Consider the following 115,014-nt stretch of genomic DNA (forward strand, 5'->3'; position numbering starts at 1 on the left):
ATGAACAAATAATTGTGATAGATGGCATATAATTGGTAATTAGTAAACAAAACACAGTAATCAATCAGAAAAATGTATCAAAAGAATTCAAAGAATGGTTAGTTGTAATTCTCTTTATTACATGGAAATAAAGGTTTGAAAGGAATTGGACACCCCAAAAAATTTAATCATGAACGAACGCATCAGACTAATTTATTGGGGCATATTGCAGTTTTCGAAGGAGTTGCCATAGTGTGACGTCATCGGCCACCGGATGTTTTCAGCTTTGGGGCAGACGATTTGCATTTTGATTTTGAAAAAAAAAAACAATTTTTATGACCACATTTACTGCAATCAAAGGCACAAACTTCATTAAAATTATATCTAAAAAGCACAATGACTCCTATTATTCATGTTCCAATTTATTGCTGCTTGTATTTTGAATATGTTTTGCATTTTGTTTTATGAAACCATGACAGTGATTAGTGTCAGGAACAAAATGTTCTTGGCCATGAAAAAACCCCCGGTTGAAAAATAAGGTAGATGCTTGGTGAAGAGGCAAAACTGGCAATCCATCCATCGCCTGTACCGCTTCTCCTCACTAGGGTCACGGGGGGTGCTGGAGCCTATCCCACCAACTTTGGGCAGTAGGCGGGAGACACCCTGAACTGGTTGCCAGCCAATTGCAGGGCACACAGAGATGAACAACCATCCGCGCTCACACTCATACCTAGGGGCAATTTAGAGTGTTCAATCGGCCTGCCATGCATGTTTTTGGAAAGTGGGAGGAAACCGGAATACCCGGAGGAAACCCACGCAGGCACGGGGAGAACGTGCAAACTCCACACAAGAAGGACCGAGCCAGGATGGAACCTGTGACCGCTGCTGTCTCTCACTGTGATACCAGCGTGCTAACCATTCGAGCCACTGTGCCAACTGGGAATCCATTCAACTTTTTTGTCTTTCATTTCCCTGGAATCAAGAAATTCTTACTTCGCTTACCTTGTAATAAACTAAACTCTTATTTTAATTGTGATTAAAGGAGGTAGAGAGTCAAGATGGCCCATTTTCACCAACAAGCTCAGTTTATATATATTTTTATCAGGATATTGAAATTTGTTATTCTTTTCTATTTTATCTATTCGTTTTAGAGGAATTAGGAAATAAGTAACAACTCGAAAAACGGCTATATTTAATGATGAATAGCCGAAGCTGCCGGTTGCAAGCGGTGTTGGACAACGCATGCGACTGCAAGGGAGGCCACGCCATGACATGGCTGCAGGCTGGATAGCCAATAAGGAGCTAGTGTTGTTGTGCTAACACATTTTTGTTTTAACGGCCTGAAGCTAATTTTTGCTATTAGCCGTGCCGTTACACTACTGTTAGCCGAGGAGGGAATGGGGTAGACGGGCGCTTGTACTGGGTAGGAATCAAGTCGGCTGTGTTTAGTCCCACAAAGGCACAAGCATCAATTTCTAACTGCGCTTGGCGACTAAAATGCCACTAGAAATAAAATTCCACTTTTGCGAACAACTGCACTTTGCATTAGACTTGCGCTGGACACAAATATGGGCCTCAAAGTTATGATGCTTACTGAACTGAGGAATGTTGGGGATACAGTATATTGATACAGTAGAACACACTGCCAAATGCATATTTTACCACCCAAATTCTGAATTTTACAACATCAGGCGCAATTTGACCCAACACTGTACATTATCCACCCATCCATCCATTATCCAAGCTTCTCATCCTCATTATGGTCGAAGGCATGCTGGAGCCTATCCGTGCTGCCTTCGGGCAGTAGGCGGGCTACACCCTAAATTGGTTGCCAGCCAATCGCAGCACCATACATTGTATGTAAATCTTTTGGAGAATGGAAAAAGTATTTAATAGTCTATTCCAGCATTCGTCATGTTCCCTATTACTCCTGTCATCTGGGTTCTCAACATCGGCAAAGCACTGATTCTCTTTGTTAAGCTCCTAATTACCAGCAAACAAGAAGACATCACATTAAAATTCATAGCGCAAAAAAAGGCTGCAAACAATGAGAAACATTGTGTTACTGCTACATGACAGAAACTTAAATTGACGGTGCATTGATTCAAAATTCATTCGAGCAATATAATAATAACTTGTGCTGTTTGATCAACGTTTCTATTTGATGTTGCAGCCATAACAAATCAGACACAGAGAGAGAGGGATTTCTTTTGATATTGGTCAAGTTTCTACTGCGATCTATATTGATATTAAGTTATTGACCAGCCCTGGTGGTGTATATATATATATGTATATATATATTTGAAGATTTTTTTTTTTTTAATCCTATTGTTTCTTTTGGTACGGAGAAGATAGGTGAAGAAGACATTGGTTTGGTTATATATTCAGGACGGTGCCTTGATGTAATCCACATACACTCCAGCCTGGTCCCTCTTGTGTGCCCTGCCCTTAAGAAGGCAAACAATGGATATTCTTCAGTCTCCTTCAGATCACCTCTTTCAACACATTACCTTTCATCAGTTGTGCCACAGTCAATCTCCTTCTCTCTCTCCTTTACCATTTATCTGTGAATTATGCTGTAAAACAAAGAAAACTAACAAAACTAAAAACTGCACTTTGCAAAAAAAAAAAAAAATCCCACATATAATAGATTTTATGCAAAAGAAAAAAATGGATCACGTTGTGTTGGTATCGAAAGGGAGTTTTTGTTAAGCCCAATTTAACACTCAGTGGGTTTAAGCAAGGTGCTCCACACTTTTTATTCTGCAGCATAAACACTCAATATATGCTAAGCCTCATTCTCTTGGTACGCATAATGCTGCCCGGATCTCACTGAGCTCCCATGGACCCGCACACTGGGCCTCGTCCTCCTTACTCCTTCTGCCAATAGCTGTCAAGGAAAATCAATATTGTCAATTCACATCGCAAATGTTGGGTCTTGACTTTGCAAGGTGATGTCTTCTTGTCTCTGCAATGTTGCTCTGAACTCAATTTGATTTTATTTATGTCATCCATTGTCATAAATCACACACTAGAGGAGTTGTACATTTTTTACATTACTTTTATATGACACCCAGAACCTTTTGCAAGACATGATGGAAAATACATTGCAAACCCAAATTTGATATTTTCCAATAGACGTGTACTTGAATTTTGACAGCCCTAATACATATTGTCTGCTCACATATGCAGCTGAACTTAGAGGAGTAACTAGCGTGAAGATGGATGAACACGGACTATAGGTAATTCTATTTTCTATTTACTGGTGTGACACTTTTTGGATTAATCTAAAGTGTTAAATTCAAATACCATATTAAAAATGCAATTAATAGTGATGAGTTACAGAAAATAGTGTGATTAATTAATTAGTTGAAAAATGTAATCACTTGACAGCGTTAATATATATATATATATATATATATATGTATGTAAGTGTGTGTGCGCGTGTGTGTGTGTGTGTGTAGATAGATAGATAGATACATAGCGGGAGAAATTGTGTCTGATATGGGTTTCAAATGGTGAGAATAAGCAGGATTCAGTTCACGCTGAAAGGAACAGATAGATGACAGATGCCTTGAAGGCTTATAATTCTTATAATTCTTCAGTCCTTAGTTTAGGTTTAGCCATCGGTTTTGCTTGAACAATACCATCCGGTACATGTTGTACTTTTCCCTCTCTGCACCACCTACTCAAAATTGTCTACATAAAAACTCTTTTTTTTTTTTCCTTATACAACAACAGGGCGTGTGATGAGGGAAAGAGGGAAATGCAAGGACAGTTTGTATCTATTCATCTAGCAGAAAAAAATTCTCGAAAACTTTTGCGAGAAGATGGTTTGAGCTGGCTCTCATTTGGGATAACAACCCAGAGATTTCACTTTCCTATCCAGGTTTTATCTGAAGGTCCAAATATGTTCAATCATGTTGCAAAAAGGAATACCGGCAGAGGAAGAAAACTTGTGGTTTATCTGGTCTCAGAGGTGCATGCCTCCACAAATGTACGCACACAAACGTGTGCACTTCTCAATTATGCATATGCAACCAAAGAGTGAATATTGCACATTATGACAGCGTCTGCAGGAACATGTTATCCCTCTTGGTAGAATTCGTTCTGATGAGTTTTGAGGACAATCTAAATATGAAATACTGATAATTGTCACACATTTTCTTAGTATGCACAAGATCCCTGCGTATGTCCTGCAGCCGAGTGGGCTTCAGAGCCTTTTAAATCTCATGATGAAAAGAATTGCCCCATTTATTCCTGTGAATGTGAAAGAGTGATTTCGGCAACACACTAGGTGTAACTTTTTCATGTTCAGGCAACTTTACTACAAAATCTAAATATGGTTGAAATTTTAAATTATCCCTCATTTGTGCACGGCAAATAGGCACATGCGGTCTCCGCAATTGCCTGTACTCATGAATTTGACAATGAACTCCTCACACAGACTTCCCGGAGCCTTCTCATATTTTATTTAGTTCTAATTTTCTATCATCAAGCAGAGGAAGTGTGAAGGCTACTTTGAGCTGTCATTTCTGAGAGTTTCATGAATAGAGACATACCAAAGGAGACACTAACAAAGTCTGAAACCTATCAAGGTTGCTGTCTCTCCAGGGAATGTATCGCCGCCACTCTCACCATCTTGTTCTTGTTTGATCCAGGCTCAACCCTAAAGATCAGTAATATTGCTGCAATAGGTGATTTATGAGGTGGGAGGGGGTGAATAAATTCTTTAATGCCATTTCAGAATCTTAACTTTGAAAAAGCACACTCTGCACTATATACAGCATCACATTTGACTACACTGTTTCATTTTGTCACCTTATTTGCCTGGGCATCCAAAACTGAATCTAAAAATGAGAGAGTTTTTTGGGGGGTTCTGGGTATTTGCTGTATTTCATATACGCATGCACGACTACAAAAACAAATCGCACGTTTTATTCGGACCCAACAATTTTTGAATATTACAAAAAGCATTCGAACATTTGACTGACGGGTCGGTTTTCTTTCTCAGGTTTGTCCTACTACATGGTTGGTAACTCATTATTTAAAATGTTGACTCTGTCAACATAGAAAGAAGTCTTGATTTTGAGGGAACAGCACAGCGTCATTAAGCGTGTGACTGTTGAGAGTTATGGGCAACACTTGCCAAAACATTACTAATTTCGCTATTATTCATGCACTGTAAATTGACTTCAATAGTTTTTGACCATGTCCTGGATGTTGTTTCATCAATAGCTTAAATTCTTATTCCACCCACACAGTAGTATGTGGATTAATTAGACAAATTAGAGCTGCATCAAGGTTTGTGGCTTTACATAGATAATATGATTAGTTTTTTGATTGACACTGTCAGAAAATATTAATTTCTGCCCTCAAACTGCATCTCAGCATCATACAAGTGTATACTGTATAAGCCAATGAATGCAAAGTTGCTTTGCAGTAGCTTTGCAATACACTGTTGTGTTTGGTAGTGTAGAATAGAAATCTTGAATTTGAAAAGGATTCAGATGGGCTGTCTAAACAAAAATGTCTTAATGCTACAAATTGGCATTTGCAAGCTTCCCCGGACAATCCTACAATGCAATATCCTGTTCCTGCCTTTTAATCAGTCTTACCTCTCTCTCATTAGAGCTCGATAGGATCCAATTTGACAGTATGGTTTGCTGAGGAAATGGAGAGCAGTGAATCGCAAAGCAGTGAACCTGTATGAATATCAAAATCAACAAAGGATGTGGAAGGGCATAAATGTTGAGTCACAGTGCTTCTCTGCAGGCGTTGACTTCTTTCAGCTGAGGTCTAAACCTTCTTTTTTTACAACAAAATCACGGCATTGCATATGTAATATTTGTTTTTATTCTATACATCCACTTGAATGCTGCAATGGAGTAAAAGACTGAAAATTAATCAAGACTTTTTACAATGAGAATAAATTGCTGGTTGGGAGAGAGAGCGTCATTCGGTCAGTTGATTCTTTTGAATGACGGTGCTTTAATGGCGTGTGATGCTTAAAAAATTTAAAAAATAAATACAAACTGTTGATGACATTCTAATAGCTGCCATAAACAAAAAAAATCAGCGATACCAGGGGGCCACATATGACAACACCCTTCCTAACCAGATGTTAGACAAAAATGACGTTTTAAATATGGATAAAATATGTGCATGTTTTTTTTGTCAGTCAAACCAGTATACACCACTCTTCAACAACAAAGGGTTAGAAATAGCAAACAATGAAATTATGACACGCTGTGATTTTATTTTTTTTCTCAAAAATAACACAAACCTATACTGAACTGCAAACCAGCTCAAACTCATTTTGTGTATTTTTTTTTTCACAGAAATCTACTCAAAGGTTTTAATATCATACTGTTTATAGTCATGTCATTCAAAATCCCCAAATTAATACGTTGGCTAACTCTCTTGTATGAAGCAATGCAGTATAGGGAAATTAGTTCTGCTGCCATGAAGGAGTCAAACTAAACCGGTGCTTCTCCCATGCATGGCGAGTCCGCCATCCGTCACAATAACCACTTGTCCAAGCCACCGTACGTGCTTGCGACGCTGTAGAATCCTTACCATGTGATGTTACATTTGTATGCCGCGTTCAAAGCCTTCCATGCCTGAGGGCAGGCGGTCAAGTGAGATCAAGGTCGAGAGGCAAAATAGTTCATAACAATGGTGAACAGCATTGTTTGCGGTTGCTCTCACTGGTCAAAATCGGTCAACTAGAGACAACAAATCATATTTAGTGCTTCTAAACTAAGGGGGGGAAACAAAGTCGTGTGATACTTTTTTTTGTTTTTCATGTGCAGTGAGTCATAAGATTAAACTGATTGTGAATTCGAGACAGACGTGATGCTTATCTGTTTGCCTACCCAGGCAAGTTATAGTTCATGTTGCCGTTAATATTAATCAGTCAATTATGTAGATTGCAAATTTACGTGAGCGTTTCTTTGGAGTTGCTAAAAACTTGATTGATGTTCCCGGTTTGCTGACGAGTACGTCTCTTTCTTGGGATTGTCCGCACTTCAGTTCCTTGGATGTATGAGGTATGCACTTCTCACCTTTATCTGTTATCAATAGGCTCACCATTTCATATTATTCTCATGATCAACTTTATTACAATTAAATGACTTCAAACACGGTGCCCCTCAAATCACAGCTTTGGTCCTCATTTGAGAACGACACTAATCCTACACAAACACACCCAGGTCTCTGAAATCCAATGGATGGATTCCAGCACTGCTGTCACACGAAGGTGATAATTATAGTATACAGTATATTGTCACAGAGGAGGAAACCTGACAAAACACAAACATGCCATATGCAGTTTGGCCATTTCAGGCCAAGGATAAATCAACATTTAGTGTGCACCAACACTGTGGAAATATTTACTCTGGAGAACAAACAATGTGTGCGACAAAGCTGCCATACTGGGAGAAGCAAATAAGGCAGATTAACTGTTCTGGTGATGTCCTGTTCCCAGACATGTTCTATTGGGACAGATGGAGGCAATGAGACATGTAAAACTCATTGTTATCCCAGAATGGGCATAGGCACATAAGAATTAATCACACAAAATAAGAGAGAATCACTTTACTATATGAACATGGCCACACCGGAGATTGAATTAGACCCCTTGTTTGGTGTTATTTACGTATTTTACCGCAGCTTTTTGGACAATTCTATCTATCTACTTGCAATTCCTGTAGCTGTAATGGTCAAGTTTCCAATTTGGTAAACATACCGGAGGTAGTGCATCTTGTTAACAGTTAAATCGAACAATCAGAAGCTGAATCAAAGAAGGAGATCTTTTAGTTTTAGACATTTTTTATTTATTGTTTCATCGCTCTTGCAACGATATATAAACTTTGAAATTACGCTTACTTTATACCGAACGACCATAACTACTTCCCACTCACACTAGTTTTCAATCATTGTTGATCAGCCCAGCCGATGCTGCTCTCAGGTCCCAAATGTGATTATGGGTAATAGCATGAATGTATTTATTTATTATTTTGTGTGTGTATTCTTGTCATGTCAATTTAAGGGAGGCCTTTTATACCTCAAATAGTTTGACAAATATATGCTGGTGTAATTGCCAAAGTTTTCAACAATCCCAAACACACATTAATGTCTTTTAAAAGTCCAGAAATTCAATCCCAGATCTGTATTTGATATATATTCTATTTGGATTTTTTTCAAGTGTTAGGGCAAAATGACAAACTAATTGCTTCCTTTGAAAAAAAGAGAGAGAACACACACATTGTCATCACAGTAAAAGGAGTGTAGAAAAGAAGATGAGACTACTGTATACAGTGTGCTCTCCAAAACTGTTTTCATCAGCATCCACCAGTTTCACTCCATTACCTCCCGCTATAATCTGTCTGAGCACAAATGTGGTAGGCTTTTATTTTTTTGTTGTTGTTTAGGGCTGGAATCGTAGAATGATTTTGATGTTTTGTCCTTTGTCACTCAAGCCATGGAATAAGCCTATAAGCAAAGTGATGAATGTTCTCTCTACAATGTTACATTGCATCCTGGAAAAGAGGATGAAGTATGGGATGTGTAAAATGGCTGTGAGGCCAATATTATACGCCAATATCAATGGGAACGGATTGTGCATGCAACTGTTGTGCAGTGCGGATTTTGTCTTTTATCAGGGACAACAAAATGTATTACATTTCTATAAAAAAACAAACAAACCAAAAAAAAAAGCATAGCATCCGACCGAGATTTAATAGCCTGAAATAATCTAAGTGAATCATGTGAATCAGAAAGTAATTTGTAGTGCTTAATTATGCCAAAGCTCTTTCGTGCATTTAGGATCATTAGAGTGAGCATCATTTTAGTATTTTTTTGCAAACTAAAACTGATTGCAAACTCATGCAGGTCCACATTACATCGCATCTCGGCATCATTAATGTCCTCTGAGTTTATTTTAACTCTCAGCCAACCAATCATTTTTATTGCCTGATTGAAAGCTGTATCCAACACGGTGTATTTCTCGTGAACAAAACAAATTTTTATGTGAGTCCACCTCAAACGTCTAGCCGAGCGAATGAAATACAACATTTTCTGTATTCCGTTTCAAAGGCAACCAAAGCCACCCACATATGACACTGCGCTGCAATATCAAACCTGATGAAAAGCCAGGCAGAGATATTTCATCTGAGAAAATATACTCTCTTTCAACGTCCTAGACTCTCATGCTGGTTAAGCTTCTGTTCATCAACTCTGAGAGTGTTAAATCAATATGTCACTTAAGGAATAATAAGAATTTTTAAAATGTTGGAAATAAGATAATGACATTTAACTTCTAGATATACAGCTACACATAATCTGAAACATAAAATCGCATTTTTTTTTCCAGAGTAGATATTCGATACTTTTGAAAAACAATGCATATACAGCATCTGGCGAGATCAGTGTCAGTGTATCAGAATTCATTTCACTCTCAATAACGGTATGCTGATACTACATATCTATTTTTCTTCGGGCCTTGCTTATTTACACTGCATAATCAATGTGCGCAGACCAGGTGATGCAATTGCAATGATATTATTATCATAAAAACAATTCCTGCGTGTAGTCACATACCAGAGGGACCCATTTAATTGAATCCATTTCTTTTGCAAATGATGGATTCAACTCCTGTCATGGTGGATGTTGTCTGATTTCCACGGTCTCATTTTGTGGCTTATCTCTGCCGTTTTTACCTCATCTGCCGTCGGGTCGCTTCTCTCTGCCTGATGCTCCCGCTAACATTACCAACACCAGCAGGAAAATGATGGTAATTGGCCATTTTTGCCTCAGACAGCTGCGAACATGAAGGCGACAGGCTTTGGCTAGGAGTGCTGAAAAATATTCGACAATCTTTCCCCTAATAGTCGCACTCTCTCTTTTTACCCATAACCCCCCATGAATGTTTGAATCTGCACTTGGGAAAATGGATTAAAAGGTGGAAACATGAAGCATGAACGCAATGATTAGACCTTGTCGTGACTGATAGGAGAAGAGAGATGCGACAGATGTATGTCTGCCTTATATACAGATTAAAAGAGGCTCTTATCTCTCCTGTTAAAGCCTTTAGCGGGGATGATATGCTTCACTGAATAATAAATGAAAAAGTTCCACATGACTTGTAGCTTATAATTCCAACCAAGTCATTACCTAACTTGCATCAATTAGCTACTATCAGATTGTATTAAATTTCCTTGCAAAAGTATGAGATGAGTATTTTCTTCACTCAAAATTAGTCAATGTAGTCATGAAATATTGCTGCAGTGAAAATCACGAGTGAATGCCATGATTCTGCTGAACATCCCGAGGATTGAAACCTTTCGGTGGAAATCCAGTAAATGACTGTGGCTGTCATCGCATATGCCATTGATGCTGGTACTTCTCAGACCAAGGTGTGGCTTCCAAACGCGTGCGCACACACATACACACACAACAACTTTTGTCACTCACACTTTCAGTAAAACAACCGTGATCCACTGGATGAGATAGATGGATGTACCTGGTACCATAGTACAGCTGCACCTACATTGCTGGGAGGTGAACCAGAAGCCTCAAAGTGCCATTATGTGTGGTAGAATTCAGCCTCCGAGTAGTGTATAGTGGACAGCCCCGGTCTTTTGTTAAGTTTGGGAGCAGTGTCTTGTTGGAACCATCTACTGCTCATCAATATGTGAATGGAAGAGTGAACAGAACCTACTCAAGCATTTAATTAAAATCCTAACAGCAAATTTGGCCTGTATCATTTCATCATTTTAGATTAATTCCTCTAGTTTCAGTGTATTAGTGCGAATCCCACTGATACCTGGATACAGTTTGCCTGTATTGTGCGGTAAAAAAAAATCTCAAAAGTGCACTGTATCTGCTTTGTAATCATATAAAGGGTCGTCTTGTAAAGCTGACTACAATTTCTCATTTGGAAGACCCAGAGCGTCCTCATGTGGTGAAGAGCATGCACTACATCATTCATAGTAACTGACCTGTACGTGCCAAGATTGTTTGTCTTTGAGTGTAGATAGAAAGACAGATGGGAAATTAAATGGAAACATCGATAAATTAAGAATAATGTATCCTATAAATGTATTGTATATAATACATATCGTATTATTGGATATCCAGCACCTGCATCTTCCCTTTTTTTAAAACCGTGCAAACCTTTTCAGGGTCACGGCGAGGACTGAAGCCCAACCCATTTGAATTGGTGCAAAAGACAAACTGCAACATGGACAGTTATTGTGAGCCACTAAAATGCCAACGGCTCTGATGTCTGTCATTCCTGACAAAGCAAAGCTTCCACCCAGTGTGATCGCAAATAAATCAAGATGACAGTTTCAAATGATACCTCTAGATGTCTCTCTCCAGCCATGTTTAACTCTGAAGCTGTCGTTCTATGCAATAAATTTCACCATAACTGCAAGCAAACTGGCCGTGTTAATTGTGCAGTTTGTACGATGAGAAGGTGGAGGAATAAACATTGGGCTCATCATATACAATGTGCACTGTACAGAAGTTGCGTTTGAACACACCTGAGCCAGAGGTACTTATTATTCGCAAGAAAAGTCTGCCTTAATTTTTTTTTTTTAAATATGGTACCTCTCTCATTTCCGTTCCTTTATAACACATATAAAGCAAATGTTGCTAGGGAATCAATGTAAACTTGCAGAAGAATCATAAAATAAAATCATATAAGAAACAAATGGGATTAATGCACTTTCGCTATTCTCTATCTCTCAAACCGTGTAACTGCAATTATCAAATTGTGACATGGTAAAAGGAACGTCACACAGTACAGGACAGGACAGGATCCCGTGATCTAATTGTAGCCTCATCTGCTGTTGTTACAATAATGTTGCTTTAGAAACTATCCTAGAAACAGAATAGAAACAATCCGGAGGTGAGAGGTCAGCATTCATCACAAAGATAAAACTGACAAACATTCCTAACAAACAATCACTTGCAGGACTGCCAGTGTTCTATCAACCACACACTAATTAGTGGCCTCCCATCACCGTCTCACTACCTAGCCGCATACATCGCATTGCAGTATTTAAAAAAAATATCCCGGCCTCATCTGCAGGATGATTTCTCTCTTTTTCTTGTGTGGCTGAGTGAGAAGCTCTGCTCGCCAAAGAAGTGCATGCATGAATTCAAAAGACCGGAAACATGTTTTGTGTGCCAGGCTGCCTTCCTCTCTTCGCTGCTGACCCACAAACAAAGCCAAGACCAGTTCAGTCCAAGGCTTGTGCCGAAAGATAGCACACCAGATAAACAATAAACAGGTTAAGGTTTTTCCTTTCATTTGACTTCTCATAAGCAAGGCCAGAACCATCCAAAGTCAACAAAGACCAACCATAAGCGCACACAAACAGACTAAAAGGCAAAAGAAAAGAAACCAAGTATGACTCATGGCAGCTAATTACCGACAAGAGTACATTTTAAGTGAGGACCACAGAGTCGAGATTTGAATTCCTAAAAAATCTGCTGTTTCCTTTCTTGCTCTGAAACAGGAAGTAGAACTGTGGATGTCTTCCATTCCCCTTGTTTATTGGAACCCGCCTTCCTGTTTTTAGATTCACCCTGATAAAGGCTAAAAGTCCCCATCTGAAGGCCCCTCATGCATTCAAACGTATTTTATGTTTACCTGTTGCGGCTTTTGAAATGCTATTTTGTTTAATAGATCGTCATTTTACAAATGACTTTCAGACCATCTTTAAAATAAGCCACGTTTGTTACTTGGTATTTCTTGTATTCCATGAACAGAAGCAAAACTGACTCAGTATCCCATATGAAGATGCAGTAAAAAAAAAAAAAAAAAGAAGTGAGTTGGTGGGATACTAAAAATGTGTATGTGTGTGCATGTGAGTGTGTGTGTCAATGATAGTGCCATGCACAGTCTGGCCAGGGTAGAATGCAGGTCAGAACAGAGGGAATGTCTGGAATGTCAGGATAATTCAAACTCTTTTTGACCACAAAAGAAAACTGCCACCTGAGCTGGTTTAATGTAAAAATTCCAGGCGGAATGACCATTATTGCGAAATCATTTGACACAACGACTTCAACTCAGCAATCCAAACGGCGTTAAATTGTGTTCTCAACCACCTGTCCTTAAAAAAAATATGGAACTCCCAGCTGTTTAAAAAAAAGACACACCTCTTGAACCCTGTTCCCATGCTTTGGTAAGCTTCCCATTTGATATCACAACATATCTACAGCCATATACCAACCCCCGCTGACCCCGTCTGGCCAACTTTTTTAAAGGCAGCCTGTTTTCACTCAGCAGCTTTGACAAAGACTGGTGAAATAATTACAGCTGGGCTGAAACTCAGCAAGTGTTTGTGTACTGTAATCTCTACCAGCGAGGACTGTGTCATAGGAAGAGGAGGAAGAGGTTGATTGTTCTGACAATGAGAAGTCAATGACATCATTTCAAAGAGCTCTTTTGAGAGTGTTCAACACTTCTGATAAATAGGCAATTTGCGGAAATATACGCGGCTCAAACGTCAACAAAACTTTTCATTTCAGACACAGGCCCAACATGCCAAAGGTACATGCATGTCTAATCTTTCTCTCCATTTATCAACCGCTTTGTCTCTGCCTCAAAATACGTTCGCACTCAATAAATCTTCTCACTTCATTTTTTAGTATGTACTGTCTATATGTTATTGTATTTTAGGTGAATTTGAGGTACTTCAGAAGTGAGAGTACTGCCTCACAGCTTGGGCCAGAGTGTCTTGCGATGGGAGGGGACAGCAGGAAGACGGCTTGGGGTCCTGAGGAAGTGACTGAGTATGCGGAGGGAGGGAAAGGGAGGGAATGGAAGAGAGTCACGAGGGAAAGCGGACAGCAAGAAAAAGACAAATTAGACAAAAAGTGAGTCTATAATATCGAACACATGTACTTTATGAGAAGTGAAGGCTTCGCCGTAATATTTGGAGATAACGTCGCTATAATTCCTTGTGACTCTTGTTGGAGGAGTTACGGCGAGATATAGCATGCAAATCACCACATAGTTAAGTGCTTCTAGCAGTCCCAGGACCAGGGAGTAAAATGTGGCTCCATGGGCAGCAAGGGAAGCATGGACACATAGAGATATTTACATACAGTCAGACAGACTTCCTGGCATTGTCAGCCTGAGAGCATTGATGTCAGATCCACTCCTTCCTGTGCAGAAGGGAGAACGCTATGCAATGACAATGGGTCCAAAACAGGACAGAGAGGAAATGTTTAAATTTAGGTCCCTTCTTCCACCATCTCCTCTTTCTATCGGCTATGGAGCTCTGGAGCTGTTTAGGTTTTGTGAATTCCTTCAGTTCCCCGACCCCCCGAGCTCCCTCTCCCCATTGTGTCCTTTCAATGGGAGGATTTTCACATTCAAGGCAAATCCCAAAGGAGGATCAGCCAGTGAGACCAGAGTGCAGTCAATTACTTGTTTTCACTGACAAATGCGCTTTAGCGTAGAGCTGTCTCACAAATAGGAACACAAACAATCATGGTTTAAAAGTTGACTTTTGTTTTTTAGATGAAAATAATACAAAAAGTGTTTTGAACTTAGATATGTTTTGCTCGCGGCTGACAATACTTACTGTATTGTTTTTATGGTATAACATATACGTACTTTGTACTTGCAAAACGCATATTTTTATTATGTTTTGTATTTGAAAAGTAATAACAGCGTATTAGATATTGTATAATTCATTGTACGCTATTTGTATCTCCTTACTGTAGTAATGTTAGTCGTAGATTCGTGTTAATTGTTTTTACATTTCATAGTGTTTGCTACACATCTGGGGTGTCAAACTAATTTTGGTTTCGGGCCACATTGTAGTTAAAGTTTCCCTCGGAGGGCTGTTATGACTGTGAAACCATATAAATGTTTAATCACCTCCTCATATTATTATGTACATAAATTGATGGATACCTACTTTGGAAATCAGAAGTCAGGAAAATAGTTTAACTATTGTTCAAGTTACTTCAATAACGTGACAAAAAAAAGTAGTAGTATTTATTACATATGGCAATTCTGAAATTTTCGTACAGGTTTTTGGCAAGCATCACGGAAGTTGATTTGCTTTCACAGGCCTCATAAAATGATGTGGTGGGCCAAATCTGGCCCCCGGGCCTTGAGTTTGACTCTGTGATAGATAGAGGATAGTAGTTTTGTGTTCAAGTGTTCATAGTGATATTGTATTATATATTTTATAATCTTAACATAACTACAACCCTTCTCTTATGTTGTATGTTACACACAGAGTAGTTTTGTGTTACAGTAGTGCATATCAATGTTACATGGATTACATTTCATATTAGTGAGAGCGTTTCTCAGTCCTCTGCATTTACATAAAACTGGATAAAACTGAATTGTATTTGAGTATGTAATTTTATTCTATGTAAATGAAAATGTGATTTTGCTTTTGTTGATACTGCTGTTGTAATTAATCACATTATATTGGCATGCCATGCACTAACAAGAATTCCTATGTTGGTGTTTTCCACAATGAGTATTTGAGATAACTGTAGTTAATCAGACCAGCATCCACTGGAAGATTTCTGCCACGGTCCACAAGTGACCAGAACGAACCGCACTGGTCATGCTGATCAAAATTTTGATTATTTTTTTGTTCTCTGTTTCTGGAATGGTTCATACATTAGTATGAAGAAACAAAAATATATTATTCATGTAAAAATATAATTAGCGCTATGGAAGAGATAACAATCTTACTGATTTCCCCCAAATATTGAGAACAGTAAAGCACATTATTAACTTCTAAATTATATTACAGCCAATACTTGCATTTTTTGGCCAGAAAGTAAGAACTCCCCTATACTGTATCTAAATAATAATAATAATAATAATAATAATAATAATTATTATTATTTTCATCATTATTATTATTATTATTATTGTTATTATTATTATGATCATTATTATCAGTAGTAGTAGTAGTAGTAGTAGCACTTAGTGACTTCTCAGAGAAGCCCAGATAGCCGGCAAAAATTACGTCATGAAAAAAGTGAATTCGGTTTGACATTACTTGTTTCTGTTGAAAAAGTTGAGTCGTGGACAGCACAGTGAACTCGATAGAGTCCGCATTCGAGCACTTCGCTGCTGGGTGGAAACTGCGGCGGTGGGTGGTTGTCTAATACTTTTGAGAAGTGCTCAACGGCATACGCAACATAATTCTTCAAATGTATTAGCGCTTTGTGTTTTGGGCTTGTTTGTTTACAAGCACCAATGCGCTCTTTCTTACAATCATGAACTAAAACGACATCTTTAGAATTCAGTATTAACTAAATCACTAATGTCATCGTTGTCTTGTGCCTATGTAGTTTTCTGCCGATTTTCTCTTGACAGTATTAAAAATGTGCAAGTTGCCAAGTGGCGGCCAGCACTGTGTCCAACTGTGCATGTGCGCTCTCGTGTGCGCGCGCACAGATCTGAAACCACAGCGCGGTCGAGTGCGCGTGCTCGCAGGCCAATAGTTCACCGGTGTGTGGCTTAACTCGCACTCTTGCTTCGGTCAGACCGGCGCGGGCGAGGTTTTGTTGTGTAAACCGAGCAGGAAAGGATCTTGTAGGGAGTCGCCGCCCGCCACCGAACTGCTGCTTCGCACATGGATGTCAGCTAAGCCGCTAAAAGTTTAGCGTGTGTGTGAAAGTAAGAGTTTTTGTTGACTTTGGACTCCAGCGACGATGTCATCTTTACCAACGACTGGAAAGTAAGCAAACGACTTTATCTTGAATTTACAAACCTCAGTGTTGTTTATGTTTTGTTCTTAAGTGACTGCGTTGAAGAACCTGCGTTTTTTTTTTAAGTGGACGCCCAGTGTCACCATTAATCTGGGGAGTGTCACAAAGTGTCTGACAAGTAGCGGCTCTTTAATAAATGCACTTTATATTTGGACTGCAAGTAGTATACATAAATCGAGTCATAATTGTGTTAAAGAACTGAAAATATTCCCAATTGCATACTTAATAGTGTAATTTATGTGTACTAAATGATATTTTTATGCTTATGCATATTATTGATTATTAAATCAGTAACCACTTTAATTAAAACAGTCACAAAAACACTTTTAAACATTTCACAGGGTTGCTTTGCAAATGATGTTGACATACATTAAACATAGTTTATTATTATATTATCATAATATTTACTTTCTTGGCATTAGTTTTCTGAAGCCGCGTCAAATACCAAGGGATAGTTGAAAAGAGGGTTTCCACGACAACACTGTCTCCTGGTTTAAATGAATAAGATGATTCCAATATGGGGGGAGGGAAGTGGTAGATGATTATTGTTGTCGACAAAACTGTTTTGTTTTCATGTTTTTGTTGTTTTTTTAGGAGTTGATGAGAGAGAGACTGGACCAAGACATGATGGTTATTGGAGCTAAAAGGTGACGTTGTGGAATGAGAGATGATGGAGCAACGAGACAATCCTGCCCCTGAGAGTAACAACCCTAATGGGTTTGTAAACCGAGTGTTTAATGTTTCGCTGGATGTGGAGAATGAGACCAGCAGTGTTTATATTAAAGAGACTGGGTCAGGGCCTGAAGAGATGCAGGGTGAGGCCCAGGCCCCGTCTTTTCAGACCCCTGTCAAGGACAGACAGGAGGTGAACCGGCGACCTCGTGCCACTGGGGGCATTTGGAAGATCTTGAACCGGAAAAGAGGTGTCTCAGAGCTGGAGCGAAGACCCCACTCGATGATCCTACTTGGGGAAGATTCCATGCCTAAACTCTCATTTGCTGATAAAGTTCGCTCCTTTAAGAAACTTAAATCCCCTTCTGTGTTCAGAGGGAAGGCTGGGAAATTGTCTAGTGCCAAGCTTAGCAGCTCATTGGTGGATGAGGACTCTTTCTGCAGAGACATTGGCACTCCACAGCAATCCAGCAAGGACACCCTTAGACACCGTGGCAAGAGGCATTCATATGCTGGCTACACAGCAGAGTTTGACTGTTCTTTTGAAGACATTGACCTCACAGCTCCGATGGATGACCATCCGCCCGCCGCGGTGCCAGAAAGTACAGTTCAGAATGGCGGTAAGCCATCAGAAAGAGTTTCCTATTCAAAAAGGAACCACGTCAATTTGACTAACTGTAACAAAGCTGCAGACTGTGAGGAGGCTTGTGATAAAGCTAGCAAAAGTACCAACCAAGGTGCAGGGAGGCGACACAAAGATGTCTGGAGATACCTGAGGAGGATCTCTCTTTTGGGAAAAAACAATCCTGTCTATTCAGAGAGGAGCTTTGATTCTGAGCTTCACTCCCTTGACAAGACTATTGACTCTGACTATGGTTCTGTAGATCTTGAGAACGCCAAAGACTTCCAAGCATTGCCTCCAAAAAATCCAGACGTAAAGGGACATTTTGGTGGACTTTTTAAATTTTTCAATAATGTAGCAGAAACAGCCAGAAAATGGCGGACAACATCCCGCTCCTTCTCCCCCCCTGAGGAAGAAAAGACCCCGATTAGCTTGCCTCAAGTTCCTCATTGCACAGTACACAAAGTTCACAGTGTGTCCCTAAAACTCCACAGTGAAAGACTTTTGCAATGTCAGAATTCTCCATATTCAACATTGAACAGTAAATTCTCAAAATCCAGTAGCTTTGACCGTGAGGTCCCAGCACCTGTCACCAGTGGGGGATCACCTAAGGTTCTCTTCAAAGCTTGTCGCCCATCAGTGTCTGGAAGTGTGAATGGCCTTCAAAGCACGGAGAGTACTGGCAATCATATAGACACAGCCACAAACCACAGGTCCACCATTGTAGCAAATCATGTTCCTCACTCCGTTACAAACATGGAGACTCGTGCTGAGCATGAAATTCATCCATTAAACTGTCTGCACCTCGGAGAAATGGTAAAGGAAGACACAGGAATTGACGAGGATTCCAAGGACGCTCCACCTGACTCACAGCAGATACAGGAAGTGAATATTCAATCACAGACAAATGGTAAAGAGAGCATGACCAATAGCATACCATCGTCTGATTCCACAGAAGAGATATTCAAGGTAATGTACATGATTTATTTAAACGCAGCAATAACATCAATATAGTAAAGTATGCTTTTATTTAACATGCACATAACGTAATTTCTGTAAATATGTAGGAAGTCACTAATATTATGTTTAACAGTGATGCCATAACCACATTCCAACGCAGAATTTTCCTAATCATTAACACTGCCAGAGGCATGCAATTATTGTCCATGTTCAAAATGTGGTTCATGTAACAATTTTAACCAGATGCATTCATTTTCCTGTAACATCAACAGAGTAGAAAAGTAGCATCTAAGGTGTCATGGCCTCATGATTTAAGTCCTAGTACGTGTGGTAGAAATACTGGGAATAATCACAAGCCATTCACCAACTTTGAGCTGACATAAATATGGCACAGGTTCTAGCGTTATCCTTTAGCACCATCTGTTGGCAAGAGGCGGTAGTAATTGCAATGGCTGATGAGTGCTAAGTAGAAAACAGACGCTTGCTCTTCCTTGCCCTGCCAGCCTCATGTCGCAAGCAACGAACGACCTTGCAAGGAACATGCTTGCTACGTGACTCTCCAAAAGCACGGCGATGTCTGTGCTTCATGGTGGCAATCTTTCTTTTTTGTACTCTAGTCAAGGTATTAGTCATGCCCCTGCCGGTCACACTGAGTCAGGACACGGTAGCCCAAATCCAATGAGAAATGTCATTGCAATATTCAGCACAATATCGTAAGGGTTTGTTATTCAGGGGTATGTGCTGTAAATGTTGTTGTTGTTGCACAGATACAATAGTTACATTGTTTCCTTGGAGAATTAGCCCATGTGTTTTCTCTTGTATTATTTGTTTTGAGGACAATTCCAAATATTGTTTGATATTCTTTGGCAAAAGAAGAGTTTGTGTAAAATAGAAACATTCTAATTCAGTGAAATTTTCGCCACACACCCAAAAGGTAATACAAAACTGTACATTCATCAGTCACAGCATGAGGTACATCTCAGATGAACAACATAAAAAATGGTTTCTTTTGCAAAGAAAATAAATAATGATAAATCACTTTTAACTAGTCTGGATCAACTTTTTATAGCAAATAAAAACATTCAATTTCTATCATGACTAATATTATGTGAAATACACTAGCATAGTATACCGTATTTAATATTGCACACCACTGTAACATTAGGGACCGTTTGAATATTAACAATGCATTAACACTAAGAAAATAACAGTTTTGATTTCCTTGAATTAGGCAGCCATCAATTTTGTAGCGCGCATCTTATTTAATTATTGCAAATGAGTTTGAGTCTGCTGATTGTGAGTGTAAGGCAGACTGCCCCCTCAATGGTCGCTAGTTTAAAGCTCAGAGAGAAAGATAACCACTGACACTCAAATTTACACCTGCAGTCACTGAGTTGGAATCCATCCCGCTGACTGCACAAAAGTCAGTCGTGTGTATCTTTACACCACCAGTGCAGTGACCTGAACTGAATACATCTGTAGTTTGTAAAACACTGCTTAATGTTTTCTGGCATCTAAATTGATCGTTAAAAAGTACATTAAAATATAACTGACTGGCTAATTGATCCTTAATGCTCCCCATAGTTGATAACTGATATTGTGCAGCTTCTCAAAAAAAATCTTAAAGTTATATACTATTTCTGACTTGCCGTCAAGACAAATCATTGTACTTGAGTTGTATTGGGTCATGTTTGATTTCAACTGTACCTAATGTCGTGTCCTGTAAGCATTTATTGTTGCACCTTGTGTCTGGGCCAAGCCTCTGAGAATCTTTGCCAATCCCAGCTGTGTGAGCAGATTGCAAGCCAGAAAGGCTGCAGTGTAAGACTGCCAGGCCCAGCCTTGCTCCACTCTAACACAGAGAAGAGCTCTGTACCCCAGAAGCTGCTGCGCCCTCGTCCTCGCCCGGCATCAGCTGTATTGGATCTGTGGAGGCCTAACCCAGACCGAGATCTCTGCAACGATTATAGTGAGTTTGGCTCACTATGCCGACGGAGGCACCGATCTAATCCCACCACGCAACACTCACTGGGGCGCAGACGGATGCCCGCTCGTCCCAGGCCCTGCTCGGTTATTGAAGCCACTGTTACTAGAACGATGCAGTCAACGGAGTTGCACAACAGAGTAAGATGTTAAATTAACGCACAGGCATTTGTGCATCTTTTAACTAAATTTGGTATCAATATTCAAATGTTAGGGCTGCCCAGATTAGTCGACTAATCACGACGATCCAAATGGTTGACAATTCATTTAAGTAATCGACAAGTCGTTTATACGTGTATTTATTTATTTGGTCGCGCTGCTTTTCACTTGAAACAGCCTCGTCTTGGGCTTTTCCCTGCTGGCGGTATGCCTGCCTCGGCCGCACATGCGCCGTAAAATTAATCCGGGTCATCTGCATTCAAACAGAAGCATTATGGCTAAAGAATGTTGTGGTTAGGTGGTGTAGCAAGAGAGTCTTTAAGTTACGGCACGTTTTCGCCCACAATCACTTAAGATGCAAATCTCACTTTCATGTCAGCATGACGGAGGATTCTTGATCGTTTCGAAATTAAACACCTGCCTGATGTTTGATTTAATTTCTGACATGTTCATTCATGTCTGAAAGATAGCCTCAGTTAGCACGCACAGGTAATGGTGTGTGCTTGGTGTAACTTTGTAACACTCACGCAATGCCCTTTATGGTACGCTAACATATTGTAGCATCTACGATGGATTAATCAGTGAACTCACGTTTATTAACAACCAAAGCAATCTGTGTTCATCCGTGTTTGACATTGAAGCAGAAAGATTTCACAGACTCTCTTTCGCAAACGGAATGATGTGTTCACCAACTGGGAAATACCAGTAACTCAAAGTAACAGAACATATTTGCCACTCATTGGCATCACATATCAATAAAACACATAATTAAGTTTGTTGCAATATCCTACGTTATGCTGCTGCTGCTGCTGCAAAAGTATGTTCCTCCTAATATTATTCACAAGGATTTTTATTGATTGTAGCCTACTTCATGCATTGATTTTGTAACTCAATTAAGTACTATTAAATTATGCATACTAGTAAAAAAAACAAAACGTTTTGGATAAAGGTTAAATAAAAACAAAATGTAAAAATTAATCAGTGTTTATTTTAGTTTTCTTCAGCACAGTGCATTTTCCTAATTTCCTGCCGTACACTGATTTGTGAAATGTGTTATCTAGCAATTTTTTTTTGTCTTTGTGGATAGTTTTGTAGTATTAGTGTTTCATTTTAAAATGCTCTAAACATTGAAACATTTTAAGGCCACAGTATTGTCTTCTGTTTAAACGGCACCATCATTTATAATCATCTCGTAAATTCTGGTGCAAGATGCAAAGTTAAATCAAAGTTGAATTTTCTATCGTCTTTTCAATTTGTACATACCTCAAAGAATTCAAGATGTAAAATTGTGAAGGTTCTATAAGAGCAGCTGATTCAATTAGTCGACTAATCGTGATGACTGTTGATGATTAGTCAACTACCAAAATATTTATTTGTGGCAGCCCTACTGTGGTATTTTTCCCCTAAGCACTGCATAAAGTAAACACACCCCCCTTCCATTCGTTGAAGAGTTTGAAAACATGCAAAAAGAGGACTGAGTCCCATGTAGTGTATAGTCTCCACCTCACTGATAAATAGAGCACAAGGCCATCATGAATGAACACAACAGATGCTGAAGGTCAGCCTGTTCCTAACGCAGTATTTATACACTACTCACTGCGAGCTGCAACAATGTAAGCATGCGCTACCCCATTTACAAAAGAAAGCCTTTATTTCTGGACGCTGCTTTTCCACCAGCTCACATCCATCCCCCTCTCACCCTTGCGTCTTCTTTCTCTTTGTGGCCTCTTCTTCCCTCTCTCATTTTTCCTCTATGTACAATTTTCTGCCTCATTGCTCCCATAAGTTCTCCTTCTTGTTAACCTAACTCAAAGTCAGTTCATTTGAACCTCCGAGGCTGCCTGGCTGGCTTGATGGACTGTGTAGTCTGACAGTTTGCAGCCAGGCATGCACCACTAACACACATGGCATGCTGTATGGCAAATAATTTGAATTCACTGAACCCCGGCAGAAAGACAGGATTTTTGGCCGAGATGTTAAGTACATTCAGGCTGAGTATAGATATCAAAGTAGCCTGGTAGGGAATATAGAAATTGTCCTAACTCCTGAGTGCCCTTTAGGCCTTGTCTCGCCCTCTGGGGGTGTCTCCGTTAGAACCGCCCCTGAAGGCTTCTCTGCAGCGGTGCCGCTCCTTGCCTCTGGCCTCCAGTAATACCTTGGCTCTTCTCCTGCCTCATTCAGGTATTACATCATGCATTGATTTAATTTTCCATATATATATATATATATATATATATATATATATGCCTAGTTCATTAGATGAGATCATCCCCCACTTTCTTACTTATGCCTGTCCAACAGATGTGGGTCAGTCATCATCATCATCAGTACGTCTGCGGTCTGAAGGCAGTAGCTGCCGGAGGAAGAGGCTGCTACGACCTGGGTCAGAACCACTGCAGGTCAACATTGTAAGTTGAGCACACCCAGCATTAACACTCACTGCTTTGCCGTCTCTGAAGTTTTGAAGAGCCATCAATCGATGGAAAAAGCTCAACAATGAAACCACAAAGGCGTGCTCCCAATTTGTTTTAGATGGTTCACGTTTTTTTTTTTTATGGGAAAAAGATTGAACATTTCCCATTTTGCTGTTTCATCCTCGTGTTTACTGGTACTGAACTACTGGATCAACAACGCATCATCTCCAATTGACGCTTCATTAGGACTCACTTCTAATGTGAGTGGCTGGTAGATTCCATTGTATATTCATCTCATCTTCTTGACACACACGACTTGGTCCATTTGGATTAATTAACAAAATAATAATTATTATCCATCCATCCATTATCTAAGCCACTCTTTCCTCACAAGGGTCGCAGGCATGCTGGATCCTATCCCAGCTGACTTCGGGCAGTAGGCAGAGTACAATCGCAGGACACACGAAGACAAACAACCACTCACGCTCACACCGAGGGACATTTTAGAGCAGGCGTGGGCAAACTTTGGCCCAGGGGCCACTTGCAGCCCATTAAAGGTTTTAATCCGGCCCGCCGAACTTGGAAAAGATGTAAATGAATAAACATTGTCCATGTTTTTTTCTAAATACTGTGGTTTTTCAAAGACATATATATTGTTGTAATGCTTTTGTTCACTTTCATTTAAAATTTAACGTATTTTTTTTTCTCCGATGAGGTGAGGTTACCTTAACACTCCATCCATCTGCTCCTGGTCTGGCCCCTCTGTCAAATTTTAGAACCCATTGTGGCCTGCCAATCAAAAAGTTTGCCCACCCCTGATTTAGAGTGTTCGATGAATCTACAATGCCTATTTTAGGAATGTGGGGAAAAAAACTGAATACCCAAAGGAAACACACACAGGCACGGGGAGAACATGCAAACTCCACACCGGGAGGCCGGAGCCGGAATACAACCTTACATCTTTGCACTCTGAGGCGCACTTTTAATAATATACAATTCTTATTCTTATTCCAATGGTTGTTTGTCCATGTGTGCTCTGCGATTGGCTGGCAACCAGTTCAGGGTGCACCCCACCTACTGCCGAACATGCCTGGGATAGACTCCAGCACCCCTGTGACCCTCGTGAGGAGAAGCGGATCAGATAATGGATGGGATATTATTGTCATCATAAAAAAAAAGCAAACCACACACACCTTCCTTTGATGCAGGTTGCCAGACTTCGAGTCAGATAGTGTTCCCTCATTTTCCGCGTGTGATACGTTCCAAGCAGGACCATACCACACTACACACGCACACTGACCATGGTTTTATTATTGGCTTGAAATGAATATCATCTCATAATGGAGATAGATTCCATCATGCTGTTAAACTGCATGTGTCTTTATTATTTAAATAGAATTACCTTCTGAGGAATAAAAAAAAAAAAAATCAGACAAGAGAATATGCGCTTTGATGTGCAAGTGGCCTTGAGGGAATTCTTGGTTAGTGGATACAAAGTGGTTGAACAGTAGGTGTGTGGATGTATTTTGGTTTGTGGGGTAGGGGACTGGGGTGCAGAGGCAAGGGCAATGGGGAGCAACAATTCTGTGCAGATTATTCATTTCAAGTTGAATCTACTGTCTGATTTTGATTTGAAATTCAAAATTGTGCAATGTGATCTACATTGTCCCCATTCTAAATGTTTTCTATGAATATTTGTTCGTGAATTATCATTGAGATACATATTTTGTGACCTCATTTTCTTTAAAGGAATCTCAAGATTGAATTAAGCATTAGAAGCACTTGATGTTAAATGGTGTTTGCAAACCACCGCATAATGTTGCCATGACACTGGCTGTCCCGCGTTCATCTGATTGCTTCTATCTTTAGCTAGCCTTTTTAAGCAAGGGCTAAAAGAAGACAGTGTGTGGGTGAGCGAGAGAGAAAAGGGGGCGGCAGAGAAAAAAAAGAGAGGGAGAGACATCTTGAGAATTTTCCTTTATTGTGTGCATGTTTGTGTCGTAGCCTGCCCTAGGGTAGGGACATGTGCCACTGGAAAGGTCGTTGAATGGTGAGATGGTGAGATTAATGTCAAGTATCCACAGATGTTACACAGTTTCCACATCTTATTTCAGCATACGTGGATTGAGGCTTTGACGGAAATCTTTTAGGTACGCTACAGTGTGTGTTACTGTTCCTATTAGGAGGACGACTTGCGGCTGGAGGCCGCGGGCAGAAAGAATGCATCCTCACTGCAGTGGATTAACAGCTAATGCTGACGCCTCTCTTCTTCATTTCATTTAAATGGATTTCTCCCCCCCAGTCACTGCCCCCTTTCTTTTCCCTTTCCTCGCCTCTGTTAATTCTTCTTCAGATTGAGGGCACTGTTTGCTGTGGTTTGGTGCTGATGCTGTGATAGCGTCTGTACTGACTAGTGGCGAGTGAGGTAAATGTATTAAGGGCTTCATGCTGATTAAAAGCTAAGTCAGAAATTATACATGATTAAGTGTAAGACCAAGCCGGGTATGTTTGGTCATAATCATATTATGCAACGCTGTCTATTAATTATGAACGCATGAGTCAGCAGGCAGCAGTTAGTTGGGCAAAGAGCAGGCCAGTGATGGAACGCGCTACTTGTGCACGCAACGGTAGACACATGCTGGGGCACCAGTTCTCATACAGTATGTTGACTCTATGCTCTTTCAGTGTTCATTATTTAAACGACTGTGTTTTCAGGACTTGACACCGAGCCCTCAGCCTCAGTCACATATCTACAATATTCTCAAATAGAGAGTAAGACATTTTTTTCCTACTCCAAATGCATACTTTTCCGATGGATAACTCATGCCACTGGCATCGTTGTTTTACGAACAATACAGTGCACCAGGTTGGGGAGTCTTTGCCATACTCTGTGAAAGTGTATCGATGAAGAACCGCAAACATCTACACTCTAAGCCACGTGTGCTCTCGAACCTGTCATTGGTGTTTATTCAGCAACACTGCTCCTGCAAGGTGCAAACTCATATGCACTGTGACTTCCTGCAGCCACCAGCTGTAACAGTTCTGACAAAGTGCTGCTGATAGAATCTAACCAGGTAGTTGTGTCACAGCCTCCCGAGGCTGGTTCTCCTTCTGACTGGGTTCATGCCTGTAAGGGGTGTTCACGTGTGTTATTCTTGGTGCGTGCACAGGATGTGTTTATGTTGTGTATTCGCGTGTGTGTGTGTGTTTGGCAGACTGAGAGGCTCAGGGCCTTTTTCTTATATAATTGTCGAGAGAGTTTCCTTTGCTCCTTGTAAAAGCCATTCCCACATTTATTTAATGTGGCTGCATGTTCCCAGAGACTGTGTGGTAACTCTCTGATCTGACTCACTGGAGTAGCCTGCTTTACTGCGACTCTATTATACTAATTCTCCGTGTCTTTCAAGATCTTGCATGTCCGTGCAGCGCAAATTTGTGTTTGTGATTTGTTGTTGCACGTTGTGTCGTGTACTTCCAGAGGGTTCTTTGTTTGTTTTTGTTTCAGCATCGTCTCTGTAGCGATCATATGTTGATGTCATATTAGGACATTGAGGACATTTAGTAGATGGTGTGACAAACGTGTTATGTAATCTTTCTTTTGGGACCGCTTTAGACCATGCAGTACTACTTCTTATCCAACATCCACTGTATCTCAGTCCTCATTTTGCCTCTTTGATTAGGTAACCCCTATCAAAAATTACACTGATAACCTTCTTCTTCACTGACTTCTTTGGTATTATCACCCCATCCCTCCCCCTATCGCTCCCTGACCAAGTCATTAGGACAATTCATCTGATTCCAACAGTGTGGGAACAGATTGAAGAAGGTCGTTTTCTGTTGCTGCATCTCTGTGCCTCGGAGCACAAGGCAAAGTCCATAAAGGCATGCATGGATGTATTTTGTGTAAAATCATGTGATTAGTTCACCTCAACCTCGCCACTACTTTAGCATGAAGGCTAATGAGAATGCATGAAATGGCAAAGATTCCCACAAACTCATTCCAAAATATTGTATTGAGATAATAGTGCCTAGTATCCCCATTTTTTTCCGTGTAGTGACGTTTACTTTTTTATGACTATTGTCTGACATAATGATAGTCTCATTACATAAAATATGCAGATTTAAGTCATTCTGATTATTGTTGAGGGGGTATTGTCGCACAAGCCTTGCCAATGTTAAGTTGATATGCAATTAACATAAATAATGTTGTCATCAGCTGAAAAGTTGTCATTTTATTGACTGTGCACAAAGCACTTGGTACTTGACATTTAGGATGCTGCCTCAGCCATCTCTGTGGTCACCCTCAGGCCAAAATCCAACACACTGGAACTTTACCCTATTGGCAGAATGCCATGTGATCTTAAAATGGGAAGTAAGCTAATTGTGTATAATTAGCTGTTCATAAAATGCACAAGTGGTTGATAATTTTTTTTATTTAACAAAATTTTAGAGGAAATTAAAATTTGAAGCTTTGTCTTTGTTGCATATAAGATATTAACAATTAGTTGAATAGTTTTGATTGTACACTTCTGCAAATGCTGCAATGGGTGATATATATAAAGATCACTTAAAGATGTTGGTGTTACGACTGTTTTTTCCTTGACTGATGCATCAGTTGCTAGCGTCCTTTCAAGTGTTGTACTTCATTATGTAATTTAGTCCTGATGTTTTACAGTATTTAAGATCGAGTTAATCAGTGACACGTCAGTACGTCAAGCTTTCTTGGAGTGACAATGTCAGCCTTCTTCCATGTCTTTTGAGTCCAGCTCTGCTCTCTTTTTACTTTGAATGTTTGTATCGAAAGTCTTTAATTTTCACCTTCCATGCCATGTCTGCTACTGGGTCCAAATCCCCTTCCTCGCGTGACATTTTGCGTCATCAAAGAGTTTTGGATATTCCTCCCAGCTAGATGTTTTTATCACTCCTAACATCCATGTTGTTCTTCTGCTTGGTTATAGCATACAGAAATATATGATGCAAATGTATTCCATTCTTGCAGTGATCCCATTAAGGCATGGCAGTGTAGGCTAATTTATTATTTAAACCTCCCACACAAGAGATTGTTTAAGTAAGGTCTATAATTGTGACAAACTCTTGTGTAACAAACAAGGTGATTGGGTCTATCAGAGGTGGTCAGTTAATGCTGTTACTAGCAGTGTTGGGGGTAACGCGTTACAGTTTTGAGAGTAACTCGTTATATTACTTGGTTACTGCTAAAATGTAATATAATATTATTACAGTTGCCGCGTATGATAATGCATTACATATTTCATCACCTTGACAGGACTTTAATCAAATACTTTGAAAGGAGGTGCAGCGTATCTCCTCACTAACAGTAAGTGAAGCAATCGTCACAATCAGAGTTCCATGACTCCCTGTGTACATATCGCAGCAAAGTTGAACGAGTTGACCGTTCAAACTCTCTTTCAAACATTTTGTTTGTATAAGATGCTTAAGGTGCATTAGGTAAGACAAGACATCTTTATTTATATTTTTAACATATTTGAATCACGAGACAACTTAACGTGCTTCACGCAAGCAAAGTTTCCAAGTCAAACTGCTAAAACGTACTTATTAGACAAAAATACGAGGTAATCATTCTTTGCGGAGTTCAAGTGCGCATGATTTGAAGTTTGGCAGATTTCTGCTTCACTCTCCCTTCAATGGATTGTGCACATGTGGTGACCCTATTCTATAATAATGAGACAAATATAGTTGGCTGTAAGGTGTTCTACTTGTAGTTGTGTCCTGTAGGCCCATGTGAAAGATGTGGTAGATTTTCCTGGCAGCTGACACTTCCTGTGTACATTATTTTGTTATACTTTCTGTCTCTGACCTCTCAGGCTCCCTGCTTACCCCAATGCGGCATCAGAGAAAGCGCTCCATCACACACACGTACCGTATTATGCAACCACTTCACTCCTAGTATTTCTTCTTCAACCTGGCTCTCAAGTTCTGAGTTGAGAGCTAAAGCTCATTCACTGACATCCCGTCTTTCGCCACCCTCGCATCAATTAGTTTTTAACTTCACAATATTTACTTTTCACCTTCATTCCTTCGAGATTGTCAAAGCCGCGGTTTGTGCCCCACGTTCACAAAGCAGGTCACACAAACCAGCGGCGTACTGATTAAAAAAAAAAAAAAAATAACAAAGTGTTGCGCTGTTGTCCGTAGTCCCGGAAGTAATTTATTTTGCCGCTGTTTGAATGCTAGGCGCCAAGCTATCTTGCGCCGCAGCAGTACAGACTTTACTTGTACTGTATGCAAGTCTGTGCACAGAAGCAACTAGCTGCATGATGATCAATCAACGACCCCACTAACAAGCAACGTTTTAAACGAGGAGGCGAATGAGGGGTCGCTGAGCGTGCTAATTGCTAAAATGGAATTCAGATTCGACCCAAATTAGTGCTTAGGTGTATAGTCGAATTTTAACAGAAGTCTAGCTAGAACCGGGCTAGGGCGGAGAGCCAGCAGCTATGAACAAAAATGTTGTTTTCCTATCAATACGTATCTAGACATAAAATAAGATGATGGCAAAAAAAAAAAGAAAATTGCAAATAAAATCGAAAAAATTATTTTTTTCCTAAAATCGTTCAGCCCTAGTACAGTAGCTGCTTCTTTGGGTCTAGGGTTGTTACATGTATGTTGATGTGAGGATGATAGCACAGTTTAATTTCAATTTAGTTTTTATTATTTTCCTAAAGTCCCTTTTTACAAACAGTTTTGGGTTACGCACAAAATATTTGTTGAAAAATTGTTTATATTTAATGACTATTTCCGATATATGAACGGTCTTGGCATGGACAAGCAGCTTCCTCTTGAGCTGCTTCACCATCATTGGCAATGTGCACAACATATTGCTGCATACTGTTTTAGTCAAGTGTGTGAGAAGGCTGTTTATTATCAACGATAACAAAAAATGGCTTCAGATGTACTAAACATGGGGGTTGTACCTATACTGCTCTGAAGTAGACATTTTACAAAATTCTAACAGACATTGCATGCAAAACGGGAGCCAGAAACCAGAAAACACAGCCAGGATTCCAATGTTTAAGGCCCCAGGTGGCTGCCAGTGCTCTGATGAGTTGTGACACTAGTAAACACACTCATAACTGGCACAATGCAAGTGCAGTAGTGCAATGCTTGCCTGCAACAAATCAAAGCCAAAACAGGTCATGCAATTTTACTCCTTTTCCCTCATAAATGCCTATTTCTGAGGGTTCTGTATAAACAAACACATATGCGACATATGCATATTTGAAATTATTGTTGAAACATAAGATACTACTGTTCTTGGACTTTTTCCCCACTGTGAAATTGTTTTGAAGCTCTAAATTGGAAATGCTGTTGAGATTAAATGTATGATTTGAATTGACTGTCCAAAGAGGGGAAAAGCACAAATGAACCCCCACAAATTGATTAAATGCTGTCCCTTTTTAGACTTACGTACTTTCATACGTTTACATTCAATGACTAACTTCTGGAAATTGGTGAAAGACCTGGGTTCAAGAAAAAGCATATTTTTGTCATTCTGAGGCAATAAAGGCCCGGGGAGAAGGCAGGAAATCAGTGTGGTTGCCGTGGGGATAGGAGGGAAACAAAAGAACAGGAGCAGACTGGAGTGGAAATGGGTGTGGTGGCCATTGCCTCAAAAAGCCAAATGCCCTCCGGCCACAAACAGATTTGATCACACAGAAATTCTTATTCAGAGAGGAACATTTTTAAAATGTTTGTGGTCTCACACAGACCGACTCAATCTCTTCGCCCATTTTGTGCCACCACTTAAAATACTAAAAAAAAAAAAAAAAAAGACAACGCAAGATAAGTAAGGCATTTTTTTTCTTCTTGTTTTTGGCCACTTCATTTTATTGGGGCAGCTGTGAACCGATTTTTAACCTGTACTGCTATCCACTTATATATTGCAGTCTAAGAATGTTCAAATAAAAAAAAATGGAGCAAACAATATATAACTAGCTGACATTGCTATCTTGCCAGAGGTCTGCACTTTATGTATGCTCTTGTTGAAATGGCAGTTCCACTACCTCTTAGTGAGGCGTGTGGCATTATTTTGGCCACCCACTTAAATGACTAAGTATGGTTAGATTCCTAATAGAGGGCTAGAGACCTTTCTCCATGAGATGAAAGTTGTTAAGTGCACCTGTCCTTATATTGCACCCAGAGTAGGTAATATAGGTGATGATGGATCATACCAATCTAATTTATGAGTATACAGTATATTTATCCATGTTTCTCTGAGAAATACAATGTAAGCTGGTGCTTCTCAGCACCAATATTATGACACCTGTGAATCTGTTGGTGAACATTGAGCGGCATAATTGTATCTATGTGACATTCAGTGTAAGGATGTTGAGCACAGTTAAGATGTGTCGTGTCCAGTTTGATGTCAACTGATTTGCCTCTTTTTTCCCTCCTTCTTCTTTTCCCCAGATCACATTCACATTGTTTTTAGACAGTGCTGACCTTTTGTGCTCCTGTGTTATGCCTTAATGAATGACTTTTGTATATACTTGTGTTGTGTGATGAGATACACAGTACTTGGAAAGGGGTGTCAAGGTCATTTTAACAAGAGTAGACAGTGAATGGGATCAGCTTACCAAACAAAAGTCCATTTATTTGGTATTATTCATTTTTGTTCCTTGTTGCAGATGTATCGATGCATATCATTTTACACTAAAAGAATTTTTTTACATTATGCGTTAATTGATGTTGAAAGACCTGACAGTTGAACAATGACTGCAGCTGAAATAGGTGAGACCAATGAATGTAGACAGATCATGTACAGGCAAGTCTTGTTTGCTGCAAGGGCTGTTTTCATGAAACTCTATTCTTTTTTACTGACAAATGTGTGGATATAAAGTACTATCCTTTCAGCAATTCAATGTAGCCTACAGCCCAGCATCAAGAGCCACTGCTTAGAAAATAGTTAAGCAATACTCTTTTGAGAGTTGTCCTATCAACCAATGTATATTAAATAAATGATAAACCGGTCTATCGAGTCTTAAGTAGAATGAAAATGTGTCTAAACAAGATGAGGGCTAGGTCAGTAAAAGAGAAGAACGTGTCGAGTCGGGTTTCAATGCCTGTTGTTGGTGTAAAATAAGTTTAGCATTTTATCAGATGTCATACTGTGAGCAATTGTACTGTTTTAACAAAGTAGCTCTCTTCTATATATGCATGAGTGAATTAGCATTGGTGTCTGTGCAGATTTAGACTTTCAGATGTGACCTTTGTTGTCTAAATGTCAGGGACATTGGAGAGTGAGCCCACAGTGGAAGGGCACACTTATGTAATATGCTCCCTCTGCCTTTCACACACATACATATGCAAGCACAGAGCGGGATCTTGTTTGAGATGGGTTGTCATATCTTAGCTGTGATGCTTCGTACAGCTCTTTTCAATTCACTGAAAGCCTCACTTTCATGAGCCTTTGCTTTTATCTGAATGTATGTGCAGAAAGTGCCCTGGAAATTATTTATGGCTTTAAAAATACTGGCGCACTCCTTTTGGTGTTATTCTTTCAAAAATATTCTTAGATCTTTGATCCAAAGCCAAAGCGCTTTGTGAAGATGTGTTGGGTGGTTGATTTGATAACTGGTTTGGGAATGTGGCGACTGAACTGAACCAAACGCAGCCTAGGAAATTATTTATAATCACAGTGCGCACCCATCATTATCTTCACAACAATGAAAACAGAAATATTAGGACAATACCTAATAATCATGCTCATAATCAAAATATCCGCTACTATCGCTATTGATTTGGAGAAGTTACAGTGGATTGTAAACTTCTTTAAAGACTCACCTGATATGAAAATGCATGAGTATGTATGTATAATGTTACTTGATTAACCAGGACTTCAAATCTTCTCCCCATGTCTATACACTTACATCCCTCAACATATACAGTGCAAGGAAACACTCCTATCGTCTGTCCATAATACAGAGGGAAGTCTGTCCATGGTACAGAGAAGAGGGAAATAAATAAAAATGCTGCAATGATAAAACTGTAATGATAAAAAAAAATATGGCACTGGTCAATATAAATACACCATTGACTAAAAGTGCAGTAGTAGGGTGTGTTGGACATGACATGTTGGGTAGCACTTTGAAATTTGTCTTTTAATGCGCTTTACAAAGGTGAGTAGAGTAGCCCAAAACTGTATTCAATTAATAACACTGTTGTATTCATGATCCGTTCAGCCATCCATCCATTTTCTACCACTTATCCAGGGTCGGGTTCCCTAAGCAGCAGCTTTAGCACCAGACTTCCCTCTCCCCAGCTACTTCATCCAAATCCTCCGGTGGGATCCCAAGGCATTCCCTGGCCAGTTGGGAGACATAGTCTCTCCAGCGTGTTGTGGTACATCCCTGGGCCTCCAGCCACTGGCACATACGCAGAACACCTCATCCTAACCAGATGCCCGAGCCACCTCATCTGGTTCCTCTCAAAAGATGATCTCCTGACGGCTCGATTCGGAGTAACACCCTGATGACTGAGCTTCCCACCTTATCTCCAGAGGACAGCCCGGACGCCATATGATGGAAATTCATTTCGGCCACTTGTATCCAGGATCTCATTCTTTCGGTCACGACCCACAGCTTGTGACCATCGGTAAGGTCAGGACTGGTACATTGAGAACTTCGACTTTCTTCTTCACCATGACAGACCGATACAGAATCCCAGTCACAATAGATGCTCTGCCAAGCCGCCTGTCAGTCTCCTGATCGAAGCCGCCTTCACTTGTGAACACAACCCCAGAATACTTGAACTTCACTTGGGCAGATCTCATCCTCGATCTGGAGGGGGCACTCCACCCTTTTCGGACTCAGATTTGGAGGTGATGATTTTCATCTCAACTGCTTTACTCGAGGTTGCGAACCGAGTTGGTGATCACATCTTGAACAAGCCAACCGTACCAGCTTATATGCAAAAAGCAGAGATGCCATACTGAGGCAATACTGACCCCCTCAATGCCTCTCCCATGCACCTTCAATGACCCTGCTGAGGGTATAGAACTGGTCTACTGTTCCACGGCCAGGACCTCCTCCTGAATATAAGATTTGACTTCCTGACGGACCCTCATCTCTAGCACCCCAGAATAGCCCTTACCAGGGAGGGCGAGGATTATGATCTCGCTGTCGTAAAAAAAAAAAAAGGGGGACCATCACCCTGGTCTGCCAATCCAGTGGCCCCGATGTCCACGCGTTGTAGAGGTGTGTGAACCAGGACACCCCCACAGCATCCAGATCCATTAGAAACTCTGGGTGGATCTAATCCACCCCCGGGCTGCCACAAAGGAAATTTTTGACTACCTCTGTGTGAAAAGTACACCTCAAAGTCATCAGATTCTGCTACCTCAAAAAAGACACGTCAGTGGAATTGAGGTCTTCAAAGTATCTAGTTGGTCTCCCCACCGACTCACAATGCCTAAAGTCAAGGTCAGCTGCATTATACACATTGTTAATGGTACACAGCTTTCTCCTCTGGCGCTGGATGGAGGGCAAGAATTTTCTTGAAGCCGTCGGGAATTGCTGCATTCCGCATGGCCAGCCAGCTGTCAGATGCCTCCGGAGTTCCACTGGCCACAAAGGCCCAATAGGAGGCCTCCTTCAGCTTGATGGCATCTCTCTCTGCTGGGCGAGGATTACTGCCACTACAGGTACCGACCACCTTACCGCCGCAGCTCCGGTTGGAACATTGTCCAATCTGACTCAATGTGCACCGCCTCTGCCGATAACAGTTCTGACTGAGGTGGGAATGGCACTCTTTCTGACTGGATATGCTGCCAGTCATTCCCAGAAAACTTCCTCCTCCACCACCGGAGCCAACATATCACCAGGTGGTGATCAGTTGACATCTCCGCGCCTCTCTTCACCTGAGTGTCCGAAACATGCGGCCGCAAATCAGCTGACATGACTACAAAGTTGATCATCTTACCAGCTAAGGTCTCCCTGTGCCAATTTGCACATTTGGACCTTATGCTCAAAGGCATTCCTTCTATGGCTCACTGTCATTGGCCACAGGAGCATTTAAGTCCCCCAGCAGAACTCATCCCCAAGGGGAGTGCTCTTCAGCACTTGCTCCAAAGACTCCAACAGGATTGCCATCTCATTTAGTTACTTTTAACAACAAATAATCTGTAAAGTTACTATTTGGATAGTTATCAGTAAAGTAACAAAATTACATTTTCAAGATAACTGTGGCAACACAATTGAAGAGCTACCAAAGAAGACCATGTACGATATTTAGGCTTCTTTCATATTTACATATATCGTACCATATGTTTTATTAAATAATTGGAATCTATATAGGTTTTGTCTAAAGACACCCACAATAACGAAAACAATACTTTAGCAAGTTCGGGTTCAAACCATCATGGCATCAACCCGTTGCACACACAGGAAATACCACCAATCTGTTTTTCGTTTTGGGTCACGGGACATTCTGCGTAACAACAACAAACTGTCTTCACATGGTTAGTGGCACTGTTTGCAAAATACCTTGCATGTCTGAATGATGTTTTTAGATTTCACTGCTTCCAAATGATTCACATTATTCAGATATTCTTATATGCTGCAATTTAAAGTTTTTTTTGTTTAATTTATTTTTTATGTCCCTTTATCAGGTTTGTTATATAATTTGGGTTGAAAATTGTTGGCAATTTGCTTTTATTGGGTCGCTGTTCACCTCAATTGGTATGGAAAACACCTTTTATCTGATTCATAGTTGCTGGTATGCGGGAAGCTTGTGGCCATCATGTCTGAACTTTGTGTTGGTGGTTGAAACTCAGCGGGCCGTCGGCAGAATTGTGCCACGGTGTACTCTGAAGTGGCCATGACAGCATGAAATCCTGGTCTCCCTGGAGAAAAATGTTTCCTCCTTTTTTTTTCCCTCCTCCATTGCCGCCACCCAGCAAACACTCTGTGGTGGACTGTCCAGGTTCTCCGTTCTACACTTGATTATTATTATTTTTTTAATCCACTTGCATGGTGACACTCCACAGCCGCCCTGACCAGAGAGCACTGTGGCAGATATGTGTGGCTGTGAGAATTTTAAGTGTGTGTAAGCTTACGTGATTGAAGCCATCCTCCATGAAACGGGACCTGTAAAGTATGGTAAAATGAAAAAGGGGAACTAAACCCAAGATTTTGATTTGTTAAATGTGCATATATTCTTTATCAGCAGCTGTTTGATTAAATCTGCAAAGTGATTATTTTAAAAAAAATTATGTTTAAATCACTGTGGGCGTCGCAACAGTGCAAATTCTTAAGCTTGTGATGTGAACTCGTCAGTTCTGGCTTTTTATGCAAATGTATCTACCATACAAAACCATACATTGTAAATATGCCTGTAGATGCATTGCTGTTGTGCGGAATCTTCACATTTTCAAAATTTCTGGTAATTTAAAAACCATATACTGTTTGCCAAACACCACTTTGTTCAATTTGGTATTCTACTTGATATTATACCTTTATAGCGCTCTGTAGCGCAATAAAATCAACACAATACTACCCCAAATCAATCAATGTTCAATCCATAATTCAATGGGCTAAATAAGGCTCTACTTTATTAGATCACCATTGATTGAAATAGCAGGATACATCACTGGCGCTAACTCTCACAGAAATCTGTGCTATACAAAACATACGGTACATACATGTCAGAAATGCCTCATTGTTTGGAGCCTTGTACAAGGCAGCCGATATTTTGAGATTAACATTCAAATGTTATCACTGCACTAATATTGTATTAATATGTTTATTATTTAGAGAAATTATTTGTGCTCATAAGTGATATTGTATATAACAATTTAAAAAAAGTCCTATGGGAAGCTTTAAATATGGGATTTGCAAGGGGCGAATATTTCTCCATGTGATTTGCAAACCACAAATCTTTTATGCCAGTTATTTCACTTGTTCTGATTATTTTGGCTATTGACACGAAACAAGTGTGATTGGGCTGTCGGCGTGTGTTAGCATCTGATTGTAGCGCAAAAAATGATCTCACATAGAATTACGGCTTCGAATGATTGTTTTTGTCTCCCCCCTGAGAAAAGTAACTATATCTAGCGGATCGATTGGCCTTACTCGCTGCAGACACAAGGGTAGAAAATGCTGACATCATGTCAAATTACAAGGTGTTCAACACTTTAAACAAGATGTATCCTTTGTCGTGAAATCCTCCCGTAAGGTGTGAATGCCAAATGTTCCATCGCAGTGCACGGCACGTACGATGGTATTGTTGGAAGGGACGATGGTTGTGATTTCAGCCTTGGTGGTCAATGAAGTCAGCGAGGGGCTGGCCGTGCCCCTCCCCGCCTGGTGTGATGTCTGATGCCGGTAGTCTAGCAGTGGAGGCTGATGAGTATTAATTCAGGACCGCCTCTCCAACGCTGAGCCCTTCTCTGCCTGGTCCCCGCTCACCGCAAGGCAGCTCTGCAGCTGCGAACAGCCTGCTCACCGCCTCTCCCCCGCCTGCTTTCATCTGCAGCCCGGAGAGTCGCTCGTTAGTCGGCGAGAGCAAAACACCGTCAGGTGTTGACCAGCAGGGAGAAATCGCGGTGCAGACTGATGACGATGATGATGGTGAGGATGATGCATCCCTTCCTGTGCCATTATGAATTACAAGGCGCAGTGTGAGGAGGCGTATCGGCATCTTTTTTCCACGTTTTACCCAACCGTAAAGGTGGATTACTTGCTTGCCTGGGGTCTTCACGGCTGAATACCGCCCGACTGAGAACGCCTCTCACGGCCCGCAGTGCTGCGCCATGGCCTTGGATGTCCAGACTTGCGCGGTGTTTACGGTGATCGCGTTGCTGGTGCTTGTGAACGTGCTGTTGATGTTCATCCTCGGTACTCGTTAATGGATCTGCGGTCGGGGCCCGCTTCGCAGCGCACCTCACTGTCACACAGGAGAGGAGAGACAGGCGGTGCGCGGTGGTTGAGAGCGGGGACACCCGGCGCTCCATCACGGCTTCGCGTTGAAATGAATGACGTTGGTACAACATAATGTATTTGTGTTATCCCCCAACTCCCCTCCCCCCCGATCCTTCGTTGTGTATTGTGTCCTCTCACCGTTCGTTTGTGATAGATTATGTTGTTTGGTGGTGGTGCGGACACATTAGACCTGTGATGCTGTAACCTTTTTCTGTGGTCACTCGCGTTATCCCCGCATTTAAACATGTCCCTTTCGTCGACCTCCTCTCTTTTCTCTCCTCCATGTTGTATTCCATGGCTTATGAGCATGAGAGTCATTTAATTCTCTCACTATGTTTTTAGATTGGGTGATCTTTTTTAACCTCATCGTGCTGCTGCATGATTTTTATTGTTTATTATTCTCTACATGGCAGCAAAAAATGTGATCTCCCTACTGAGGACAACGTGATATTCCTAGCAAATAAGCCTGCAAGTGAGATGTGTGCTGCAGACGCTGCAGGATCACGGTACATGAACAGTAATCAGTCGTGGACATGGCTAGGCCTAATAAAGGAGGGCTCCACATTAGGTTTCCCCCATTTTCTTTTAGATGCAGTTAAACTCTGCTCCCATTTTCAGTCCTGGAATATTCACACTTCAACAATGCATGTGGTTCTGACGCCCCCCCGATTTAATCCGCCAAGTGAAAAGACATGTTGGAGTGAAAATGCCTGTTTCATTTCTTCCGCATGCAGTAGCATGAGCCAATAAAGGATGGGAGGCAGGTGTCATAAATGTTTAATGAATTTTATAAATAGATATGCTAAAAGCCCATCTCAGTGTTGTTCATGACATTCCTATTATTAGTGACGGTGGGCAGGCTAGTTTGCTTTGTCTTTTTTTTTTTAGATAGAAGTGCTCTCTCACACTGTAGGCTAAGTAATACATGTTTGTTTAGTGAAGGTGGAAAGGTTTCACTGCATGTGTAGACAAATACTTGGCATCCATTCGTATTACAATGGAAGGTAACTCTTGCACTTGTCATGACATGCGGGCCGAAGATATCCTCACTGTAGAACAAATCATGAGCTTACTTCCATGCAGTGGCCACACATAATCGTAAGAAGAGCATCACGATTTATACTGTAGTGGCTCTGGCACAATCTTAAAGTGAGCACCACAGCACGTGTTCTCACGTTAGCAAGTCCATGTCTGCAGTGGTTTGTTTTTGTGCATGTATTACAACTTATTTGTATCGACTCTGTAGTCTTTTATTGAATCGGAAGGCATTCACACATTTGTAATCCCTCCAGGGCAGGTGCCTTCTTACAGCGTTCTGTTAAATGTGCAAAGTGTGAATGTGTGTATCGCGCGCGTGAGTGACAAAACCATGTGTGTGAGAGAGGTGCTGCTATTTCTCACTGATTTTAGGAAGAGCTATTTCTGATTGGCTCCCAGACTCGGGGTATATGTGTATTACATAACAAGGTTGGCAGGCGCAGGGAGGACGGACCACGAGACTCACTCTGTGCATCAGAAAGAGAAACCTCTTTCTCGAATATAGCACCCTGGAAATCGACAGTTTTGGGCTCCTCTCTGGTGAACAACCGTAAATTTGAGTTCTATTGGAAGGGATCATCAGTCATGATCATATGAGCCGGACTTCTCCATGCATACTCTCTCCTTACAGTTACATGCTACGAACATGGTAAGGCTTGTCGAGACATATGTATTTGCTTAGGAATGCATTTCAGTGCAACTATGCTACAACTACAAATAGAGGAAGAATGCAGTGGGCTTGCCAGTGCAGCAAATGCTGATGCTTTGTGATGCAAACATAGACAGACTCTAGCCATTGTATTTCTTAGTGTTAATTTAAGTGGCCACATGAGTCCACGTTGAGTGACTTTCCTCTCCATTGATTTGCTTTGCCCTAAATACATATCTTGCATTTTGAGTTGGCTTCTGATTAATGATGGTGCAACTGGACGTACTGTATAGGTCATGACAGCTGTCAGATCAGCGAGGTCATGAGCATTTGGAAGAACTTTCTGATATTGTTTGACCAAACTACTGTCTGTCTGAGTTTTGCTAAGGCTGTGGCGATTGTTGAGATTGATTATATAATGCTTTTAATTTATTCAGACATGAACGCACTATATTGAAGAGTGCTGATCTCATTAAGGCGATGGGAAAAGGGAAAGGAGAGAAGTGAATAAGAAGGACTATCGCTATAGTGACTTTGATCACTATCTCCCCCTTGTTCCTGATGTCTGCTGCCCATATTACAGTAGATTGATAGAAACTGCACTGTGGTGAATTGGGCAGAATATGGTGTCGTGCAGTGATGTGAACCTGATAAGTTTTAATGAGGGAGCATCAAGGCTGACCTCTGTTCTGTATGTGCTGGCCCAGTCAGGTCGATCATGCCATGATGTATTTCTGCATTGTAATCATTTCAGTCTGAATGATATAAATCCAATTTCTCATCCTGAATGAACAAAGATTTTTAATCTTTTTGAGCAGCCTCCATCCGTGCTGTTTCCATGGCAGCGTGACACATGTTTTTGCAGTAATCCTCCTCTCTTCCTGAAGTGAAGAGCTTTGCGATATAGGCTGGAGCTATTGTTGCAGCAGCTCACAGCCCTGTGTGATTGCCGATGTAATCAACCTACTCAGTGACATCTTTGAGCGCAAATCTGCATGCACAAATGGGTGCGTTTGCATGACATGCAAGGGAGAATTCGGCAGATTCTCCAGATAAGTTGCCTAAGTTTATCGAATATGTGATCAACTTTACTCACTGGACACTTCATTCGAAATCCAATATGTTGCAGGGGTTAATTATGTATCCCGAAAAGGAATTTAAGTTTTTTCATCCATGCTCTGTTGTGTGTGTTCCAGCGACAAACTGGTAATATATCATACATTGTTTATTTCACTGTTTATTGTATGCATAAGTTTTGAGTAAAGTAAACTTCAGTGCACACCCTGAACTGGTTGGCAGCCAATCATGGGCACACACAGACAACCAGCCACAATCACAATCACACCAAGGGACAATTTAGAGTGTTGAACCATCATACCATACGTGTTTTTGGAATGTGGGAGGAAACCCGAGTACTCAGAGAAAAACCACACAGGCACGGGGAGAACATGCAAGCTTCACACAGGAAGGCCCGAGACCGGATTTGAACCGCAAACCTCTGTACTATGAGACCGAGTACTAACCAGTCGTCCATCTCGACATAATAATTATGATCTTACGTTTCATACACGCCAGGGTTTGGCCTCGCCTGTCCTTTGTTATTTTTTATGTTTTTTGTACACATTTCCCACAATAATCATGTCACTTTATTCTCATACTCGATAACTGCTTTGAGTTCTGTATTGGGGTCATCCATTACAAATGTTACTGTAATATATTACATTTAGGCAATAAAGTAATATAATGAGTTACTCATTATGTTTTTATCATAGTATTACAGTTATCGAGTCTCGCAATACATTACATTTTTGGGACCGCAAGACAAAATTAACCACCAAAATTATAGGAGAAAGTGGTGCATTAGTTCATTTGCAATATATACTGTTAACTGAAACAATCACCATTCATTTCTTCTTTGCCTAAAGAAGCATTGCATCAGAGATGTGTACTTAGTTCAAAGAATCTCTCTTGGGAATACTTTATTTATTTTTTTCCACGATAATCAGTATCTCCCGTGGCTGAGAAGTCATTGTCCGTGAGACCAATCAGCTGTCATGGATTCCTGAAATAAAATACAAAACATATTCAAAATACAAGGAGGAACAAACCTAAAAGTGAAAAGCAGCGTTTAGAATCGTGACAAAGTCTTGTGCTTTTCAGATATGATTTGACTGAATATACCATCAATTGCAGTATGACAAGTGGTGATCACTCTGATTGGCTGTAAGCTAGCAAAATGGCGAAAGATCTCCGCAGGCCAATGACGCCTCAAGTAAAAGTCTGATGCTCTTGTTTATGATTTCATTCCCCTCAAACCTTTGTCTCCATGTAATAGAAGAACAATGAACTCAACTTTGAATTGTGTTAAAAGATTAAAAGATGGGGCGGCACGGTGGACGACTGGTTAGCACGATGGCCTTCACAGTGAGAGACAGCATCAAGAGTGTGTTCGATCCCGGCCCCGGCCTTCCTGTGTGGAGTTTGCATGTTCTCCCCGTGCCTGCGTGGGTTTCCTCCGGGTACTCCGGTTTCCTCCCACATTCCAAAAACATGCTTGGCAGGCCGATTGAACACTCTAAATTGCCCCTAGCCCCTAGGTATGAGTGTGAGCGCGGATGGTTGTTCGTCTCTGTGTGCCCTGCAATTGGCTGGCAACCAGTTCAGGGTGTCCCCCGCCTACTGCCCGAAGATAGCTGGGCTAAAATCATTATTAAATCAATTCATCAGCGATTAAAAAAACAACACATACATAACTGATTCCACTACACAGACGTTGATATTGTCCAAAACCTTATTACTTTCAAAAGCAATTAACTAGTTATATAGAATTGTTACAGCTCTATCTGCTATGTGCTATAAAAAATTGTATTGTATTGTATATGAAATTTTGGAAGTAACTTGCCCAACACTGCTGCTTAGTGCTTCGTTATGTGTTGATAAGAGACGCAAGGAGCAGGGCTATGCTAAACCAAGTAATCTGTAAATGCTTCATCGTGCTCTGAGACAAGTTTAACCTGAGAACTACAATTTAATGGAAGATGCTTTGCTCCAGTGACGTTGTAGTTAGATGTACTGTGACGGGGGCTTAAACTTGTTCAGTGGTAGTTAACTTAAAAAATCCCAATCCGTGAGCCGCACTTAGTGTTTAAGCATCATTTGCCAAGCATTCCTCGGTGTAGTCTACAAAAACATACAATGTGTTCTAAATAGCGATAGTAGGATATATTACATAAGTTGATGAGAAAATAAAATAAATAATTTAGTACTAGTATGCGCAGGCTGGCTCGTCGTCACATGTACAGATTCCTGTGTTGTCATCTCCAAGCTTACCCTAGATCCACTTTGCAGTCATTACATAAAACTTTATTTTGGGGCTTTTTTTAGTTTTAACGGACCCCTAACCTTATGTGCATTCCTTCATAGGAACGATGAAGGCTATTGACTGAGTGTGTGCGTCTACAAGATAAGTCAGCGCGCCAAACACGGACAGTGGCCAAACATGGCCCAGGGTTAGGAAATTATTAATTACAGTTTCTGGCAGAAATTTTTTAGGTTAGATGATATTTTTAAAATTATTGAAGCTTTTACAATGTGTAACATTGAGCCAACACAAAAGTAGGAGAAGGGGATTGCTCAAGGGAAATATCCTGCTTTGCATGTTTTTACGCAGTGCCCTATTACTATTACCAATTGTATCCAGTTTTCTGTCCTGCCAGTTTTTCAAGCTTGAGCATTTCTCCCTATTTGTTCAAAACCCGACTGGCCCATACAGTATCTGTCATCCTGTATGAAATTTATTTATTTGGTTTGGGCTACTCAATAAAATAATGCAATAATAAATGTAACATATTCACACTCAAGAAATTAAAATGTTCACAATAAAAACAGATTATTTTCTTCTTCTTTTTATTATTATTTCATAGATGGAAGCTGTTATTGAACCACATTTAAAATCCCAAAACTTAGTTTATAGTTTATATAGTTTAGGCTTTGTAAACTCCATACCTAGTCCCAAAGCAGAGCTTGAGTGTCTTGGATAGAACTGCGCTGGAGCATGATCTGGAACTGGATGAGGAGATTCGGCCAAACAATAATATGGAGCTAGCTATACCAAAGATTGAAACATGCACAGCATTAATATGGACGTGATGTTAGTCTGTAGGTGGCAAAGCAGCGTGATGGATGGCATTTTTTTACACTGAATGGATGATTTCACATCTAGGTCCCACTTAACAATGTCACTGTCTCTTGTCCTTTAATGAGGACAACTTTTAGCTGCTCGTAGCCCTGAAAGAATGCCAATCAGCTCACAGGCCATGATCCCCCCCTACTGACTGATGCATGTCTGAACACTGTGTTGTTTCTCCTGTCTTTAGTCTTGCCCTTTTTTGTGTTGGTGCGCTTTGTCATATTGTGCTGTGGTTTTTGTGAGCAACTGTGTAATGCTCTTTGCAGTCCTTAATGCTACCAGTGGGCTTTGAGAGTTTGTTTTTGCATCCATTAGTAATCAGAGTGGTTTCAAGTATAGCAATTGCTGTCACTTTTATTTAGTTTTTTCAACTGAAACACAATTCGGAGAGCAATTCTTCTTCTACAAGCCTAAAAAGAGATTTAAAAAGTATCATAAATTAAGCCCGTATACAATGTCGAATTATATATTTTTTTAAAAGATGAATAATAGAGCAAATAATTGAGGGACACATTGTGGTAAAATATACCCAATCTATATGTGAGTTTATAATGAGTTCAGATTAAATTTATTATATTTAACATGTTATTTCTGCAATGTATTATCATTGATGTCAACACAGTTGGAGGCTGAGCTGTGGATTGAGATATATTCTCTATTCTCACCTATTCTTCAGTTGATAAGTGGAGGGTCAATCGTCAACGCTGAGGCGGTATGGGACCATGTGACCATGGCGGACCGCGAGTTGGCATTTAAGGCCGGTGACGTCATAAAGGTGCTGGATGCCTCCAACAAGGACTGGTGGTGGGGCCAGATTGATGAGGAGGAGGGATGGTTCCCTGCCAGCTTTGTGCGGGTGAGTCTGTTGCAGCCGCAGCTGGCGCACAACTACAGACACAACATACACCCACACACACTCTCACACGCACAACTGGAGGCATATGAACATATGCAAACAAACATTGGTATGCTGACTCTTCACACATATTGTAGACACAATGGTAAACAATCAATTATTTGAATAATACATATTGCCCCACTAAAAATAAATGCTGAGGATGTCCCTTTGTCCTTTTTTTTTCTGTAAAATATGCTCACCATATTGTCATTTTACATTTGCTGTTAAAAAGAAGGAAAAAAAGCATAGACCATCATTGGTTTTGTTGTGTTTTGGAGCTGGTTATGCCGGTGTCACAAGCCACAATTCAAACAGCCGAACCTTTGGTCACGATGCAATCCCCTCTTCCAACTGAACCACAGCCACCCAGCAAGACCTGAATGGTGTTGTTGCGCTGGTAGCTGGTGACATCAGCAAGACTCCAGCTGCTGACCAGCTTCTAGCTGGCCCTGCTGGGCGGCTGTGGCTTACTTCATAGAGCGGGTTACCCAGTGATCGAAGGATTGCCTGTTTGAATCTTGGCCGTTTTGTTTTGCTTGTGCACCAGCCAGACCAGCACGGAAACAGAACAAAAACATGCTGGTCTATACAGTTTTGTTTTGTTTGTTTTTTTAGCTGAGTTGTGATTATGTAATTATTCACATCTAAGCAGAACCAAGCCAACTCTTGTTTAAACTGATGTCCGATGACGCTACTGTGTATTATTTATTTGAGGTCTCATTGAAGGAAGATTTAGCATTCTTGTAGGTGGAGGTTCACAGCCCAGCGCCTCCGCCACCTCCAGACACCCCTCATTGCCATTCCCACCTGTCCACCCTTCCATTGTCACTCCCAAGAGGGCAGGACTGTCAACCAAAAAGTATCTTTCTGTTGTGTCATTCTCTCTCTCCAAGGTGGAACCCCACCCTCCTCAGCCCCAAACAAAACAGGTTTTCTATATCAACCCCATAGCAACTCCACGGTTCCAAAACACCACGTCAAAGGTGCGTTTTTATCCGACCTCATCCAACCATCTAGCCTGTCCAAGCCACCATGCAACGCACCCTCAACATTACCAAACATTAACCTCATCCAATCACCCTTTGACAGGTGTCATAGATACTAGGTGGTAGTGATGAGTCAAAAGTAAAGTTCATGATTTTTTTTTCAAAATTTGTAAACAAAATATTTAAGATATTAGACAGTTTGAATGATTAGCCCTATGAATCTAAAATGTATATAACTATTCATGCCTGTTCCTATTTTTTAAACTTTTTTTCAGGACAGTTCATTTACTGTTGACTCTGACTATTTTTCAGTTGTAAGGCTGCGCTACTGGTTCTCGTCTCGCAGTTCAGTGCTCTCCCACCCGTCACTCTGCTTGTCTGTGGCGCTGCATTTCTCATCTTGTGTTTGGCAATCTACCCGTCAGTTCTTCAGTGTTATATTGGAAAAGTGTGTGTCGTCAGGTGTTGGCTGCTGGGCATTTAAAGTCTCGCTCATTGTGCCTTTTCTATTAGCAGGATTGTATATTATGTGTGTGAAGCTATGGGTATGAATGTTGGGGTTGTGCTTGTGAGTAAATAAGCAAAGATCTACTGTGGGTATAGAGAGTGAACACATCACTGTTAAAATAAATAAATAAAATAATAATAGCTGTGACAAACTGTGTTAACTGGCACAAATTTTCTGAAGTAGTCTTGCGGCCATGTGGCAATATTCTTTACAAAATGGTGCTTGTTTTTAATGCATGCCGCCTGAGGGATTGAAGGTCATGGACATTCAATGTTCAACCTTGACGCTTATGTGAAGAGATTTTACAAATTTAGTGAGATTATGGACCTCAGAAGATGACGTCTCTAAATTGCTTGCAATTGTACAGTGAGAAACATTCTTAAACTGTTGGACTACATGCTGAAGCACTTGTTTGCAAAGGGGTGAACGTCGCTCCATCCTTGCTTGTAGACAACTGTACCGTTTGGGGATGCTCCTTTTATCCCCAATTATGACACTCAGCTGTTTCCAATTAACCTGTTCAACTTTGTGGATTTTTCAAACAGGTGTTTTATTGTTATTTTATTTAAGCAAGCATATTTTATTGAATCTAGGTTAGAAAAGATTTGCAAAGGACCCAGAATCGAACCCTCAACCTCTGCACTGTGAGGCCTGTGTGCTAACCAGTCAACTCCGTCCCACCCCCCAAAAAACATGAATGATTAAAGTTTGTAACCTGTCACCCACATGTATGCAGGGAAATACTATATCAAGGCTTGAAATAAGTGAATTTGTATAGCAATTTGAAAGTCAAAATTTGCATTTTGCACCTAATAATAATAAATAAGAATAATTTAAAAGCAAAACTGTGAACAGGCTTTAATGTGGCATACGTTTTACATAAGTTACCTTTCTCTCCACCGAAGATGCCCAGTATGAAGCCACGTAGGACACAAGGCAAGGTCGAATTAACCTAGCACAAATCAGTGAGCTTAATGTTAATATACCTTGCTAACATAAGTTATTTTATCCTTTTGGACGGATCGGTCTCTGTTAATTATGGCTACTGTCATAATTGTGGCTGTGTGGAAGACAAAACAATCTATTTGATTGTTTACATTAGTCACATCACCGATAAGCTCTTCAATCATCAACAACTAGCAGAAAATCTTACCTATCATTGGTTGTTCAATATTATATTTGAATGTACATGCTTCACACCTCACTCTTAAGAATGCATTTATTATTATAATACCTTTAACAACACTTAGAATGGCTGAGAATTCATTGTTGGTCAGACCAGACACCAGTACAAGCAGGAGCTAAGCTCAGGAAAAAGCAGTGCTTGGAATTATGAAGAAGTACGAGTCATTGTGTCTTTTTGTTTTGATTTCAATGTATGGCCATCGCAATCGCAGTATGCAAAATGCGGATCACTCTGATTGGCTGTGAGCTAGCAAAATCCAAATCAGTCCAATCTATCTAGCGATCCATCTATTGTTTGACCAATTGTCGATTACACTTCACTGCATAAATTCACATCCACCCACAGGTAATAGGAACATATATTGCCAATATGAATTTATCCTATCCTATGTGTATATTACAGTATGCTGTTCATTTTGTTTATAGTATAAAGTCTGGGATTATTTATTTTTCGGACAAAAAATCAGTTCCGCTATTTTTATTTTTAAATACGCATCTTGTTATCGATACAAATATTATTAAAGGCAGTGATTACCCACCATAGTGTCATCACATTTAACATTATACCCCACACTGAAGAGTCAACGATCCTACCCGCTATGGTAGCAAATTTTTGCACTTTCCTTTTAAACTGTCAAAATATAAATAAACCAATAATCCAAGATTTGAAAAGAAAAAAAAGTAACATCAAGAAACACGGTATTTATAACTCTACACCGGCGGTAATATTATAAAGAAACTTATTACTTTCAAACTAGAATTCTGAAATATATTACACTTTGGAAGTAACAACACTGGTCTTATGCTATATTGATGGACGTGGGACTTTGGTGTATCTTTGAAGGCACTGAATGGGTTGTGATGCAAGGTCATCACATTTAGTGACTTACAAAGAACAGAAAGACAACAATGAAGTTGCTGTGATGAGATGGCCTGTTAACAATTGATTAATTGGAGTGGTGTGGGACTTTTTGAGCTGTCAATGTCAATGCCTCTGATTCCAAACTTATATAATACACTTTTGATGCTTTGATTGCGACGCTATATTTGCTCCATCGTACCAGAAAGGAAAGCAGCACGGGTATTGATTAGATGATTTACACAATGACCCTCGCAAGGAGCACACAGTTGCTCGTTTACAAGTGACGTCAAAATCTATAAGTGACTGCCAAAATTCATTTGTGGTAAGATGGAGCTATAATGTTTTATTTTGAGGGTCCGATCAATGGCGTTTTTGGATGGGCGAATTAAGACATTACAACTGATCACAAAATGTGCATGAAATGCAAAATATTGGCCAATCCCAATATTGTCTATGAGACCAATGTAAAGTCTATTTCAGTGCTTCTCAACAATTTTCGATTGTTGACGTTTACTCTGTTAGGAAGAAGTTAAGTTAACTGCACAACAATTGTTCATTCTTTATTTTGAAGTTGTTCCTGGCAGTGTGTTGCGGTGTAATGCTGACTTGACTCAACTTCCAGACTGTTTGGGGCGTTTATTAATACTGCCATCACAAAGTGTTATTACCGATGTCAACGACACATTGTCCTGAAATAATGTTCAATTGTTAATTAAGGGTGCTTAAAAAAAAAGAAAAGGTAATTACGCTGACACCGTATTGTATGCCGCATGTTGCCAGTGTTTAGCGCTGGCCACGCTAGCGGCTAGAGCGCTAAAACGCCTTAAATTAGGTTGGCAAGGGATGTAGGATTACTTTTTAAAGGCAGTAGATGTAAATGACTCTGAACACTTGGATGCTGCCAGCCTGACGGAGTTGCCGTTCCGACTGATCACTTTTGAACAAATCAGTCTGACATAAGTGTGTTAGTGATTTAGCCCGCAAAATTGCTACTGTGGATCTGATGTCAATTCGTTCCATAGACCAAAATCTATGGTGAGAGATTTGTTCGAATATCTCACTGTTTTTAGAGAGGAAAATAGTGTGAGTTGAATTTTACTTGTGAAATGTTCCCTAAAAATGAAAATCAGGTGGTCGTTCATAATTAAGTGGAAATGTTTTTTTGTCTTCTGTATTTATGTTAAGTTCAACAGCATTACATTATACCATGGAAAATACTGAAGATGGTAAAAAAAAAGAAAAAAAAGTGGAACTACTTTGTTGTTACCAAAATTGGATTAAAAGACAAGACTGGCAAGACAAAACAGCATTATTAAAGCGTTTGAGTCATTTGTTTCAAATCCTGGACAATGAAACACAGTACTAGTCAGCATCACTTAACACTTTTTAATTTAGTTGCAACTGCCACTTGTGAACTGCTCTAATACCGATTAATTTTGGCCTATTGCCTTTATATACGGCTGGTATATAAAGAAACAAGAAAAAAAAAAGCTTAGGTATACATCTAAATGAACAGAAGAATTGCTTCACTAAAAGACAACATAAGTTGGCGCAGACAGAATCCAGAACTAAATCTCACTAAAAATAAGAGATACCCTTACATTTTAAAAATTTGGAATGCTGATGCAAACAAACGTGGTCCAATAGTCAGGAAGTGCCATGCTAATAGCATTCTACTCCAAAAACCAAATGTTACAATTGAAGCAAACATGTTTCAACAAACCACAGTAACAGGTCTAGTGTGCTTCTTTTTAAAAACAGTACTGGGATATTTTTTTCTACTGATTTGAGCAGGTTATAGATATTGCAGTATGTTTTTTTTTATTTGTAAACATTATTTACAATGGCCTTTTTTGCTCAGGAAACCTGGCAGTCCAACAGTGGTGTGGTCACATCTTGTCTATCTCCCCGTATACGGGTGCATAAGTGAAAGGGGCCGCTGGGAATTCATCTTTGAAAAGCTATGACGTGTGCCGTAGTATCTGTGTCTGATGTAGGTGTGTGTATATGTGGGAGTATGTCACATTTAATATTGGATTAAAGGTCTGTAGTTTGATTTGTTTGTTATAACCTGTTCATAAAATGTTGCTAACACAACTTACCAAATCATCACTTTTGTTTGTTTCTTTGTTTGTGCGTGTAAATATATTTGTCCTTAGTTGTGGGTGAATCAAGAGGATGGAGGAGGGGAACCAGCCGAAGGGACAAGCGAGGTTCAAAATGGTCACCTGGACTCAGCCAACGATTGTTTGTGTCTGGGCTCGCCTCTCCAGAACCGTGACCAGATGAGAGCTAACGTCATCAACGAGATCATGAGCACGGAGAGACACTACATCAAACACCTCAAGGACATTTGTGAGGTACAAAATGCATATAAACGTGCTAATAAGTATTGAGTAGTTATTATATATCATTGTTAGCTGTTAGCCAGCTCTTACATATAGCTATTAAAGGGACAAATTATGGAAATAAACATTTTAATGTTGGTTTACTGAGGTGAATAAAGTAATCAGGTAAATCTTGCGTTACCTGCCCATTTCAGAAAACGTATCTGTCAGCAAGCCATTCTGTAGTTCTGCCCCACAGTTACAGATGAGCTACTGCCGCCCTAATTTGATAAAAGCCACAGACATGTCACCAAAATTTTATCAAGACACCTGGGAACTGTTTCAAATTGTGGTTGCAAAAATTATGCAAGGGAAGTGGCGGCCATCGCGCATTTCAGCAGATTCCCATTGCTGGAGCAGCTGGTCCGGCCCGCCCTCAAAACCTCACCACCCACACTTGAGACAATAATATATCTCTTTTAAATAGACCGAACATAATTTTATTCCTTATTTTTAATCTGTTAGTATTTATACGCTGACAGCAAGATGTACATGAATATTGAAACGTATGACAAATGTCCATTGTTGGTTGATTATATTCCACAAGGCCACTTGGAAATGTGTATTCTACTTGTTTTATATGTCAATGCATGGCAAACATGTTATACTGTATAAAGAACACTTTTAACACTGAAATCTAAAATATATTCACTTCATTTGAATGACTCCACTGGATGTTTCAGGTACAATTCCTTGCCTTCGACAGACGTTTTATAAAAACACTAAGGAAATGTTTTGAATAGTTTTAAATATTAGACATCATAGTTTGACCAAGAGACACTCCCTTGATTGTGAGAGAGAGAGAGAGAGAGAGAGAGAAAGAGAGAGAGAGATGGATAGATTTGGATAATTTTCCCCCACTATTTTCCCTAATCCCCAGCAAATTGTATGTGTCCACTGTGTGCACTACCCTTTATAGTTAATAATAGTCTTGGGTTAAAAATAAATACATATATCATAATATAAAAATGCAGTTACTCCTTGGATTGTGCATGGAAAACGTTATCTTAAAAAAAAATCCAAATTTTAAATCGCCATTATTTTATTTTCATTCAATTACCGTCTCCCAACCGCGTCATCTTTGCACGCATAATTGAACTTAAACCCTTTGGTTTGCAGGGTTACCTTCGCCAGTGCAGGAAGCGTGTGGACATGTTTAATGATGACCAACTGAAGGTCATCTTCGGAAACATTGAGGACATCTACCGCTTCCAGATGGGATTTGTTAGAGACTTGGAGAAACAGTACAACACAGAGGAGCCCCACCTTTCTGAAATTGGACCATGCTTTTTAGAACATGTGAGTTTATTGTGCACTATTCAAAGATATGTATTTAAATCAAAACACTAATTTGAGCTGTGAGTAACTGAGATGTCATTTTCAGTCAACAGCAAGTGACAAGATGGATCTCTCTGTAGGAATGCTTTTTTGCTAGTTTTAACAGCATATGCCCTCTGTCATTTGGATTATTAAATTTCAAACAGTCAAATTTAAGACTGACATTTTCAAATTAACGTAAACCATGTCAAGAAAGTTGAACGTATGTATGGGATTTGCACACACTACTCACTTTGCCATTCAAACATCACTATTCCATTTCCAATTCAGGTAAACCGTCTCACACAAGTTAAGGGCTCGTCTGGGATTTGAACCCCGGACCTCTCGCACCCAAAGCGAGAATCATACCCCTAGACCAACGAGCCACATAGCCATGTTCACATTATAGTCTGACATCCCTGTTAAAGACTACTCTTCAGAATCTGGCTGTTAAAGCATTTCTTTTGACCATGCAGTGTAAAACATACACCTCACCATAATTATCCAAGCTGCTTCTCCTCACAAGGGTCGCCAGCATGCTGGAGGCTTTCCCAGCTGTCTTCGGCAGGAGGTGGGGTACACCCTGAATTGGTTGCCAGGCATTTGCAGGGCACACAAAGACAACCACTCGCGCTTACATTCACACCTAGGGACAATTTAGACTGTCCCATTAATCTACCATGCACGACTTTGGAATGGAACAAACCAGACTACCCGGAGAAAGCCCATGCAGGCATGGGGAGAACATGTTAACTCCACACAGGAAGGCCAGAGCCTGTAATCGAACCCACACCTCAGAACATTTTTCAAATACTATTTTTTGTGAAGTTTGTCGCAGATATTTACTTGAATAATGTCTTGGAAATTATGTCAAATTTTGAATAAGAAGTGTATTTTAAATCAAAGACTGTTCTAATAGCTTTATTTGATCCATAAATATGATCTAAATGGAAAGATGCAATTAGATGCAATTCTCCAAATTTCCACAGTACATGTAGTTCTCCCTACAAGCAGCACACTCCAGCAGTGTTGGTTTGCAAGGTGATGGTAACTTGAGCATGGAGTTTTTGTTCTGAGATGATGCATTAAAGATGTACAGCTAATATGGTGTGTTTGAATTTGACTTTGCAAAGTATGCACATTATTTATTAAATAAATGAAACTGAGTAAACTGAGTTAAAATATTTAAAATCGTGATTTTTTTCTAATTAATCTGGAGTTAACATTTTAATTTTGACAGCCCTAAAATATATACATTTTGGTTTCATTTTTGGTTTTCTATGCTTGAGCAATTGTAGTATTATGCTAATCTCGTTGCACACTGAGTACAATGACAAAAAAGGGCATTCTGATTCTGATTCTAAATGTTCAATTTTGCATCTTTTATGACACTTTCCACTTGTTTGGCTCAAGAATGAAGAATTATTATCATGATTAAGAAAACAAGTTTGGTACGTCACCTTAGCCAATGCCAAACAATCCCAAATATCTGAAAAATAATAACTTTCAAGTCCTGTACAACAGTAATGTACATGACTAAAATCCTTTTAAACATAATGAACATGAATATAAAAAACAATATTCTTGAATGCATCAAGTTTGAAAGAGGATCACCTTAATTCATTTGACTTTTTATTTGATATTGCTGCTCTTCTTAATTACAGCAAGATGGTTTCTGGATATATTCTGAATACTGTAACAACCACTTGGACGCTTGCATGGAGCTGAGCAAGTTGATGAGGGATGGCAGGTACCAGCACTTCTTTGAGGCCTGTCGACTCCTTCAGCAAATGATTGACATTGCCATAGATGGCTTCTTGCTCACCCCTGTCCAGAAGATCTGCAAATATCCCCTCCAGTTGGCTGAGCTTCTCAAATACACTGCACAAGAACACAGGTATGACACATTGTACAGTCCTAAGCCTTTTGAAAATAATCTGTTGTCAATTAATATTCCATCGCATATTCAAGTTTTGGATTTGCTCAAAATTTCATTTTAGTACATGTTTACAGAATCAGCACTTTAGAGATCTCTTCAAAAATATTTGAAGAGAGGCTCACTTATGGACAGATGCATATGGTACATGAGAATTCAGACGCACAGACTCATATGTGTAAAAAAATGTGCATAATCAGCCAGCTCCCGGTCATTCACAAACCAGGCGCTCTCAGCCAGATAGGGACAGGTGCCAGCTTTGCCAGCCAATACGCAATTAGACTGCAGAGAATCTGCCAATTATAGGCCATCTCTCTTTTAAACACATACACTCTATATTTGGATATATATTATTGAAGTCAGAAGCAAAGAGGGAAAGATCCTAATCTTATAACGTTGCTGCAGTCGTTTTTACAGTCGCTAGACTAAGTGGCAAATTCAAATTTAACCGTAACTCACTGACTTGCTTTTGGACTTAGCACCAGCCAACTTACATCTATTACTTCAGTATTCATCGCATGTCTAAAATGGTAAATTATGTATTTTATGACTTAAACATCACCAGATTCTGGGGGTAAAAGTGGTCAGTTTTCAAAGAGCTTAACTTAACCTTTTAATTCCCCAAGATTCATTATGCGTGCTCTGTGTCTGTAGCGACTATCGATACGTGGCAGCAGCTTTGGCAGTAATGCGAAACGTCACCCAGCAAATCAATGAGAGGAAGAGGAGGCTGGAAAACATTGACAAAATTGCCCAGTGGCAAGCATCTGTTTTGGACTGGGAGGTAAGTACGTACGCACGTGTGTGTGTGTGTAGGCGTGTTTCAAAGTACAAATGTCTTCTGACTGGGTCTGTACACTCAGAGCTACAGTTTTTGTGTCTCGTACACTTGACCTTTTCAGCTTTGTTACCATGAAGTTGTCACGCAACAATTGGGTACATTACTATAACATCCACCTTGAGCGACAAAAATGCACTCCCCTATTTCGGGCAGTGTGGTGTCCAGTGTTCTAAATTAACATCCACCAACATCCCAAATGTGGGTAAAAATTCATTTTGGCAAGGGTTGATGGAAACTCTATGGTCAATTTGGACGGTGATGCATGAGGCAAGTGTACAGTCAGATCGAATTAAGGTTGGGCCATAAGTCTTGACTTGACTTGAATTGTTCAGAATGGAATTATTCTTCCGGAATGGTTGATATTTTAAATATCACGTTGCGGTGCCTCGTCCGCCAAACAGAAGAACAACCTGCTGAGACTACCGAAGAAGTGCCGTAATGCTACAGAATTACCATTGGAAGTGAAAAATCCTTTATTTCACACGACAGTTGAGAGCGCAACCGGCACGTGAAACAAACAGAGACAGTGTGGGCGAGGTAGATAAAAACAGATGACCTAAAGTTAAAAATTTAATAAATCAATCAAAAGTGGCAAGTGGATATAATGATTGGCTGCTAACTTTAGAGGGTCACCAACCACATGGCTGGTGTTCAAATTAAATTGGAGCCCTGGTGGTGTCTTGTGACTGAAAACTGGTGTTATCTATTAAATCTGTTCTGTTTGACTTTATCCTCTTTGTCTTGTCATGACCAAGTTCCTGGACTGCATGCTCAGTTTCATTGTCGCATAAATGAACTGATCATCAAGAATTAATTGCATGAGCCCTCACACTTATAACGTTAACTATATGTGCATGTAAAAAAATTTTTTTTAAGAGTTCTAGTTACGCCTTTCGCCCGTGGTCAGCTGGGATAGGCTCCAGCACCCTCCCGCGACCCTGCACAGGATAAGCGGTGTGGATGATGACATGACTTCATAATTTTAGTTATTGTCATATAATTTAATCCCATTGCAACTTTTCTAGACCTTCTGTTTTCTAACAGTTGGCAGATCAGAATTGTACAAAGTGTTTATTAATAGATACTGACTCGGGGCACTGCACACCAGAAAAACAAAACAAAACAAGAAGACAGCCAAAGACGAGTGTGTTATACTCATTATCTGAAAGACCTATGATTGTCTGGAGCATAATGCCTTGTTTTTCAGATTTACATGAGGTTAAAATTCTGTTAAGCTTATGTTTAATCATGTTATAGAATATCCATTTGCTTTTGGGGGGTTTGAGGCCATAACCACTTGCAATTTGTTTCATTTTGGGGCCAGTTTTTTTATTTATTGTAACCGTGTCCAATTGCTGCAAAGCACAATTCCTTACATAGGGTTAAGGGATAAAGCCAAACATACGTGTATTATTTCAAAGTAATCCTTTGAGTTATTGATTTTCTTGTGTTTGTTGTAATGTGTCTAGGGGGGTGATATCTTGGACAGAAGCTCCGAGCTCATCTACACTGGGGAGCTGTCATGGATCTATCAGCCATATGGGCGCAGCCAGCAGCGAGTCTTCTTCCTCTTTGATCACCAGCTGGTTCTCTGTAAGAAGGTAGAATATCTTCCTCTTTGTTCACGTTCTTCTTTTCATTTTGATTCTGTTTGCTTGAAAACAAGCTGACAAGGGAGAATACAAAGCTGCTTGAAAATTGTGCAGCCCATGCTGACCACAGAGATGCATGAAGCCGGTGCTGGAAATATATTGCGTTACCCATTGCAAGAGGCATGAGCCCTCGGTTAAGTTCAAATACTCAGCACATTTCTCCAAATGTAACTGCGGTAGTTTGGGCTTCGATGCACCGAGGCTGTGCTCCCCTGTCAGACGAATGTTCATGCTCGGCTACACTCGACTATACATGTACACTGAGGCACAGGCACGAATGCACTGAGACACTTGGACACACTGTCTCACCGAGGCGGAGGAAATGTATCCTCACATGCATCCAAATGTGAACCGAAAACCATTACCTCACCATTTGCACACAGTGCATAGTTCACGTATGGCTTTACATACTGTTCGAGCTGTCTTCATTAATCATTTATTGACTTCATCTACCCTCTTTTTATTCACTACCGATCATTTCTGGCACCACAGATCAATTGTAGTATGAGGGCAGATTTTCGCTATGCCACCTAAAAAAAGTTCCAAGGATGTGTTGAAATATGTGTTCTAGTCATTTTTTTCTACATTTCCTCCCCTAGCATTTGAAATCCAGTGCCAGACCTCTGGAGCTGTTTAGCTCTCCATCTTTTCCTCTTCTATTGTTCTTATCAGGTTTCTACATCGATGTAGGTTTATCTTTGCGTGCTCATTAGTTGTTCTTTTTCTCATTTTACCCCCGCTGACCACATCACGCGAGTGGATGTTGTTTCGTCCTAAGGCAACAGTAACGTGGCCATTTGTTCATGTGGACATAGAAGTAAATCAAATGACATTGGCTACGGTTATTTACGCTGGATGCTCAGGTGACATGGTCAGATTTTAGCTTCTGCCTCTTCTGAGGTTGTTGCTCTGCTATTGTAATTGATTAAAAAGGACAATATGGAGTTGTGTGCAACCATTGTGTGGTAGTGTCGTTGAAAAAAATGTAACATGTTTTGAAATATCGAGGTCACCTCAATATTTCTCCTCGGGATTCGTTCTAGGTCGCAAACGTTTGTTCGAATTGGCCAGACGTGCATCAAAGGTTTTAATGGTGGCCGACAGCTTCATGTATCCTTGCGACCAGAAAAACTATTGAAATTATTTGTGAAGTCCGGCAAATGCCGTTGTGACCTTGAATGAACCCTGATGAAAAAAAATGATATTTGCTATCCTCGCAAACGTTCGCCCATCAGTGGAATACGGTCTTAAAATAATTGCTTTGAGGACATTGCAAGCTTTTGTGGAATTATTTTATTTTATCAGGCTGCACATTGTTACACGCAAAGAGGAACAGAAATGGCTGCAAAATTTATAACACTATAGCATAGATTTATAGTACATACTTTATGTGCCTGTACATAAATAAAATATTTACACGTATATCCTTGCTTTTGCCTGCTTCAAAATATCCAAGCTGTAACTCACATGCAACGGTAAAAAAAAAAAAAAAAAGATACATTTGTACAAAAACAGTAACTTGTAGTGAGGTTTTATGAAATATGTGACCCACTTTCTATCACTTCAGCGATCAGCAAGCTATTATCTTGTTACAAAAGCACAAGCACTGCAGTAGCTCTGATAAGTAGCAACTCAGCCCTGCGACATTGGTGGCGGGAACATTCCCATCAAAGTCAATGCATGTGCATTGCAAATAAGTCCAACTTGCTCATTTCTCAGCCAATTTTCATGAAGCTTACGTTTTTGTCAACCTCAAAGCGAGTGCTCTCAATATAGAAAATGCATTTTGGATTCGTGTGACAAACAATGAGTGCGGCATGGAACGTTAATCTTTGTAATATATGTGTGTTTGTGTTACTAATAGTTGAATGCGTGTCATATTTAACTATCACATTTGTTTTGATTTTACCAACCTACTGGGGTAGTTATTATAAACTTACAAAGATGAAACTAAGTAACTGGTTTACCTTGTGTGCTGCTGCAGTATACTTATCAAAGGCAGTGCTAAAATTGCGTAGTTTTTCTGGAAAGGTAACGTCCCTCAAAGTCATGGACAAAGTAGGTGTTCGTATATTTAGGCAGCAGGTATCAATGGAAGATTTCAGCTCACATACACACGGCGTACTTGCCCCGCACATAACTCATCTTTCTGTGCACCTTACCAGGATCTGATACGACGGGACATTCTGTACTATAAGGGTCGCATCGACATGGATCGCTACGAGGTGCGGGACGCCATTGATGGGAGAGACGATGACTTCAACGTAAGTGTGAAGAATGCCTTCAAATTGTGCAACAAAGACAGCGACGAGATCCACATCTTCCTGGCCAAGAAGCCGGAGGAGAAGATCCGCTGGCTCAGGGCTTTCCATGAGGAGAGGAAGATGGTGCAGGAGGATGAGAAAATCGGTTAGTCACATGCTTGGACAGCATTTGCTTCATTCACAACGGGAAGGCGAGCTTCAGTCATTGCTCTTATGTAGTACGACTTGTCTGCATAACAAAACGATTCAAGGTGTACTGTACAATGCTACAGGTTGCTAACGGTTACAACTTCTACGTGAAATAATAAATGTGAATTTGTTACTATTGTTATACGTTTTACACTGCTATTCATCAAATACATTTTTTTTAGCATTTGCTCCACTGATTTAAATACAATCGCGTTACTTTGACTTTTCTGAGCCTAAAAATGTGTCAGTTCCAAAACATTTTTTTTTTCAGGATCAGAGGGATGATCATTGACAAAGAACATTATTTAAGGCAACTACTAAGCATCCAATCACATTGTTCAGATGTTCTCTGCATCCCCAGACTCACATATTTGTCGGGAATTATGACATGATGTTGCCTAGATATTTATGATATGACAGACTCGTCAAATGTGAACCGCAATCGTCGTAGCGTCACATCTTATATTTCAGAACATGCTCTGTTGTTTGCCATTCAGGTTTTGAAATCTCAGAGTACCAGAAACGGCAGGCAGCCATGACAGTGAGAAAGGTGACCAAACAGAAAGGTGAGGCAACGAGAAGATATCAGGTGATTTCCATTTTCTTTTCCTCGCTGGTGTGCTCTGTCTTCTCATCGTTGTTTACCATTCGTTCAACCTGCTTTTTTTCTTATCTCCTTTCATTGACTTTGCTGAAACACACAAACATGCATTTTATTGAAGGGTGCTCTGAATAAACTGGATAAGTACAGTGGATTAAGGTTTACTTTTGGTCCTTCGTTTGCGTTAAATGTCTGTTTGCTCACATGAAAACGACTCGCCACACGTAGTAAAGCAGCTGTTAAGCATCAATGAAAAGACAGAGGGACTGTTTGCATGAAGTATTGAGTTTTTAAGATGACACCTGTCTTCATGGCATCTGGATCCGGTGTCTTAGTTCTCTTGAAGCAATTTCAGAGCTCCATCAACTGTTTGGGTTTACTGTATGCAACATTCTTTTTTTCAACTGAGCTAAGACGAATGTTTGTTGGCTGTAATTTGAATTTAAAATGCAGAACTTCATCGTCACAGCAGTCTGCGTACTTTTGGGGGGTTTTTTTGGTCGGGTCGGAGCTAATTTAAGATTTGCTCCTGAACATGGGACAACATAAAATGACAAAGAAAGCTGAAAGGCAAGGTTAAGCTGTTAATAGTCAGTCACAATTTTCACCAAAGTTTGTTCTTTCAGATTGTTCTTCTGTTATTTACAGTAATTGTAAAATCTGATGGACTGAAAATAATCAAAGTGTCTGAGCTAAAAGGTCATAGGTCAGTTCCCTTCCACCTTTCTGCAGCTTGTTATTATCAATTTTGCTTTAACAATTTAAAGAAGATACAGTGCCTTGAGTTAAAGTGTTCATGCCACTTGATACAATCACAAACTAGAGTGTAGTGTGTTGAAATTTTGTGACAGGCCAACTCAAAGGAGTGCATAATTGTGAAATGGAACAAAAATGATGGACAGTTTTCAAAATCTTCAGCAAATATGAAACAAAGTGTGGTGTGCATTGACAGCCCCTTGTATTGTGATAACCCTGCATAAAAATCCAGTCCAAGTAAATACCTTCAGAAGTTACCCTACTAGAAAATAGAGTCTAGGGCAGACGTGGGCAAACTAAGGCCTGGGGGCCACAAATGTGGGCCCATTGTTTTAACCCGGCCCGCCGAACTTGATAACAATTAAATGAATAAGCCTCGTTAATGTTTTATTTTCTAAATAGTGTCAAAGACAAATATTTTGTTGACATGCTTTTGTTCACTTTCATTTAAAATTATTATTTTTTTTTTTTTTCTCCGATGAGGTGAGGTGACCAAAACACTCCATCCATCTGCTCCTGGTGCGGCCCCTCTGTCAAATTTTAGAACCCATTTTGGCCCGCCCATCAAAACGTTTGCCCACCCCATGTTTATAGTGTGCATTTTCCAGGGGTGGCAATTCGTCAGTTTTTTGTCATGTTTTGTTTTGTGTCAGTATTTCAGGTCCACCCAGTTGGTCCAAGTTAGCTAAATGGTGTCGAGAACAGGCTTACCGGTACCATGTCACACACAAGTGGTGCACCTGACTCGTAGGCAAATCTAAAAAAAAAGAAATAATTAAAAAAAAAATGGGATGGACTCGGCCGTTGTTGGTCAGCCTGAAATAGTGACGGATTAACAATGCACACCACTGGAAATTTACTCTGAATATAAATATTCAGTACCTGTTCTGTGAAGGCCTCAGCGGTTTGTTAGAGAACACAAGTAAATAACAGCATCATGAAGACCAAGGAACTCACCAAAGCGGTCAGGGATAACGTAGTATGGTTAGCTTACAAAAAAAAAAGCTTTGAACATCTCGAGGGGTCAGGTGGCAGAATTGGTCCGAGGGACCACGATAAGTACACGCTACAAAGGTGTCATGCAGACAGAAAAAAAAAAAAAGTTTGAACATTGGTAATCAATATGGTGGCCGGTGGTCATGTTACTTCTTACTTTGGCGGCTAAATGCTATCTTGTTTTAAACAAGTCAATACACTCACCAGATACACCAGCTTCCTCGTTCCCCACATTCCAAGCCAGCTTTTTTTGGGAAGCTGGCTGTGTTGTATACCTCTCGGTTCCACAAGCCACAATGATACGCTGTGTGTTTCAGTTTGTGCCTGGGTTGCTGCCGCTGCCTGAGATAATAAGTATAGTACAGTGTTGTCACAGATTGACTGTCGGCAACGCCACGAAAAGTTCACGTTTAATGAAATGGGCAAAGAAACAAAATGTTTGCTTCAAACACTTCGTACGAGCGACATTACCTTTATATCAGTCCTTCTCATATAGTGGTGCGGGCCATCGGTGCGATGCTAGGTCAGGCTCGTGTGACCCCAGGGAGCATGGAGCGTGCTTTTTTAATTTTTTTATGCTGTACTAGAATAAAATATAATTGCACATCTACTACAGTAGGTGGCAGTGGTGCTCTCATTGTCTGAGTGTCTGCAGGGAGTATAAACAATATTAATAAAGTAATATTCAGCATGTTAATAAGGATAGCATATGCAGAGGTGCTCTTATAACAATTTTGTAGACGAAGCATACTATTTATAGATCCAGTGGAGTATTGGAGGGGCAAAATATTTTCTTGTTCCTAAAGGGGCCTAACAAAAAATAATTGAGAAGCACTGCTATATATGGAAACACACGCCAGAAATGCTCAGCTCACGTTTGGTCTGACTGCAGCGTAAGAAGGCTTGGAGATCTAATCGGAGTTACGTCACAACCAAGCCATTGGCGACGTGTGTGTCTTTGATTTTTTTTTACGGTTGTTTGTCAACTGTAAATTTCTGGAGAGAGTTGTGCGAAATTTCTAGTGTGCATGTACAGGCCTACTTTATTGATACAAAAACTCTGAAGCCTGGGATGAATGCGAGCATTTCTATGGATTTACGGATCACCAATAGGCAGTTCAGTGGATACACTCATCCACTAAATAAGCACAAACAAGCGAGGGTAAATTTTAGAGGTGTCTATTTCGTGTTTATTTGGGACATTATCCAATTCATGATCAGATTCTTGATTTAAGGTATTACTGAAGTTGCCGTGTTGAAAAAAAATCACTGTAGTTTCAATACGTTGTACAAAAATAATTAGCAATGCTGGTAGAGACATACCCTGAAAGATTTGCTCCTGTAATTGAGTCTCTACAGAGTGACACGGCTAAAAACAGATGCACACCACATTTTTCAAATTTTATCTGCCTAAAATTTGGACTATGTATCCTTTCCGTCCCACTTAACAATTATGTGTTACTTTGTGTCGGTCCATCATATGAAAGCTCAATAAAACAAATTTGAAATTTGTGGTTCTAAGGTGGAAAGATGTAAAAAAGTTCAAGAGGGTTGAATACTTTTTCAAGGCAGTGTTAACATTTATATAAGCCAGAACTATTGGTTGGCTTTGTCAAAACTAAAGTCCTATTGAAACAATAAACACGATTAACCTTTAGAATTTCATGCTTTACTTGGTGAAACTCAGTCTGATGGAGCAATAGATACAGCCACGAATGAAACCCAACAACTCAGTGAAGAAAAGAAAGACATGCCAAACGTGTTTCCGAGATGCTAGCACCTCTCAACACAAACACTGGGCCCACATGTCATAACTGCTGGTGTCATTCTTTGCATTTTAGCAAATTTAGTGTTAGTCTAGATGTTATTTTTTTCCCATGACTGATGTTTTTGCTCTGGCCAGTGGCACAATAAGCATGATCATCCATTAAAGTCTGAATTAACCAATGACCACTTCTGAATGTTCTCTTTGGCGTCAACCCTCGTAAATGTTATGTATGTGCTGTATGTGTACACGGCTGGCACAAGGTGAAGTACTCTTTTGAATTTCAGATTCATTTATAGATTTCATCTTGAGAAAGAGGGCCATGTTGTATGGACATGGTTTGAAAATGATAAAGGTATATATATGCATAAGAGTTCTCTTAAGAGCTTAGCACAATAAGATGCCATGGCAACCGCTAAAACAGCATTGGGAGGTGTTGTCATTAACGTTGGCACTGGAGCATGCAAGTCACTGTCCAATGTGCTGATAAGCATTATCACATGCAGTATCTCGGAGGAACAGCTTCCTCTATCTCAAATAGACCAAACCCTTCTCACTGCTGCTAAAACAGTGTTTGGCAACATACCTGCAACAAAGCACACTGTTTCTCATCATGTTTTATTTCTGAGATGCCATGGCAACTTTGGAATCTTTCATCTCCAAATATAGTAGTTTGTAACTTCCTCAGCATACTTGTGATGCTTGGAGACTAGCTACATGACATGGTAGAATCTAGTTAAATGCACACTAAAACGCTTTCTGTTGGGCTCTATTTTTTACCACCCTTGTGTTCCTCAAGTGTTGGGGGTGCTATTCAAACAAATACGCAGTCGACAAAAACCGGAGGAACAATGTCTCTTGTCCAAAATGCCTGTTGCAGCAGCATTGTATCAGATATGACGTCAGTTCTCTCAGATTTTGCTTGAATAGCATTTTTAAGTCTCCCTTGTGTCATCACCGACGCCGAAATCCACTTCTCATCCTCTTCAACAGTCACCGTATGATCATGTTTCAGGTTTAACATGTAGAAATCTCATTTTTATGCGTGCGCCTGTGTGCTGTGGCAGCATGAATAGATGTTGTCTTGTCAAGCAATTCAATGACAATGCTGACAATTGTTTTCTCTTTGCTTTGTGCCTATGCTGCCTCCTTGTCCACCCCCTTGCCCCCCCCACCCCTCGCCCTTTCTTGCTTTTCTGTGCCTGCTGCTCTTCCAGGTGTAAACAGGTGCACGCCCCCCTCATATCCGCCCCCCCAGGAACCTCTCAGTGCGGGGCAATATGAGGTAACGGAGGACATGGCACAAGGAGAGGTTTTTGAATTCAGTCAATCCAAAAGAGGCCAGGCTCCTTTCTGGCAAAATTTTAGTAGATTAGCTCCATTTAAGAAATAGAGACTATTCTGAAGGACCAGCTATTTTTTCTTAGAAGCACTAAACACTGGATGATCGTGTCACACAATGAAGAAAATACAAAAACACACTGACTTGAGACTTTCAAAGTTGAGGACCAATGTTGAAATTGGGTTTGGTTGAAAGCAGCAAGAGGACTGAAGACTTTCACAGATTAGGGGTGGGGGCGGTTGCTGGTCGAACGTAACAAATCATACATGTTGAAAACATTCTTAGTTATCATGCTTCTCCACCTAAGTCAATCGTCACTTGCACTCTCACTCGGATTCTGCAACACTAACCTGTATCGACACACCATCTGAATGTCCTGGGATCGGTAGAGATTGTTGTTTTACTCCTCTTTGAAATCATTGTCTGAAGACACAAAGCGGGCAGCGCCAGGTCGTTGTATGATTGTGTCCAAGATGTTGCTGTGCTGCTACGTGAGACCGCGTGTTGCATTCTTGTGAATGTGTGTCCAAGTAACTCGCCAACGCACCTGAAGTTACCGGAAGCTCAACTCTGTTGGGCATCACCTCTCCCACCGCCAATTACAGACCATTTACGTGCGTTCTAATTTGCTCTCTACTTGCTCTGTAGTAGCCCTCTCGTAACAGCGTCGCCCTCTCTACGTCATCCCGCCATCTTTATCGTTCTGCTCACCTGCTCAGCCTATTTGAGGCAGAGGAAGCTTTTCAATCCTTCAGAAACCTGCCACCGACCATGATATGACGGCTCCAGGAACAAATCAATAGTGGGAATGTCAAAAGTATAGTGTTTTCACATTCTTTCACCAAGCGTTTTGACAGGGTATTCATATCCCATCACGCAGAAGGTCAAGGGCTGTGGGTTGTGGGGAGTTTGCCGCTCAGATGAACCGACTGGGAGCAGGAGATAGGCAGGCTATGCTCCAGCCGCCTCGTGCCAGGGCCCCTCCCTTCTCTCCCCAGAAACCACCCCTGTAGCACTGCGCTGGCAGCTCACAGACTGTTTGGAAAGAGCAAGGCCCACCTCTGGAAATGCACCGACAGCAAGCAGTGAGGTTGAGGTTTGAAATGTCTGGTTTTTTTGCAGCTCTTTTAAAAATATTTTGACTTATTTTCGATTGCTCACACTGGAAAAGGGTACAGCATGGCTGAGTACTCTTTTGTGGAAGATTGATGTGCACGGATGGCTGTAGTAAAATAAGGTAGACCCAGAACCACCACAAGGAGGTCCAAAGAGGATGAGATGAGAAAAGGAGTGGGAACCAAGTGCAATATGAGTACGGCGGCACAAAGACGGATATAATGTGTAGCATGCAGGCATTTTCTGATTGTGATTCATGCATCCCCCCCTGACTGCATCTTAATATCTTGGCATTCCCCCGCCATCATGTTTATTCAAATCTGATCTACGTTGTGGCACAGAGCTCCACTCTACTTTTTTAACCGAATTTCTGTACACTGCGACCTGATCAGATGGATTTGTTCTACCCACAATGAACGAGATGCTTCTCCGGCAGAGCAGTTAGCAAAACAGGCTTGTTTTCTTTGCTACCGTTGGAATGTGCGCAAAACATCTAGCCACGGTTTGCGAGCAAATGTTGACCTCCGACACATTTCATGTTGGATTCAGTGGACAGCACGCTGTGCAGGTCTCGAAGCAATGTGCCATCATTACTTTGTTACTAAATATGAAAGAGTTCTTCAATATATTGTTCAATGTCATTTGTTTGCCTTCAAATAGGCCTTATAACTTCCTGGGAAAAGACCATCGAATTTATTTGTATGTCGTACAATGTGTGTTTTGTTGCAGTCAAGAAAGTTGCGACACGGATGAGTGGTGTCTCTCCCAGTCAGCTTGTTCTGGAAGATAATTCGCTTCACCAACAACATACGGTTCCTAGAGCATGATAACCTCAGGTCCAGTGCTGCGCCCACCCCACCTCCTTACCCCCGCAGATGCAAACGCACACAGAGACACACAATCATGCGCACTTACTGGCCCGTTGTGCTGCGGAGAAGAGAGATGCTATCTAACAGTGCCTTCCAGCATTCCACTAGTGATTATCTATTCAGTTTCACAGGCAAATTTGAATTTGTCATGTATTTTCCCTTCGGTGTGGGACTTGCAACGGTCTCTTCCTTTCTCTCGCACGAGATCCACTCGGACAGATCTCTTCCACATGATTGGTTTCTGTGCACACGGCACGCTCTAAACACTTATTTTGTTACTATGTCACACTTGCATAGCTGCAATTATCTTGCACAAATATAAGTTATTCTGATTTTAGATACAGTATATGGAAATGACTTGGAATTCCTTTATTGTGGAAAGCGGATTTGTTTGGAATATGTATTAGAAATCTTTACTTTTTGCTTAGTCGAGTTAGAGTATACTGTTCAAAGAATATTATAAGCAATGAGTTCTGAATTAAATGAGAAAAAGTCATCTATTTTAACTTTATCAGCTACACACTGTAAATAGTGTAAAAAGAACAGATCATATATTTGGATATTGGTATTTTGCGTTGGAGACGAATGTTGTTCCAGTTCTAGCGTATGGTAGAGCTCAGTACCAGGTAAATGCATGCTTGTGGCATCCAATACTTTGCATGAGACTTAAAACAACTCTTTACGGTTTGTTTAGTTTCATTTCACCTCCGATGGGATTTTTCCGCCATGAAGCATTCAGTTGTGAACTCACTGCCATCTCGCCAGAGGGACTTCTGCTCTCTGTCCACCTGTCTCCTGCTTGTGTCACGTTTATGCCTGTAGCTTTTGTTCTTATTCCATGTCAGGAAGAGGAAAGGGACTTATCCTCACACCGAGTCAGAATGAGCTCTTGATCGATCAAATGAAAGGCACTGGCATTCTCTTTGCCAAATATTACATGTTTTCTCTCTTTCTTTTTTTTTATTCCAATCTGCACTGGCATAGCTCTAATCGCTGGTTATTTATGAAAATACCAGTAAGTGCTGAGATTCAGATCTGAGGCAAAACGGGTATCATTTTTCTATGACATCAATCTAGGACTTGCCACTGATCGTAGGCGTAGTGTGTAGATTTTTAGTCCAGCACAAGAGCTGAATGCATAGGAACTCTGTGGGGATGTGCTAAAAATAACCTTAATCCTGGAGACACACACAGAGTACGTCATTACAATGCATTACATGCTCTTGTTTCCAAATAATGCTCTAGAGTATAACAACTTGACAGTAAAGATTTTTTCTTCTCACTTTTGCGTGTTCACTATTTATTTCATTTGTAGCCAGTGTTAAATGTTATAATTTGGGCGCTAAATTGTTCAAACAATGTACAGCTTGGTTTTGCTGATCTTATATGGTTAACATTCTTCCGTTTTATTCAAGGCCTCGAGTGCTGATGAAGATGGTTTTTATCCTATTTGTTATCCAATCCCGAACCGAGACAGCCAAGTTAGCGAACAGAATGCATTGGAGGCTGCTTTCAGTCACCCGTTTTTATTCCAAAGTGTATATATTTGGTTGCATCCGAACAGTCAGGGTACCACAGGGTCCAATGAGCCATATTCGATGTGGTTTTCAATGACAGCAATGTGAGCTGAAGACTGACGTCCCACTTTTAGAAACACACGATTCATTGTATAATACCATCTAGTCCAAGGTATACGTTTTGCCTATCGCAGAAAATTAACACACTACCCCGAATCCTTGTCTCCATATGCAAACATTTGTCATTTTTGTTCTTGCTGGCATTTTGAGTTTGATTATTTGATGTAGAAATGAAAAATAATGCCTATTCAATCCAGAAACTGTGAATGGGAGAGTGGCGATGTCAACTGTATGTACATTATATGTTTTGGTGTATTCAGAAGCACTGGGAATATGTTGTACTTCGCTGTAAAAAAAAAAATAAAGAAATAAAAATGAATCCATATCTGATATAACTGTACTTTTGTTGACAATAAAACCTCTGCAGGATGGTGTCTGGCGTTTGTGTGTGAGTGAGTGCATTTTGTTAGAGTTACTTAGACATGAATTCATGGACTTTTTACAAACCGGAAGAGAAGCCTGGGGTGATTGCTTTTCTAACCCGAATATTTGGTCATCTTTTTGGTTAGTCTCAATCCTATCTATAAGTCCACAAAGTTCTTGTACATTCCTCTTAGTCGCCATAGCGAGCAAAATAACTTGGATACATTGATTTCTCTGCGGTGTTTTCCCATTAAAGGCTGAATCTCACCAAACGGCAAATGTTTTTTGTCAGGGTTTCGTTCAAGATCGTAAACAGTCAAAAATACTTGATTGCTGTTTGAATACAAGAAGCAAAACCAATCCTCATGTTCTCCTTTGAAACTGTTGACTGCATTGCTGTTTTTTTTTCTAACTCACACTGCAAAATTCTGGTCATATTGATCCTAGCTCATGCATAGCGCTGCAGCGAGGCGAGGGGGTGTTTTAGGTTATACTTTGTACATGTTCAAATATATTGGCAACCATGTACAAAAGTATTGATAAATGTTGGTTAAATGTTGAAAATATAACTTTACCCATAATGCCACATAGGGGCCTTTCTAGTTAACTTGCAAGAAAACGTGAAATACAAAATAGCATAAAAAACGCAACTGAAATATGCAACGTTTTCTGAATGACATTGCCCTCTTCCAAATACAAATTAGTTTCTGTTAGCTTGCGTTTAAATTATCAAAGCAAAAGTAGGTGCAATCAACATGTCGTGTCTTTCTGACTTGAATAATAATATCCATATAGTTTGTAAATACTTTAGTGTTACCCATCATTATTTTGCAAGGTACCACCAGATTTGTTTTCTGATGCCCAACTACAGTATGCCGTTGCACACTCAATGATTTTGCAGTTTGCGATGTGAATCTCATCATTACCTTTTTTATGTCGACACCATTTATCTAAATGATAAATGAAAACACTTTGAATACATTTTATATTAAATTATTATTATTTATGTATATACAAATTATATGCAAATGATTGCTCATGTCAGACACATGCTTTATAAATGATGAACTTCAGTATTTAAAAATGCTTTGCTAATGCTAATTAGTGTGTACTCATAAACTCTTACCGTTATTGGCCGTGTTTCGGCCTTATATAATAGGTGGGCATGTAAAAATTACATTGTACTAAAATCAACCCCTCTCTGTAGTGACTTCAGCGTTTTTGTGATGAGATTTCGGACAAATTGGCAACCCCTCTTTTGGAGCTAGGCTTGCTCAAAGGTGAGCTCATGTGATCACCTCCATAAAATCCAAAATACGGTCGATCGATTCTCCACTTACACAGGCCAAAGCGAACAAGAGCATGAATGCGCACATGAACCCAGACTGGTTAAGTTTCAGACATTTACCTATGCTAAAGTTTTGTAAGGTCTCAAGTGGCAACCGACGTGGCAGCAAGCAGAAACAGCCTGTAGGAGGTCATGGAGCTTTATGTGCTTGTTAGAGAAAATTGGACCATCCTGTCTGGATGATCCCTTTAACACACTAGGTAGTAACAGTTAGTGGCAGCCCTGTGCGTTTTTTTCCCCAATGCATCGACGTTGAATGTCTAAAATTTCTGTCATTTTGTGTCACTGACAAAAGGACCAATGTGAGCGCTGTCCCTTCCAGTTCGGGCCCTCGGTAATTGCCTAGTTTTCCTATCCAATTGCAGAGTCTCCGATGCCGCGGGAATGCGCAAGTCAATACCTTGAGGCATTATGGGAAAATCGCAGACATAATAAAACTTACAAAAAAATTAACTTCAATTTCGTGTGTCTTTTTTTTAAACGCAGGGATTTTTTTTAATCAATTCCTTCGGATGTACTGTGCAAATACGTTCAAACGAACACCCCCTTTTTTAAATAATGACTACGCCGCTGTTGGCAACTATTAGCTGACTTCATCAGGATGGTGCTGCTGACAAGTCAGGGTGGGGGGGCTTCACCCGCCAAAAATGAGTACAGATTGTAACTATGCTGCCATCAATAAGTAATGAGTCTTATGCAAATACATCTCTCAGCCGACTGCTCCTCTTCTTCTACTTTTAGAGTCCACAGATGCGAGATGTTAAGACTCCCTGGCGTGATGTGGCGTGGGTGTCTCTTTCCGAGAGGTTTGCTCCGCTTGTGACTCTTTATAAGGGATTTAACTGTTTATGAGTGAGGACATACTTGCAAAATCAAAAGCGACGGCTAAGAGGGACTGAAGACGAAAATAGATCCGCTTAATTGTCTTTGGCAAGTCCGAAGAGTAAGTCATATCAATGAGTAGCACACCTGCGACCTCTAGTGCTCATTAGTGGTGTTACACTTCATAAGGACATGGAAGCATTTGTCTTCTGTTAAAGTCAGGAAACATCTAAGAAGTTTTAACCTCAAACGGAAGTGAAAAGGGAAAACACACTTATACAAGCCTTCTGAATTTTTTGTGGCCCATTTATTCAAGAGATCATTGTGTTGCACTTACCAAACCCATTTGATCGTGGCATTGTGGATCTGGCATCTAGATCTGATCTCCTCAAACTGTTCCAACTAAGAATTGTCCAACAAGTCTTAGTATGGCAAATAATTCACTTGAGGCAGAGGTTCAACCTCTGTTGAATTACTGTAATTTATTTACATTCACTATAAATACACAAACAAATATTACAAAGCGATTCAATACAATTTTGCTGCACTAGAAAATTGGATGTCCTTTAAAATCTTTTGGATGAAACGTGAGGTCAAACCTCCACAAAATCCAAAATACCGTGCCAGTCGCTTCTTTACTTACACAATTCGAAGAAGACAACAGCGTGAATGGGCACATGAACCCTGATGGCAACTGATTGTTTTGTTTTCAGACATTTTGCTTTGCTAAAGCATTGTTAAGTCTCAGGAGGCAGCCGCCTGTGACGCTATTAGCGACATATTTACGTTGACTTTGAATGATCAAATTGTGATCAGTTAATTTAATTAATTCTCCATCAAGCAAGTAAAACTTAAAGTTATTGTGCATGTTTGTCTATCTTTGTGTGCCAGTGACTCTTGGTTTGGCTACACACATGCGTGATTTGAGGTTATTGGGTGCCAATGGAAGTAAATAAACTATGAAAACGTAACTTTATTTTGCGCTTTGAAGATTATTTAAATTTATTTGAAGCGGCCCTACAAACAACTGGACCCGACAATAAAGAATGAATAAAGCACACTGACATGAAACTGATTTCTGTTGTTGCTCTGATGCTAACTGGAACATCCCACGACTTCAGCGGTATTGTGTTTCAGGTAGTTCCTCAGGATGATCGGAATATCCAAGCTGTCAATGGCAGCCTCTTTGTTCGCGAAATGAAGGTGTCTGCGGATTGCCAGGCGAGTCTGTGACATCAGAGGTTTGGGACAAACTGGTGTAGGAAGACACCCAAAGTCAGAAGAGACAATTGAAATTGTGTGTGACAAAATGGACAATCATTTGGGTCTTACCCCTTTCCTTGAGCAATAGAGCCACAGCTTCATTCTGCTTTGCTGTATTGTCAATGATGAGTGCAGGCAGATACACGTCTGCTCCAAAGTCTATAAGAAGTTGGATGTACTCCACGCCGCAACCGTAATGCAAACACACGTCCAGTACAGTTTTTGGCTGCTTTATTCGGGCCAGCATCTTCTCATCTGTGCAATTGTAGTTAGCGTTAGTTCCATGGAGGAGGAGGAGTTTAAAGCAGTCCAGATGTCCATACACTGCTGAGATATAAAGAGGCCCTCTGCATGCTGTGGCATTAGATGCCCACTCTGGTACTTTTGGTTGAACGTCCACCTCTGCTCCAAAGCGGAGCAGCTCTTGGAGAATATCCACATCTCCTTCCCGGGCAGCGGTCAGCAATGGTGAGCAGTTGTTGTGCTGGCTGCCGTTTGGGTCGGCTCCGGCGTTCAGCAGAGCCACCACGCAGTCCAGATGTTTGCCGCTAACAGCTGTGAACAATGGCGTCTGGGCCTTCACGTCCAGGCTGTCCACCTGGATGTGATCACACCGGAAAATACAACTTCACAGAGACCTGTTGACTCATTCCGTGCAAGGCTTAATTTAAACATTTCAAACATCCATTTTTAAATCCTGAACTAAAATAATGCAGAGTCTCTGGCCAAGTCAACGATTCAGTAAATATCTAAGATAAACGTGACAATGTACAATTTTAATAGCCAATATGAGAATATATATACACACGAGTACCCTGGTCAACATTTTTTACAATGTTTAAATAAGAGGAGCAAGTAAACTTTACTAGCTGCAGATTTTGTTCTAATTCAGAATCTGCCCTAATTTCTTTCTAGCACATCAAGTATTTAGAATAAGACCAGTTTGACTGCAATTATAGAAGGGACATCCGTTTGTGAATGAGGTTGAATCAACTTTGGAAAAAAAGTCAGTCAGGATTGAAAATGGACATTTGACACAGGCAATGCCAGCCTGTGTTACGGTCATATGGTAGACCACGGTGTCTATATATGTCAATATAAATAGCAATGGTGTCAATTTCAACACCTTCATAAAAAAAAAATTTTAAAAAACAATCAAAATTGTAGGCGGTAATGTTTCTTGTAACTGCCTGGAGATGACGTTCTATTATTCCCGTGTCAGTCCATTCATAAGACGGAACAAAGCAAGATGACCATTAGCCCGGTTCACGACTCAAGCGCATAGATATCGATAGCTAGAGTCTTCCGCGGTGGTCTCTATGTTAAAGCTCCGATTATAAAATGACACGTGGCCTGTATCATATCTGAACGATTGATGTTGTCAGCGTCAAAATTGCAAAAGAATTCAATGAGTTAAGAGAGCGAGAAGAGAAGTGTGAAAACTCAGCTACCTTTAGAGCAAACGAAAGACCAGAATTGCCAGCTATTGCGCATTCCATTCAACTCTTAAAGGGACAGTGTGTAGAATTTAGTGTCATCTAGTGGTGAACTTGCAGAATGCAATGACCTAAGTTCAAAGTGCGTGCTTTTTGAAGCGCACGCACTATGGTGCTTCAGAAAGACCACAATTCGCCAGCATACCTCCAATTTCTTCAGCAGAAGTGCAGATAGTGATGGGCAAAATGAAGCCACCTGAACCAGTCGGGGTGTTCAACGAAATGTTCATTATTCGATGCTTCATTTACATTAGCTCTTTATTGATATCGGCTATCCAGTGACAAGTATAAGCGATGAAATCTTGAAATGCTTTTATGCAAGAATGTGCCATTATGGTGAAATGAAACTTTATGAATCAGACTTTCCAGCCAATTGGTTTGCACATGGATTTGAAAGAGTCTTACTTGGAGGCGGCATGAATCAGTGGTAGAGTGGTTGTATTCCAACTCTGAGGTTGGGGGTTCGATCCCCGGCCAGTGTGATCATGTCGAAGCGGTCTTCAGCAAGATACACTGAACCCCCGGTTGCTACTGATGCTGTGTCATCAGTAGCTTGATGTGTCAATTGCAAAAGCTACACAAACACTCCAAGTATTCTTTTCTAATTCAGTGTGACTTCCTAACTCTACTTACTTTTAATGAACCAATTCCGGCATCGGCACAATTCCGAGGCAGACCGAGGCTATGTTTGTGTTACGAGGCAATGATACGTTCAATGAACCAATCAAATATTCCACACAAACTGAGGCCTTGTTTGTCATTGGTCATGTGATTTTATTATTATTTTTTTTGACTCGATATAGGCTCCGAATTGGGGCATCATTAGGCACGCCCACTTTACTGTCCAACCTTTTTTTTGTAAAAGGGTTCTGAATTAACTTTTTGGAATACCAGCCAAGGTGGCTTATGACTAGGGATGGGTACGTAGCGCCGGTACTAAACTGGCAGGAAAGAATTTTTAAAAACAGCAGTTTTAATAGGCTTCTGCCTTAAATCTTCTGTTAACGGTCCTCATGATATTACTCAAATTAATTTCAGATATATTTAGGTTAGGCTATATGAACATAATTTTGCACTGCCTCGCTGATGTTTGATTTCTAACTAACAATAGCATGACTGTAATATCGTCGTCAATTCAAATGAGGTATCGTTAACAGGCCTGTACAAAGCTTGCAGAGGAGCTGATGATTTGAATCAGGTGTGCTGGAGCAGTGCATCATACAAAACAGGCTCAGGAGGACCTGACTTGGAGACCCCTGACCTACAATAACATTGTTCCATTCTTACCTCTCTGATCATCTCAGTTGAAGCGTGAGCATTATTTTTTTCAACAATATTCTAAATCTAAAACAGGTGTGGGCAAACTACGGCCCGGGGGCCACATACGGCCCATTAAACGTTTTAATCCGGCCCGCCAAACTTGGAAAAAGTTAAATGAATAAACCTAGTTAATGTTTTAATTTCTAAATACTCTGGTGTGGCAAACACAGATAATTTGTTTTAATGCTTTTGTCCATTTTCAACTGCTGAGCATATCCGTTGCAAGATTTATGTGCACATTTTATTAAGTGTTGCTTCGGTGTAGAGTAGTCTGCACCTATCATCTATCGAAGATCAGTGAAACCGATTTGTTCTAGAATTAAATGCTGTACGTACTGTAATTATGCAGCTTCAATGCATATGTTAAACAGGTATAAAATGTTGAAGGCTAACCATGTTTCGATTTTTCATCCGAATACCTTTGTTAACCACCCGAGGAGTCACAATTGCCCCCTCACTGCTGCACATCACAAATCTCACCTCTGCCCCATGCTGCAGTAGGAGCTCCAGGCACTTCAGCTTTCCCAGAGCAGCAGCAGTCCGTAAGGGGGTAACGGGGACCCCCCACCCGCTTCGAATGTTGATAGACCTCCTGTAGCTCTCCTGAGAAAGAAGTTCCGACAGAATAATGACATTGTCACTGCTCACGGCGCTGTTCAAGGCTTGGCTCAGCTTGGTGCCTTCATCCTCTTCCTTGGGCTGCAGCAGTGAGAAGATCTTGGAGATGTCCATGAAACTCATGTCGACAGCTCCGCCCACAGCCATATTTACCTCTAGGCTGTTACAAGTCAAAGCTCTTCCATCTGCAAAGTGATGGTAACATACTCCAAATCAATTTGTCATGTTAGTCTGTGTCTATTCAAACTGTATTCCATGTGATGGTGTTTTCTTTACACTCAGAACCATCAATACCTCAATTAATAAATACAGAACTTGCAATTAATTAATTGAATTTTGGCACGTGATGGAGAACCAGTGAATTGATTGGCTGAGATGATCCAGCATCTTCTCTTGTTCTATCTTGTCAAGGATTGAACCTTTGGCTAAAATCCACTGTGCAATTTTAAGCCAATTTTTGAATAAAAATTAATTAGTTATTAGCCAACGTTCCGTTTTATTGTCTGCTTCTGGGTTCGGTGAGCATGTTCTTCTCACTGCCTGCAGCTTGGCATTTGTTCTTCAATTTGCATTTTTAAAGTTAAATTTGTTGTGTAACAAGTATTTTGAAGGTCGGGAACCATGTCGGGGAGTGTCACAACCGTGTAATTGAGACATAAATCCTTGCAATTTAAAAAATTAACAATAATAAAAAAGTCAACCTGTACTTAGTAGTTTATCACTTTTTGCGGTGGGTTCTGGTCCCCATTAAACACGATAAACAAGGAAATACATGATTAAAAAAAAAATCATTTGATACTCACCTTACTCGGCTGAGGTTATTTCCAAGCAAAAGCAACGTCACCACTTTCAAATTAAATTCAGGAAAGGAAATACATTTGGAAAAACCTGTGTGCATGCGTGTGTGAGACACATCCAAAGACTTGTGAGTTGTGAAAGGTGCCTGATAGCGTGTTGGCATGTGTGTGTATGTGTGTGTTTAAGGGGCTAGAACTTCTGGGTTGGTGCAGGCTAAATTTAGGCCACACAGATGGGCCTGGCTCAACTTCCATTCTTGGGGAGTTGAAGCTCAGGCTTAAAATTAGAAAGGTGATAGGCCAGTGACACTCTATGATTAGTGTGTGTGCGAGTGTGCGCGTGCGTGTGCGTGCATGTGTGTCATTGGTGTCCAGGTCAAAAGCACATACAAAACAGATGTGTTTATGTGCGTATTCCAGAATTACATGTGTGAAGAATACTATCATGCATGGCAGTCAATTTGTCCTTGGGGAAGAAGGTTTTCCAAACAAAATCGCATTTATTATTTTATATATGCGCCACATAAGCCATTTTAGTGTGCCAGCTGCATGACCGTGAAGCGTTTCATCAGTCAGCTGTTCTTTTGCCAATCCCAACCATGTCTTAATAGAATGTTACGACACATTCTTCATGCAGATGGCGGATAGTCCGGATTGCTAGCATGCACCGAATACAAACGTATTCAATAATCTGAGAACACATGCACATCTTTATCCTTATCTTTTATCATACAGCGTGTCAAAAATGGGAGTACACTCTTCATGCTTTCATCTTTCAGTAGGACAACACATTATCTTCCAGCAGTGCATTAACCCACCTGGATATGGAGTTCATAGGTGGCCACTGAAATCCCCTTCAACTTCTCCATGATGACATCGCTGAGCTGATTGATCTTGGAGACCGGGTGCACTTAACCGTCGGTTTAAGGAGGCCGCATAGATGGTCAGGTGTCAGAGGTCATTGGTCAGTCCAGCGCCTTTATCCTAAACTTCTTTAGCAAGGCAGTGGTTGTCTCAGAGGTGTGTTAGGGGTGGTTGCCTTGTTGGAATACTGCAGCCCAGTTTCCGATGGAGGGGATCATGTTATGCAGCGGTGATATCTAAATTATGGGAACACTTGACGACGACATCTGGCAATTTTATAGCACAAAAGATTAGTGAACAAGTCCGAAATGAGCAGTGTAGTGTACGGCACACGTGGAGTCCCAGGGATTACGGGGAAAGGTGTGCTTGCCGGCTGCATGAAGCCCATAGACTGAACGTTGGCCATCCCTGACTTGTGCCATATTCACATTTGTTTCGTGTTGTCCCATAAAATGATAGAATGAAGCAAAAAGTGTGCCTAACTTTTTCTGAGACGACTTTTACATGAGTTACTGCATTTAGTTGAAGCATGTTTTTAGACACAATACTCTGTGGAGTTTACATATTCTCCTCCTCTGTTGCCTGCGGGTACTTCAGCAACCTTTCATTTCAAAACCATGCATGTTTGGGTGAATGAAGACAACATTTTTCATTTGTGCAGATGTGAGTGTGAACGTTTGTTAGTTGATTATTGTGACCTGTGATTGACTGGCGACCAGGCCAAGGTGACTCTCGTTTTGCCTAAATTCAGCAGCATTTTATCTTATGTTGATAAATTGTATGTATGTTGTCAGCACAGTTTGTTCACAAAATAACATGGACACATTATCACCTGATTTCAACAAAACTTGCAAATTAAGCTTATTTGACCTTGGTAAATACTTTAACCCAAAAAAAGTGCCATTATTTGATTTGAGAACACGCCATATTGGAAATGAATAAATGACAATATTATTGATTTGCTGTTTGTCTACATGAATCCTGTAATCCTCTTATCCAACAATCAGGTACGCGGCGTCACAAAACACTACATCTCAGCCCCGAAACTAAAGAGAATGTGTGCAATTGATTTTATTTTTAACCTTTATTGAGCGCGGTAAAACAGATTAAGAACAAAATTCTTATTTATAATTGTGCCCTGACAAGAGGCAAAGCTTCTTGGGAAAAGGACAAATGTAGATTAAAAACAATAAACAAACAAATAATCAAATCGGCTATGCAAATAATGCAAGTAATAACCGTTAGAAAAAGACAGCTTAAAACATGCACATGAGGTGAAACATGCGCCAAGGAGCGAAGAAACCAATTTGTTCACCGCCTAGGGAACATCTGCACTCGTCTTGAAACAATTCCATGAACACGGCTTTAAAAGCAGCCTTGGAGACCCGAGATTGCAGTTTTAATGATGTCTACAATTCATTCCAGGTTGTAGCCGCAGCAGCATGAAATGCAGACAGACCCAGTGCAGAGGTTATATTTGGGACATTCAAAAGAATCCGGTTAGCTGAGCGAGTATTGTAAGCAGCTGATGAGACGTGCGGCAACTGACACAGATAGAGTGGGGAGAGACCAAAGAGTGTTTTATAGATTAACTTGAAACAGTCGCGTACTCATTGAAGGCCAATTTACCAATTACCAATTTAAAGGAATCCAATTTTTGCCTTTTTTTTATTAGTAAAACTTATATTCAGTAACCTTGTCTAGAAGAACCCCGTCCTTGTACGACAAATTGGCACGCCCCCTTTTGGAGCTTGGCATGTTATTTTTTCCGGTCTCAGCTGTTTACGTCACAGCAGGGAGGCAAGTGTTGTGATATCCATCCATCCGTTATCTGTACCACTTCTCCTCACAAGGGTCGCGGGAGGTGTTGGAGCCTATCCCAGCTATCTCGGGCAGTAGGCGGGGGACACCCTATCGCAGGGCACACATAGACAAACGACCATCCGTGCTCACATGCATATCCAGGGGCAATTTAGAGTGTTCAATCAGCCTGCCATGCATGTTTTTGGAATGTGGGAAGAAACTGGAGTACCCGGAGGAAACCCACGCAGGCACGGGGAGAACCTGCAAACTCCACACAGGAAGGCCGAGCCGGAATTGAACCCATGACCTCTACACTGTGAGGCCATCGTGCTAACCAGTCGTCCACCGTGCCGCCCGTGTTGTGATATTGCTTGGTTTTTCAGTTCTGTTGTCTAAAACAGCGACCAATCAGCACCAAAATTGAAATGCACTTTTTCAATACTACTCTTGTTCATTTCAACCTGTGAAAGTATAAAAGCGCTTTGCGCCATTGTTTGGTGACAATAGTTTATTGACATCAAACGTGAGCTCACATGATCACTTCCACAAACATAAAGAATACCAAGCCGATCGCTTCTCCCTGACACAGGATGAAGCGGAAAAGAACAAGAATGTGCACACGAACCCCGAATCCAACCGGTTATATTTCAGACATTTAGCTACGCTAAAGTTTTGTTCCATGTCAGGAGGCAGACGGCAGCCAGGCATGGACAATAACGTTGTCTCCAAAGGTAACCGTAGATATTGCAGTGGTGTTAAAATTAACAGCACTGCTCAAAGCTGCAATGAGCTTTTAGCTTTTGGCCCCGAAAGCATTGGACGTTTTCACAACAAAATGAACGTTTTACCGTCCAGTCATGAGGCTCAGGATGCCTGTTGCTGCTAAAATAATTATGATTTTTTTTTTCATAATCAAACAGGATGGTATCATCTGCGTTAAGATGAATAGTTGAATCCTCTACATAATTTGCTATGTTATTGACATAAATTGAAAAAAGTGTAGGTCCAAGAATTGATCCCTGGGGGACACCTTTAATGATAGGGAGAGGCTGGGAAAGAAGTTTCTCCACTTTCACTCATTGCACTCTGTCTGTGAGGTCGTTAGAAAATCAAGACCGGGAGCTCGCTGTGATGCCAATACTACGGAACCTGTCAATGAGAAGAGAGTGATGGACTGTCTCAAAAGCAAAATTCCGACACAAAGCATATTTTAATCTAAGGCAGAAGTTATATCATTAAGGACTTTAAGGACTGCTGTTACAAACACATAGCCAGTTCTCAAGCTAGAGTGAATACTAGACAGAATATTGTAGGCTTCCAGGTAGTCAGTTTACTACCCACAAGCCTTTCCAACACCTTCGACAGACATGGCAGGATAGAAATGGGCCTATAACAGTTTGGATCAGCCTGGTCAGCCCTTAAAAAGAGGACGCACTGCAGCTGATTTCCAGATAAGAGGGATATTTCACCCGCGTGTAAGGACAAATTAAAAACATCTGTGACTGGAACCGCAATGATGAGGACTGCGGCTTTTAAAAAGAAATCAGATAGATGGATGGTTGGATGGCATCGTGAAGAGATAAGTTATACGAATAGCAAATCAAATAGATCAGTAAGATAATTAAATATCCTACCCCTGGTATTTAAAAAAAGGGAGACTAAACACACATAATAATGACGTGAAAATGTAATTAATATTTGCGTTTCAACCTGTTCATATATTTTATGTAATGATAAACAATCTCATCGTTGTCAACTTGTCATAAATATTCAGCAGACAAGTGAAAGTCAATAGTCTGTTGGTTAAATTTGCATCCTCGTTTTTCTCCACTTGATGGCGACAGTGACGCATTGATTTCAGGGAGTGTCAAAGTTGTAAAAGAAGACCAAGTGCTCTTTTGGGCTCTCACATTTCTAGTTGGCAAAGTACATACTTGGAAATTAATTTCCATTTTATTAATTATTACACCACAATTATTTCTGCTGTGTCTTGTTTGACGTAAATGCAGGGACAACTAAAGGTACGTCTTTTTGGATGAATATAAAATGATGACAACAAAAATAGCAAATTGCTCGTAAGTGTTTCATTCACGAGCTTTGTGCTGATACCATTTTTATGATTTTTTTGATAATGGCGTAAACCACTAGTTTGTGTCTTTACGCACTTCACGTTTTCTTTTCTGTCTCGTAGTCACACGACACACCTTTGGTCATTAAAATTGAAGAAAACAACGTGATCTTGTATTTGTTTCTCCTCGCTTCTTCCTGTGACCAAGAGTGAAGGTAAGGAATTGTGTTATTTTTGTTTTTGTTACAGTTTTAATTTTATATATATATATATATATATATATATATATATATATATATATATATATATATATATATATATATATATATATATAATTTATTTATTGCTTGAAAATTTTCCTCATATAAGCATAGCATTCAGTGTAATTCCTGGTTCGCATTGATTAGTGATCGAGACAACGATTGTGTTCCGGAATAGAAAATCGGATTACGTGTTGTAGCAACGAAGCACCATCGTAAACCCCGTGTTGTCAATAATATAGGATCACATACTTGAGTTTGTGTATTTTAATAAGATTCTGTAAACACTTATGGATAGCACAGGAGAGAAATCACTGTCATCGGAAAGGCGTAAAGGCCAGGAAGGCCTTCTTTGTTGGCCTAAACACTATCTGAAGCACTGACCCATATTTACAAATGTATCTTGGCTGCACTACTTTCAATGCGTGTACGCAATGTGGTTGTTGGATTTGTCTATTTATTTATTTATTTATTTTTATTTTTCGGATTAGATTTCTACTGCCATGTCAATCTACCATAATATGCAGCATGTTGAGTCTTCAGAATCAGTAGTGCTCCTGTGTAATTACAAATGCAACTTGTAATTACAAATGCTGCACATTGGCAGCTGCCTCACTGAAAGGGCACGCTTTGCAGATGCAATGACATGACCAAATATATATCTCGTTTGTACAAAATAAAAAAACAATTAATATTTTCTTAGGGTGGGTTCAACGTTAGTGGGATTCATAATAACGCTACCATACTTGCTTTCGCCTAGAAGCAATAGGGTTCATACTACCTGAATGCAGCAACATGTACAGTTACTTTAACTATTAGCACTCCGAGTGGTTCTTTAATCAATCACCCTTCAAACTCAGATAACATCCAAAATTAAAATATTTTTTCCATCATCTTATATGTTGGTTTCACTTGCATAATCTAAGTGTGGCTACGTTATTAAATAATTATTATTTATTCTGAAACTCTCCACATGATGTATGTGGCAGTTAAATGCTTGTATTTGGATTTATGCTGAGTATTGATGATTCTTAGAATAGTCACGTGATAGTGGTGGCATTAACAGATGCATTAAGTCCTCACTGAAAGACCAGCTACTAAACCACTCCTCTGGTAGCCATTATTTTATGTCTTTAACAAAACCTGTCAGCATTAATGTGAGGCCTTCGAGGTGGTTGAGGTTTGGCAACCTCTTTCTCAAGGTCCTGAAGTGAAGTCTGATCCCCTTTTGTTCATTTAATTGCTGAGGGTCGAAACTCTGAATAGATGAGAAGGTGAAGCGCCGTCTATAGTACGTACATATAACCCAAGAAAAAGCAAATGTCAAGTCTGGTCTTTTCTTGGAGTTCTGTGTGCTCTGGTTCATGTTAATGCCGAGTGTGCATGCTTTCTGTTTCCCACTGTGAGGAGTAACAGGTTTCTGTGGCCTTGAAAAGTTTTATCAGAGCAAAGACACAATTTCAGTACCAGACACTGCAAGGCAGACTAAATACACCCCTGAGCTCTATGGCCCGGGTCCAAACATCTCTGATATTTCTGTCTCCTGCAGACACTGATGTGTTTAATCTGATGTTGTTAGACCTTTTGAACAATTTTTTCTTTTAAGAGTGCGCATTTTAGTAGAGTTTGTGGAAAACGCCTCGTCGCCCTCCAATGCCACTCTCTGGATTTGGGAGGAACTATTTTGCGGAAATATGCGGGTCACAGCAACCTGCGGTCGCCTTAGCAACTACGAAGGAACGTGGAGTTGCCCTGGCAACAGATGAAATGAGAGGTTACCGTGACAAAAACACTACAGGAACTCATTTAGCAGGACCTCTCTGTCCTTTTTCAGACAAATAGCAGCAGGCATGACAGGCGCAGCATTTGTACAGTGTAAGGGACAATGTTAAGGTGGAGTCAAATATGTCCCTATGACTTCATTTTTAATATAATGGAAATACCAAGCTGGTTGTCCAATGGAAGCCCATCCATGAGTTGCAAACTACAAATACTGGATGCTTCATTAAAATGTGACATCCTGTAGAAAAATAATAGTTGTGGTTGCCACCAGCATATTATTGTGGTTCTGATGATGTAGACGTACACTGCATCATAGAAAGCGTAGTCCAGGTTCAAAAGGTTTACAGAAGCAAAATTTAAAAATGAGGAACAGCTCACACCGCTGTTGTCTTTCATTGTTGAGTCCGATGTCTTTTGTTTGTTTCCACAGCTGTTGATGTGAATGTGAATTTTTCAACATTCTAGTTGTTGATTTTCACACACAATTGTTCTTTAATGATCCGCATTTGACCATGCTGTTGAACGTGGCTCTGTCACCTGCTCACTGCTGGTGAAACGAGCATACGTGAATCCTGTGAAGGCACTCAGCCTTTGATTAGCATCGCACACAGTGTGTGTGTGTGTGTGTGTGTGTGTCTTGGAACATCTCTACGAGAAGAACTTTGGTCAGGTGGTACAGCCACACAGGTAACAGAAAGAATACATTATGTACCCGAGTCCAAAAAGTTCTGGTTGGATTACAATATTTTGAGGATGGCAAAGTTTTCCAAAGATAAATTAAAAAAATGTGTACATTTTCGTACAAAAGAGACATTTATTTTCATAACACTGTATTTGTAAAACTTACAACACAATTTAAAGCAAATACATCTGGCTGCTTTCCCCCACTTGGGTTGGTGGTCACTTTAACATTGTAAACAAAACATTTAATTTAATGTAGCAATTAAACCTATTGTATTTGTTTTTTTTGGCACAAATCACAATTGACAACCACAGAAGCATGCAAGCAATGAATACAAATAAAAAAAATGAAATTACAGTACATGATCTAAGGCAATAAACATGACAAATACAAATGACTGACTGTTTTGTTATATTATTGCAGGAACACGATTGAGGGATAATAAACCTAGTGAGGAAGTCTGAGAGTTAAATAGTAACACACAAAAAGCACAGATAAAAACACACAATGCAGATATGACCAAATCCTGGCTCAGTGGTAGACTGATATCGAATAAGGTAAAGTACCAATAATACATTTAGCCAAATTGCATCTGAGTCATCCTTAAGCGTAGCTCTGTCACTTCTGCGCAAATGGGCCAGTTTGCAGTAAATTAAGTCAAGAATCTACTCGTCCGGCTTCCTCTTGGGCTTCTTTGGGTTGCGTGAGCGGCTCTTGGCCTTGCACAGGGGACAGATGGGAGCATTGCGGTGAATCTGCTGGTGGCACGACAGGCAAGCCTAGAGAGATGATAAAGGAAACTTTGTTTAGTCTGAAAATACAGACAATTTGAAAACTGGTCTCAAAGTACAAAACAACACCGTTAACCTTCGTTTCCATGCAAATGCTTAACAGACAAGTACGGTAGTGCTGTTCAACATTGGTAACCTAACCTTTATTATTTGCTGAAAAACTGGCCTATTTGCTGTTCAGGCCAAAGCAAGAAGTATCGCTTTGCTGCCATCTTGTGGGATCTACAGCCAATTCCAAATGTCTTGGGGTGGTCGGTTACTTGTAAATTTTCGCTAATCATGGCACATCTCAGTCCCTATCCCCACAAAATTCGAAACAGCCAGGAATGGGATGCGAAAGACATTTTTTAAATTAGATCTGGTAGAACAAGCAGTTATTTCACACATACTAATTTAAGTCGGCGGCTGCGCTCACATGAATGATTTATTTTTTAATTAACTTTTGTTTTTGCAGGTCCATTTGATTATAGATCAATTTCGTTGTTGCTCATATTTGAAACTTCTGGAAAAAAAACATGTCATTGTTGTATAAATGCGCTCTTAGTTTTTTACGTTGTTTTATTAATAGCACAAGTAGCCAACATGTAGCAAATCACAGTATATTTTCATTCATTAACAGGAATGATAACAACTAATTAACTCTAAACTGAGAGTTTAGTGTAATCAAAACAGCCATTAAAAGCTGGACGACTTCAAGGCGTCAATTTATATTAATTTCAGAAAAAAAAACTGTGAAGTACAAGACATTTCAATCAAAACCAATTTTTTTCTTCCCCTTTTAAATTATTGTACTTTTGGGCTTAATTCAAACTTTTTTTCACAGTTTGGCTTGTTGTGCGACTTATAATGAAGTGCGACTTCTGTATATTATTAGAGCACAGACTGGCACCTAAAATCTGTTCCCTAAACGTGTTGACTTTCTTTTGGTGCATTACCGCAGATGGAAAGAAGGTGGGGGCAATGCACCAAAGTATTTGCCAACTGCCAAAAGATAGTAGGAGAGCAAATGGAAGCAGAGGTAGTAGTTGCCTTGGCAATGAATGTGTGACATGTGCTAGTTAAGCATGAGACTCCTCCTTGGTAACAAAAAAATTTAATTTGTTAGTCAAATTACCGCTTTATCTGAAATAAAAAAAGTATATATATATCTTAAGCTACAGTATTACAAGATTAAAGGGGAAGTCAAGTCAAATATTTTATTCTACAATATGCTCTATGCGGCTCCACTAACACAGTAGTTGGAACATGAATTAGCAGCAAAATCCACCTGCTTTAAGCCATCTAAGGGGATGGCCTTTTTGCCACTCGCTGTCTGCTGAAAATGACATCACAGTTGCTCAGGTAATGACAAATCACGGCTCAGCTTCCGAATGTCACATGAGCAAACATTACTTTGCTGCTGTTCATATTCCACAAGTGCATTAATCAGAATACCGTGTTAGTGAGGCCACCTAAAACATAAGGGATTTTTTTTTTACATAATGTCCCCTTTAATGTACAATTAATAACAAAGTAATTGCAAATGCTGTAATTAACTAGACTTATTTCAAATACAACCCCACCAATATATTTGTTCCACACTTGAGTGCTTTTGAGCTGGCAGATACCTTCATGGGTGGTGGTTGCTGTCTGAATGTGGCCGTCTGGCGGGCATCTTGTTTCCGGGACACCTGAAGCTGCTGTGCTGCAGCAGCTGCAGCAGCAAGAGATTCCGGGATGGCCGGCTCATGTGGCTCCTTTTGCCACTCTGCTTTTTGTTTCTCAAAGTAGCTGTCGGTACAAAGGCAAGACAAACACAGGGCCGGCTGTGAATTTCATTTGCAGGATTTTACAAACCCCATCAGGAGCATCAACAAGAAAGAAAACAAGCTCTCTTTTTTTTTTTTTGCATTTTTAATGTACAACTCTGGGCCAAAGTACAGTCATAGTGAGAGTGTTTGTCTGAGTTAATGTGAGTGTCTTTGTGCAGGGGCGGGGAGGGCTGGGGGGTAAAAAATACGCCTTGGTTTTTATGCCTGACTGGCGCGTGCCACCCCCAACGACCCCCAAAAGTGATATCCTATTTCATTATGCTCTCTGGTTTCTCTCAGAATGGTTTTGTGAGTACAATTCTCTGAAGAAGAAATCTAATGGGTCGGCTTTCCTGTAACCATATCCATCAACGTACCACATATTAACGCATTCCATTAACACAATGCACCACAATATTTTATGTGAATATTCATAAAATATGTACTCTTGCCTAAATTTATATTTCAGACTGATTTTCTTTGAGTTTCATGCAAATGTGTCACTTTCTCTTGGAGAGTGAAAAAATTGTAACACCCAACAGGCATATGAGGTGTGATTTCATTTACTTGAAAGTTGCTCACTCATGCCTTCGGTAGGCCAACTTGAATAGGCACTTACTGAGGTAAAAAAAAAAAAAAAAAAGATTGCAGACTTACTTTTCTAACAATGAGAACAGAATAATAGTGATGACCAGAAGCCTCGCCATTAAAAACACACTGAGGTGATCAATAACCGATTGATGATCACAGATTCAGCCTCCCAATTAAAATTTGCAGGAGATGTTTGGTTAAAATGTTCCCAATTAAGCCAACCAGCAACCAAACTCTTTAGATAAACAGAATGCAGATCAAGTGTTCTTTCCTTCATCCACACAGACCTCCAATCAGCATCGATCTGCTCAACACAACTCTCGGGCAAACCACGTTAGCAGGCAGGCTCTGGAAATTAGCGCATTACAATTACTGATACACAACAACTATGGAACCGATAATCATCACACCGATATTGGGGGAAAAAAATGTTCATCCTAGTATCGGGCTACGAAATACTCGGGCTTCGTGCTTCGGGCGGCCGCCGCCGGACTCAGGCGCCAGAGAGTAATGACTTCGAGCAGTGCTGTACATTTACCTTTGTGGCTGGATAATACTTTGCAGATTCGTAAGGACTTAATCAACATTGGATTACAGTAGAAATTGACAAATTCAAGAGATTTTTAACCGCACTTTCAACAGCTGTGGCGAGATAGCACGGCCTGTGTGGATTGTTGTCGGGTCTGGCAGGCGCTATAGATGGTGGAGGGAACGTAAACAAAAGTGGTGCAGCCGAACTGAGCTATGGCTAAGATACTGGCAAGCCACTGAAACCTCCGCTTACAAGCCTCTTTACCTTTCCAACGCCAGATTCATAACACACAAAACGGGTGATCTGGAACTAAAAGTAGCACAGAAATCTGGCTACATGCTCAGATATCTGACCCTTCAGTGCAATGAGAAACTAAGACAGTGGCACAAAATAAAGTGCCGTTGCCAGATTATGTCCAATTAGCACAGACTAACAACTATTGCATGCCCGCGACCCTCTTGTATATTATGATAAGTGGTTCCAAAAATGGATGCATAGCAAACACTATGACACTGCACATAATAGACACTAATAAGAAGTCACTTTGGTGTTGACATCTAAATTCCTCTGACTGCTAAGTAAATCAAGACAATGGAATAACGGTGAATGACTAATATGCTGCTGATGGGTTGAGAGAGGCCAAGATACCCCAAGATGGCAGCATTCTAAAAATCAGAAAAGCAATTGGAAGATTTTTTTTGTGGGGGTTGAAAAAAAAAATTACTAAAATGGCCATCAATTATATGCAGTAATCCCTTGTTTTTTGCGGTTAATTGGGACCAGAAGCCCCTGCGAAAAGTGAAGAAACGCAAAGTAGAGGTATACTTTTTTATGGAGGGAGGGGGGATTTATGTCACTATTACGCTGTTGCGACCCACCCTACATTGTTCTCAAGCTCCAAAATACTTGTTACATAGCAAATTTAACTTTGAAATGAATGAATGAATGCAAAGCAGCAGGGTGTGAGAGGAACATGATCTACAAACCAGGAAGCAGACATTTATGACGGAACGTTGGCTAATAGCTACATTAAAGTTTTAATTTTTATCTAAAAATTGGCTTACCTTAACTAGAATCTCATGTTGCATTTCAGCTAAAGGTCCTTGTTGATATTGTGCATGTGAAAGTTAAGCCATAATTACTTCTGGCACCGGAAGTGATCATGACTTAATTTTTGTTTCGCACAAGAACATCAAAAAGGAGCTTTGGATAAAAGTTAATGCGGGATTCTGGTTAAGGTAAGCTGTTTTAAGACAAACTTTGATAAATACTTAACATTTTAATTACCGATCTTTCGTCGTGCTGAGTGAGCCGTGCTTGTCACGTGGCTAAGCATGCTCCGCTCAAAGCATTTGAACGTGCGTCTGCGCGTGTGTGTGTGTGTGTGTGTGTGGGTGTGTGTGTGCATGTATTATACTGACTCCAGGGAGAGCTTCTCCTCTTCTTCGTTGAGGTGAGGAAGTCTATGCAGTCCCAAAGTCATCCTGAGTGCATCAACATGCTCCTTCAGCGGTTTGTATTCATCATGCAGGCGGCGAGTTGTTTCTAGCAGTTTGTTCAGGTCATTTTCAGACTGCTTGATTGTGCTTTCCATCTTTGGAAAAACAAAAACACACATAAAATCCTGAACTCTATAAACAAAAAGTTGTATATTTGGAAATAGCGATACCGCAATCCACTCTTGCATGTAATTTCTATTTTTATAAAGCCATTTGTTTTCTTTTATACCCATATAAAAGTTAACTGAAGAGTCTAGCATTGTTGTAGCTGAACGAGTTCAGTGAACGAAAATTCATGAAAGCGCGATGACACACAGCAGCGCTATGACCAGCCTCACTCCCGTCTCGTCAAAAGATAAGGTATCGTCGGCCTATAATAGCGTTCAAGAATTTTATGAGAAAGACAGACAGGATTTAGGAGGGGGGAAAAAAATGACATTTTTGTGCAATCTTCGCCTGCCCGGATTCTAAAAGCAAATACGGACTTCAATTATATCAACGGCAAACCTGGAACGCCACATTGATTTAAAGCACCCAGCTAGTCTTTCCAGATATGTGCACGTGACTAAAAAAAGAAAAAGAAATGGCTAAGGAAAGTCGAAACAGAATTTCCTAGCCGAATATATAGAGTGATCAGAATTGTACTACACTAATTGTGTCAGACAGACACTCACCACATTGATATCTGCATGGATGAGCCGTAGCTCCTCCACATGTGCCATCTTCTCCTGCAGGAGGAGATCCATCTCTTGCTTGTACTCTTTTAGATGCTTCTCTTCAGACTCCAGAGCCTCAAACTCAATCTTCAAGCGGGACTTGATCTTCTGCATTTGGACTGTTTTGTTCCTGTCGGCACAAGAAGACAACACTCAGCTCATCTTGTTCATAGCAGAAAAATCAATAAATCTCTAATCTTCTAAACAACACAATCTAGGTCTGTGAGTCTCAACAAATGGATTGGGGCCCAAAAGTGGGTCACGCACAGGTAGTTAAAAAAATTACAGGGTGTCCCAACTCCTACGTTTACGATGGTGCAGGCATATGAGGTACTGAGGATATGGCGCGAAATGAACTATTCCACTCAGTGGTGGAAAAATACGTGGTCACATGTAACAAAAAGGCACACCCAGTAAACGGAGGCCCCTTGCAAGGTGAAATATTGGACGTGCAGCGCAGATCAGACTTATCTTTTGCTTGAAAAATATAAAATGAATAACTCCATCCAGCCATTATCCAAGACTCTTATCCTCACAAAGGTCAAATAATAATAATAAAATACAATACAATGAGTTTGACAGGCTTAGGCCCGAAACATAACTAGGGGATTAAAATGTAATCTGTATGCCTCCCAATAATCTGATAATTTGGTGTCAGAAAGTGTACGCTCGGCGTAGAAACGGGCGCATCATAATTTCCGTGCCAGGGCAATGCTCTAGTTCAGCATGTTTGTGAATTTGGTAGACGGGCTACACACTGGCCGTTTCTGCCTCGATCTCCAGAGCATCTGCACATTTGGTTCCAAAAAGTAGCCAGGCTAAAAGGTCTATTTTGCAGAGCAGTTGGTTGAATGTGATTTTAGTGTATTTGATCCAGATGCAGTCAGAAGATTCAGCGCTCCACGGATGTGTGTGGACATCATGGTATTTCATTCAGAAATATGACACCAGCGTGGGACAATATCTGAGACATTGCAGAAATCACTAGAATGGATTCTAATCATCTTAAAAAAAGATTTCATTAGCACCCCAGTGGCCTTGGGAGGAGGCATCCAGAAAACCCCACCCATGCGCATAATTATAATGTCCTTTGCATTAGACATATGCCCGGCAAGAAAATAGGGCCCCTAGTCTTGCTGTATTTGTAGAACTATTTAGATATCGATTCACATTATCTTCATCACCCACCAGTTCTGCTAGAATTTTTAAAAAAAGAAAATTGGGGGTAAATAAAATAACATTTTTTGTGGGATTAACTGGTGGTTCAATCACAAACACAAATTCTTGTCATTGTTTCAATTCAGGTCAGCAGCGGTGACTGGCATGTTGACATGCAAAAGTTTTCGGGTGCCTATTGTATACAAACATTTGAAATTGTTCTATTGTCCTTAACTTTTATAGAAGTAGGTCACGAACCAGTAATGGGTATACATTAATTATTGACACTTACTGGCCACAACTTTATATTTGCCTGCATTTTGATTTGTTAGAGTATTACACATATATACTGTAGTAAGATACCAATAGCAAAATACCAATAGTTTTGGAATTGTATCTTTATAATGTGTAATATGATAAAACGCAATGATTAAAAATCACAGCTTTTGTACAATACAGAGTATATACTGTATAAGTGATTCTTTCAATTTTTTTTTAAATTCTAAAATATTTTACTGAATAAACGAATAATTTTGTGGGCCAATCAGCCAGTGAGAAGTGAATGGACAGTGAATTACAAAGTGACAGACTGCTGCTGGCTAATTACTATTGCTAGCTCGACCGCAAACAGCTTCGCAACCCACATCTGGAATCTTCCTCAACATCTGGAATGCTGACGGGCGTATGATTATAACGTTTGTGTCAGATGCAGCCTGTGTGTACCCATGCAATTACGTCAAGACGTGTTGAAAATAAACAAAGGCCATCTTTGTCCGTTTAGCGGAGTAGCAGCACAGCCGCTGCTAACCAATGCTAGCCCCCAGCAAGCTAATAGGGTAACAAAGCAGTCAAGAAGAGGAGGGGGGGTTCTTACGCTGTCTAGTGTTGCATTCGCTGACCTTTCGCAAACATCAGTCATTTAATCGCTTTACGTATTTTCCAGCCTTACCGTACTTCCAGGATGTTTTCTAACTTGCACATGATTTCTTGTTCGTCCGTCATGATGAAGAAATCCCTCTGCTCGTTGCCCAGCTGGTGTCGCCGTGTTGCCGGGTGGTCTCGCTCATTTATTTAAAAAAAAGAAAAGAAATACAATGGTGGACGTGACCGCGCACAGGAGCGCGCTCTTCAAGGTGAAGCAGTGGTTAAGCGGGGCAGGAAGTACTGCACCCACGCCAGAAATTGCCTAAATTACGCTACAAGTAAGACACAAGGCACATAAAATGCAGAGAAGAGTAAAAGTACTCTTATTCTAAACGAGAGTTACAGAAAAAAAAAAGTCGAAGTAGGCCTACTGATAAATACATCAAACTTTACAGACTCTTTTTTACCGTCAATTAAATAAATATCAAATATTTGTTTCATAACGTGACAGAGTGAAAACAACTGATTGTTATAATTTTATTACATAATGCCTCAGGCATTTTATGCGATTACATGTTCTCATAGCTTTTGTCAGGTTTTGATTTCAGCATGGCGGAGGACCCAAATGCAGGCAAGCCAGACAGGGAGTGGTTTTCACAAAAAGTGTCTAATTACCTAAAGTAAACCAAAAGGCAAACAAAGAACTAGGAAAATTTAAAAAATTCAAACTACAAAACTTGGATCAAAGTAACCCAACAAATTCTCCAAAAGAAACTTGGACTTGGCATGGAAAAAAAGGTACTTAGCAGGTGACACAGAAAATTGACATGAACAATGGCCCGACAAGAATTGAAACAAAACAGAGAAATAAATCCACCCAAATAGACGATACAACGAGGAACACCTGGACAAGACCCAAAGGGTTAGAGGGATCTGATTGGTCAACACAAGGACTTGGGTAAACAAACACGTGGACACAATATGCATGACGAGACAAGACACAAAGAAACAAGGGGAAAAACATGAAACTAAAGTCAAAAACCCAAATCAACAAAAGCGATCATGGCAGCTTTCTTATTACTGTGAACTGACCCCCCCAAAAAAATGCTAAAATAACAACTGAAAAAATACACATTGCCTTAATACGTTTTTTTCCATCTGAACAAAGATTTGTTTTAAAGTCGAGAATTTTGTGGTTTTTAAAATGGCACCACACAACCCAATTGCCATTATTCATGTACAAAATTTAATAATTATCTGAAATAAGGCAAGGCAAGTTTATTTGGATCGAACAAGACAATGCAATGTGATTTACATAAAACATTAAAAGCATTACAGAAAGAAACAAAATATTAAGACATCACATATATCACAATAAATAAATTAATCTAAAATGATTAAGTTAGTGATAAAACCAAACATCCGTCTTTATAAATTAAATGATTGCGTGTAAATGGGGATTCAAACAAGAAGATTGATATTAAACAATGTTTTCCGTCCTGATTTGAATAATTGAACATTTGAGTTGACCTAGGGTATTTTGGGACTTTGTTATTGTCAGGTTCACCAATTTGACATTTGATAAACACGCCATCAATGAAAAGGAAGATGCTCAAAATTTAGCTTGCAAAGAGAAGAAAGTCGACACAGCAAGGGTTCCCCATACGTTCTAAACGTATCTCTTCTATCTCACCTTTTTATTGATTTCCAGGGTCCCTATCACGTGTGTGTCTTCAACCTAAAGGGGAGGGGTTTTCATGTGTTGAAAATGCACCAAAGCATTACTCAGCAAAACATTCTTAATCACATATCCAACTTTCTGATGTCGAAGATTGAACTAAAATAAAAACATAATAGAGGAGAGGGCTCGTCCTTACTTATCTTCCCTCTACACTTCACTTGGATAGCTCAGGAAATCAATTATGAAATAGTGCTTAAAACAATATTCACATTGGAAAGCAATAACATTTCATTATACACACGCACATATGTATATATATGTATATATATATATATATATATATACATCGATTCAAATGTGTGATAACTATTTTATAATTATTCTTTCAGTTATACAATACAATACAACTTTATTTATGTAGCGCATTTCACAACAGCTGTAAAAAAAACACTTTACATACAGTAAAACATATAATAACAGTAATACAACAAGACAGTGAAGTCAGTAAATTAAAACACAAATTAATGATAATGACACATATAATAAAGATGAAACCAGAAAACAGCAGAACAGCGTCAGTTTCATGTTGGGTCAAAAGCCAAACTATTTGTCTTCAAACAAGTTTTAAATCTACAACCAATAAAACCTTAATTGACATAGCACTTTTTCCACAAACATCACAAACTGGTTTCCACTATAAAAGCAGAACACAGAATACTATTGAGGAGGAAACACTTAAGGCGCTGAGAATTCATTCATGAGAAAACTACATTTTTGCCATTTTTAGGGGGAGTGATTGAAAGTTTCAGAGCTGCAATAAAATCTGGGCGATTTGTTTCTTGGTGATTTATATTGCAATGATTACTTGTTTATACAGATATTGTGGTTTTCCAGAGATTCTACTTCATTCCAAATGTCCTTTCCATCTATTAATAGTTCAAGCAAGATAATACCCATGCAGAGGCTTTCATGCCATTAGCGACCCAGATGCAGCAGCTGACAGCTACTTTAGAGGCCTCTACATACCAATCTGAAGTCGGTACACGGCGTCTGTTTGGTGCAATGTCGTAAAGTTGAAGCTGTTGTTGGGGCGTCTCCGGGCGTGCTTGGCTGATTCAACATGTAGAATTGGGTCGGGCTGCCGGGACAAACGATCACTGTGATTGGCTGTCAGCTAACGAATCAGTGCACTGGACAAGTACGGAAAGTGAAGAAAGCAGACAAGCCGTGAAAATTTAAGCTATTCCTCAGGAACTAAACTTTGCTCGTCTCCTCTATGGCCATAACAACTGGCTGGACCGAAGAGCGCGAAGATAAATTAATCACTCTCATGACTTAAAATGCCCATGCCGTGTTTCAAGACTTGGTCAACAATGTGCTGAGGCATTTGTTCAACCATTACATTTGTTTCCTTGAATGATATAATCATTATCTCCAAGTCCAGAGAGGATCAATTCACCGCTCCCAGAGCATCCTGCAATGTATTCTTAAAGATTATTTCTTAATCATTCATCATAAAACATAGAAATGAAAATACAGAAAACTGATCTTAAGTGGAGAAAAACAAAATTCCAAATCCACTTTGACGTGTGCAAACAATGTACTCGGAATTTTAACAGTTTGTAAAAGCTAAACTACAACCCTTTTCGGAAATCATCACTAAGAACCGTATCAACAAGCGCACTCTATTTGTTTTATTTAATAAACCCACTAATTCTCCATATCATCTCGCCTCAGAACACCTCTGAACAAATAAAGTCAATTAATTTGCCTGCTATTTTAGTGAAAAAGTACAATCCATCAGCTACAAACCAGACAACCCACAAAATGATGCAACACTTAAAATAACCCAGGAATAACTCAATTACTTTGTTTGAAATTGATATGGATCTAACTACTACAACAGATTTATTTCAGTAGCTGAAATTGTCAATTAGCTGTCTTGACTCAATACTATCTGACTGATTCGAAACTATTGTGAAATCTTTGCTAACTGGGTTACAGCAAATCAATTGCTCACTTCAGTAAAGTGAATGTTCTGAATCTCCAAAAGTAGCTGCTGTCAAGCCACTTCTAAAAAAAGAACACTGGATGGTTCCTTGTTAGCAAATTATAGACCCAGTTCAACCCTTCCTTTGCAACCAAGAATGTCAAGTAAGTGTCTTTTAAATCAACTCAGCAACTTTTTAAACTCAAATGAACTGATAAATTTCAATCACGTTTCTGACCTCATCACAATACAGAAAGATCTGTCATTAAAGTATGAAATTACGTGAGATTAAACACTGATGCAGGGAAGGGGTCGTTGTCCGTCTTATTGGAGCTCAGCGCAGCATTTGATACAGTTTATAACCATGTACTCTTGAACCAACTGGAAACTTCGGTAGGGTTAAATGGAACAGTCCTAAACTGGTACAGGTACCACTTTAAAAAAAGGAGTTATTTCGTTATGATTGGAAGCTTCAAATATGATCAAATGGGCATGACATTTGGGGTGCTTCAAGGGTCAGTCCTTGGACCCCTTTTGGTCAATCTGTATCCTCCGGTCAAATGCTTCAGAATGCTGATGTTGGCATTATATTAATCAATTTCCTCAGATGATTGCATTTCAGTTAACATTTTGCGTCGCTGTTTAAACAAAATGAACAACTGGATGAGCCAAAATTTCGTTAGGTTTAAACAAAATAGAGGTTATCGTGTTTTGGCAATAAAGAACAGAGGGCTTCTTAGTCAACACTTGGAGTCACTGTTTTTCAAAGCCAAACATCAAGTCCAAAATATTGTGGTGCTGATAGACTCGGACTTCACTCTCAGGAGTTATATCAAATCAATGTCTAAAACAGTCTTTAACCAGTTGAGAAACATATCCAGACTGAAGGGTTTCATGCTCCAAGCAGATCAATAGAAACGTATGCTCCTATCTCCAGTAGACTTCATTACTGCAATGTTCTTCTTTCAGGACTCACTCAAAAGCACACCAAGCAACTTCAGTTCATTCAGAACGCTGAAGTATTGGTCGGTTGCCAAGTGGCCCCAAGTCCTCTTTTCAGATGTAAGTCAATATTGAATTTCATTTGGAAATCATGAAGAAGCACCAAAATCAAATTGTGCTTAAAGTCCAGTCTGAAGTTTCCGCGGTCAGTAAATGGTTTGAGGAGCCATGTAATTTCCTTGATGTGGGTCCATTGTCTTTTATCAAGTCCACAGTGAACACAGCTGTTTACTAGGAAGTTTTAGAGCCCTTCATGCTTCCCGCTGGCGACAGTCTTTTGGGAGACAATGATTTTATTTTCCAGCTGGATTTGGCACCTGCCCACAATGTCAAAACTACCAATACCTGATTTACGAGCCATGGAAAGACAGGACTTGATTTGCCAGAAAATATGCCCGACTTGAACCCGATAGAAAATGTTGTCATTCTGCCATAGACATCAAAATTGGAAAAAAAGGCCTTTGAATAAAGATAAAGATAAAGATAAAGATGTCCTTTATTAGTCCCACAATGGGGAAATTTGAAGTGTTACAGCAGCAAAGATATAGATCACACAGAGTCGGCGGCGTAATGTAGCCGTTAATGTGTAACATTAGCAGCAGACATTCATAAAAAGCATGCAAATATACACAGTATAAACGTATTAAGTGTAAGGAAACACTCCTAATGCCTGTCCATTATACAGAGGGGGAAACACTGTAATGATAAAAACTACTGAATGATTGAAAATACTGCAATGATAAAGATATTACACTGATAAAAGTACTGTAATGGTGAGAGTACTGAAATGACAGGAAAGTACTGCAATGATAGAAAATACTGCAATGATAAAAGTACTGTAATGGTAAAAGTACTGCAATGATAAAATATACTGCAATGATAAAAGTACTATAATGGTAGAAGTACTGCAACGATGGAAAAATACTGCAATGATGAAGTATTGTAATAGTAAAAGTACCGCAATGATAGGAAATACCGTAATTATAAAAGTACTGCAATGATAAAAGTACTGTAATAGTGAACATCCTGCAGTGGTAGAAATACTACAGTGATAGAAGTATTGTAATAAGAATACTGTAATGGTAAACAAAATACATCATTGGTCGATGTTTAAGTACACCCTTGGCTGAAAGTAAAGTAGTAGTGTATATTGCATTCTAGGACTGCACAATTGCACTAATGCCCTCCTGTTTGTAGGCCTGACCCAATGTTCTTGTTAAAAAGTCTGACAGCAGTCGGCAGGAAGGAGCGGCGAAATCTCTCTTTGGTACAGCGAGGGTGTAAAAGTCTGTCACTGAAGGAGCTGTAAAGTGTTCTCAGAGTGTCATTGAATGGGTGGGCTGGTTTGTCCAGCATTGATGACAGTTTTGCTGTCATCCTCCTGCCCCCCACTGAGTCCACAGAGTCCAGGGAGCAGCCCAGGACAGAGCTGGCCCTCCTCACCAGTTTGTCCAGTCTCTTTTTGTCTCGGCCCGAGATGCCTCCTGCCCAGGAGACCACTCCATAGAAGATGACTGATGAAACCACCGAGTCATAGAAGTTCCTGAGGAGTGTTCCCCGAACGCCAAAGGACCTCAGCCGCCTGAGTAGGAAGAGTCTGCTCTGACCCTTCCTATAGAGAGCGTCTGTGTTGTCGCTCCAGTCCAGTTTATTGTTCAGATGAACACCCAGGTACTTGTAAGTTGAGACCCTCTCAACGTCTGTTCCCTGGATATTCACTGGTGCAGGTGGAGAGTGCCGACGCTTGCGGAAATCCACCACCAGCTCTTTGGATTTCCCAGCGTTGATTTGGAGGCGGTTCTGCTGACACCAGTCCACGAACCCCTGCGTAACCCCTCTGTACTCCCGATCGTCATCGTCAGTGATGAGGCCGACAATCGCAGAGTCATCAGAGAACTTCTGCAGGTGACAGGTTGTGGAATTGTATTTGTAGTCCGAGGTGTAGAGGGTGAACAGGAAGGGAGCCAGCACAGTTCCCTGCGGCGCTCCCGTGCTGCAGAGGAGCACGTCAGACACACAGTCCTGTGTTCTCACGTACTGTGGCCGGTTTGTGAGGTAGTTGTGAATCCATGTGATGAGGTGGTGGGCCACTCCCGCCTGCTCCAGCTTGTCTCCCAATAAGGCGGGCTGGATGGTGTTGAAAGCACTTGAGAAATCAAAGAACATGATCCTCACCGTGCCCCCCGCCTTCTCCAGGTGGAAGAGTGAAGTGTGGAGCAGGTAGATGATGGCATCATCCACACTGATGCCAGGCTGGTATGCAAACTGGAGTGGGTCCATTGAGGAGCTGACCAGGGGGCGCAGATGGACGAGGACCAGTCTCTCCAGGGTCTTCATCAGATGAGATACTTCACCTTGCCTTGTGAACTGGTATAATGTACAAGTTTCATTTTTTTAAACAAATTCTTGAAATAAATGGGCTTTCCCTCAATATTTTTTGGCAGGCACCTTGTATGTGTGAATTTTACTGTTGTGAAAACTTAATTTTCCACACAGGAAGGATAGGATATATTCATCCATCAATCGTTTCCTGATATCCAACTATCTATGTGTCTATCTAATAAAAAAATGGAAAATCATATACAATTGTAGAAGACTAAGTGACACATGATCAAAATGTGATGAGGTGAAGTGTTCACAAGATGAAGTTTGCTTTTGCGCAATGCTTGGGCCTCAAGCTGCCTTTGGATTAAAGGAGAGTACTTGGGAACAATGCAATGGTCTTTTCTCACTCCGTCTAATCCTTGTTGGTATTGCAAGCGGTTTCATATGACTCCACAGAGAAAAGGAGACAAGCGTCCCTAAGAATTATTTTACTACAGACTACAGAAAAGAAAAAGAGAAATGTCAACTGTGAGTAGCAACTTTTCATTGCTTGTGTCAACTATATGTTTGAGGAAGTTTATGTATTTAGTAGTCATAGTTTGAAATTAGCACCGTTGCCTGTTTGGCTCAAAAATAAGGCACTTAGATTTTACTGGATGTTGTTATTGTTGTTGTTTTTGTTGTTGCTGTTGACACAAGTATCTTGCCCTTGCTTCCTTTATTCAATTGTACTTTGTCCTAATAGAAGTTGCATAAATAGAGCTGAATGGGCAACATTGTTTTGGCTGCGGGGGATTTGGAGATGATATTATGAGATTTGGCCAATGACGACGATAGTGTCACAATACAGAAATTGTTTTGATCATTTGTATCCTGGAAAAAAATAATGAATCATCCATGGTGAAATATGTCAAACTGAAGACATGGAAAGGGGTGATATCAAATACAGCATTTTAATTGGTCATAGACTCTAGATTTTTAGAATTATAGTAGTGTACACGGATGAGAATCATATTTAACGGTCACAGTAAGTCATTCAAGTGCACAATTGTATTTCCTTTAATTGAACAATATTCAAATGCGTTACATGCTGGTGCATCCATATTGTATTGTAAAATGTGATATTAGAAACATCATATTACTGATATTTTTCCCCATGGCTCGTTTTTACCAATTCATTACAGAATATTTATCATAGAATCAATCAACCCCATCTAAAGATTTACTGCGGGCTTCATTTTTTGATTGTAGCCTCCACCAACCTCTTGTGAGTGGATGCTCCTGGTTGAACAGAAGAATGTAAGGAACACTCTTTTTGGTCCTTTTTCTGTCCAAGAACCATCAAATTGACCTTAGTTTCAAAGAGCAAAGAAAGATAGTACAAAATAAGTAGTGTTCATTCCCACTCATTTGTTACTCGTCATGTTCCCCAAAGCCCCTGCAGTGACACAGAACAGATGATTGCGCAACAGCGATATTTTCCTCCTGTGTCTTGTGTTTTCCGGCAGATAAATGTTCGGGTCACGAGCATGGACGCCGAGCTGGAATTTGCCATTCTGCCCAGCACTACTGGCAAACAACTTTTTGATCAGGTACATTGTATTGCACCTGCTCATTGGCCCTTGTTGATGAGCAAAGTTATGCCATCCATTGTTACTGCCACTGTTTAGATTGTGAAAACAATCGGGCTGAGGGAAACCTGGTTCTTTGGTCTCCAGTACCAGGATAGCAAAGGCTTCTCCACCTGGCTAAAGCTCAACAAAAGGGTGAGAAGAAAGCTGCGTGTCAGCTTGTTGGCATATCTCTCATATGCCCCCCCCCCCCTCCACCCTGAACAGATGCTCACAAACGTGACTTTGTTGATCCATTGAGGTTAATTAGATGCTTGCTGTGTTAATCCCTTTGTTGGGGGGTGCCATTCCCAGGTGACCGCTCAAGATGTGAAGAGGGACAACCCCCTGTTGATAAAGTTCAGGGCAAAGTTTTACCCAGAGGATGTTACAGAAGAGCTCATCCAGGAGGCAACGCAACGTCTCTTCTTTTTGCAGGTTCGCGAATACACAACTAATGGCGGTGATCTTGAAGCAAAATTTTTATAACTTGCTATTTCATCATCCAAAATGTTGGAACATTTTGAGAAAATATTTAGACCTTATAGGGTTTTTCCAAATAACTATTATGGCTAAATTAAAACACAGTCATGTTCAATAGTACAAAAAAAGTATTCAACTAGTTCATTTTAGTTTTATAGTGTTACCTTGTACATAAATAGACAAACCAGGAATCTCAACTAAAATAGATGCCACAAAAACCTCTGGGGGTTTCCCAATGACTCAAGCAAAAGGTTATCATCTCTGGTTGTTCACAAGGGTGTTCATGTGCACAAAAATAAATCCATGTGCATCAAAGAAAGCTTAGAAGTGGCATGGGTTTTCCTGAGTGTGAATTTTAATTCTATCAATACTAATAATTCTATTGTTTTTGCCTTAGGTAAAAGAGAGCATCCAAAATGACGACATTTATTGCCCACCTGAGACTGCGGTGCTTTTGGCCTCATACACAGTTCAGGTCAAACATGGAGACTACAAGAAAGATTATCACGTACCAGGCTACCTAACAAGAGAGAAGCTGCTTCCCCAAAGGTAGTCAGTCCATCCCTTGGATACAAACTTTATCTTTAGTCAGTCATCTGAATTCTAACTGTGTGTCACCTTCAACGATAAACCCAGGGTTTTAGAGCAGCACAAACTGAATAAAAATCAGTGGGAGGAAAGAATTCAAGTGTGGCATCAAGAGCATAAGGGAATGCCAAGGTGAACCTGAGACAACGTAGCCCTCCCTGCAAATAAGTGATTCAGTCATCATGACATGACTCTTTGTCACAGGGAGGACGCCATGGTGGAGTACTTGAAAATAGCCCAGGATCTAGAAATGTATGGGCTTAACTACTTCAGCATCAAGAACAAGAAAGGAACTGAGCTCTGGTTGGGAGTGGACGCCCTGGGCCTCAACATATATGACAAAAAGGACAAGTAGGTCTACAACTCTTGCAAGTCAAAATTCATAATTTGCACTAAAGACACACTAAAACCTAACACTGCGAATGGGCGCTTATGTGGCAAAAGGCAGAGCAGCAGTGGATCCTTAATAACTGAGCAGGGAATGAGCTTCGCTCATGTGTGAGCCCGTCTTTGCCATTGCAACATACAATACCTACAAAGTGTCAATGGTCAATGTGTTGTGCAATTCACATCCGTTGTCACGACTACAAGCGCCCTTATTTATGAAGGCACGAGCCATCCATCTCAGTTTAGGTATTTCAGACAGCTTGCGACGTCACTGGCTCAGTGCAGAGCCATAGCTACTCATTTGGGGCGCAAGATAAACACAATAAAATAAAAGAATCGTGCGCCCTCTTCGTCCTTCTAAAGCAATTCCGACCTTGCATTTAGTGCAATTTCCTCCCGCATTCCAAAAGCAAGCATGATAAGTTGATTGGGTACTCTAAATTGTACATTATTTTCTGGATTAAAAAATGAAATTATTTAGATCTTGTCTAAATTATATGCAGTTGGTGAGGACTACTTTTTCTTCATAGGTAGGTAAGTTTTGCTAAGTGCAGTGGCACACCACTGCCATTATGGCTGCACGCAAACAGAGTCATGTGTGGAACTGTTTCATCTCCAGTCAAAATGCAGTTTGGGATATTTACGGAGGCATGACAAAACCTTGTGAAACACCTCAGGTTAAACACCACAACACAGAAGAAGAGGCATTTATGAAGAAAACACATCATTGACAGAAGAAGAGAGTACATTGTCGTTCCTTTGGTACTCCAGGCTGTTCTCAATTTACTCACAGATTGACTTAGTCAGTGTAAAATGTGAGCCCAAAGAGGCCACAAAGCAGAGATACTGGCTGGAAGTCATGACTTACTCAGTTGTATGCATGACAGCAGGCGGATATACGCAGATTGATTGTACTTCTGGCTATCTAGTGGTAATTGTAATTGTTCTGCCTGTCCCTGTACGTCTCTGGCATAGACACAGTAGATAAACGAAGATACCTTATTTTGAGGAAACAAGTTTTGGACAAATTTGGTGGAATTGGATAATTTCCCACAACAAACTCTTGTACCTCAACACCCTTGTCACTGCATTAAATGACAGATTTACAACAGAACAGCTATAAACATTGCTATAAAATAGCAAGTGTCTGACTGCTAGCTCAATATACTTGTTGTTGTCAATCTATTTTCATTTTGCTTTGTTTTACCGTGCTGTCTGCAGCCAGGTAGCCATGTCAAACAAGAATCTGTACCCTAATTGGATAAATTTAGCAAAGTTGAATAAATAAAAAAAAATATATATTTTCAAGTATGGCTGCAACTAATTATTATTTTAATAATCAATTTGATGATTATTTTGTCTATTCATCGATGAATATGATTTTAAAAATCATGTTTAAATGTTTGAATTCCCATCCCTTTATTCAAATTGACAGCGCAGAAACAAGGGTTAGGTTTGTAACGTGTCAGAAAATGGGCAAAAATGTTGATGATTTATTTCCAAAGCAAATGCAAATCCATTATCCAAGCCGCTAGTCCTCACTAAGGTCGCGGGGCTACTGGAGCCTATCCTAGCTATCTTTGGGCAGTGGGCGGGGTACACCCAGAAGTGGTTGCCAGCCAATCGGAAGGCACACAAAGAAAAAAAAAACATCCGCGCTCCACACAATTATATCTTTGGATAATTCTAAGTGTTCAATTAACCTACCATGCATGTCTGACCGGAGAACCCAGAGAAAATCCTCACAGACACGAAAACAGACAAACGCCACACAGGAAGGCCGGAGCCAGAATCGAACTTATGACCTGTGCCCTGTGAGGTGGACATGCAAACAAGTCGACCTTCACCGCCCACCGCAGTTCTACTTAGAAGTTTTAAAATGAATATTTGTCCTGTCTTGCATTCTTATAAGCTGTGATTTGAAATACACCACATTATTATTTATTTTACCATTTTGCATAAAGTATCGGTATCGGATCGATATCGCCAATACTGGCTGGAATCACTACCTACTGTGCCAAGCTTGTTACGAGTCATAAATGATACTATTGTGTATTGTTTTACTTTACTTTTAAATTTACTACTTTGTGTTTATTAGTGTCTGGGCTGTAACATAAAGTATTCCAATATTCTGCAGGCTGACCCCAAAGATTGGCTTCCCCTGGAGTGAAATCAGAAATATTTCCTTCAATGACAAGAAGTTTGTCATCAAACCGATTGACAAGAAATCTCCGGTATGGAATACCCGAAAAAGTGCATTACGTACACCCTGTCAGGCCAATTCATTGCTTATTCAGGAGAAATTGATTTGGTTTTATGCAGACAAATTGAATGTCAAGATGTTAGCCATTTTAGCTTGAGATAATTTCGATTGAGTAACTTTTTGTAAAATGGCCACCATAGACAGTTGAGTCCTCATAATTTGAATTTGGAGATGTTTTAATATAAAAATCTTTTCACAACTACAAACAAAAACCTAATTACTAGTTCACACACATGCTAAGATCTACGTAATCATGGTGCCTGTAAAAATGTGTAGCATGTTACTACGGCAAGTTATAACGTTGCCACATGCAGAAATCCAAGTTTTTACTGAAATTAGATTCTTTTATTGATGGTCACTAATCTTGCTTTACGGGCACATGTTTAGGAATTCCACAATATTAAAACTGTACAATGCATAGGTGCTAAGATATTGTGTCACAACTCAAAAGATAAATAATTGCTACTTTTTGTGTTCAAGGACTTTGTTTTCTATGTACCCCGTCTTCGCATCAACAAACGTATATTGGCACTTTGTATGGGAAACCACGACTTGTACATGCGCAGACGCAAACCGGACACCATTGAAGTGCAGCAGATGAAGGCCCAGGCGAGAGAGGAGAAGAACAAGAGGCAGATGGAAAGGTAAAAGCAGGCAATGAGAAGGTCTTTTATTTTTTACAGTTTACAGTCTGTTCTCTGTACTTAAGCAAGAACAGTCAGGGGACGGAGTTGTTTCAGACGTGTATTTATGCACAATTCTCCTGTCAGGGCTCTGCTTGAGAGTGAGAAAAAAAAGCGTGAAAATGCTGAGAAAGAAACAGAGAAGATTGCTCGTGAGACCATGGAGCTGATGGAGAGATTGCGACAGATTGAGGAGCAGACAAAGAGAGCGCAAGATGGTCTGACAACTTTTTGAATACAACAATTTATTTCTGTTTGCGAACATAAAAGAAAGTGGCTTGCCATATTGAAATATTCATCATTTGAGAATTTTCCCCAATGTGGTGTATAATAACGGTAGTGAATATGCTGTGTTCTGTATTATGTGTGCTGGATGTTGACTTTCAGAGCTGGAGGAGCAAACTCGCAGGGCGCTTGAGTTAGAGAAGGAGAGGACACTTGCACAGGAGGAAGCTGAGAGTCTTGACAACGATCACAGGGCTGCCATGCAAGCGAAAGAAGCCCTGCTACAACATCCCCAGTCAGAGATGAAGAGTCAGGAAGAGCTGGTACATGTCCCACAACTCAACCATTATACCACCCTACATTTATGGAATCAAATCATTTCAAGTATGTCTGCTTTAATATTGTGTGAACGTGATGACGCGAGTTCATATATGTCATTCCCACACACGTATGTGGACTGGATCTCATTGGTTGCTCCTGAAAAGGCGACCCTCTGTACTTTGAAGAATCTCTTGAAAGCTCATCTCTTTTGAGAGCATTTCCTTGCCTCTCTCACACCTCAACGTATCTAGACGACACCTTGTAATGCTTCGTTATTGTGAATAGTTACAAATAAAAATAGAGCTACTACGCTTTTGTGTCAGATGGCAAAAAGTAGGTATAATATACATATTTGGTTATTGAAAGGAAATTAATTCAAGTTTGCCCTGTAGAACCCGAGAGATTGTGTGCACACAGACACACACGCACACACATGCACACTACACACAAAGCTATTGTCATGACAGTGAGAGCACAGCGACCTTAAATTTGGAGCACTCTTAACTCTTTCCCCATTTGTGTGCACGTGTGGATAGGCCACTGAGCTGGCAGAGCTTACATCGAAAATCTCCCAGCTGGAAGATGCCAAGAAGAAAAAGGACGAGGAGGCAGTGAGATGGCAGAAAAGGGTGAGAATTAATGGAAGAAGCAGGAGCCAGATAAAGGGTGAATCAAAAATGAGCTAAGAGGGATGTCTGACACTACTAAGTGAACAGAGTAGAAAGAAGCAAGGAATCCAATAGTGGCAAGAATATGACAAGACTGAAAAGTTATTTGCATTTAATATAAGTTAACCAAAGTCTAACAAATATATTTTGGGATACAACAAAAAAAAAACCTGGATTTGGATGCACACATGTCATTGTTTAAATAGCCAAATATTCCCTTATTGCTACTTTGAAATCTAATATAACTGTCCCCATAAATAATGTTGGGCATTTTGACATTAGGTACACGTTCACATCAAATTTTGCCTTATGGTGAGCACATCTGCTTCACACTCCTGAGGTTTAGGGGTCAAATTGTGGCTGTGACGTTGGCATGTTCTTGCCGTGTTGGTTTTATTCAGATACTGCGTCTTTCTCACACATTCCCCCAAGGTTTTGAAAAGTAAAACCAAGCTTTAGGAACTATTTTCAATGCATTTTTTCTGACGTGTGTGTAATAATTCCCAAAACCTAAATTGAGTATTTTGAATTAATTAAATGGAGTGCACTTGTTATTATGATTTTTTTTTTTTTCTAGACCTAATGTGGCCTCACATTCACTCATTCTCACACATTCATACGCCAAAGAGCAAGGTGCTGCCAGGTCCACTCGGAGCAAATTCCGTCTCAGTATCTTGCTCAAGGACACTTTGACATGGTCACAAGTGTTGAACCCAGAATCTCCGGGTTGGGAGACGACCACTATACCGCCTGAGCCATGCGACAAAAAGAAGCCATAAGACAAAAAGCGATCACCTGCCCCATAAATGTGTCAAGTCTAAATATTAAACATTGTAGCTGTATTTGATGTTATTGCTTGAGAAACAGGATTTCACAAAACCAATATCTTCTGTATTATGACAACATGTGCCTAATGTTGTGCCCAGGGAGTAGTCCTAGTAAGGAGAAATGTTCTCATCAGCATACAGAATGTATTAGTTCACTCTAACATAACTTGGACATGGACCACAAATACCACAACAACATTCTCTCATTGTGGAAATGGTCGACGAGGGTGTCAAAAGTCGCAGCAGTTCTCCCCTTCCTTTAAATATGTAAATGTGTTTGTTGACAGGCGATGATGGTCGAAGCTGATCTAGAGAGGACCAAAGAGGAGCTGAAGTCTAAAATAATGGGAATCCACATCCAGGATTCTGTCCACCCTCACATGCATGATCACGACGAGACTGATGAGAGCAGTGCGGAAGCGAGTGCTGAGTTACTGTCTCCCGGCATGGTACGCGACCGCAGTGAGGAGGAAAGAGTCACGGAGGCCCAGAAGAACCAGAGACTGCAGAAAAACTTGAAGGTATGCATGCAAGACTATAAAACCAGCTCCAGGGGTTTGGCACCATATTACTGATATTTCAATTTAAATGTTTTTCCATCCACTGAAATTTGTCACAAAAAAGATGTTCATCACGAATGAACCTTTTCCAATCAAAATGCCCCCCCCCCCACCCCACTTTCCATATATTTGTTGGACATCCAGTCTGTCTTGCAGGTGAATTATTTATCTTTTCCAGATGACCTGTGCATTTAACCCCAAAAAATATGAACCTTTTTGAGAACAATCACATGTATTTGAGATATTTACACAATTTTTAGCCTAATCGATCGACTACATAGCCTTTAGTGTGTTGTAAAAACTTCATAGAACTGCAATCGAATAATAATTTGTGCATCTTACTATGTTTTGAGACTAAATGGACTCAGTCTCAGCTGATGCAGTCATTTTAAGAAGTTTGCCCGCGCCGATGACCCCTCTTAGGCAGTTCAGCGTGTCCATAATGTTGGCTCTATTTGTTGCGTTTTCAATGAATACATGTTTTATATGGTTTGGATTGTGTTAAGTTTTCATCTTTTGCCCCTAATTGCCCCTAAAAAGTATGTTTTCCAAGAAACTAAGTGACATACAACTATAATTAAAAATATTGCAGGTATCTTGGATTTTATTCACGCCGCGTCTGCCATCCACAAAGTCTATTACTCCTGGAATAAAATTGGACTCTATTTCCCGAGCAAAACAAGATACCGTATGATGTTGCATAGAATCTCCAACACGAAAATGGGACTTAATAACTACGGACAAAAGAATGTTTTCAGATTGGGATTGAGGGAAGGAGAAGGGCGTGGGGAGAGGCCTGAAGCTTTTGAATAGTCTCAGCAATGAGCATTTCATTCTGTGTCTGCGTTCTCTTTCAGTTCCTGAGTACCGAGCTTGCTCGAGCGGTGGACGAGAGCAAAAAGACCCCAAATGACCTGATCCATGCAGAGAATGTAAAGGCCGGCCGTGACAAATACAAGACCTTACGTCAGATTCGCCAGGGCAACACCAAACAGCGCATTGATGAATTTGAGTCCATGTGAAAAATTTCTACGGAATGATTAACTGAGCTCAATCAAATAGAGAAACAAAGAAGCACAGTAATATTAAATTGAGGATTGAGTATTAATGAATAGACTTAATACAACAACAAATAATCATACTGTTACCATCCTTGATTTCAATTTTGCATCTAAGATTAGTCTGTGCGAAAATTACAGCAAACACACACGAACAATAACCATGACCAAAATGTTGGGTACACATGCGGAATCTAATAAGAGCCACTAAAAAACATGTAACAAATGTACACTGCATTTTTTAAAATAATAATGCATGCTTTGATCGACTCGAACAGACACATATTGATTTGACAATTACATTAGTGGATTAATATTGTCAAACGGTAATGTGGGGGTTTCCAACTTGAAATTTTTCCTTATCTAACCAATGTAAGGGGTAGAGATTAAGATGTGTATAACTGCAATGATAAACTCGTTGTTAAATGAATTTGTGGCACAGCTCTTGTATTGGATCCCAAATTGTGCATGTGCAGGTGTATGATGTATCAAAGGAGTCTTTTCTGGTTTATTAATTTGGTAATTTTATGTCCCCATAAATGATATCCAGCTCGAGCCCTGGAAATTACGATTTGACATTGTTCTCACCAAATGTAAAGTTTTATTTTCTTCATCCAAATAAAATAGACAGGGACACCATCTGTTTGACAGTGCATGATAATTCCATGTGCCAAATAATGCACATCACCAAAACGTTTGCGGTTCAAATAAAAGGAAAATGCTCAATGCCTTTGAAGAGTGTTTGGAGAACTGCATGACAACTCTTATTTTATCTGAAAACTACAGTAAAGTATGTCGAGTATGCATTTTATAGCTATCTGGGTTTTTTTTGTTTGTTTGTTTTTTACTTCTCACTCAGCTCCCCACATCCTTCATGTATCTCTTTCTCAATTTTGATTTTTACAATTTTTCATTGACGACTGACCCAAAACATTTAATGCCAATAAGTCTCAAGCACACGTGTTTGCTTTTTAATGTACCCCTTTATATCAGAAACACATGAAATGATCTATGAATGTATTATTATTATTATTATTATTATTATTATTATTAAAAGCCCATGTCCGCACTGTCCACCTTTTGGTGGCTGCTCTTTCGAAACACCCATTTGATTACCGTTGATTCTGTTTCTTTGCTGTCATCCGGTTTAACTAGAATGGAAGCCAGTGGGAACATCTACATACAGTACAGCTGTTAAATGTTCTCTACGTTTGATAAATATATGTTTAAATTTTGCTTGCAAAAAGACTTCCTTCCAGTGAAGAATGATGAAGGGATGCTGGAAGCCTTACTTGGTACTCTGATCCTAATTTCAACAAGTGTTACTGAGTTTGGAGTTTTTATTTCAAGAGCATCTCATCTCCTTCACCGTCATCTTTATCTTTTCTGTCTCTGTCCATCAGTGCTGATATATTTAACACATTTATTATAAATGAATCAAGCTCATATCACACTTATTCACTCTTTCTGAAAATTTTTCACATCCCCCACGTGTTCCGTTGTTGCTCTTATAATCCGGTGAGTTTGAAGCATCTGCCGGCAAGGAGATCTTCTTTATTGCCTCTACATTTGTAGTCCTGTGGGAGTCTCACTGTTGCAGAACTTGCACACGCATTTTAGAATGCTGCTCATGGCTATAATGTAGTGAAAGTGATACATCAAAACCTGTGTACTTAATAGTAGGGTATTTGTAGCTCTGGACACTTGCAGCCATGATTTCCAGACCTGGTATAGATACAGGTGGAAGCAACAACAGACCACTAGGCGCGACCATTCGGAACTCACAGAACCGTAGTTACAATGTGACCACCATATGCATATCTTCGATTACCAACAATGCATTTTTGTATTCTACCTTACTAAATACTACTTTGTATACCGGGCTCTTCCAAGATGTTGATGGTACAGTGCATGTGACGTTTTTCTCGTGGTGTCCAAAGAGTACCATATTTTCACGACTATAAGGTGCACTGTATAAAAGGCGCAGTCTCAGTTACAGGTGTTATTTCTGTATTTAACACATACATTCGGCGCGCCGTATTATTGGGCGGAGGCATGGTAAAACATACCTTAGCTTAGCATGCATGCACACTAAGACATAAGCTAGTATGTATGCTAGCATGTTTTTATAAAGGTAGTAGGCGCAAAACTGAGTTTGGTTGTACTTTATTGAAGTATTTAATAATGTACTCACGTCATTTTTTGATCAGTTCTTATCCCCAAATCCATCAAAGTCCTCATCTTCTGTATCCGAAACGAACAGTTGTGCAAGTTCTCCATCAAACACGTCAGATTCTCTGTCATCATTGTCAGGCAATCTCGTTGCCGTGCGGCCCTTCAGAAATGATGCCAGCTTTTGTGAAAGCTCGAACAGCAAGTGCAAGCAGACACATTAGCCCATGCATCCACAATTCACTCACAAATTGTGGCATAACTTGCCCTGCATTGCCTCCCAATCTTAGTATAGTTGCATTCGCCATCCGTCATCCATCGCTCCCACGCAGCACGAAAGTTAACTTTGAATGCCCTACTCACACAAATGTCCAGCAGTTGGAGTTCCTTCGTCAATCCTCCCGTAATGATGGCAAGCTCCGAGTTCATTTGCTCACTTGTTTTATCAGAGAGCGCGCGCATGTAGTCACAGAAAAACAGTGACGGTGACGGTGGGAAAACACACTACCTCTTTACGTACACCTCACTCTGCAACACTTTCATTTTCTTCAGCCCTTTTGATTGGCCTTCACGATGACTCCAGCTGGAAACTTTTCTTTACTTTCTTTCTCTGAAAAATCGCCAAAGGTGACAATAGTAAAAGCCGCACCCCGTTGTGCAGCTCGCTACTGTGCTGGTCCCTTCTTCTTCACAGTGTGGTTCTCAGGGATGCCGAAAGTGAGCAGCACACGTGTCCTTGTTGGTGATGTGATTGGGCTGTATGTGTTTCTTGGCGGTCTTTTTACTGCAGTAGAAGAGGAAGATGGCCAGCTCTTTCTTTGTAATCTGTCTGAAGTTGCGGTGCCAGGTTAGTCTTTGCCTTTTGTAAAACGAAAGCACCAAGAGTCCTCCTTGAAAATGTTTGATTTTCATTTCTTCTACAAGTGTTATTGCACTCTGTCGAATAGTGACTGTAGAGATGCTTCTCCATGTGTTGATTATTAATCAATCATTCGAGTTGGTCTTCTAATTCGGACCACCTCGCCCTGTTTCCACGAAACCTCAGCTTCGTCTTCATTCCTTTCTTCCTTTTTTTTTTAAACATTGTCTTCTTGACTCGGCGTAGCTGCTTCCTCCACCTACGAACCATGGATTTTTTTATCTTGAATTCTCTCACGGCTCCTCGATTCCCATGTCTCGCCACATAACTGATAGTTTTCAGTATAAACTGTGCTTCATAAGCGTGTCTCTTCGTAGGGGTCGTTTTCGGGGGTCCTTAGCCAACCCGATGTTTTATAATAATAATAATTTGCCCTTTATTAGTCCCACAATGGGGAAATTCGAGATTCGAACCCAGGCCTCCTGGGGAGACTGGGTCCTGAACGCGGTGCCTTAGACCACTCGGCCATCCTGGCAGCCAAAGACTAAGGGAAGCAGGTGGGGATCGATTCGACGCCGCTAAGAGTCGCTTGTCCTGCAAGCCTCGACATTAACCGTTCGGCTATACTGCCACATAATGCAAAAGAGGTTAAATTCACTGTAAAGTGAAAATGACCATGTCTTGTAAATGTGACGCACCACAGAGAAAAATGTCGTTGACTACCTTGGAAAATTGGCATGAATGAAAAAAAAAATCTGGTGGTGGGATTACGAAAACTTCACTTTTATCCATCCATCCAACCGTGAATATTTTCATATAAACCAAGGGTTGACAAATTGATTGACTGCTAAAAGACACACAGCTAAGGGGAATAAGGAATTCAGAGAAAAATGTGATAACATGAATCAAATGCCACCATAAAGAGATGAGCATGTTTCTCTATGCTGAAGAGAAAATGTGTTTGTCCCTCTTTTATTGAAACAGGAAACTACGAAGAACATATATCACTAATGACGAGGAATGAGGGTTATTCCAGATCTACGACACTAAGTAAATTGTCCATGTTTTTATCATCAAAAACCAACGTCACACAACCCAAGACCGCCTTAAGTCAAATGAACAAATACCAGCACTTTATGTTCTCAAGTCGAACTACATTTTTGGCAAACCAACATTAGTTAAAAGTTCTGTAATAAAAAAACTAAATCAAAATTAAAACTAATGTTCTTTGATGTCCGAGAAAGGTTGCAATGAATCAAAGTACAGAGTATGAATATTTTTATCAGTAACCATCAATGGTTTGAATCGCATATTTTGGAACATGCCTCAAGCATGGCTTGTGGGTAAAGAGCACATGCACATGCACAACACAGGCGTGGACTGGAGCAATCCAATTACGTTTACTGCGGAAGATATATTTCGTTTGTTATCAAGGTTAAACACAATCAATAACCTGGTGCAAAAAATCATCATCACTTCTCAAGTGGAATCTGGTCTAACTATTGGCACAGCTAGTAAAAAGTAATTTTGGTGAATTTGATTGAGGTGCAGGCAGATTCTGAGCACTGCGGACGTGTGGTGGATGTCATCACATTTTATACGGAAATGTGACGACCACGTGCATCAAATCCTTTGAATCATTGCAGACACTCTGGGTAGCATGCATATTCTTATAAATGTACTTTTTGTGCACTTTGACCTGGTGCATGCAAGCCAACAAATCAGTATTTCTTCTTCCTACTCATGCCAAGGTCCTGCAAGGTCCCAGCTCTCATGCTCGTTAGTTGTATATTGACAATGTCATGAGGCACAAAGCAAACCTAGGCATTCAAAAGAACTCTCAAGTTCTTGCAATATGATATGTTTTTTCAGCTGTCTTAATGGCTTATTTTCCACATCAGCACACGCAGAAAACCAGCTACGACTCGTATTTGTGGAGCTTGCGTTGAAGCTTTTTGGTTCAAGTCTTTTTACCCCCAATAATTCAAGATTTGCAAGGTCAAGAGGTGTGATGATCATAGACTCACAGGAACGGGAATGACCACACTACAATTAGCCTTAAATCATGCGAGACACCTTTTGACCCTAACTGGACTCATGATACTTACAGTCCGTCAATCGACCCAAGACAGTCAACCAGTGGCGGGCCGTGAATTTCACACCTAGGCCTTCAGTGAAGTCGTACTTAGTCCGACTTGAATAAATCCCCCTTATATTGCCTTCATTTATGACACTACAAGCTGGAGAAATAATATTTGGACGACATAGCTTCTCTTGAAAGGTCCGTCTTGAAAATGGCCTCTCAAGTGTATCTGCAATTAAATCCACACGTTTCCATCCTTCAGCCATTGTGGTTTAAAGAAGCAAGAATATATTGCACATTTTCGACCAATCACCAGTCACAACTTCCGGGTGTGTTGTTTCCATATAGCGCTGCCCCCTCACAAGTGAGTATCCAATCACAAAACGCGTTCAGCACCTTCAGCGTAAGGCCAGCAAGAAGGCTCACTGTAACCAATTTGTGATCTGATTGGCTATCGTAACTGTCTATTGACTCTGACAGCCCATAGTCTTTGACAGAAAGATGCCCGCACAATTGTATCTGAAGGCTCAGAAGAATAGTGCGTGCTACTGGTATAGTGAAATCTGCCTGGCAACACAAGCTAGCTGAATTCTGATTGGATAAAAACTCTCACGAAAAATACAATACTCGGATATAATATGACATCAATGTGAAGAATATGATCATGATTTATTGATTATGCTAGGCCAGCAGAGAAGGCCTTGAAGGCCCACCACTGCATTCAACATACGCAGATGCATCTCTGACAGCAAAAACGTCCTCTTTTACTTATTTTTATTTATGTGATCAATGTATATTATCTCACAGGTATAATGGTGAGGACCAAAAAAAAGTGCACTTTCACGTGAAAATATATGGTATTAAAGTAAAGGTATTAAGTGGATATATTTAGTTTATTAATGACACTCATAGTCTGCTGTAATCGCGCCTCTCAAAATTTGAGCAGATGACTATATACATGTTCCACTTCAAGGTTTTTCTTCGAGAATATTAACTGCTCCAGATGATCAGCATGAAGCAAACAACATTGTGCTTTAACGACATCACCAGTTCTACTAAAAGTTCATTCAAAGGGAACGCGCGCTGGAATGGATAGATAGGTAGCTCTTGGAAGAAATACTGCCTTTTTTTCCACCATGCAAGTCTCAAAGAATGTGAAGGCAATAACGTTCTCGCAGAGTTGCTCACTACTGTGATGTGAAAAAAGGCTCATAGGGTTTCATGTAACAGGTAGCCTACCACAGCCAGTTTTTCTTGCATCCTTGTATGTTTGTAATGGGATCTATGGAAACAGGTTCTTATT

General features: G+C 40.2%; 4 protein-coding genes and 1 non-coding gene across 9 annotated transcripts; 2 read left to right on the forward strand and 3 right to left on the reverse strand.

Moving 5' to 3' along the window:
- The first annotated feature begins 16,535 nt into the window (after nucleotides 1-16,535).
- LOC148337905 (uncharacterized) lies at nucleotides 16,536-68,870 on the forward strand. 4 transcript variants are annotated; one of them, XM_088292497.1, is made up of 15 exons: nucleotides 16,536-16,718; nucleotides 17,344-19,012; nucleotides 20,789-21,127; nucleotides 23,206-23,326; nucleotides 23,447-23,553; nucleotides 45,069-45,248; nucleotides 46,184-46,273; nucleotides 50,991-51,191; nucleotides 52,338-52,517; nucleotides 54,200-54,432; nucleotides 55,126-55,255; nucleotides 56,782-56,913; nucleotides 59,130-59,373; nucleotides 59,915-60,006; nucleotides 64,753-64,900. In XM_088292497.1, the coding sequence occupies exons 2-15, from the start codon at nucleotides 17,417-17,419 to the stop codon at nucleotides 64,756-64,758; spliced, it is 3,651 nt and encodes a 1,216-aa protein (XP_088148623.1). In that variant the 5' UTR covers nucleotides 16,536-16,718; nucleotides 17,344-17,416; the 3' UTR covers nucleotides 64,759-64,900. The 4 variants fall into 4 exon arrangements, with proteins under 4 accessions (XP_088148623.1, XP_088148621.1, XP_088148622.1 ...); XM_088292495.1 differs by having other exon boundaries at nucleotides 16,537-16,718; nucleotides 59,915-59,983; nucleotides 64,753-68,870; XM_088292496.1 differs by lacking the exon at nucleotides 46,184-46,273 and having other exon boundaries at nucleotides 16,538-16,718; nucleotides 59,915-59,983; nucleotides 64,753-68,870.
- Nucleotides 52,850-52,921, reverse strand: trnap-ugg (transfer RNA proline (anticodon UGG)). Its single transcript has one exon. It is a non-coding gene; the product is annotated as a tRNA-Pro (tRNA).
- A 3,257-nt stretch (nucleotides 68,871-72,127) lies between the features above and the next one.
- Nucleotides 72,128-76,670, reverse strand: asb12b (ankyrin repeat and SOCS box containing 12b). The gene is made up of 4 exons (XM_088294388.1): nucleotides 76,533-76,670; nucleotides 75,592-75,914; nucleotides 72,365-72,893; nucleotides 72,128-72,285 (listed from the first exon to the last, which is right to left on the reverse strand). The coding sequence occupies exons 2-4, from the start codon at nucleotides 75,874-75,876 to the stop codon at nucleotides 72,128-72,130; spliced, it is 972 nt and encodes a 323-aa protein (XP_088150514.1). The 5' UTR covers nucleotides 75,877-75,914; nucleotides 76,533-76,670.
- A 7,423-nt stretch (nucleotides 76,671-84,093) lies between these two features.
- Nucleotides 84,094-92,917, reverse strand: zc4h2 (zinc finger, C4H2 domain containing). Its single transcript, XM_088295107.1, has 5 exons — nucleotides 92,012-92,917; nucleotides 89,863-90,034; nucleotides 89,111-89,283; nucleotides 86,384-86,546; nucleotides 84,094-84,764 (listed from the first exon to the last, which is right to left on the reverse strand). Exons 1-5 carry the CDS (start codon nucleotides 92,062-92,064, stop codon nucleotides 84,651-84,653), a joined length of 675 nt encoding a protein of 224 aa, XP_088151233.1. The 5' UTR covers nucleotides 92,065-92,917; the 3' UTR covers nucleotides 84,094-84,650.
- Nucleotides 92,918-99,303: 6,386 nt separating this feature from the next.
- On the forward strand, nucleotides 99,304-109,238 carry LOC148337909 (moesin a-like). Of its 2 annotated transcripts, XM_088294394.1 has the most exons (15): nucleotides 99,304-99,452; nucleotides 100,176-100,223; nucleotides 100,433-100,516; nucleotides 100,595-100,690; nucleotides 100,850-100,972; nucleotides 101,415-101,566; nucleotides 101,654-101,737; nucleotides 101,810-101,956; nucleotides 104,130-104,226; nucleotides 104,736-104,899; nucleotides 105,026-105,156; nucleotides 105,326-105,486; nucleotides 106,021-106,113; nucleotides 107,267-107,500; nucleotides 108,397-109,238. In XM_088294394.1, exons 1-15 carry the CDS (start codon nucleotides 99,444-99,446, stop codon nucleotides 108,559-108,561), a joined length of 1,788 nt encoding a protein of 595 aa, XP_088150520.1. In that variant the 5' UTR covers nucleotides 99,304-99,443; the 3' UTR covers nucleotides 108,562-109,238. The 2 variants fall into 2 exon arrangements, with proteins under 2 accessions (XP_088150520.1, XP_088150521.1); XM_088294395.1 differs by lacking the exon at nucleotides 100,176-100,223 and having other exon boundaries at nucleotides 99,319-99,452.
- The last annotated feature ends 5,776 nt before the right edge of the window (nucleotides 109,239-115,014 follow it).

This window comes from Idiotropiscis lumnitzeri, chromosome 4, assembly GCF_059441095.1.
Source record: "Idiotropiscis lumnitzeri isolate Australia: NSW breed Sydney's pygmy pipehorse chromosome 4, RoL_Ilum_1.0, whole genome shotgun sequence".
Taxonomy (NCBI): domain Eukaryota; kingdom Metazoa; phylum Chordata; class Actinopteri; order Syngnathiformes; family Syngnathidae; genus Idiotropiscis; species Idiotropiscis lumnitzeri.

Excerpts from the sequence above, each read along its gene's own strand:
- LOC148337905 (XM_088292495.1), top strand. The coding sequence starts at position 17,417 with ATGATGGAGCAACGAGACAATCCTGCCCCTGAGAGTAACAACCCTAAT. Across the intron at positions 21,128-23,205 it reads CAACGGAGTTGCACAACAGA|GCCTTGTCTCGCCCTCTGGG; the intron begins GTAAGATGTTAA and ends AGTGCCCTTTAG. Across the intron at positions 52,518-54,199 it reads GACCATGCTTTTTAGAACAT|CAAGATGGTTTCTGGATATA; the intron begins GTGAGTTTATTG and ends TCTTAATTACAG.
- asb12b (XM_088294388.1), bottom strand. The coding sequence starts at position 75,876 with ATGGCTGTGGGCGGAGCTGTCGACATGAGTTTCATGGACATCTCCAAG. Across the intron at positions 72,894-75,591 it reads TACTGCAGCATGGGGCAGAG|GTGGACAGCCTGGACGTGAA; the intron begins GTGAGATTTGTG and ends GATCACATCCAG. Across the intron at positions 72,286-72,364 it reads TCTATTGCTCAAGGAAAGGG|TTTGTCCCAAACCTCTGATG; the intron begins GTAAGACCCAAA and ends TTCCTACACCAG.
- zc4h2 (XM_088295107.1), bottom strand. The coding sequence starts at position 92,064 with ATGACGGACGAACAAGAAATCATGTGCAAGTTAGAAAACATCCTGGAA. Across the intron at positions 90,035-92,011 it reads GAAAACATCCTGGAAGTACG|GAACAAAACAGTCCAAATGC; the intron begins GTAAGGCTGGAA and ends TTGTGCCGACAG. Across the intron at positions 89,284-89,862 it reads TCCATGCAGATATCAATGTG|ATGGAAAGCACAATCAAGCA; the intron begins GTGAGTGTCTGT and ends GTTTTTCCAAAG.
- LOC148337909 (XM_088294394.1), top strand. Across the intron at positions 105,157-105,325 it reads GACAAAGAGAGCGCAAGATG|AGCTGGAGGAGCAAACTCGC; the intron begins GTCTGACAACTT and ends GTTGACTTTCAG. Across the intron at positions 105,487-106,020 it reads TGAAGAGTCAGGAAGAGCTG|GCCACTGAGCTGGCAGAGCT; the intron begins GTACATGTCCCA and ends ACGTGTGGATAG.